General features: G+C 45.4%; 1 protein-coding gene across 1 annotated transcript; it reads left to right on the top strand.

Moving 5' to 3' along the window:
- Nucleotides 1-18,465: 18,465 nt before the first annotated feature.
- LOC144806595 (uncharacterized) lies at nucleotides 18,466-109,899 on the top strand. Its single transcript, XM_078672929.1, has 4 exons — nucleotides 18,466-18,532; nucleotides 23,319-23,433; nucleotides 46,805-46,921; nucleotides 102,799-109,899. Exon 4 carries the CDS (start codon nucleotides 104,496-104,498, stop codon nucleotides 105,123-105,125), a length of 630 nt encoding a protein of 209 aa, XP_078529055.1. The 5' UTR covers nucleotides 18,466-18,532; nucleotides 23,319-23,433; nucleotides 46,805-46,921; nucleotides 102,799-104,495; the 3' UTR covers nucleotides 105,126-109,899.
- The last annotated feature ends 29,631 nt before the right edge of the window (nucleotides 109,900-139,530 follow it).

Consider the following 139,530-nt stretch of genomic DNA (forward strand, 5'->3'; position numbering starts at 1 on the left):
GATCCCCCTCAGGAGGAGGAGGATGATGATGACTTAGATGAGGACTCAGATGTTGAGGACTTAGGAGTTCAGGATCAGGGTAGCCAGGTTCCAGTTGCAAGGCTTAGCCAGGCCAACTTGGACCTACTGGGGAATGGAGAGGGCCAGCACCTCCCCAGAACCCAACATGTTATTCTCCCAGGCAACAGAAGAGTGAGATCTCCCTCAGGGGACTCTCATGTTTCTAGTGCCTCCAGAGAATCACAGAGAGGCATGAATGCTTCTCAAAAGCTAGAACATAGGGCCAGAATGAGGGCTGTCAAACTCCAGATAGAGAGGGAGGAGGTAGCCTTGGCTCAAGCTAGACTTGCCTTGGCAAGAGAGCAGAAATTAAGTGGCTTAGATGTCACTGGTGGCAGCAATTTTCCAAGAGAAAAAGACAGGGCCTATGACAATAGAAACCTGACCAAAATTGTGCCCCCCTTTAAAGAAGGGGATGACATCCACAAATGGATGACTGCTCTTGAGAGAGCCTGCATGGTACAGCAGGTTCCTGAGAATCAGTGGGCTGCAATTTTGTGGTACTCCTTTTCTGAGAAAGGGAGAGACAGGCTCCTCACAGTTAGACCTGAGGATGCCAAAAACTACTCTGTTTTGAAGAGTGCTCTTATTGAAGGGTATGGCCTAACCACTGAGCAATACAGGTTGTTGTTCAGAGACACCCAAAAAGCACAGACTCAAGACTGGACTGATTTTGTGGAGTGTGCCACTAAGGCTTTGGAGGGTTGGTTGCAGGGAAGTAAAGTTTCAGACTATACAGGATTGTACAATCTTATGATGAGAGAACAGATCCTTAATAACTGTACAAACCAGCTGTTGCATCAATACCTTATTGACTCTGATCTGACCTCTCCCCAAGAATTGGGAAAGAAGGCAGACAAATGGGTCAGAACAAGGATTAAGCAGAAACCCCAGAACCAAGGTGGTGACCAGAAGAAAACAGACCAGAAGGGTGGTAACCAGAATCAGAAAGATAAAGAAAAAGACCAGAAGTCTTCAGGCCCCCAAACTAATAGTAAGGAGGGTGGTTCCCAAAATGGTAACAAGAAGAAGAAGAACAAAGGTCCAAAGACACCTTGGTGTAATACCTGCAAATCAGTTTCACACTGGGGCAGTGAGTGCACCAAGGCAAATCCAGTTCCCACCACTACAGCTCCTAAAGCAACTGCAACCCCAAGTACAGTAAGCAGTGGTGGAACACAGTCCAAGGGTGTAGCTGGGTTGACCCTGGGTATTGAAGTAGGATCTGGCCTAGTCAGAATCCCTACACAGGCAGTTCTCCTGTATGATGTGGACATTGAGTTGCCCACTGCAGTAAGCCCCACTAACCTGGGCAAATACAGGCAGACTCCCTTAATTAATGAGAAACTGGCTCAAGCATACAGGGACACATGTGCCAGTGTCACCATGGTGACACCTGACTTTGTGGACCCTGGACAGATTGTACTAGGAGAGAGCTACCTAGTAACCAACGCCAGCAACTCCACTACCTCCCATAGTGTGGCAGTTGTGAACTTCTCCTGGGGAGGGGTTGATGGCCTAAAGAAAGTTGTGGTGAGTGCAGACCTACCAGTAGACTGTCTGTTAGGCAATGACCTTGAAAGCTCAGCATGGTCAGAAGTGGAGTACAGGACTCATGCAGAAATGCTAGGGATTTCAGAGCATGTCCTTGCCATGACAAGGGCTCAGGCTAAGAAGTGCCTTCCTGAACCAGTGGTGGATCTTGAAACAATAGACCAGCCACAACCCAAGAGAAGGAGCAAGAGAGGAAAGGCTCAGCCTTCCACCTTGCCCCAGGTTGAGGATCAAGTTTCAGAGGAAACTGATTCTGCAGTCCAAGAGGAGACTGTCTCTGAGGAGCTTGAACCTGACCAGGTTGAGTTTCTGGGGACAGGGGGACCCTCAAGGGCAGACCTGAGGCAGGCTCAATTAGATTGCCCTTCCCTTGAACCCCTCAGACAGCAGGCTGCTGCTGAGGCGGCTGGGGATGCCAAAGGTACCCATACTGTGTATTGGGATGATGGACTCCTTTACTCAGAGGCTAGAGACCCCAAGCCTGGCATGACCAGGAGGTTGGTCATACCTCTGCAGTTTAGGGGGTTCCTTCTTACCTTGGCCCATGATATTCCCCTTGCAGGACACTTAGGCCAGAACAAGACGTGGGACAGGCTTGTTCCACACTTTCACTGGCCTCACATGTCAGAGGATGTCAAGGAGTTTTGTCGCTCCTGTGTCACTTGCCAAGCCAGTGGTAAGTCAGGTGGCACAACAAAGGCCCCCCTAATACCACTACCTGTGGTGGGGGTCCCCTTTGAGAGAGTTGGAATTGATATTGTGGGTCCAATGGACCCCCAAACAGCATCTGGGAACAGATTCATACTGGTGGTAGTGGATCATGCCACCAGGTATCCAGAGGCTATTCCCCTAAGGACCACCACAGCACCTGTGGTGGCAAAAGCCCTCATTGCAGTTTTCTCAAGAGTGGGCTTTCCTAAGGAGGTACTATCAGATAGAGGGACGAATTTTATGTCCAGTTATCTGAAAGCAATGTGGAAGGAATGTGGAGTAAACTATAAGTTTACCACCCCATATCATCCACAATGCAATGGGCTTGTGGAGAGATTTAACAAGACCCTTAAAGGCATGATAAAAGGATTACCAGAGAAGCTCAGGCGGAAATGGGACATTCTTTTACCCTGCCTGCTCTTTGCTTACAGAGAGGTCCCACAGAAGGGGGTTGGCTACAGCCCTTTTGAACTTTTGTTTGGCCACCCTGTGAGAGGTCCATTGTGTTTGGTGAAGGAAGGATGGGAGTTACCTCTCAAAAAGCCCAAACTAGACATAGTGGACTATGTACTTGGTCTCCGCTCCAGGATGGCTGAGTACATGGAAAGAGCATCCAAAAACCTGGAGGCCAGCCAAGAATTACAGAAAGCTTGGCATGACCAAAAGGCTGTGCTGGTAGAGTTCCAACCAGGACAGAAGGTATGGGTACTGGAGCCAGTGGCTCCAGCAGCACTCCAAGACAAATGGAGTGGACCCTATCCTATTATTGAGAAGAAGGGGGAAGTCACCTACTTGGTAGACTTTGGAACACCCAGGAGCCCTCACAGGGTAATCCATGTGAATCGCTTGAAAGCATTTGTGGACAGGGAGGACATGAGCTTGCTCATGGCCACAGATGGGGAACAGGAGGAAGAGAGTGACCCTCTCCCAGACCTGCTTTCTCAGAACCCTGATGATGGTTCAGTTGATGGAGTAGCCTTGGCAGGCAGCCTCACTGACCAGCAACAGATGGACTGCAGACAAGTTTTGCAGGCTCACAGGCAAATGTTTTCACTCACACCCAGCCAGACTGACTGGTGTACCCATGTTGTGGACACTGGTGACAGTCTGCCTGTCAAGAATAAGATCTACAGGCAACCTGATCATGTCAGGGATTGCATCAAGGCTGAGGTGCAAAAGATGTTGGAGCTTGGAGTGATTGAGTCATCAGAGAGCCCATGGGCCAGCCCAGTAGTCCTGGTGCCAAAACCTCATACCCAAGATGGAAAGAGAGAAATGAGGTTTTGCGTGGATTACAGGGGTCTCAATGCTGTCACTAGGACAGATGCTCACCCCATTCCAAGAGCAGATGAGCTCATTGACAGATTGGCTTCTGCCAAGTTTCTGAGCACATTTGATCTGACAGCTGGCTACTGGCAAATCAGACTAGCTGAGGAGTCAAAAGCCAAGACAGCATTCTCTACCCCTAGTGGACATTATCAGTTTGTGGTAATGCCCTTTGGTTTGAAGAATGCACCTGCCACTTTCCAAAGGTTGGTGAACCAAGTCCTTACTGGGTTGGATGACTTTTGTGCAGCTTATCTAGATGATATTGCTGTCTTTAGCTCCACCTGGGAGGATCACCTGATCCACCTGAAGAAAGTTTTGGAGGCCCTGCAAAAGGCAGGCCTAACTATCAAGGCCACCAAGTGCCAGATAGGGCAGAGTAAGGTTGTATACCTGGGCCACCTAGTAGGTGGAGGCCAGGTTCAGCCACTGGAAAGCAAAATCCAGGCCATACAGGACTGGGCTCCTCCAGTTACCCAGACACAAGTCAGAGCCTTCTTGGGCCTGACTGGGTATTACAGAAAGTTTGTGAAAAACTATGGGTCTATAGTGACACCATTAAATGACTTGACATCCAAGAAGATGCCAAAAAAGGTTCAGTGGACAGTTAGCTGTCAGAAGGCATTTGAAGACCTGAAGAAGGCCATGTGCTCTGCACCTATCCTAAAGAGTCCTGACTACTCCAAACAGTTCATTGTTCAGACAGATGCTTCTGAGTTGGGGGTGGGAGCTGTGCTCTCACAACTTAATCAAGATGGTCAAGACCAGCCTATTGCTTTCATTAGCAGGAGGCTGACTCCCAGAGAGAAACGTTGGTCAGCCATTGAGAGGGAGGCCTTTGCTGTGGTTTGGGCATTAAAGAAGTTGAGGTCCTACTTGTTTGGAACTCACTTCCTGGTGCAGACAGACCATAAGCCCCTCTTATGGCTTAATCAGATGAAGGGTGAAAATCCCAAACTGCTCAGGTGGTCCATTTCCCTACAGGGGATGGACTTTACAGTGGAGCACCGCCCAGGGACTGACCATGGTAATGCAGATGGCCTCTACAGGTACTTCCACTTAGAACATGAAGACTTATCTGGTCAAGGTTAGTTTAATGTCCCTGCGTTTGGGGGGGGGTTGTGTAGGAGAGTAGGGTCTGCTATCCTATGGTCACCCCAAATTTTTGCTTTTTGCTTCACTGGTTTTCGACTACTGAGGCTGTGGGCCTGCTGATCAGACCCCCAGCCTGCTGTTCTCTCACTAAATTAATGACACATGTGCTATAGGCACATACCCATTGGAAATGGACTCCTTGTCAGCCCCTGTAGAATGCACTATAGGTGCACAGGGCATAGGGGCCACCAAGGCCTACCAGGGGCTGCAGCATATCTTTTGCCACCCCTGGCTGGTTCTTAAATTGACACAACTGGCTGATCACTCAGCTGGGGTAAGGTGGTGTAAACACCCCTTGCTTAGGTATAGTATATCTATATCTAAACCTATATCTGGACACATGTAAACCTGTGAGCCACTCCTATAGTAGGCCTCATCAATCCTGGAGGCCGAGTGCGTGGTTTTATGTGAGATGGAGCTCTAGCATGAGCTGAGCCTGTCTGCAGCTGTCGGGAACAAATCCCTAAGCTGTTTCAGGATAATGCCATACCATATACTATTAAGTGCCTTATAATCCTCGCGGTTATTTAGCAACTTTGGTTTGGCTTTATCAAAACATGTCGTGTAAGGTGTCATACGATTTGGAATACCATCCCCTCGCCAGTTCTGGCGACGGGGATGGCATTCCACCCCTCTAGAGGGGTAAGACATGTTCCTTTACTAAATGCGGTTAATTTCTCCAAAGACCTTAAGATCCACAAAATGGATGCCTCTGCCACAGACAAATGTCTGGACCCCTGCAGTTGACCGAAACTCGACCAAATGGGTCCTGGACAAAGGGTTTCCTGTCACAGGAGGGTGTCACCGCCCTCCAGACAGGAGATAGTGTATTGTAGCAGGGAGGTTTGAAAGAAACCAGACACTGCCTGGGGCGCACAAGGCTGCCCCTTGCATAATCCGGCCAAACCGGTTCTGGGGCACTCCAGCCCTCGTGCCAGGGCGGCCTGGATCAAAGGAAGGGGGTGTATCCACCCACTTCCTGGGTCCCACCCATAGGAGGGGACCTAGCAGGTAATCACGCCCCCCAGATTGGAATAAGAGTGGGAGCAGTGCCAATGCACATCAGATTTCCTGGAAGAAACATTTGAAACGAAACTCTGGACCCTTGGACCTCCACCTCAACGTGGAAGCCCGAAGAATCTCCCTTGTGGTCAAGGAGTGACCACCCTGCAGCAGCAGGCACCATCCAGCCCTCGACGTCTACTTGGTTGCAGTTCCCGCCGGAACTCGAGCGACTGAGATCGACGAGATCAAGCTTGCCTGCCTTCCAACAGCCCGATCCACAGTCCCTGCAGAGCTGAGACCCGTGGAGGCGACCGGAAGCGTGGGGCACGCCATCTTGAATTGACCACGAGACGCTGACCGTGCAGCCCACGAGTGATCCTCGAAGCTGTGCACCAGGGTTTGAGAAGCCCCCACCCTGAGCTGCTCCTGAGCCGAAGTTCAGCCCTCCACACTCGACGAGTGCTGCTTGGGGCCCTTTGGCTCTATTTGGCTCAACGCGTTGGCCCGGTCACTTGCCAACTGGCTAGTGGTCCCTGTGCCGACGAAACTACAAAGAAGACTCGTGAATCTGGTTGCTCCAGATCCACACCAGCTCCCCTGAAGAGGAGCCCCGACTCTGACCTTCCTGGTCCGAGTGAGAAGCAATCTTCCGATCCCGCGTGGATTGCTCTTACCAAGGCTTGTTGGCTCCAAACTTGAAGCCGACTGCACCGACGGTGAGAGCCTGCGTGGGACAGATCGTGACCTGCTCCTGGACGTCGCAGATGCCCCAGAGCCCACGTGACAGCGGAGAGAAGCTCCTCGACGACCACCTGATTGCGCCCGACATTGCCTGGTTCCGTCCTGGTTCCACCCTGGTCACTGCTGAGTGACCCAGACTCTGTCCCCTCTGCTTTCAGGTACTCTACAACTTGAGTCCACCCTTGGACTCCACCGGACACTTCATCTTTAACCCGCCTGCAGCCCTTTCAGCTTCAAGCACCAAGAGCCTGCGTGTCAAAACCCGACGCCACTTCGACCCTGTGCACCCACTTCCTGTGGGTGAGGTAACTTTGCTCCGCCGGTGTTCCCACACTGGTGCACACCTCTAGGGTCTGTGTGTTAAGTTTTGTTCCTCTAGGTTCAGCGGAAGTGTCCTTAAACTTTAACTCTATGACTTTTACGCACCATTGGTTAACATTGGTGCATGCGTGCGCTTTCCGCACATCTCCCGAATCCCGAGGGCCATTCCCGACTTCAGCATTGCTTGTCCTGACTGCTCCCAGCGATTCCCTAGGCCCTAGGCCTAACCACTGTTCGAGTGGCCTCTCTTATACCACTTGTTTAGTATATGGTTTGAGTGGCCACCCGCCCTCATCCATAATTGTGCAACTTGTATGTTTAAACAGTGCTTTTGATTTAACGCTTGTGCCCCTTTATTCATAAAGAATACTGGGGATTGTTTTTAGTAATAAACACATATATTTTTATAATATATACTTGTGTGGTGTCCTTTCATTTGGTATTACAGGATTGTATGTGGTAAAACAGCTCGCTTAACACGACCTCTTAAGTTAAGCCTTTAGGCTGCTTAGTCCATGCTACCCCTAGGATAGCTTGTCTAATAAGGTTGACTTACAACCAGACACCATAAGGGATTGTTTGGTCAGGTAGTAGGTGGTTCCAGAATTGGAAACATCCCCTACCAGGCCAACTTCTCACAATAAGAAAGTAAGGCAGTGAGGGAATGAACGAATGAGTGAAAAAGAATAAATTAACTCACCGAAAGGGTGCGAAAATTTTGTTTATAATGCAGGTTACCAAAGAATAAAATAGTTATATTGAAGAATAGATAAGGAGCAAAAGCCATAGGCTCTCTGGGTAAGGAAATATATATATATATATAAATGAGAGAGAGAGAGAGAGAGAAAGTGAGAGAGTAAGAAAGTGGAGAAGGAATTGAAGGAAATTAGTAATGGTGTGCTTTTCTGTTACATCGATTTCCACTCATGCTTGAAGAGAGAGAGGGAGTAAGAAAGGCATAAAACGGAGTACGGCAGAAAGGAAGATGTAGAGTGGAAGAGCCAGATGGCCAGGTAGTCTCTTCTCTGTTCCATTCCCCTTTTTCCCGGCTGTGTTCACACGGCTACTAGTACACTCTTCAGTTGGTGGCTGTGGGAAAACCAGTGGTGGACTTTGGAAAATCTCATAGTTCTGCTCCGAATTTGGAAAATCTCATAGTTCTGCTCCTGGGAGTGTTGGCACTGTGAGTAACCACGACCCTTATCAGAGTGAAGTGCCCACGTCAATACTCACCTGAGCAGAATGGCTAAAGGGTTCAATTATAAAAAATTAGGAAATATTCTTAAGGAGATTCAACAAGAGTTGATGGGAGTCAGGGAGAAAAATATGGTAATCAAATTTTAAACGAAGGCCCACATTTCTTAACTCAGTGCTCATTGTACCACATATGTCGACCTACTGTCTTCCCAGATGCACAATCTTGTAGAACTTCCATCTTGTCGTATCTCAATGGAGACGCAGCTTCATGGTCAATGCCCCTGGTCACCCAAGACTCCCCAATTTTATAGAACTTCGAGGAATTCAAGAAAGTGTTTTTGTGAATTTTTGATAGTCGGGTAATGAATTACTGGAGTTGAGGCAAGGGAATCGAGAGCGTGTCACTTACCTGGCCCAATTTAACAAACTTGTTGTAGAAACTGAATGGCCGGAGGCCAAAAGGGCAGCCTTGTTCTATTGGGGTTTGAAAGAGAATTTAAAGGATGCGGTGTCACCGATCCCAAATCGCCCTACAGAAGTTTCAGCTTTGATTGATTTCGTTTTTGAGATAGACTATCGACAAACGGAAAGAAGGGGTGAAAGACAATGCAAATTTCGGCCCAGTGTACCACGCTTTGACCGGGTCAACACATAGGTTGTTAAATCTGGTGATAAAGAACATGCAGTCAAACCTATGCAAATTGGAACTATTAGAGGCCGCCTTTCCAAAGAAGAGAAAGCAAAGCGTTGACAGAATAATCTATGGCTTTATTGTGGTATCAGTGAACATTTTGTAAAGAAATGTCCCAAGAAGCCAAAAACCTTCAAGAAGGAAAACTCTCTGCACCACTAGTAGAAGGAGTTGGGCTGGTGGTTGCTAACAAGGATACAACTCCAATTTCTCATCAGGTGGCCAATATTCTACAATCTTCCGATCCACACCTTATTCTGACGAGGACCCTAAGATTTCAAGACCGAGTTCTTTCAGGAGTGGCCGTGATGCTGGACTCCGGCGCTACGGGGAACTTTTGTGACCTCAAATATGCCTCGAAAATTGGTCTGAGGCATTACCTAAAGAGAGAAGTGAGGCAGTTAGGGCTGTTGAGGGTACAAATTTATCTTCCGGCCCAATAACCAGTCACACAGAAGTTGTGGAACTTGTCTCTGTTGAAGGTCAGAAGGAAGAGATTCAATTTAACTTGATCGATGCTCCTCAGTTTGGAATCATCCTGGGTTTGCCTTGGTTAACTGAACACAACCAAGTTATTGGTTGGAGAATTGCTTCGGAAAAAAGCAGAACGAGCAAGATGGAAATCTAGCAGCTTTATTATGCAAGCAAAAGATGATGGTGTTTGAGGTGCAAACTGAGTCTTCCGGTAGAATAGCAATAGTTTGCTGAAGTTTTCAGTGGTTTGGAATCAAAGAAGTTGCCCCCACATCACTGGTATGACTGCAAAATTTGATTTGGAACCTGGATCTAACCTTCCTTGTAGCCGAATGTATGCGCTTACTGAAGCTGAAAACCGTCATCCTAAGAAATACTTAGAAAACGGGTTCATACGACCATTACAGTCCCCCGTTTCTTCACCGTTATTTTTCATTCCAAAATGTGACGGAGATCTGAGACTGTGTATAGATTATCGTGCCTTGAACAAGATTACAATAAAGAATCGTTAGCCTCTTCCCCTGATTTCAGTTATTCTAGATCAGGGGTACTCAAAGTACGGCCCGGCAAGCCTTCAGTGGCGGCCCGCGGAGCTTGAGACACATCGCACCTGTGTGTTTGTTTTTTTTAACTTCAGCAAACATCTCGGGGAGCAGCAGTGCGTAATCAGAGAGCCTGCTCTGTGGGGGCCCCGGGCGATTCCAGCCACAGTCAAGAGTGGAGCTGCAGGGGCACTAAGAGGTGAACAAAGCCTCATTAACAGACAAATGGTCGTTTAAAGACCTGTGAAGTACTGGGGTGCCCGGGAGGCTGTGTCAGCCAGGCTGACACACAGGGGAGAGGGGGTGGGAGGGGGGAGGACAGCAAGAACTGAGAGCCGGTGAGGTGGGAGGGCAGAGCAGGGAGTGAGAGCCCGGGTGAGGGAGGTGGAGGGCAGAGCAGGGAGTGAGAGTCCGGGTGAGGGAGGTGGAGGGCAGAGCAGGGAGTGAGAGCCCGGGTGAGGGAGGTGGAGGGCAGAGCAGGGAGTGAGAGCCCTGTGAGGTGGGAGGGCAGAGCAGGGAGTGAGAGCCCGGGTGAGGGAGGTGGAGGGCAGAGCAAGGAGTGAGAGTCCGGGTGAGGGAGGTGGAGGGCAGAGCAGGGAGTGAGAGCCCGGGTGAGGGAGGTGGAGGGCAGAGCAGGGAGTGAGAGACCGGGTGAGGGAGGTGGAGGGCAGCAGGGAGTGAGAGCCCGGTGAGGGAGGTGGAGGACAGAGCAGGGAGTGAGAGCCGGGTGAGGTGAGACAGATAGAGACAGATAAAGACATATAGAGACAGAGGCAGAGACAGATAGAGACTGGGACAGACGGAGCTAGATAGGGTCAGAGACAGGGACAGACAGAGACAGATAGAGGCAGAGACAGATAGAGGCAGAGACATAGAGAGACAGAGGGAGAGAGGGAGACAGACATAGGAAGGGATGAGATAGACAGAGGGAGGGAGACAGAGGGAGAGAGGGAGACAGACAGAGGGAGACAGACACAGACAGACAGACGGAGACAGACAGAGAGAGGGAGGGAAACAGAGGGAGGGAGACAGAGTGAGGGATGGAGACAGACAGAGGGCAGACAGAGGGAGGGAGACAGATGGAGATAGACAGTGGGACACAGATAGAGGGAGACAGATGGAGGGAGACGGAGAGAGGGAAGGAAATAGAGGGAGGGAGAGAGAGAAAAAAGAGAGGTAAGACAGAGATAGACGGAGGGAGAGAGACAGAGGGAGACAGAGAGAGGGGGAAGGAGGGAGCGAGAGAGATAGAAGGAGGGAGACAGAGAGAGGGAGGGAGAGATAGGGAGAGAGAAAGAGAGATGTGTGTGTATACTGGTCTGTTGGCTCAGTGGATGAACGCGTCAGCTGCAGGGGCCTGTGTTCAACTTCATGGTCACAGTTTTTTTCGTTCTAGCCCCTTCCCCCTCCCCCACTGACTCCGCCTCCACCGGTGTGGCCCTTGGCCACAAACCACACTGTAAATTTGGCCCCCGAGAGAAAGTTTGTGAGTACCCATGTTCTAGATGAACTAAAAGATGAAAAAATCTTCAGAAAGTTAGATTTACATGGGGAGTGCCATTTAATTTGAGTGAGAAGTGGAGAGGAATGAAAAACAGCATTCAGAACAAAGTATGGATTATATGAGTACCAAGTGATGCCCTACAGTTTGAGCAACGCTCCTGCAGCCTTCCAGTACTTCATTAATGATGTCCTGAAGGAGTTCATTGATCAATGCAAGATTGTTTACATCAACATTTCGATTTATTCCTCATCAGAAGAAGATCACCAACGGGTCAAAAGAGTTTTGCATTGCCTGAAGGAAAGCAAGCTTTACATAAAACTTGAAAAATGCGCTTTTGGGGTGAAACCTGTGGATTTCTTGGGATTTGTAATTGCTCCAGAAGGTCTTACCATGGATATTAAAAACATTGAGGCAGTCTTAAATTGGCCTCCTCCAACCTCTGTGAAAGATACAGAGCTTCATCGGGTTTGCAAATTTCTATCGGAGATTCATTCAAGATTTTTCCCTGAAGGTACCACCAATTACTAAATTGCTACGGAAAGGAGTACCTTTTTAATCGTCTGCTGAGGCAGAAGATGCTTTCCAGTTCTTGAAGAAGAGTTTTACCACTGCACCAATTCTGCTGCATGCGCATCCTATTCAACTGTTTTACCTGGAGACTGATGCTTCTAAACAGGCCATCGGAGAGGTACTTTCAGAGAGACACAAAGAGACCGAACAGTTGCATCCGGTGGCATATTACTCTAGAAAATTGAAACCAGTGGAAATAACGTATACTATTTCAGATAAAAAACTCCTCGCTATCAAAGATGCGTTCCAAGAATGGCGACATTACCTAGTCAGAGCAAAACATGTGGTGACGGTAATCACCGATCACCGGAATCTTCAGTTTCTGAAGTCTGCCAGAACGCTCACACCATGCCAACTTAGGTGGTCCCTGTATTTCGCCAATTATGACTTTGTAATAACTTATCGGCCAGGAAGAAATAATGGAAAGGTAGATGCCAAGTCTCGCATTGACACGGATGGAAGAAAGAGTCCCATTAGTGATCAAAAGATAATTCCTGAAACTAAGATCGTTGGAGCCACTAGTGAGAAAACTCTTGTAGACAAGGTCAAAGAAGCCTTACCTTCTGAAGGAATACGCGGCTTGGCAGAGAAGGAGTCAACTCAAGAAATTGTCGATGGATTACCGTTTCATTCCAAGGCCTTGTACTTACCAATCAAAGAACTTCAACAACAAGCGTTGATCGACTGTCATGACAGTCCATTGGCTGGTCACCCTGGAATCCACTGAACGGAGGAGTTGTTAAGGAGACAGTTTTGGTGGCCAGGGTTGTCCAAAGATGTTCGAGTTTATGTGGAAGGCTGTGAGATTTGTCCAATAGGGAAGACAAATAAGCTGGCTTCTCGGGGTCTATTGAGACCTTTGCCTACCCCTCCATTTTCCTGGCACACTGTGACTATGGATTTGATTGTTAAATTGCCTTCTAGTCAGGGATTCAGTTCAGTATTACTCATGGAAGACTCGTTCTCAAAAATGGCGCATTTTGTTGCCCTGAAAGGGAAGTCATCTGCAAAACAAATAGCCACACAATTCAATTAACGTGTTGTAAGATACATGGTATTATTCCAAAGGTTTTGATCACAGATCGTGGATCTCAATTTCTATCCCATTGTTGGAAGGTTTGTACAAGGGGTTTGGGAATTGAGACACGTTACCCAACGAGTTTTCATCCACAAACAGATGGTCAAACTGAAAGGGCCAATCAAGAGTTAGAAAAGTATCTCAGACTGTTTCTTTTGGATCAAGAGGGAGAGTGGCTTGATCTTCTTTGGACTGCAGAGTTTGCACATAATAATGCTAAGAATGCCTCTACTGGTTTTCCCCCTTTCTACTTGAATTATGGAAGGCATCCGAATTCTGAGGTTTCCTCTCAAGAAGTGTTGGTGCCTGCAGCACAAAACTTTGCATCTTAGCAAGGTACACAAGTCTGCCACCAAGAACTTTATGAAAGCTAAGGAACGCTACAAGCAAAGTGCAGATGAAAAAGAAGACCTGAACCAGATTTGAGTACAGGGGACAGGGCATGGTTAAGCACAAGAAACCTAAAGCTTAAAGGAAATAGAAAGTTTCAACCCCGATTTATAGGTCCATTTCCTGTGGAGCAAGTAGTGAATCCAGTGACTTTCAAACTAAAACTACCACCACAGCTAAAAATACACCCAGTGTTTCATGTTTCTCCTCTTAAAAAGGTTTCACCCCATTTGAAAGAATTGAGGAATAGAGAACCTATTTTAGTGAAAGGACTAGAAGTATTTTAAGTTAAAAGAATCTTAGTTTCAAAGTCCATTCGAGGGAAAATCTTCTATCTTGTAGACTGGAAGGGTTTTGGCCCAGAGGATAGGTCGTGGGTGGAACAATCAGATGTTCATGCTCCCCGATTAACCAACATTTTTCACTTGCAAAATCCTCACAAACCTCAGCCCGGAGGCTTAACCTTGCGAAGGGGTACTGTCAAGGTGTAGGAAAAAGAAATCAAAGCTCTTCTTTGTCCCGCAGTCTCTGCCATTAAATGGGCATTGCAAAGATTACCCACTCGCAAATGGTCGCAAGTGATTATACTGCGGAACTGGGTATTCTCCCCTGTACTACCAACAGGGAGGACCGCGGTAGAAGTTGTCGGTCTAGTCCTGCGCTCCTGGACACGGGTGCGAGGTCTAGACAAGCTGTGAAGAGCGCCGGTTGATTTTAGAACCACGCACTTCACCAACGGATTTTCAGAGATTAGTCACGTTCTTTCTGTAGTCTAGTTAGAAATACTAATTTAAAGTAAACAGGAAAAAAATATATAAAGAGAAGAATTAATACTTACTCATTGAATACTTCAGTTCCTGATTTCTTCGTCGCTTGGTTGACGGCGGAAGCTCCTGAAGGTTCCTAAGGGAGAAGTAAGAAGAATTCAGAAGATAAGAAAGTAAGGCAGAGAGTGAACGAACAAATGAGTGAAAAAGAATAAATGAACTCACACGAGTTAAAGGGTGCTAAAAATTTGTTTATAATGCAGTTTACCAAAGAATAGAATACTTATATTGTAGAATAGAAGAGGAGCCAAAGCCATAGGCACTTTGGGTAAGGAAATAGAGAGTAAGAAAGTGGAGAAGGAAATTAGTAATGGTGTGCTTTTCTGTTACAGCAATTTCCACTCATGCTTAAAGATAGAGAGGGAATAAGAAAGGCATAAACGGAGTACGGCAGAAAGGAAGAAGTAGAGTAGAAGAGCCAGAAGGTCAGATAGTCTCTTCTCTGTCCCATTCCCCTTTCCCCCGGCTGGGTTCGCTTACTACTCCACCTACATCCATTGCCTTGCTTTTACTACTGCCAGAGGCCCAAACATTAAAGATAATCCCTTTGGATAATGGGAACACTGGACAGTTTTTAAACTTCACTTTCACATCACTATCACTGCACACTCAGTAAATATACCTGCTCTGCTGTAATACAGGCCTTGTAGCACAGCAGGGACACACTTGGTGTCACCGGGTAGGCCCGATGATGAAGCATGCCACCAACTAGGTTGGTGGATGGGGGCTTCATAAAAAGAAAGAACCCTTTTCTTTTTATCACTAACAACATAGTTTTGAGTCTCATATCACGTCTTGACAGACTAGTTCTCATTGATTTAACATGCCTTTGTCATGAGCCATCTGGGGCTCAATGGTAACTCTGGATACTTTTCAAAAACTCGGATTACTAGCCCTTACAATAAAATACATTGCATGGAAAGGAGCATCTCTGGGCGGTGAGAGAAGCGGCGGAGGCGGTCCACACTCCTCATACACAGAGGACACGATAGGCCTCAACTCCTATCCCTACCGAGCAAGTTTAATCCCAGCAGGGGACAGGTCTCCACTTCTCTGCATCTCCCTGGATAGCCCTCAACCACTCTGTATCCCCCTGGACAGGCTTCCCCTCCTCTGCACCCCTCCCGGATCAGCCTCACCTCCTATGCACACCCAGCCCAGGACAGACACCACCTCCTCTGCAACCCCTGTGCACGCCTGACCTCCTCTGCACCCCAGGACAGGCCTTGCTTCCTCTGCACCCCTAAAGATGGGCCTCAACTCCTCTGCACCCTGGGGCAGGCCGCACATCCTCTGCACCCCCTGCACAGGCCTCACCTCCTCTGCAATCCCAGACCAGGAACCTCCTCCTCTTCATCCCTGGACAGGCCTCACCTACTCTTACCCCCCTAGACAGGATATACCTCACCTCCTCTGAACCCTGGACATTCCTCACCAGCACTGCACCCCCTGTGCAAGTATGACATCCTATGCACCACTGGACAGGCCTCGTCTCCTCTGCTCCCCCTGGAAAGCATTCTCCTCTGCACCCCTCAGGACAGGTCGCCCCTCCTCTGTACCCCTGGACAGGCCTCGCCTCCTCTTCATCCCTCTGGACAGGCCTCAACCACTCTGCATCCCCTGGAGAGGCTTCACCTCCTCTGCACCACTCCCAGATATGCTGCACCCCCAGCCCAGGACAGGCACCACCTCCTCTGCACCACTGGACAGGCCTCACCTGCTCTTAACCCCCTGGACAGAACATGCCTCACCTCCTCTGTACCCCCGGACAGGCATCACCTGCTGTTAACCCCCTGGTCTGGACATGCCTCACCTCCTCTGAACCCTGGACAGGCCTCACCTGCTCTGTACCCCCATGGACAAGACATGCCTCACCTCCTCTGCACCCCCTGGATAGGTCTCGCCTCCTCTGCTCCCCCTGAACAGGCATCTCCTCTGCACCCCTCATTACCCGCCTAACCTCCTCTTCTCCCCCTGGACAGGTCTCACCTGCTCTCCTCCCCATGGACAGGACTTACCTCCTCTGCACCCCTAGACAGGCCTCGCCTCCTTCGCAACCACTCCACCCCTGAAAAGGACATGCTTCACCTCCTTTGCACCCTTTGGACAAGCCTCAAATCCTCTGTACACCCCCTGGACAAGCCTCACCTCCTCTGCAACCCCTGGACAAGCCTCACCTCCTCTGCACCCCATGGACAGGCCTCACCTCCTCTGCACCCCTGAGAAAATCAACTCCCCAGCACACGTATTTAAGTAATATGTGGTTTCCCTCTAAGTTAAAACAAAGTACAGTAAATGAGTCACAGATTATACACAATTCTTTCTTTCTTTTGTCTTGTTCGTGTTTTTTTCTGGTGTTCTCGGCCACAACCAACATTTGTTTCGTCGCTACAGGGTGTGATTCCGCGACTTTCTCAAGGCTGTGTAAAAAATAAAGGTACAGAACCATGGTCTAAATAGAAGTCACATCCTTCTCAGGCATTGGTATTATTTTTTGTAAAATTAAATACGGCCACAGCGCATATAAACTAAGGGGGTTGTCTATGTTAGGTATACAAACAATAGTAACCTAACCTTGTTGAGAAGATACATGTAAAATAAGCATTCTAAGATACAGTATACGACGGAGAGAGCGAATCTAGATAAAACTCCAATGGCAAAATGACCTCCTCATAGCCCTGCTGCACAAAATCCTTGGAAATTTCAAGTGTGAAAACTCGTGTCTGTGATTTGGTCCGAGTGATGGCTCTCATGTCGTGTGCTCTAGTCTGGGGGTCATAAGTCCCAAACCTTAGAGCCCCAAGTGTATCAAGCATGAAGGTGAGAAATAAACACCTCTACCGTCCCAGTATAACTTTCTGTAAATAAAGAAGGGGTATTTTTAAAGGTCTGAAAATCCATCTCTGTGAAGTCCCAGAGGGATGGATATTTCAAAGAAACCTCCTTTCAATGTGGTGTTAATCCCGACCCACACAGGGTTCCGTTAAGTATCAACGATGAGTCCAAAGGATGGGTCCTCTGATTCATGTGTTCTTGTTTTCTTCCAAGAATCATGCAATATCTGTAAATCAAATGCTCTGGTCATGTTCTAGTGTGCTAAGCGTCAGAATAAACCACATGTCTGATAGTGCTCTTAATCCCCAAGTTAGCTATCAAAGCACTGCTTCAAACGCTCTGTTATCCGGGGATCCACTCTCAGCCGAGACCCGGCTCTATTGGGAACTCCTTACCTCGGTTGCTTCAGTACGAGGCACAGAAACAGCCCCATAAAGTGAGAGGTGAACCAGGGTTCAATGTAAAGCCGAGTTTACCCGAGCCCGGCCACACACGGTTGAAGTCTCTCAAGGCCTCACTCTTGATGCAAACGCTGACAGTGAGCTGCGCCTGCTGTGTATAAGGAAGGGTCCTCGGGTCTATGGTCAGCCTGGATCTCCCCTCGAGACCCACAGGGAGCCGTTCATTCTGGTATAAACATTCATCCAAACATTCATCCAAACATTCATCCTCAAGTCTCCCTCGTGCTCCCTCCGGGTCCTTGGAGTGTGATGACCCGGAAGCTATCAAAGGACATGAAGCCTAGGATCTCAGTCTCACCTTTCAACCGTCGCAGAGTCCAGCAGAGGATCCAAACATCAGCACAGGAGCCGCTTTATCCAAACCCGCAGCCCGAGCGCGGTGCGCGGGATCCAGATCTGTGCGGCATCAGCAGAGGAACCGGCCGTCGTTTTGGGTGACTTCCGGTATCCCGACAGAGCAATAAACGAAGGACTACGGTCGTGGAAGGGGCGACATCTTGGAATGGGGAATCTGTCAAATGCTCGTGTTCTGTGCACGTCACAGTTGCGCATGTGCAGGGCGAAGACACTACTTCCTATCGCCGATTTAGGACCTTGCACGGGGTACAGACTGAACTGCCCTGAACAGATGACGCTCCGTCTCACTGCGGCTGCGCAGAGGAAAGACATTGCCCCCTCCCCATAAACGAGCCGAACCGAGGAGCTTTGCACTTAAATACACCTCCGCGGGTGCTGTTGTTGTCTCTCATTCATTGTGTCCCCGCGCGGACCTGTGCTGGTGCTGAGCTGTCGCCCTTTACTGTGCTGTGAACGAAAGAAAGAAATCTTTCTTAGATTCTATCTGTCCTCCGCGCATGCGCAGTTGTTCATCCATCAGGCCCTCTTTAATCCGCGTTCCCCGGCGGGAGGCAGTATCTGTCCTCAGCGCATGCGCAGTTAATCCAATGTCTCCTTACTCTGCACTGTGGGAAGCCGTGTCTATCCCCAGCGCATGCGCAGTTGTCCATGAACAGACCCCTTTTAACCCCGCGCTCATGGTGCAGTCCTGGCCTCTGGCTCAGCAGGGAGCACAGCACCCAAACCACCCCAGGTGAGGCCAGACCCACAGCAGGGAGCACAGCACCCAAACCACCCCAGGTGAGGCCAGACCCACAGCAGGGAGCACAAGACCCACATTGAACCCCAGGTGAGGCCATGAGATACAAAGATTGTCTGCTGCTGGGAGGGACTCCAGCCTGCTCTCCGGGAGTCATCTGTTGTTGTTGTTATTGTCTGCATCGATCGATGATTATTTTGTCTCAACAATGCTCATTGGCCCTCACTGCTGGAGTTGGATCACTCTTTTCAAGGCCTCAGCAAACGGGGACATTTTTTCACCTGAAAAGTCTGTGATGCGAAGATCGACTTGAATCCCATGTGTGGCTTTCACCAGAGTGAAGGGGGGCCGCCCCGCCAATCGAAAGTGAAAGAACGCACTCCCAGCCAGCACCGACTGCGCCTCAGGTAAACAAGCATTGGCAACGCACTCCCAGGCAGCACCGACTGCGCCTCATTGTACCTGGGCCTGCACAGCATCATCTGATGAGGCTAAAACTCCCCCAAATATGACCCAACCTCACTAGGGCCTCAGTGACCAGGCAGCGGTCAACCAATGCCCATCAGGTAAACAAGCATTGGCAACACACTCCCAGGCGGCACCGACTGCGCCTCATTGCACCTGGGCCTGCACAGCATCACTGATGAGGCTAAAACTCCCCCAAATATGACCCAACCTCACTAGGGCCTCAGTGACCAGGCAGCGGTCAACCAATGCCCATCAGGTAAACAAGCATTGGCAACACACTCCCAGGCGGCACCGACTGCGCCTCATTGCACCTGGGCCTGCACAGCATCATCTGATGAGGCTAAAACACCCCCAAATATGTCTCAACCTCACTAGGGCCTCAGTAACCAGGCAGCACCGACTGCGCCTCATTGCACCTGGGCCTGCACAGCATCATCTGATGAGGCTAAAACTCCCCCTAATATGACTCAACCTCACTAGGGCCTCAGTGACCAGGCAGCACCGACTGCGCCTCATTGCACCTGGGCCTGGGCCTGCACAGCATCATCTGATGAGGCTAAAACTCCCCCAAATATGACTCAACCTCACTAGGGCCTCAGTGACCAGGCAGCGGTCAGCCAATGCCCATCAGGTAAACAATCATTGGCATCGCCAGTAGGTCTCGCCTCTGGGACCTTATAAGTGTTTAGTTATCCAGCACAATAATATCCTTGGTGCAACAACATCAACTGTTGCATGGCTAAACACTTATAAGGTCCCAAAGGCGAGACCTATTGGCTATGCCAATGCTTGTTTTCATTGGTTCCTGTTTGTGCCTTTTAGAGATGCATGCTTCTGTTTCGTCCTCGTGTCTAACTACTCCCACCTTTTGTTGATCTAGATCACGGCTACTCACATTTTCCCGGGGCCGCAAAGTTTGGTCTATGATGTGACCGAGGGCCGCACTGATGCCAGTGGGGTTGTTAAGTCTGGGTAGGAGAAACACGAGTAGGACCCTAAGGTCATCAGAGGATCTTCTTATGCAACAGGGCAGAATAAAAAGAGCAAGATGGGGAGGAAGGTCCTTCAAGCACTTGGTTCCTAAAATGTAGAACACACTACCCAGGGACAGGCGCATGATAACCAACAAATTAGCATTCAGGAAAAGACTCAAAACATTGCTCTTTCCCTAAAAACTCCCGATCTGAGGCAACTTGACTCAGTCTACTGTAGTTATGTTTCTCTTAGCGCTGGGAAGCCTAAGGGCAGCTATGCACTTTACAAATACGTAAACATCTTATCTGAGACTCTTGTTCAGATAAATTGGATAGCCATCTAGGTTCGCGGACTACTGTACAAATGGGTTTAGACAGCAAGGATTTAATTGCTCCACTGAGTTCGGTAAAGGCGCTGATAGCCACTGGGTGTGGAACAGGGCCTCTAAGCAGATTTTAATAAGATTCATGTTTCCCCTAACCATAGAACTGAATCGGTCTGCGTTATTAATGCATCGCCATACCAGTCTGCGGTTATCTGTGGATGGTGATATATCTCCAGCACCATATTCTGTCATTAATACACGAGGTACTAGACAACCTGTTCTGATTCGAGCCCCTGGGCCTGTTTAACCTATTAGCACCATCCCTGGTGGGGTTGGTATTTGAAATGGTTATTGGTATAGGGGGGTGAGGGAGCGGACCCGTTTCTATCTATAGGCAATTGAGGCAGCCCCTGGATTGATCGTATATATCGGGTGAAGGGTGATTGCGGGAGCAGTAACTCTGGCGGTTTGCGACCCAATTTTGGCATCTAAAATACTCATACCAACACCTACACTAATGATGGCCCTTCTCCCATCAACCCCTTTGATTTCGGCCACCTTTTCCCCCATTCTCCCCTTAAAACGCTTGGCTACTAAAATAGCCACCCGCCTTCTTATCCAGGGTAGATGAAAAGAACTGCTGGGGAAAGAGTTGTGACCTCATTCTATGCCAATCTTTGGAGAGGAGCTGTGTCTCCTGGAGGAGGTCCACATCTGCCTCCATTTTATCCAGGTAGGAAAGGATGGACCTCCTTTTATTGGGATTGTTGAGACCTCTCACATTGAGAGTGAGAATTTTCAGTGTGGGCTGGGAAATAGCGTGCCATAGTGAGTGCACCAGCTTTAGCCTGTATTTGGGTCCCTGTGATCCCTTTTCCCCCTGAGCCCCCAACGTCTGCCCGGCCTCCATTGCCCTTTGATCCTCTCTTCAACGTCTTTAACCTGCATACCAGTTCTCCACCCTCCCCTCCCTAACTCCAACTTAGAAACCCATTAACCTCAAATTGTCCAGGGCCCGCCTTTTGTGCGTGCGCGTCCTTGGAAGTCGGAATAGTTGGGAACGTGTGTGGCTTGTTCCCCGTGTCGCTGCACTCCCCGTGTCTCTACGCTCCCAGCAGATTTCTTCGCCGCCCACCCAGCCTTGCAAATGTCACTTATCTGTCCCTCAGTCGTTCACGGTGTCATCATAGTGGAATGTCTCTTTCGACAATGTCTCCAGCACTGCCAGAATTTCTCGTGCCATGGTCTTGGGGTCCGGTCTCGTTGCTCACTCTGTGCTACGCCTCCCGTAGACCTTATGCCATCTTTCTCGAGGAGTTTTGGTCTGTGGGCCCTCTGTCTCCTCCTGGATTGGATTCTCAATGCCCAGCACCGGGTAAGTGTCCTGCATGGATCTGAGCTGGAGGAGTATGCCCTGCCATATGAAAATAAGCCAGAAAGGGTGACCCAAAGAATACGGTAATCCTTGATTTCGAAGACGCAGAGGCAATACGGTCCCCAGCGGCATCGACGTCCCGCCTTATCAAAAGGCGGTACATTGATGCCATTTGGGAACGTGTGGCCTCCATCGGTTATCTCCTTCATCTCCCCCGCTATTTCCCTTTACAGCGTCTGCAAGTCGCCTTGTAATGCACCGAATAGAGACTCTAAAAAGGGGTGGGTAACTGGAGCTTCAGAGGTGTCCACATCTTGGCTGATTTGTGTCATTGGGGAGAGCCTCCCTTCTCCGCTCCCGGTCATCGGGAGCTTGGTCAGCATCTTTTTTATATTCTGATCCTTCTTGCTTCTCGCCGAGGACATGGCTGCTATATCTCTTACCACATCACCAGACCCGCATACATTGTCGTGGGGGTCCCAGCCCCAGTGGGTGGCTGTCACCGGGTTGTCCTCCCGCTGAGCTCCACTACGCTGTTGCTTGATGGTGAGGGCCCTAGGTGTCACTCCCTTTCAGTCTTGTACGGGCCATGCTGTCTTCGACCGTCTGCTATTGCCCTGCTGGGCATCTGATGCTTGTTCTCAATACTCTAAGCACTTTGCGCCCGAACCTGCTGTGAATCCCCCTGTAGGCCAGCAGCCCTATCTGAGCCTGGAGCACTAGATGTCTTCTAGTACCACTGCGGCTAATTCCTGCATTATGTGCTTGCAGGCCGTGGCCTCCGGTTTCCTCTGACTTGGCAGTCAGCTCCAGAGAGACTAATCCATGCCCGGGCCCCTCATCCATTGGCACCTTGTGATTCTTACAGCGTTACAGTTCATATCTCATTCCCTTATTGGATTTTGTCATTTTAGTGTCATTTTGTTCAATACACTTTACTTTATTTTTCTATTTCTTTTTTTGTTTTTTATTGTTTTGCATTTTGACTTTTAGTTTTTTGGTTTCTGCATACATATTTTACATATTACCTTAAGTTAAGCCTGCCTGTTCGGTGCTTAGGTACCAGGTGGTTGATCCTAGGTTAATTGAATGGCTTTGAAAGTTCACTCTGACAACGGTTGTGATTGTTCCACATCTACCGCAAATAATAATTCAGTTTCTTGCAGAAACTATCTAACATTATCTGCAAAACAGGCAGTTGATAACCTACCAGGGTTGAAGCACCATGTGGACAGATTGAAATATGGGATGAGTATTGTGTGGCAATAGAATCGCTAAAAAACTTCAGTTTGCAGATGAACCAAGAATTACGCTTGAATGTCATAACTTTTTAAAACAAGGTAGTCAGGAAAGTGTGGCGAATATATTGCAGCATTTTGACAGCCCCAAGCAAATTTGAGAACAGAGTGGATGTATGTTGCAGAAACGAGTCTTCACCCAATGCGAGTGGTGATATCCGCTTTGCAGATCTGCCTGAAGTTATGATGCTGCTGACAGTGTCTGCTAAAAGCGATGGCGTGACTGGTGGAACTATAAAGCCAAATAAGTGAAATCTATCTTCCGACACCGCAGTCTTCGTGACTGAGACCAGTAATGCTGAAGACACTGAGACTCACAGCAGTAATTTCTCCTTTCAGAGCGTTATTGCTGCAGATGGAGTGAAGCCAAGAAGTAACCACATTACTAAGGTACCAACAAAGTTTAATATTATTAATTTGTATTAACTGTTTCTCTTTTGCAGCATTTGGAAATGCATTTTCTTATTTTGTTGCTTTTTGGTACGTTTTTTATTGTAGGCTGTTATATTCTGTTTAAAGGGAAAGATGTTGTAGTGTGTGACCTTAATGCTGCAGTTTGCATTTCATTACCATCATTTGCTTATCCTGGAGAATCTCCAGGGTGGAGGAGTTTTGCTGTTCCAGAGTTCTTCCTTCAGCTTCTGGGCAGTTGTCACTCTGTGGCTATCTGTGGTCCTGTTCCTCTGCTCTTCTTGTAGTAGCTCCTATCAGAGCTTCATCCCCCCGCCAACGATAATAAGATGCCAGCACACAACACAGCCTATGATGTGCTACGTCTATCTGCTCGGCGCAGTTAAAGCGCGGATAAAGTTCTCCGCACCTATCAGGCTGTGAATGTAACCTAAAGGCTTAAGATGCAATGAAGAGCTTACCTCCTTCCTGAGTGGCTCCAGACTGCTGTGTGCAGACCCGATAGCTGGCAGCACCCTGGAGTATGTATGTATAAATCAGATTATGTTGAAGTAACTTGCAATATAGTGGCAGGCAGCACCCTGCCATAGAGTAGGATTTCTCATAGTATTTTATTTCCTGGCACATTAATGGAGATTGTCTTTTAACTGGCAGAAGAACAACAATGACCATACATTTTTCTGGGTTTGTCTTTAAAATGACGTACACATTAGGAATGGCATTTCGTTCTGCTGGAATAATAACACACGTTATCTTGCACTCTGCTATGATGTTGCATAGATTGTTGGCTGCAATGCTTCATTCAAACGTGATTTCTACAGGGCACATACATGATTTGCTGCTGTAGAGAAATAATGATCCTGTGTACTGTGGCAGACTCCGAAATATTGAAAAACTTCATGACTTCCCTTTCAGCACTTCATAGTAAAACCTTTCAATTTTTGACTCGATCATTTGGCAGAAACATAACTTAGTACCATTAATAGAGTTGTGATGGGCAACATTCATGTGGAGTTAGGACTGGCTCGACCAGAGTGCTTGCTGACTTGGAGGAGCATGGAGTTGACCACCTTGCCTGGTCTGGTGTGGAACCAAGCCAGCGATGCTTTGCCGCAGGCTCATTTGCCCTGATAGCTGGTCAACAGTTTGAGGAGAAGGAGGTGAAGAGCTGGCTAAGTGTGCCATGAAGCTGGCATTTCAGTACATCCCTGAGAAGTGAGCTTTGAGTCGATGTAGTGTTCCTCTTATACCACGTGCAATTCACCCTCTCCAAAGCCTCAAGAATTCCTGGGTGTGAAGGGCGGCTGATTCTGATTGGGTGCTTGATAGTTTTCCAGAAACTCATGTTCTTGATAGTTCATGTTTGTCAGTAGTTAATGAAACACGTCCAGGTGTTTAATCTCTTCAGTGACACAAGCTGCAATAAAAGTTTCTTTGTCTTTGCAAAAAAAATGAATCGCCAACGAGCCTCTGTAGGTCAAAGAATGGAAGGGTAGGGAAACTGTCAGTCATCTCACTGCTAAGCAGAGCCATGTCATGCTTCATCCTCCGTCAGGCCTCTGATTTTGACCAACATCGCTTAGAACACTGGGACTTTAGAGACCATCCTTTTAATGAGAAAAACAAAACTACAAGTCCCATAAGCAATAGTGGTGGAAGGTGTCACACATGACCTGGGACAACATCCGATTCAGCACATCCAGTTCCATTTTTTAAGTATTTGACACAATATTGAATTTATAACCTTTGTTTTTTATGGACATGACTCACCAGAATTCTAAAAACGTCCAGGACAGAAATGGAATGGAGTCCGTTCCATTTGCAGATGGCTGGCCCTACGCAGCAAGGCCTGACTGTTGCCCACGAGGTTTTCTATTGAAAATGGAGAGTTTGTCGATCTATTTCAAACGCGGAGATCAGATAAACGGGTACTGAAACATTACCGTTGAGGGTAGAGTGGACTGCGCACTGAGGGGCACCCGAAGAGCGGTTTCACAACGCAGCAATACACATCCAACCCTACATATCACATGGTCAAGCTTCATTTAGACCCTGTAGAAGAAGATTTTTTTATTGGAGACTTTTGCCCAACCACAAAAATCTACTCATGTCGTACCCATGCTACAAGGCCTCCTTAGACATGCTCCTGAGGTGTTCAAATACCCAGTTAGAGCTAGGGGTCTTAACCCCAGAGTAGATCAAAAATACAAGGCAGCTCCCAGTTACCCAATGTACATTAAGGGCCAACTTCCCTTAGATTCACTAGTAGTTGCCAATGCACGCAAAAGAGCAAACTCCCAAGGGTCAGGTGACACACCACCTCCTGACAAAGAATCCAAGTTATTAGACGCGTCAGGTTAACGTATGGCTTCTCAAGCTGCTAATTCTTGGAAAATAGCAAACACACAAGCCCTTCTAGCAAGATACGATAGTGCTCACTATGAAGAGCTGGAAAAGCTCATTCAACATCTGCCCCAAGAATATAAGGACAAAGCCAATGACCTTATACAAGAAGGCAAACACATTAACCACTACCTCAATCAAATGTGCGCTTGACGCAGCTGTCACCGCGTTACGTGCAATAAATACTAGTGTTCTGCTTCATAGACACTCCTGGCTCAGGGTATCTGGATTTAAGCAAGAGTGCAAAATACGATCCTAAATCAACCTTTTGATCAACAGCACCTCTTTGGACCTGCAGTTGACGCATCTCTAAAAAAAAATAAAAAAGATACAAACAGCAAAGTCTATGGGCGCCTTACAGTCACCATCTGCCAGAGGCTCCCTTCGTCGCTCCTTTTATAGAGCCAGTTCCAAAACTAATACATAAGAACACCCACATCATCCTATAAAAGTCCCAACCAGGGCTCCTTTTCTAGGGGATACAATAGAGGAGGTTACAGAGGTAACAACAATAAGGGTAGAGGCAGAGGTAATAACACCCGCATCTCCCCTAACAATAAAGAGTGACTTCCCTGCGCTTCCCCCCGATCAGCCCACTCCGGTCGGGGGACGCATCTCACAGTTCCTACCTGTCTGGAATTCCATCACAACAGACAGGTGGGTAAGACAAATTATCCAGTATGCTTATTGCCTGGAACTCACTTCTACTCCCCCCCAACATTCCTCCAAGACCGTGTCCAATGTCATTAGAACACCTAACGCTCCTCAAACAGGAAGTCTTAGCAATGTTGCAAAAAGATGCAATAGAGCCAGTTTTTCTAATTCATCAGGGGACAGGAGTCTACTCCCTTTTTTCCTAATCCCAAAAAAGGACGGCTCTCTAAGACCAATACTGGACCTCAGACCGCTCAACGTTTACATTCAATCAGACCACTTCCACATGGTCACAAGTGCTTCCACTACTACAGCAAGGCAACTTTCTCTCCACTATAGATCTAAAAGATGCCTACTTCCACATTCCAATACATCTCGCTCAAAGGAAGTATCTCAGATTTGTGGTAGATGGTCAACACTACCAGTTCAAGGTGCTCCCATTCGGAGTCACCACAGCACCCAGGGTTTTCACCAAATGCCTTGCGGTAGTTACAGCCCATCTCAGAAGACAACAAATTCATGTCTTCCCCTATCTAGACGATTGGCTCACTCCGGACAATACAGTTGCTTCACAGTCTGGGATCCACAGTAAATCTAGACAAATCCCACCTCCAACCGTCTACAATGCAACAATATCTAGGGGCAACAGTGAATACTTCTACAGCCCTAGCATATCCCAATCCCATCAGGATAAATGCTATATAAAACCTAGTTCAAAGACTAGACAACATCACTCACTATCAGCAAGAGTGTTCATGCAGCAAATAGGTATGATGGCATCTTGCATTTTTCTCGTCCCTCATGCAAGATTGCAAATGCGCCCATTACAAGAATGTCTAGCACGCCAGTGGAACCAAGCTCAAGGTCAACTAACAAATTTGATGTTGGTGGACGACCGCACCCATCACTCTCTGCAGTGGTGGATTACAAAAAATCTTTCCAAAGGACGGTCGTTCCTCGAGCTAGTTCCACAGGTAGGGCTAACAACAGGTGCATCGCTCACCGGCTGGGGAGCACATCTCCAAAACCATACCATTCAAGGTTTATGGAACTCTCAACAAAAGCAATTCCACATTAACTTCCTGGAATTGTTGCCAATCTCTCTAGCGCTGGAGTCGTTTCAACCACAACTCCTAGGCAAAGCTGTCCTAAGTCGTACAGACAACATGACAGCAATGTATTACATACAAAAACAGGTGGGGGACACACTCTCCCCAGTTACCCCGTCTAGCACAGAGCAACTGGAGGTGGGCCATTCCACGGAAAATATACCTCCTAGCAGAACATCTATCAGGAGTACACAATCAAATAGCGGATCTTGTCAGTCGCCAAACACAACAGATCCACAAATGGTAACTTCATCCTCAAATTCTTCTTCCTTTCTTTCACATGGTGGGACAGCCAGACATAGAGCTGTTCGCCACACGCCAAAAAGCAACATGCCCAAGCTTCGCATCCAGACTAATGGGTCATCCATTTGAACCTTTACACAAATGTGAACTACAGTACCTTACTTGGAAAGTAGCTTTTTTAGTCGCCATCACTTCTCTCAGAAGAGTGAGCGAACTCCAGGCATTAACCATACAAGAACATTTTTTCAAATCTTATCATAACAAAGTAGTTCTTAGAACAAACTCAAATTTTTTACCCAAAGTAGTATCTGCCTTTCATCCAAACCAGTCTGTTGAACTACCAGTATTCTTCCCCCAACCAGACTCAGTGGCAGAGAGAACTCTACACACCCTTGATGTTAAAAGAGCATTACTTTACTACATCGAAAGAACACAACCCTTTAGGAAAACCAAACAGCTTTTCGTAGCTTTCTCCCCACCTCATAAAGGCAAACCTATAGCCAAGACAGGAATTGCAAGGTGGATTGTAAAATGCATATAAATATGCTACCTTAAAGCCAAATACACGTTAACCATTCCCCCTAGAGCTCATTCTACACGCATCTATGGCATTCTTACGGAACATTCCCCTAGATGACATATGCAAAGCAGCAACTTGGGCCACGCCACACACCTTCACAAAACAATATTTTGTAGATGTGCATGCAAAACAACAAGCTAGTGTGGGCCAGGCTGTATTAAACACTTTTTCAAACTACTGCAACAGGTACAGGTAGCCACCGGTAAGCAGGATACTGCTATATAGTCTATGCATAGTGTGCAATCTGCAGCTCATATGCCTCGAACGGAAAATGCTACTTACCTGTATACATCTGTTCTTGGCATGTAGAGTTGCAGAGTTGTACACGCCCACCCTCCTCCCCGGATACTTTTATCTGATCCAGTATTATCTGAATTGGATACATCACGCATTTACACCTTTCTATTTCTCACTTCTCCATCTAACCCTACTGGCAAAACAATGTTACGATGGAGCCGAAGCCCATGCACACTGTTGACCGAAGGAGGAGTCACCAACCTCATGACTACAAGATAAGAACACACCTAACATCGAATGGATGTTCTCTGAAGGCATGAAAGCCATCGCTGCCTGGATGCGTGCCAACTATTTACAACTTAATGCGGGCAAATCTGAAATTATGTCGTTTGGAGGAGCTGCCTCTTATTGGTCGCGTACCTGGTGGCCGGAAGAGCTGGGTACTGCCCCTACCCCTAAAGAAGTGTTTAAGTACCTAGGTGTCAGGATGGATCACAAACTTACCTTTGATACTCACGCTAACACTACTGCAGGATCTTGCTTTTACATTCTTGGCCTCCGGTGAAGGATTTTTCCCCTTATACCCTCTTCTACTAAGAAAACTTTGATGCAGGCCTTGGTGCTTAGTAGATTTGACTACTGCAATGCCCTCCTATTCTCAGCTAATCAATCTGCCATAAAAAGACTTCAGGTGGTGCCGAATACCGCTGCCCGACTTACTGTCAACGCCCCAGCTAGAACACCCTCTGCACCTCTCCTGAACCAACTCCATTGGCTCTCTATAGGAAAAAGGGTAAAATTCAAAATAGGCTGTATTATTCACAAAGCCCTCAATGGTCAAGGCCCTTCGTATCTTGCAATTAAACCCTCTGCTTACACCCCGGCATGAACTCTTAGGTCATGCTCTGAGCATCTGAGTCAAAAAGGCACGTAGTGGTGGGAAAGCATTCTCTCATCTTGCTCCGGCATTTTGGGATAATTTACCCTCACACCTGCGCTCTGGACTTACTCTGGCTCAGTTCAGAAAGATGTTAAAAACCCACCTCTTTTAATCTTTCCTTCGTTTCTGGTATTCCCCACTGTCTTAAGCACCGAGATACGCTCATGGGTGATTCAGCGCAATACAAGTCAATAAACTTCAAACTTCATATAGGATATACATGAAAAGACAGGGTCTGTGGAGCAAATACCTATAATGACAACAGAAATTTAACTATAACACAATATTCAAAAATAACAAGAAACACACCAGGGTTGTCAGCTGTGCCCACAGATCCTGGCGATCAAACCGGAACCCGCAAGATGGTAACAGCAAGGGTGAAAACTAAATATACAGCCACAATAGACAAAGAGTTAGCAAGGAGGAGTGCTTAACAGGAAATAATTAAAAACAAAGGACACACTTGGCAGAAAGTAAAAAACAAAAAACACTAGGATACAGGTAGCTAAGACTAAAGGAACATGAAGACAAGAAGGTAGGCACTGGAATAAGAGGTAAATAAAATAAAAAGGCAGGGACTCGGAATAGATAAATAAAAGGAGAGAGACTATAAGGGTGCACTAAATTGTACTGGTTCAGGAATCAAGAAAAGAAGGTAGCCCTGAAGGCAGTGTTAGTTCAAGGAACAAGGAATTAACTCTATCTCAGAAATCAAGGATTCAAGGTACAGGAAAATAGGGGGAAAGAAATTGCACACTTGGCAGAAAGCAGGTAACAAACATACAGGGGAAACCAGTAGCAAGACAGTAGGCACAGGAAGACAGCAAACTTGGAACGGGAACAAAGGTAATGGGAGGGTAAGCAAGGACTGGCAAAAGGGAAATACAGTAGGGAGGCTGCAAGGGTGCACTAAACAGTACTGGTTCAGGAATCAAGCAAACAAGGAGTAGCTAAGGCTCAGGAGTGAAGATAGCCGTGAAAGCAGTGCTAGTTCAGTAACAAGGAATCGCTATAGCTCAGAAAGCAAGGAATAGGTATAGCTCAGGAACTCTGGAAACAATGATAACAAGGGTCGGCCTCGCAGGAACACAGCTACAGTGACCAACACTGGAGTGAAAGGAGCTGGGGCTTCATAGAGCTCATAGTATTCACATGCAACAGACACCCACGACGACTCCACTATAATCGGATTTGTGAGCCAGCAAGCCCAACAGGCCGTCCTTAAGGAAGCAACACTACTCGCTGAGTGGGGCATTGAAGTCGTTGCGCCAAGGGTTTTGAAATATCCACATGTCCTGATGCCGCAACACGACACACATGAACCGACATCCATTCTCAAAGGCACAGGGCCCACCCGCCCAGATATGGGGGCGAAATCAGGGCGGGCAAAAACCCCATTAAAAATCAAAATCCAGCAAAATGACTGGCAACAGAGAGTGCAGCGGCCTCAGCAGGCTTCAGATCACTCGGAGGGCATAGGGAGACAGTGTCCCTAACCTAATAAACAGCCATGTAAACAATGCCCGTTCAAATCCACTCAGGGGTCTAGTTCGCAAGTTAACCATTATTTCATGGAATATCGCCGGGCTGAGCAACATCTTTAGGGACACAACTACACTTGATTACCTCGCACAGGGGGACATACTGTGCATTCAGGAAACCTGGGCAAGGGCAACGACCGCCATTGGTGGCTTTTACGAACATTTCAAATCAGCGACCAAAAGGACAATCTTTGGTCGCTCGTCAGGGGGCCTTTCCATCTATGTGAGTCATGCGTGCAAAATTAAGACAACTGAACTAAATCTGGGGTCTCCTGACCTTCAAGCCATCTTAATCGAGGGGTTGCTATCGGGTCAAAAAGCCCGCCCCCTTATACTAATTAATTGCTATCTTAAACCAATTAAGTATCAGCCCTCCCAGGCCATGGAATCACTTATTACAATTTTGGAAGACCTTTTAATAAATCATGAGGACCAAGATGTAATAATCGCGGGCGATTTCAATCACAGAGGCCTGGGACTAATTACGGAGGCACCTCCAAGTAAGAAGTCAGCCCCACTGAATGAATTTCTCGCAAATTTTAAGCTGCACTCCGCCCACAGCATACGAAAAAAGACCCACCCCGAATGGACCGCCAAGCCGACCTTTAAAAATGTCTCTACCATAGACTACATCTTCATCAACGAAGGGCTGGCCCATAATCTTTGCAACTTTAAAGTGGACGACAGAGATGAAAGCGATGAATGTATGACATAATATCGACAGACAGAATATCTACATACAAAAATATCGACACAAAAATATCGAAATCAAAAATATCGGAGTCATATCTTCATAAAGGTAAGTACAAAAATATCGAAAAATTAATATCGTAGTACAAAAATATCGAAATTAAAAATATCGTTTTTTTAAATGTATTAATAATGTAAAAATAATTTTAAAATACATATAATTTTACAAATATTAAATAAAAACATTAAAACATAATTAAAAAATTAAAACTAATACATATACATTTAAATTAAAAACGTAATAATTTAATGTAATTTTATATTTTTTAATTTCATTTAATTGATTTAAACTAAATGTAAATTTATTTTATTTTTACCCTGTACGCCTGTACCCCAAAAACCCAAAACTGACCCTGAACCCTAAAAATACCCCTTTACCCAAGAACTGAAAACTGACCCTGAACCCTAAAAATACCCCTTTACCCAAAAACTGAAAACTGACCCTGAACCCAAAAAATACCCCTTTACCCAAGAACTGAAAACTTACCCAAAATTAATTAACATTATTTAATTACCAATTAATTATTAATTAACAATAACAATAAAGTAAATATATTAGCACATTAGCTATAATTAATTTATTTTACTAATTAATATTATTTTTTCCCAATTAATTAATTAACAATAACAAAAAATTATATATTAAAAAATTACTCTAATATAATTAACTAATTAATATTAATTCATTACCAATTAATTATTAATTAAAAATATGTACAAAATTATATTAATTAATTAACTAATTAATATTAATTAATTACCAATTAATTATTAATATTTACAAACATATATTAATTAATTAATTATTATTAAATTACTTCCCACCCTATTCCCCTATAAACCCACAACCCGCTCTGATACTAAAACGCAAAATGTAAACAAATTTACAAATTTTCAAACATACATTACAAAACATGTTTAACAAACATATAAACAACATAATAAAATACATAACACTAAACAAAATTTCGATATTAGTAAAATTCGATATTAGTAACATACATACCTTAACAAAACGATATTCTGTCTGTCGATATTTTGGACATCGATATTCTATACTATCGAAATTAAAACATCGATATTATTGTATATCGATATTTTAATTTCGATATTTTGTCTGCATACCGAAAGCGATCATAGGCCCCTTCGCGCCACATTCAACCTGGCGCGGGTACAAGCAGAATCACAAGTAGTCATTGGAACTACCACGGGGGAAGAACATCATAAAGTCCATAAAAGAATAAAATGGACAACCAATCTCAGCCAGAGACTGCTAGATTATGTAGACAGAAGGGAGGAAGAACCTAACCCAGTCCACACTGAAAACATCATCCACCTCTGGGAAACTCTGACCTCCGACTTACTGGAATGTCTGGGCAACAACCACCATTTAAGAAGTCGCAATTACCACACTGGGCCTTGCCGTTTAAAATCGCAGAGTAAGCGCGCTCTTAACAAGGCAATTAGGGCACAAAGGAAAGGCACTCGCTTGTCAGGGATGCACTCCATTGCGCTTTGCGAACTGATTATAAAAAGAAAGTCTGGGACCACAAAAAACTGCAGACCGAACAGAATTGGTTGACCGTGTTCTCCTTAATAAAAGGATATGACAACAGCAAGCTCTGGCGCTTTATTAACAGTCTGACCCCCAGAGGAGAGCAAAAGGAAAACAATGTTGCAGGGAAAGTGTGGGAACAATATGCCAAGGGGCTGTACACCTGCGAGTCAAACCGGTCCACCCCAGGAAGCCTTGCATGGTCCAAGGTGGCGGCGGAAATCAGCGAACCCGAAAGTTCCACGACAGAAGGCCTAAATTTGACCTGGCCGGGAAAGTTTACAGAGGTGGAGGTATCAAAGTGCATCAAGGCCATTAGAACTGATGGCGCACCAGGCCCAAATGGGATTCCGGCCCAGGTCCTGAAAACCGCCTCAGCCTTTTTTGCATCTAGACTTACCCCTTTATTCAACCACTCCTTTGCCACTGCAATTTTGCCAACCTCTTGGAAAGGTTCAATTCTATTCCCTATCCATAAAAAGGGGGATCATACGAGCCCAGCCAATCACAGGCTTGTAGCTCTCCTCGACATAGAAGCAAAGATATACGCCCGCCTTCTTCTCAGCGATCTGGAGGACTGGGTTGTCAAGAACGGTATTCTCCCGCCCACACAGACCGGCTTTAGGGCTTACAGCTCCACCCTCGACAACATCATAGCCCTTTCCTACCTCGCGAAGAAGGCCAATTCGAGGAATAAGCCGCCCCTGTTTTGCTGTTTCATAGACTACTCCACAGCCTTTGATCGAGTGAACAGAGGCCGGCTCTGGGCAAAACTTGAGTCCTGGGGGTTACCACAGGCTCTGCTGAAAGCCATAAAAGCACTCTACGAGGGTACCTGGGTCAAGGTGAAGCTAAGCCCTACAACAACAACTGCAAGAATCAACACCAATTCCGGCCTTAAGCAGGGGTGCGTCCTGGCCCCCATGCTTTTCAACTTGTATACTGCGGACATGGGGACAGCCCTGAAAGATGCTAACTTAGCACCCCCAAAACTGGGGAAGCTTGTCCTGGGAACGCTCCAGTATGCAGATGACAAGGTGATCATGGACCACACTAGGGTGGGGCTCCAAAGAGCCTTAAGCAGCCTTGCCTCATATAATAAGGCAAATGACTTGCGGATCAACGTGAGCAAGACTAAGATCGTCATCTTTGGCAAATACCCCCATAAAAAAGAAGCTTCATGGACCCTGGGGGAGCACCGTATTGTTACTGCCCCATCCTACAACTATCTGGGCATCTGGGTCTCTGAGAGTGCCACTGCAGTCAAGCACCTGAAGGAGCTTAAACCAAAAACAGACAATACCATTCTGTCGTTAAGACGCCTAAGTCATCGCTTGGACAGTCCCTCAGCCGAACCAATGCTGACAGTGCTCAGGGCAAAACTGATCCCCGCCATCTCGTATGGGCACATAGCCAATCCAGGCGCATTTGACAAAGTGGTCAACGCGGCCCAGGCGAAAGCCTACAAGATGGTGCTACAGGCCCCCAGATATGCAAGGAACAACAGATTAAGGCTAGAAATAGGCCTTAAGCGACCAGAGCTGGCACTACTGGGGGACCTGTTAAAATTCTATATTAGAGTATTGAAAGCGCCAGAACACACCCTAAAGCACTTCCTAAAATCAATCTTTGGTGAGGTGGGCTCTCCCTGGCACTCAAAGGTAGAACTAGCCATTGAAGCATTGAAAATCAAGAGAAGGAGTTTGCCCCTGCACGAAATCCCATTCTCATCCTGGGCCCAAGCTGTTATGTGCCAAGTCCTGACCATCTCTTTTGGGCTTGACCTTGCATCTCTTCGGCAAGATCCATTAACTGAGGCCCTGGACAAATCATACACTCCTGGTAAACCCCAACCATACCTGCAAGACCCAGTATCCACTCACGTAGGAAAGAAAATTCTGCATTTTCGCCTTTTGGCCCACAGGATCGCGTATTTCAACCCCAAATCGGCACAAACGGATGGCGCCATAGCCTGTCGTCTATGCAATTATCGCAGAGAATCTTGGCTACACTTGCTGTGCTGCTGCACAAAGCTGGTCAATGACCGTCATCGTCTGTTGCTTCCAATTTTACGGAATATGGGCTACAGAACTTGCAGAGAGGCCTCGGACTGGTGCCTCTCTGTCTCCACGACCTGTTTGATAGCCAGAGTTGGCAAATTTATACACCAGGTGAAAATAGCCCTTGACTCCCACTCAACGAGTGTGCCTGCAAAGTAACTGGATTTCTTCGGCCCCAGTCATCCAACCTGGGCTGGTTCAAAGGTCTAACAAGGAATCCATCTATCGTTAACCGCCCTTGGGGTACGAATAGATTTTACCGAACTCTCATGTGCCTCCCTTCATCTGTTGTGAAACAACGGAGCAACCTACACTCTACTCCTCTTAAAAGAACTTTGCTTTGGACAACTAAATTGTACTAACTGTTAGCATTTTAACTTAAAGTGATATTTACTTTAAGGAGTGGATGGGACATTTGGGGGGGGAGACGGGACGTTCATCAAGCTTTTATCTATTTTTTACTGTAAAGATTTTAAGTAATCGTGCAGTTAATTAATAAAAATTGTAAAATTGTACTGCGGACATGCAGCAGGAGTGAGCAGGCTAACAGTTGCCAGCTACAGGTGTGCTGTATTCCTCCACCCATGCTTGGCCTGCAGGGGCGGAGAGGGAGTAGAGAGCAGGGCATTATAGGTAATGGAGTTTCAAGCATGATCAGAGAAACTGGCTTCTCAAAACCCGGCATGGATTGGGAATGGATGGGAATTTCCAAATAGCATCAAAATGGCTGTAGGTCAAGATATGCATAGATGGGAAGGTCCAGAAGCTTATTAGAACCCTGGAGAGTCTCACAATTCAGCACAATGGTGGTGGGCACAAGAGAGCAGGGAGCGATTCATGACATTTAGCATTTGGACCATGAGGACTGGAGTCAGTTGGCCAGCGACTACGCCAGGAGGATAAGGGACCAGGACAACAAGGGTATGCAGGACTGAGAAGACAGAGGGAGCCATAACCCGCGAAGACAAGAACCAGGAGTCTCGGCTACAAGAACAAAGACGAGGAGGACAAAGAATACTAGGACATGGCCCAGAAGCACTTTGACCTCAAGAACGAGCTGCAGAGACAGCAGGACCAGTGGGCACTTGAGGACTAGGATCAGGAGAAAAAGCAAGAACACATGGATCAAGACCTGGATATCCAGATGTTAAAGGTTGGGACCAGGCCTTGAGGACCAGATCTAGGAAAACCAAGGATCTGGATTAGTGAGACTAGAATGAGTTCCAGCTGGACGACTAGTGTTGTGATATCCCTCTAGGGATGAGTGTTGCACTCTATAAATACAGTAAATAAAAAAGAACCATGACGGCCAAGTGTACAAGTACCAGCGCCATGGAGGACAAGGAGAGCCTGTGGGACCAGACCGAGAAGGACCAGTTCCTGAAAGACCAGGACTGAGTGACTTATACTGCCTGGTGCCCACCAGAATTATACTCTTTCCAAGTCAGTGCCTGCCTCCCCTCCCCCCCAACTCCACCTCCAAAAGATAGAAATTAGTGCTGCTGCTTTCACATTTATCCGGGATCCAGCAGCATGTCTCTTGTACCGGAGCCTTTCTTGAACCCAGATGACGCATCTCTCCTCCTTCCTAAGCACGATAACACAAGAGGAAAGAAGCCTCTGCGGAAAGGCCGCAAGAAGAGGGTGGGCCCCTCATCTGAGCCCATGCACGGGGCGACCCCACTCATCACTGCTGAATTAATGCCACAAATCACACACACAAGCTGCGGCTGAATCGGGGATTTAATAAAGCTCAAGACCCTGCGTGCGCCACTATGGGAGGGTGTGTCTTTCCTCAGAATCTGATGCGCCTGCATAGTGAGGCAAGTAGAATCTACTACGCATGTGCAATGGGGGGTGAATCTCCTGCGCATGCGTAGTGAGGATGAGTGAAATCTGCCCATACGCAGTTAACGATCGAGTTCCCCCTTAACCTGAGAACAGGGTTCAGTGCTGAGTATTGAAACATTTCCTAGTTAGCATGAAGGAAAGTTTCAATTCTATTAAGGATGAGGAGGCGAGGATTATGCATATCTTTATTAATAGCAAGTTCAAAGGTAAAAGTCAAAACAACCCAGCAACAATACTACAACTCCCATGAACCAATAGTCCAATCCAGTAACAGTCCGATAAGCTATATAACACATAAACCATCGCAGTCCTTCCTCTTCTTTGCTGAAGGAAGTTAAGCACGCTGTTCCTCATTCCATCTTTGATTCTGAACATGAAGTATGCAGCCTCTCCTCGACGAGGGTGTTCAAATTGGAAGCCAAAAGATTCCTAATGAGCAAATTCTTACCGTAAGGGGAGGAGGCACACCTAATTCGTCTGACTTTGTTCTTATCACCATGGTACCTCCAGCTACAATGGATCATCTCCTATGTTTTTTTATTTCTTTTTTCACATGCGTACACCTGTTTACTGTGTTATCCTCCATTTTTGGGTGCTGTTTCCAAATTGATGTTTATACTACCCCCTTGTTCTTTCTTTCTGCCTATTGTAAAGCGCTCTGATATCCTTCGGGATCTTGTTTGCGCTATATTAAACTTTATGAATAAATAAAATAAATAAATAAAAATGTGGTCAAATACCTGCTTCCAGGCGATATATTTTGGCAGAAAAATCCATTTGAGATATCAAGTTTGGTTTTGTATTTTTTCCGCACAATGTTGTTTATTAGTGCGACACTATGTGTATTTTGTACTACAAATGTGCGACTTTCTGTGTTCAAGTTTCTGTAGTTTAACACTAGACTATATGAATGATCGTATTTCATCACAGGAAACAAGGGATTATTCATTGATGAGGTGCAACTTTTTATTACACCCCGGTACTCAAGTTCTTGCAGGATTTCCCTAACTTGTTTTTTAGCTTCATGCTTAATGGGGTATTATCTTTGAGGTTATGGAATTGTCCTCAGTGGTACTTCATGGTAAAGGCAACTGTCATACCACCCTCATGGTTGGGGTATAACGCAGGAGCTAGTGCTAGTGCCCACTCCTTGGCATACAAGTGTATAACCGATTCTTGAACAAGCTCGGAAAAGGCAGGTAAAATCACAGTTTCTCCGTTTAGGCCATCCATTACAAAATCAGGTCGACAAACCTTTTTAGCCAAAAGAATATTCTTAACCTTTATTGAAGTCCTTCCAAAAGAGAAAATTAATGTTTCTAGGTACCTCCCCCTCCAATAGAAGTTGTATTTCGTATAAAATATGGGGGACGCTTAACCTAATATCGGGTGCCTCGACCGTGAAGTACTCACTCAGCGCTACTCCCACCAGACAATCCAGCAGGTTCTGGCGAACTATTGTGACTTCTGTTGCGCTTTTTAGCATGGTCACTGCCCATTCCCTGCTCAGAAGCAGTGTCCTGAATATGCTGGGCATCCCTGACCGTAAGTCCAGCTACTTTCATCTTTTTGAATTGAGGTTTGGAAGGTTTAACTTGTTTAACCTGTTTAATGATGTAGTCAGATGAGCATTGGGATCCTTCGGTTTCACGTTCTCCTCCGATCTGGGCTTTGACCATCCACCTCTCTCCAAATGCTTTTCGGATAACTCCTGAAAGGAACGAGATGAACATATATCAGTATCCTGATACCTCTTAGGTGGTCTAATGTTATCGCAGTTAAGCAGATTGTAGTTTTTAGGTCTCGCCTGTCGATGCGCATGCGCATCGAGCAAGCGAGACTATAGGGGCTCATCGACTCTTTATCTAACTTGCAATGAATCGTGGCGATTCCTTGCAGTGCCCGTGACTTTTAAGCTCAATGCGCATGTGCATTGAGCTTAAAAGCGCGTGCACAGCCGCCCGCATTCCTCCGACACCTTTGAAGTGAAGCTTAGCTTCACTTCAAAGGCCCGGCTTCTTCACACCCACATGCCGCTCTGCCCCGCTCCGCCCCCTCCCCTGAGTCATCCTGCCTGCCCAGACTTCTCCTCCCCCCTACTTACATCCCGCTTTCACTTGTTTTTTGTTCCGACTCGACGTTCCCCCCGCCCCCTCCCGCCACGCAATGCCGAGAGCTTGTTTTTTAATGCCATCTTTTCTCCCCACGCTCTTTGGAGAGAATGCATTTGTGTTTTCTAATTGCTTCCCCTGACTGACGCCTTCCCGGATCATTGCAACCACAGTCACTTGCAGGTTTGCAAAACAGGCTGGGTAAACAAACAGATGACGTGGGCAGTTCAGTGCGATTGTCCAGCGAGTTGATATCGTCCGCAAGTTATTGTCCGCCCTCTGGTGCTTTGGACCACATCCTGACCCTATAGCCCTGCAAAATGATGGTACCACACAAGCCTATTGACCGCATACTGTCTGTGGTGTCTGCCCGCCCGCTCTCCACTCTATCAGGCAGCCAGCCGCACTCCTCCCACACCCCCGCTCCGCCCCCTCACTCTCTCTGCCCGCCCGCTCTCCACTCCATCAGGCAGCCAGCTTCAGGAGAGCAATCTGGAGAGCAATCTGCGGGGTGTCGCCATTTTAGCAGCACGGGCTTTCCCGATCACTGGACACTTACAAATTGGGCAGCAGCATTGAAGGCTTTGCTGCCTTACAAAACCGGCTCAGCGTGGCTGTCGCAACGCAAGTTTCCGTGTCTCCTGGAAGGCATCAAGTGCAATACTCTATTCCTCGTGGAACAGATCCAGCAGGACAGACGAGTACAAGAATAGTAGTTTGTATCAAAAGCATGACCTTCATTACCGCATGATAGCTGGGTGTTAATCAGCATGGCTAAGTCTAATTCCTTACGCACGGTGACATTTCTAATGTAGCTTCAGCGCCATCGGAAGTATAAAGCACTATATCCGTATCATACCATTATCGGCACTACAGGTCTTGTGTTGCGGATTGAGTTTCCTTTTAGAGGAAAGTTTGGTTCTGATTTGCATGTGTGCCAACTGGGGCCTCTGGTCAAGAATTGTAACTTCTGTCATTGCACAGAGCCCTAGAACTTAGGGTGGCTGATTATCTCACAAGAACATAAGAAACTTTACACGAAAAAAACACGCCCTTTTGGCAGGGCCACTGGAGCTTACTTGACTAACTATTTACAGCTGTTGGCTGGAGACTGTCATGTCTGGGTTCATTATGATATTCCGAGCGTTAAAACATACACTGCCAAACGCGCCTTCACATCCTCACCCCCTCATCCTCACACACCCTCACTCACCCTCACCCTCACTCACCCTCAACCCCTCACCCTCACTCACCCTCACCCTCACTCACCCTCACCCACACTCACCCTCACTCACCCTCACTCACCCTCAACCCCTCACCCTCACTCACCCTCACTCACCCTCAACCCCTCACCCTCACTCACACTCACCCTCACTCACCCTCAACGCCTCACCCTCACTCACCCTCAACCCCTCACCCTCACTCACCCTCACTCACCCTCACCCTCACTTACCCTCAACCCTTCACCCTCAAACCCTCACTCACCCTCACCCTCACTCACCCTCACTCACCCTCAACCCCTCAGCATCACACTCACTCACCCTCACCCTCACTCACCCTCAACCCCTCACCTACCCTCACCCTCAACCACTCACCCTCACCCTCACTCACCCTCAACACCTCACTCGCCCTCACCCTCACTCACCCTCAACACCTCAACCTCAACCCCTCACCCTCACTCACCCTCACCCACCCTCACTCACCCTCACTCTCACTCACCCTCAACCCCTCACCCTCACTCACCCTCACTCACCCTCAACCCCTCACCCTCACCCACCCTCAACCCCTCACCCTAACTCACACTCACCCTCACTCACCCTCACTCACCCTCACCCTCACTCACCCTCACTCACCCTCACTCTCACTCACCCTCACTCACCCTCACTCTCACTCACCCTCAACCCCTCACTCACCCTCACTCACTCACCCTCACTCACCCTCACCCACCCTCACCCTCACTCACCCTCACTCTCACTCACCCTCACCCTCACTCACCCTCAACCCCTCACCCTCACACAGTGCAATAGGTCTCGGAGCATTTGAGTTAGAGCTTTTACATTTGTTTATGGCTTTTTTTCTTTGTAATTCTTTAGCATTGCCTACAGGAAACAAAAATGCTAAAGATTTACAAAAAAAAACCATAAACAATTCTAAAAGCACTAACTCTAATGCTGCGAGACCTATTGCATTTCCAATGCTTGTTTTCAGTAGCTTCCTGTGTAGGAGACCCACCCTGTAGTTTATTTTATATTTGTTTTTCTTATTCTCCTTCTACTTCTTTGTTGAAAAGTCAGGTGCTTGTTTAGAGTTATCATTTGCAGAATAACTCTTCAGTTGTGGTTTACCAGGTCTGGCACTCAAATTATCTCTATCCAGCGTAGCTTATGTTTCTTCGATAATTATAGGAAATTTGCGCTCCTGCTCTGCAAGAGCCAAATCCTTAAACGCTGGCATATAGCCAACGTTTGCCTCTTCCCTCTTTATGTTAATTAACATTATGGAGGACACCGTTGCAAAATTGCCCATCAGTTTTATTCCCAAGTCCAGGGCAGGTACTACCCCGTACATTCTGGATCGGTTTAAGCACTTCTATCAAACCAGCCAATGAAGGGATACCATGTGTTCTGATATATACTGCAGCAAAAACTATACCTCAAATTGGACAGTCTTCTAGTGAGGGAGCCATCCCCATTGGCAAGCTAATTGTTAATATTCTATTTTTTCTAGTGAGTCCGCATGGGAATAACTGTCTCAAGCTGTTTTTTGTACTCGCTGCCATAGACAACATCCACACCCTCCTCAACCAAGGGCACACTCCAGCTCTGATCCTACTCGATCTCTGTGCGGCATTCAACACCGTCTCCCACTGCACCTTCACCGGCAGACTTTGCGACGCCGGCATACAGGGAACAGCCCTTGACTGGATCCGCTCCTTCCTCACCGGCTGAACCCAAAGAATCAGACTGCCACCCTTCCTCTCCGAACCCACAGAAATCAATTGCGGAGTACCACAAGGATCATCGCTCAGCCCCACGCTCTTCAACATCTACATGCCCCTCCTCGCCACCATCATCAAACAGTACGGACTCAGTATAGTATCCAACGCCCACGACATCCAGGTCATCCTCCCTCTCACCAAGGACATTACACAATCAGACAACAGTACATCTACTTCACCAGTTGGGTTTTACAATAATTGCACAAAAATCTCATCTGTGTCCGGCACAAGTGCAATCTTATCTCGGAGCTTCCATCAACACTCTCAAAGCTCTAGCCACTCCCAATGTAGCCAGGATTCACAATATCCAGGCCACACTATTACAATTTCAACTCAACCAATCATTACCAGCCAAAGTCTTCATGCAACTGCTGGGAATGATGGCATCCTGCGTTGCAATCGTACCTCATGCAAGGCTTCACATGCGTCCTCAATGTCTAGCGAGTAGGTGGAATCAATCACAGGGGACCAGATGTACAACGTTATTTTGCATGCGCAAACGGGTTTGTGAACCCGTTTGCACATGCAAAATCACTGTAGGCCATGTACAATTCCAAAATAGCGAGTCCCAGTTTATTTGCGACTCGCTATTTAGGAATTGAGAGTCACAGTTAGGAAGGGGCATTCCCTTCCTAATTGCGTCCGCAATGCTATGTGTGAATGTTTTGCGACCACAATTGAGGTCGCAAAACATTCGCAAATTACCACCCTCTTGAAGAGGGTGGTAATGCAGTCGCTATTTTGAATGGGTCCCCTTCCACTTTGTGACTGTGTCTAAAAATATTTTTTAAGAACAGGCAGTGGTCCCAGGGACCACTGCCTGCCCTTAAAGAATGAAACGAAAACGTTTCACTTTCTAAAAATTAAATGCATCCCGTTTTCCTTTAGGAAAAACGGGCTGCATTTAAAAAAAAAAGCTGCTTAATTAAACAGCAGTTCCGGACGTGGTGGTCTGTTGAGCCCAGCAGGCCACCATCCGTGGTAGGGCTGGCATTCCCAATAGGCTCACAAATTGCGAGAGGCTCATTAATATTAATGAGCCTCGCAATTTACAAGCCCATTGGGAATCGCAAATCAGTGTAATAACAACTACTGTACATTTCATTTAGCGCCTCACAATAAGTCGCAAATTGCGAGGCGCAAAATGAAAGGGTCGTACATCTGGCCCAGGGTCTATTAACCGATCTTGTGTTGGTAGACCGCCGCAACCATCGCTCGGTGCAGTGGTGGAACCCTCAAAACTTAGCAAAAGGACAGCCTTTCATAGACCTGATTCCACAGATACATCGTTAACCGGTTGGGGTGCCCATCTTCAACATTACAGAGTCCAGGGTCTGCGGTCGGACAAACACAAACGTCTCCACATCAACTACCTGGAACTTCTAGCAGTGTTCCTGGCACTCAGCTTTTCTCACCCAACTTGTAGGCAAGACTGCCTTAATTTGCACTGACAACATGACTGCAATGTACTACTTACCGAAACAGGGAGGGACTCACTCTCTCCGGCTGTCGTGCCTTGCACAAAGCATTTGGGATTGGGCGATTAACCAGAATATCTATCTCCTAGCAGAACACCTCCCAGGAGAAGACCATCAGATTGCAGACCTGCTCAGCAGACACATGCAGCAAGTCCACGAGTGGAAACTTCATCCCCAAGTTCTTCTTCCCTACGTTCAAAACTGAGGTTTTCCACAGATAGATCTGTTTGCCACAGTGCACAACGCAAAATGCCCAAACTCTGCATCCAGATTCCCACACCCAGCATCCAAAGGCAATGCCTATGGACGATTTGGTCAGGGATATTTACTTACGCTTTTCCGCCTCTCCTGCTAATTCCTTTACTAGTTCGGAAGCTCAGACAAATGTCCCTCACTGATCTTATTTGCCTCCACATGTTCTCGTCAACCTCGGTACTCTCAACCTTAAAACTATCAGTGGTTCCACATCAAAAGCTACATCTCACACCTTGTCTCCTCACTCAGAGCCATTGAGAAATCAGACATCCAATTCCCAGAGAACTCAACCTAGCGATTTGGCTCCTGAAGTCATAGAGTTTGGTTATTTACAACTTCCACCAGACTGTATGAATAATTTCAAGGAAGCTAGAAAGCCTACTACTAGAGCATGTTATGCAGCAAATGGAAACTTTTTGTTGCCTTTTGTAACAACAATAATATCAATCATCTTGATGCTTTTGTGCAGAACATAATTTGTTATCGGTTGCATTTACAGCAATGTGGATTAACTTGCACATCCATTTGTTTACACCTCGGAGTCGTAGCTGCATACTTGCAAAATAGACAACACCTATCTCTCTTAAGAGAACCAGTGATTAAAGCCTTCATGGAAGGATTAAAAAGAGTTATACCACCAAGTATTCCCCCTGCTCCAGAGTGGAACTTAAACATAGTCCTTACACGGCTAATGGGCCCGCCTTTTGAACCAAAGCACAAATGTCCGTTACAATTCCTGTCATGGAAAGTTGCTTTCCCCATAACGATAACCTCACTAAGGAGAGTTGAGGAACTTCAGGCATTAACTATACAAGTATTTACAACAAGGGGTGATGAGGGACAGAGTCTCTGAATTAAGCAGAATACTCTCACCCAGTCAAGAGATCAGGGCTAGATCCAACACCGTTTTTTAGCTCATTGCACCATCCCAGTTTCAGAACCTGGCTGTATGCAAATTAGTCCGTCCCTGGCCCAGTGCATCATGGGAACAGGGCAGACCAGACTACAAAAGCCAATTCTTACACTGGGAAGGAAACAAGCTTCCGGGGACCGGTTTCTGGCATTACAACCGTCTTCGGCCCGGCTTGCTTGAATCCTGATGATGCAATGAGCAAGGGACTCATGTCTGAGTATACCCTTCCACGCTTAGGGTGGACAAAAATATTTACCACAAGGGGTGGTGAGGGACAGAGTCTCTGAATTAAGCAGAATACTCTCACCCAGTCAAGAGATCAGGGCTAGATCCAACACCGTTTTTTAGCTCATTGCACCATCCCAGTTTCAGAACCTGGCTGTATGCAAATTAGTCCGTCCCTGGCCCAGTGCATCATGGGAACAGGGCAGACCAGACTACAAAAGCCAATTCTTACACTGGGAAGGAAACAAGCTTCCGGGGACCGGTTTCTGGCATTACAGCCGTCTTCGGCCCGGCTTGCTTGAATCCTGATGGTGCAATGAGCAAGGGACTCGTGTCTGAGTATACCCTTCCACGCTTAGGGTGGACAAAAATATTTACAACAAGGGGTGGTGAGGGACAGAGTCTCTGAATTAAGCAGAATACTCTCACCCAGTCAAGAGATCAGGGCTAGATCCAACACCGTTTTTTAGCTCATTGCACCATCCCAGTTTCAGAACCTGGCTGTATGCAAAGTAGTCCGTCCCTGGCCCAGTGCATCATGGGAACAGGGCAGACCAGACTACAAAAGCCAATTCTTACACTGGGAAGGAAACAAGCTTCCGGGGACCGGTTTCTGGCATTACAGCCGTCTTCGGCCCGGCTTGCTTGAATCCTGATGGTGCAATGAGCAAGGGACTCATGTCTGAGTATACCCTTCCACGCTTAGGGTGGACAAAAATATTTACAACAAGGGGTGGTGAGGGACAGAGTCTCTGAATTAAGCAGAATACTGAAATGCCAGAAACCGGTCCCCGGAAGCTTGTTTCCTTCCCAGTGTAAGAATTGGCTTTTGTAGTCTGGTCTGCCCTGTTCCCATGATGCACTGGGCCAGGGACAGACTAATTTGCATACAGCCGGGTTCTGAAACTGGGATGGTGCAATGAGCTAAAAAACGGTGTTGGATCTAGCCCTGATCTCTTGACTGGGTGAGAGTATTCTGCTTAATTCAGAGACTCTGTCCATCACCACCCCTTGTTGTAAATTATTAACTATACAAGAGCCTTTCTTTCAACTTCACAAAGATTGAGTGGTACTACATACTAATCCTAAATTTCTCCTTGAAGGAGTTTCTGCTTAGTGGTAATTCTTGTGCGGTATCAAATTAAAATAATATAACATTAGCATTTTCATTATTAATTGAACCATCCAAATTCTTGTATAGAATTTATGTGCTTCAATGATAATAGAAGCAGATAAAAGTAATTAGCAAAATAAGCACATTGAACAAAATCAATAGTTCCACCATCTTTCTAAAACAATGTACATATGCAAGCATAGAACAACTGTATGTAGCGTTTTCCTACTATGCTTTCCTGTGTGTGTGTGTCTGTGTGTGTCTGTTGGTCTCTGTGTTTCTGTCTCCCATTCCCTGTAGGGAAAGTATGTAGCTCCACGTTCTAGAAGAGTCGGTCAAGAAGGAGCACACTGCATTGAATAATTTCTTGGTATGCACTTTTTTATTAATATTACAGGAAATCACAATGATTGATTGTCTATTTTATGTTCTTCTTTCCCACAGGGTCCTTCTCTTCAGTCCCTTAGGTGAGCCTCGGCCGCCGTCGTCTCTCGGACAGAAGGTAAAGACTCAGGTAAGTGTTTTTGCTTTATGGTTTAGTCAAGGGAGGATGTGAGGGATAAATAATTGCTGCATATATGTGAAGGGAGGGGGTTGGAGCAACCAAAAGAAGAAGAGTAGCCGATGATTTCTGCTCTTGTCTTTCTTTTCTGTCTCACATATTTCCTTTTTCCTGGGTCCCTTTCACCCCTCAGCCTCCCACTCCCGTCCCTCTCTTACTTAGCCCCTTTCCAAAAGCCGCGTAGACGCCCACGCACCTGTAAGAGCCACGTCCCTTCGGGGCCATGGCGTGGTGACTCCGTGTCCTTCAGTGAGGTCTGGTCTTCTGGTTCGGCTTTCCCTCCTCCGCCAGGTTCAGGTGTTCCACTCGCCGACAAGCTGTGACCTCCCCTGGGCTCCGGTTCTCTCTCTCAGAAGGCTGTTAGGTCTTCTCCGTCTTTCAGGTCTTCCCCCGCTGGTTTTTCTGCCTCGCGTTCCCGTGCTGTGTGTAGCTGGACCATCTATTGACCAACCTGACGCGCTCTCCGCCCCCACCATCTTGAAGCGTGTATCCTCTGATGTCAGTCCTCAGCTCCGGCTTAAGGGGCCACCTGCCAATTCCCCTCTCTCCACTTCTTGATAACAGCAAAGAGGACAACTGGTAAAAGGGGACTGTGAATATCGGAGGGGAAAAATATATGGAGGGATGGCATGGCACTCCTTATCCTCTATCCCATCGTCTACCACAGGGGCTACCTGACACACCTCACCCCCAGATGTTTCCCTTTTGTGGAAATGAGGGATGCGCAAAAGAAAGTCACTATTGCTGTTATCAGACCCTTTTCTATGACGGACCTCAAATGAGTAGTCAATGCCATCTCGTCGAATGGTGAAGAGGTGTGGTGCAGCGGCCAGGGCAGCTGACTTCGGAGCACAGGGTTCACGGATCGATCCCGGGCTCTGGCGGCAGCTCCGCTCAGCACTATGAGACTCTTGGCAATAGTTGACTTAATTGCCACGACGGCCCCCATCGCCTTGAGACTCGTAAGGGTGAGTAGTTTGCGCTTTACACATACAGTTTTATTTTTATTTTTATTTACAGTAGGGTTGCAAAGCCAACAAGCACATGCTATAGGTCTCGCATTAGGAAAGTTTGACCTATTTGTATTTTAAATGACAAATGTTTTATTTATGTGTTGGTTTTGAAAAAAGCAAAATTAATAGCTTTGTCATTTACAATGCTAATAGTTATAACTTTCGCAAATGTGACACCTATAGCATTTGTAATGCAATATATGTTGTATTTACGTGACTTAGATGTATTGATATTACAAATAACACTGCCTTTTAATTTTTTTGAATAATTAATACTTAAATAAAAGTTATTGTAATTTATAATGGCAGTAGCTTAAACGTTTGTAAAAACCTTTTGTGAAGATTATGTTCAGTGTATTTTATTGTGACGAAAATTCAAGAACAGAAGTGAAATATTAACATATTTTTGTGACATTTGTAATAAAGCTTGAAACATTGATAGAACATATTTGAACCAGTTGCTGTTGAATGGTTGCACAGATTGAACCTGTGGTGGTGCTGAGAGATGTTATGGTGGCGACGAGTGATGCTGTGGCGTTCAGTGATGCTGTGGTAGCGCATAATGATGTTGTGGTGCCCCTGAGTGATGCTGTTGTGGTGCTGGGTGATGCTGTGGTGATGCGATAGATAGATAAAGTGAGTGCGATAGATAGAGTGAGGGCGATAGATAGAGGCAGGGCGATAGAGGGAGGGTAATAGAGGGACGGCAATAGATAGATGGATAGAGTGGGCAATAGATAGAGTGAGGGCGCTAGATAGACAGAGTGAGGACGATAGATAGATAGACAGATAGAGTGAGGGCGATCGATAGATAGATAGATAGATAGAGTGATGGCAATAGATAGTGAGTGTGAAAGATAGACAGATAGAGTGATAGAGAAATAGATAGATAGAGAAATAGATAAATAGATAGAGGGAGGGTGATAGAGGGCTTCAGTTAGAGTAAGGGCGATAGATTGATAGAGTGAGGGCGATAGAGTGAGGGCAATGGATAGACTGAGGGCGATAGATAGAGTGAGGGCGATAGATAGATAGATAGATAGATAGATAGATAGATAGAGAGATAGATAGAGGGCGTTAGATAGAGTAAGGGCGATAGATTGATAGCGTGAGGGCAATAGATAGAGTGAGGGCGATAGATAGAGTGAGGACTATAGATAGATAGAGTGAGGGAGATAGATAGATAGAGTAATTATGTGGCGTGTAATTATGTGGCACTGAGTGGTATTTGGAGTGTATGTTGCGCTGAGCGCAGTGTAAATATGTAGCATATAATTATGTGGTACTGAGTGGTATCATGAGGAGGGTATGTTGTATTTAGTAAAGTGTAATTGTGTGGCGTGTAATCATGTGGCACTGAGTGGTATTGTTTAGGGTGTATGTTGCATTGTTATTATTTAGCATATAATTATGTGGCACTGAGTGGTATTGTGTGGAGTGTATGTTGCATTCATTAGAGTGTAGTTATGTGGCATGTAATTATGTGGCACTGAGTGGTATCTGGAGTATATGTTGCATTGAGTGCAGTGTAAATATGTGGCGTGTAATTATGTGGCACTGAGTGGTATTTGGAGTGTATATTGCGTTGAGCGTAGTATAAAAATGTAGCATATACATATGTGGCACTGAGTGGTATTTGGAGGGTATGTTGCATTGAGTGCAGTGTAATTATGTGGCATGGAAGTATATGGCACTAAGTGGTATTTGGAGTATATGTTGTGTTGAGCGCAGTGTAATTATGTAGCATATAATTATGTGGCACTGAGTGGTATTTGGAGTGTATGTTGTATTTAGTAGAGTGTAATTGTGTGGTGTGTAATTATGTGGCACTAGGTGGTATTGTTTGGAGTGTATGTTGCATTGTAATTATGTAGCATATAATTATGTGGCACTGAGTGGTATTGTGTGGTGTGTGTGTTGCATTTATTAAAGTGTAATTATGTGGCATGTAATTATGTGGCACTGAGTGGTACTTGGAGTATATGTTGCATTGAGTGCAGTGTAATTATGTGGCGTGTAATTATGTGGCACTGAGTGGTATTTGGAGTGTATGTTGCATTGAGTGCAGTGTAATTATGTGGCGTGTAATTATGTGGCACTGAGTGGTATTTGGAGTGTATGTTGCATTGAGTAGAGTGTAATTCTGTTGCGTGTAAGTATGTGGTACTGAGTGATATTATGATGAGTGTATGTTGTATTCAGTAGAGTGTAATTGTGTGGCGTGTAATTATGTGGCACTGAGTTGTATTGTTTGTAGTGTATGTTGTATTGAGTGCAGTCTGATTATGTAGCTTATAATTATGTGGCATAGAGTGGTATTGTGTGGAGTGTGTGTTGCATTCAGTAGAGTGTGATAATGTGGTGTGTAATTATGTGGCACTGAGTGGTATTTGGAGTGTATGTTGCACTGAGTGCAGTGTAATTATGTTGCATATAACTATGTGGCACTGAGTGGTATTTGGAGTGTATGTTGCATTGAGTGCAGTGTAATTATGTGGTGTGTAATTATGTGGCACTGAATGGTATTTGGAGTGTATGTTGCATTGAGTGCAGTGTAATTATGTGACAGTGAGTGGTATTTGGAGTGTATGTTGCATTGAGTGCAGTGTAATTATGTGGCATGTAAATATGTGGCACTGAGTGGTATTTGGAGTGTATGTTGCATTGAGTGCAGTGTAATTATGTGGCACGGAGTGGTATATGGAGTGTATGTTGCGTTGAGCGCAGTGTAATTATGTAGCATACAATTATGTGGCACTGAGTGGTATTGTCTGGAGTGTATGTTGTATTCAGTAGAGTGTAATTAGAGTGTAATTATGTGGCACTGAGTGGTATTGTGTGGAGTGTGTGTTGCATTCAGTAGAGTGTAATTATGTGGCACTGAGTGATATTTGAAGTGTATGTTGCATTGAGTGCAGCCACTATGTGGCGCTGAGTGATATTTGGAGTGTATGTTGCATTGAGTGCAGTGTAATTATGTGGCGTTGTAGGAGAGTAGGGTCTGCTTTCCTAGGGTCACCCCAGATTTTTGCTTTTGCTTCACTGGTTTTCGACATAATGTGGCTGTGGGCCTGCTAATCAGACCCACAGCCTTCTGTTCTCTCTCTAAATTCACATCCATGTACTTTAGGTACATACCCAATTGGACATTGGTTCACCTTATCAGCCCCTGTACAGTAGGTACCCAGGGCATAGGTGTATCCAAGGCCTACCAGGGGCTGCAGCATATCTTTTGCCACCCCTGGCTGGCTACCCAAACTGACACAACTGGCTGATCACTCAGCTGGGGCAAGGTCGTGTAATCACCCCTTGCTTAGATATAGTATACCTATATCTAAACCTATATCTACACATATATATACCTATAAGTCACTCCTATGGCAGGCCTTAACAATCCTGGAGGCAGAGTGCTTGGTTTTATGTGAGATGGTGCTCTAGCATGAGCTGAGCCTGTCTGCAGCTGTCGGGACCAGCTCCCTTAGCTGTTCCGGGATATTGCCGTACCATATACTCTTAAGTGCATTATAATCCTCGCGGTTACTTGCTAACTTTGGTTTGGCTTTATCAAAACCTGTCGTGTAAGGTGTCATACGCTTTGGAGTACTACCCCCTCGCCAGTCCTGGCGACGGGGGTATGAGTCCACCCTTCTAGAGGGAGAAGACATGTTACTTTGCTTAAACGCGGTTAAATCTAACCAAAGCCCCAGCATCACAAAATGGATGCTGCTGCCACTGACACGAGTATGGCCCCCTGCTGCTGACCGAAACTCCGGTAGGGGAGGCCTGGACAATAGATATCCTGTCACAGGGAGGTGTTACATCACCCCAGACAGGAGATAGTGGATTGTAGCAGGGAGGGTTGAATGAAACTAGACACTGCCTGGGGAGCACAAGGCTTCCCATGCATAGTCCAGTTCAAACCGGTGCTGGGACACTCCAGTCCCAGCTCTGGCGCGAAACTGGACAAAGGGAAAGGGGTGTAACCACCCCCTTCCTGGGTTCCACCCATAGGAGGGACCTAGCAGGTAATCCAGCCCCTTGATTGAGAATAAAGGTAGGAGCTGTGCCCAGGAGCATTAGATTATCCTGAACAAACTTTGATACAGAACTCTTGACCCTTCGACATCCCACTCGACGTGGAAGACTGAAGAATCTCCCTTGTGGTCAAGGAGTGACCACCCTGTGCAAACAGGCACCATCCAGCGTCCAACGGTTTGCTTTGTTGCAGTTCCCGCCGGAACTCGAGCGACAGAGATCGACAAGACCCAGCTTCCCTGACTTCTAACAGCTCGATCCACAGTCCCAGCGAATCTGAGACCCGTGGAGGCGACGTGAAGCGTGGAGCCGGCCATCTTGGAAAGACTGCGAAGTGCTGACCGTGCAGCTCCTGAGGCACCCTCAAAGCTGTACATTGGGGTTTGAGAAGCCCCTGCCCGAGCAGCTTGTGCACCGAAGATCTCCCCTCCACACTCCTCGAGTGCTGCGTGGGGCCCTTTTGCATTTTTCTGCTCGACGCTTTGGTCCGGTCGCTTGCCCGTTGGCTAGTGGCCCCAGAACCGACGAACCTTGAAATTTACACTGCTAGTCTGGTTGCTCCAGACTTGCCCTCGCTCCCCTAAAAAAGAGCCACCGCTTTGGCCTTCCTGGTCCGAGTAAGAAGCGATCTTCGAATCCTGCGTGGGTTGCATTTGCCAAGGTCTGTTTGCTCCGATCCGGAAGCCGACACCGCCGACAGCGAGAGCCTTCGTGGGACAGCTCGTGCTCCACTCCTGGTCATCGTCGATGCCCCAGAGTCCACGTGGCAGCGGAGTCAAGCTTCACGACAACCACCTGATTGCGCCCGACATCGCCTGGTTCCTTCCTGGTTCCATCCTAGTGACCCAGACTCTGTCCCCTCTGCTTTCAGGTACTCTACATCTTCGATCCACCCTTGGATCCAACCGGACACTTCTCTCCTGGCCGCCTGCAGCATCTTCATCTCCAGGCTCCATAGATCTACACAACGAAATCCGACACACTTTGGCACCTATGCACCCGCTTCCTGTGGGTGAGGTAACGAACTAACACCGGTGCTCCTGTAGTGGTTTACACCTCTAGTATCCTAGTTTAAAGTGTGGTAATTCTATTCCAGTCGGAAGACTTCCAAAACAGTAACTCTTTAACTTTTACGCGCCATTGACTTTGCATTGGTGCATGCGTGTGCTTTAGGCACTGCACCCGTGTCCCGCGGGCCTCTCCCGACTTCATCACTGCTAGTCCCGATTAGTATCAGCGATTCACAACGCCCTAGGCCTTACCATTGTTCGAGAGGTGGTACTTATACCACTATTTTAGTATATGGTTTGAGTGGCCACCGGGCCTATCCAAGATTGTGCAACTTTTGAATGTTTAACTGTGCTTTTGTTTAAACGTTTGTGCCTCTGCACTCATAAAGAGTACAGAGGATTATTCTAGTAATAAATACATATATTTTTATAATATATAACTTGTGTGGTGTCCTTTCATTTGATATTACAAGATTGCATATGGTATAACAGCTGGCTTCACATGCCCTCTTGAGTTTAGCCTAAAACTGCTTAGTCCATGCTACCCCTAGGATAGCTTGTCTATAAGGTTGACTTTACAACCACCACCATAAGGGATTGTTTGGACTGATACAAGGTGCCCACAGAATTGTGGACATCATACATCAGGCCAACTTCTCACAGGCGTGTAATTGTGTGGCACTGACTGGTATTTGAAGTGTATGTTGCATTGAGGGTGCATAGTGTGTGAGGGTGCAGAGTGTGTGAGGGTGCAGAGTGTGAGGGTGCAGTGTGTGTGTCCTAAAGTAGTGTGAGGGCGCAATGTGCGTGGCCTAAAGTAGTGTGAGGGTGCAGTGTGTGTGGCCTGAAGTAGTATGAGGGTGCAGTGCGCTTGGCCTAATGTAGTGTGAGGGCGCAGTGCGCATGGCCTAAAGTAGTGTGAGGGCGCAGTGTGTGTGGCCTAAAGTAGGGCGAGTGTGCAGTGTGTGTGAGGGTGCAGTGTGTGTGAGGGTGCAGAGTGTGTGAGGGTGCAGAGTGTGTGAGGGTGCAGAGTGTGTGAGGGAGCAGAGTGTGTGAGGGTGCAGAGTGTGTGACGGTGCAGTATGTGTGACCTAAAGTAGTGTGAGGGTGCAGTGTGTGTGGCCTAAAGTACTTTGAGGGCGCAGTGTGTGTGACCTAAAGTAGTGTGAGGGCGCAGTGTGCGTGGCCTAAAATAGTGTGAGGGTGCAGTGTGCGTGGATTAAAGTAGTGTGAGGGCGCAGTGTGCGTAGCCTAATGTAGTGTGAGGGCGCAGTGTGTGTGGCCTAAAGTAGTGTGAGGGTGCAGTGTGCGTGGATTAATGTAGTGTGAGGGCGCAGTGTGCATGGCCTAATGTAGTGTGAGGGCGCAGTGTGTGTGGCCTAAAGTAGTGTGAGGGTGCAGCGTGTGAGGGCACAGTGTGTGTTGCCTAAAGTAGTGTGAGGGCTCAATGTGTCTGGCCTAAAGTAGTGTGAGTGCGCAGTGTGTGATTGCGCAGTGTGTGATTGCGCAGTGTGTGTGGCCTAAAGTAGTTTGAGGGCGCAGTGTGTGTGGCCTAAAGTAGTGTGAGGGCGCAGTGTGTGTGGCCTAAAGTAGTGTGAGGGCGCAGTTTGCGTGGCCTAAAGTAGTGTGATTGCGCAGTGTGTGTGGCCTAAAGTAGTTTGAGGGCGCAGTGTGTGTGGCCTAAAGTAGTGTGAGGGCACAGTGTGTGTGGCCTAAAGTAGTGTGAGGGCGCAGTTTGCGTGGCCTAAAGTAGTGTGAGGGCGCAGTGTGCGTGGCCTAAAGTTGTTTGAGGTCGCAGTGTGCGTGGCCTAAAGTGAGGGCGCAGTGTGCGTGGCCTAAAGTAGTGTGAGGGGGCAGAGTGTGTGAGGGTGGAGTGTGTGTGAGGGTGCAGAGTGTGTGAGGGCACAGTGTGTGTGGCCTAAAGTAGTGTGAGGGCTCAGTGTGTCTGGCTAAAAGTAGTGTGAGTGCGCAGTGTGTGAGTGCTTAGTGTTTGAGTGCTTAGTGTTTGAGTGCGCAGTGTGTGATGGCGCAGTGTGTGAATGCGCAATGTGTGTGGCCTCAAGTAGTGTGAGAGCACAGTGTGTGAGTGCGCAGTGTGCGAGTACGCAGTATGAGAGTGTGCAGTGTGTGAGTGCGCAGTGTGTCTAAGTGTCAGTATAATGTACATGATGCTCATGTAAATCACTCCAGTGCCTTCAGTTACACAAGTGAGGGCGCAGGACATGGCTAAAGCAGGGGCCTGAGTAAAACGGAGCATGGAAAAGGAGGTGGTGGGTTTAAAAAAAAAAACATGGTGGCAAGCAGGTCAGGGGCTAATGGGTTAACACAACAAATGCATGCCTAAGGTACAGCTGCGAGGCGTTGCCTCGGGTCAAAAGCAGCTGGGGTGTTGTGTGTAAACAACAAGCTCTGGCATTGCGCGGAGGGGAGCGGATTCCTTTGAAGTGTAAACCAGCATGAGTGCAGAGAGAGGCTCACAGGCTGCCAAATGGTCTGCAATGTGCACGCGCTCGCACACATGCATTGTAGGCAATCCGCCTAGAAAAGCCTTTGGGTGCATTTTTTATATCCCCTACACAATATCTTGCCAACAAGCATTGCTAAAGCAATGCCTTACACGAGACCTAAAAAACACCTGAGGATGCTGGGGTTATTCCCTTTGTTACGACTCATCCACAAGAGGGGGACGTGATCAGTATACAGGACAAAAGGAGATCCCTCCAGATAATAGTGTAATATTTCTTCTCCCTTGGAAATAATTTATGGCTGATTAAGAGGACAGGGCGCTCAAGGCCTTCTTCTGTTTGTTGGGAAAGAACGCCCCCAGACCTACTTCCGAGTCATCTGTTTGTAGGATAATGGGTTCCCTGAAGTTGGGTAAAATAAGGATAGGGCTGGACGTTAAGGCTCGCTTGAGCTCGCGGAATGCCTTTCTGGCTGCTTGTGGGGGATTTACCAGGTATTTGTTCCTTTTCTCTTTCTTCAGTAGGTCAGTTAGTGGTGCTGCTATTTCAGAATAATTGGATATAAACTGGCGGTGGAAGCCTAGTAAGCCATAAAAGGGATCTAATGCCTTTTTTAGTGGTAGGGAAGGGGGTGTCTAAGTTCTCACTTTCTCTTGTTGGGGAGCGATAGCCCATCCCCCAATAGATAGCCCAAATATTTGACTTTGGTGAATCCTATCCTGGACTTTTTGGAGTTCACGTGGAGCCCTTAAGTCCTAAGTGTTTGGAATACCTTCCAACAATGGACGAGCTGTTGTTCCCAGTTAGGGCTAAATATTATGATATCGTCTATGTAGGCTAAGGAGTACTCTTGCTGTTGGTAAAGAACTTTGTTCAAAAGTCTTTGGAACGTTGCTGGTGCTCCATGTAACCGAAAAGGCAGTACAGTAAACTTGTATAAGCCATTAGGGGTGCTAAAGGTGTTTTTTTCTTGGTCTTCCTGTTTAAGTGGTACCTGCCAATAGCCGTTTGTAAGATCGACTGCGGTTATATATTGGGCTTTGCCTAATTTCTCGATTAGCTCATCAACTCTTGGTAATGGGTATGAGTCAAATTTCGAGATGGCATTGACTGCTTGGAAGTCTATACAAAAACGGATGGAAACATCCGGTTTCTGAACTATGACCATGGGGCAGGACCAGTTACTGCTGGAAGGTTTTATGACTCCTAGTTGTAACATGCTCTCTATTTCGGCAGCAACTGCGTGCCGCCTACCGGCTTGTTTTCTGTAGGGGCGTTGTTTTATTACTTTGTTTGGTGGGGTAACAATTACATACTCGACTATTGTTGTTTTTCCCGGGAGGTCAGAAAAAATGGAGGAGAAGGACTCTGGAGGGCCTGAAGAGACACTTTTTGTTCTTCTGTTAGATGTTCGTTTATGGGCAATTGAATCACTGTTGAATGAATGGGTTTTGAGTCGGACAACACGTAATGGGTGTCTTTGGGGAGGGGTCCCAATCATTTCTTTAGCAGATTTATGTGGTATATCTGGGTTTTAGTTAAGGAAAGGCAAAACCGGTAAGTAGTGAGGCCTATCCTTTCAACAACTTCAAATGGTCCCTTCCATTCTGCCCGTTTATGGGGTATAGAGGAAGGTAGGAGTAGGAGCACACAGTCATGGACCTGTAACTGTTGACACTGCTTTCCTTTAAGTAAGGGATCTGCTGGCTTCTTTGAGCTTTTTCTAGATTGTCGTGAGCAAAATCTCACAGTTTCTGTATGCGTTTTCTTAGGCTTTGGGTGTATTCTAGAAGGTTTTGTGGGTCTTCTTGTTTCTCTTGTTCCCACACTTCTCTTGTAATTTCTAGCAAGGTTTGTGGCTGTCTCCCGTAAAGATATTCAAAGGGAGAACAACCCAAGCTTCTCCAAACCTGGCTTCTAATACCAAAGAGGGCAAGGGGCAACAACATGTCCCATTCTTTCCCTTCTGTGGTTAGCATTTTCTTCATGGTTTGCTCTAAGGTGGCATTATATCGCTCGCACAGACCACCTCTCTGAGGGTGATAGGCCGATGTTCCTATTTAGGTAATATTCAAGGATTTACAGACTTGTTTCATTAAACGTGAAACAAAGGGGATTCCCTGGTCAGTCAAAATCTCTTGGGGAAATCCTACCCTCGAAAACCTTTCTAGTATTTTTTCACTGATAATTTTGGTGCTTGGTGTTCATAGGGGAAATGCTTCTAGGTATCGAGTTGCGTAATCGACAATAACCAGTATATAGATATATCCTTTTTTGATATTGGCAGAGGACCACTAAATCCATACTTATCCTCTAAAAAGGGTTATTGACGATTGGTAGAGGTTGTAAGAGGTTCTTGGTAGAGGGGGTTTATAGGGGTTCTTCTTCTGACATATTTCACACTCCCTGCAGTATTTATCTACATTGGCGAATATCCCTGGCCAATACAAATATCTCAACACAGACTGGGTTGTTTTTGAAGGCCCACTGTGACCTGCTAGAAGGTATGAATGTGCAAAAAATGATATTTGATCGCGAAATCTCTGGGGAACCACTAACTGTGGGGTAACGTCTTGTTTTCCTATCCGGTATAGTAAATTGTTTTTGATGATGAATAAGGGGAATGAGGACGGTATCACTGGATTCTTTCCTTGTTGCCAGGCATTCTGAAGGGTGGGGTCTTGAAATTGAGCATACTGAAACGACCGGTCCAAAAGCCAGGGGGCTTGTGTGAGCAGCGTACCGGGGGTATAGAAGTCTTCCTCAGTGTGCATTTGAGCAACAAGATGAATACTGGATTGTCTGTGCCCAAAATGAGTTGTTCAGGTAGGTTGTCCAATACTCCCACCCTAACCAGTAGAGTACTGACATTGGATAACTTGATGGGGATTTCGGCTACTGAATATGTTCTGATGTCTCCATGAACGCAGTAGATGGGTGTCTTTTTCTCCGGGCAGATCTGAAAGTCTTTCACCAGTGTGCTCTGTATGACGGACTGTCTACAACCCGAATCCAATAAGGATGTCGTGTTTTTTCCATTGAGTGTAAGACTTGCGTGGAAGCCAGAACCCATTTCTTCTGTACATAGGATGGTTTTGGGTATACAACTGACATCCATCGATTATCCGTCGACTTCTTTTGGGGACAGGTCCTGACTATATGGCCTCACTCCCCACACTCGTGTTTTCTCCGCCTCATGTTCCCGTGCTGCGTGTAGCTGGACCAACTACTGCCCAACCCTACGTCCTCTCCGCCCCCACCTTCTTGAAGCATGTATCCTCTGACATCCATCCTCACCTCTGGCTTAAATGGGTCGCCTTCTGATTCCCCTCTCCTCTCTCTCCACTTCTTGCTGACAGCAAAGCGGCCAACTGGTAAAAGGGGACTGTGATTATAGGAGGGGAGAAATATATGAAGGTATGGCATGGCACTCCTTATCCTCTATCCCATTGTCTGCTACAGGTGCTACCTGACACCCGTCTTGCTCACAGGTTGGACATCCCTCCTCGCAGAGTGATTGGCAAGCAGCTGGGTTAAGGTTTTGGCATGGAGTGACCTTGCAATGATAGCAAGTGCTCCTCTGCCCCAACCCAGAAATGCTTGTTTATTTATTGCAAAAAGCATTCTTGTTCCCAGGCCAAGACCTTAGTCAGGCTGCCCTTGTTCATGATCTATTGATGCTGCTTCGCCCCAGGGACGAATAACAAACCGTCACATCTGCACAATGTATGTTCAGATCTTATGAGTTGGTCAAGGTGTAGTGATAGTGGTCTTAGCGATATCCCGTTTGGCCACCATGATGGCAGTACCCAGGAGGAGCTTGTCTGCCCAGGGTCCGTCTAGGCCGTCCATAACCCCCAGGAGTAGATTCAGGGGCTTGTGTGGCACCTCCCAGCCCAGGATGCCCGTAAGCTCAGATTCCAATGCTTCCCAGTATGGGGTAAGAGGCGGACTCGTCCACACCAAATGGTAAAAGTCAGCCTGTTCCAACCCACAACGTGTACATGCTGGGGTGGCTATTAGGCCTGCCCAATGGAGACGACCGGGAGCGCGATATGCTCCACGAATGTAGTACAGCTGGACCAGGTGAAGCTTGGCTGAGGTAGTAATGGTTTTAGGAGCCATCAAGGCATCCCGCCAGTCCTCGTCTACCAGCGAACCCAACTAGGCCTCCCACTGGTGTCTGAGCAAGTCAAGTGTTGGACTTGTTAGGGAGCAATATATCCTTGATACCCCCTTTTCCCTAGATTCCCCATCATAATCTGTGCTTCCATTGGGCTGAATTCGAGAAGTGATGTGCCTACTTATCTTTATTTTGACCTGTGGTTTGTTACATTTTCTTGTTTACCTAATCTGAAAAATCCACATCTACGAGCCATTTAATTTAAAAGTGAGTCAAGCCCTATAATGCATCCGTTCTACTTCCGTCACAACCATCCCTTCCTGGTGTAATACTGAACCGTCTTGGGGCAGGCAGAAATAGATGGTCCCACGTAAGCAGAGGGGGGTCATGATGATAGACTAGAGCGTTAAAACGCGTTGGGCTTCATAGAAAGACTGCCAAGATGTTTCATTTCGAGGTCAAGGTTGGACATCGAATTCAGAACCCATAAAGCGCCTCTCACTTGTTGCCACAGCCTTACACCGCAACAGTAGTTGTCCATGTTGTAAGAATGTAGTGTAGTTCCTATTTTCCCAATAGGCTCTGCGCATTGGAATAACATAAACAGCAGTGTAGACATAGGACTGAGGTCATCTAGGTCTCTACTGACTATATTAGACTTAATTAGTTTTGCCAGCTAGCTCAGAGGTCACTGGAAACTTTCTCGAATGAACAGGAAGGAGTGAACTTCCCTGATTTGACAAGAAGGGATTCAGTTTCTGACAACCGCATAAACATGACAACTTTGCTCCCTCAGAATAAAGAGTATATCTCTAGAGTCGTGTGAAAACAATTGACAGCTATGTCACTCAGTCAATCGTGCATACTTAGTTTCACCAGAGTGCAGAGAAGAGAGAGACGGGCGTTTTCAATAAAAAGGTGTTATTTTATTGAGCAGTCTTCTTTCTCATGCAAGAGAAATGAATTGCCACAATTGCAATACTTATTATAAAGTAAAGTGCGTACAGTAAATGGAGTATTATAAGATAATACTGTAAAAGCATTGATATGGTTTCTTAGCCATATGATACTTTAAAATGGATAAAATATATACATACATAAAAACATTGACTAACAGACTCAACTGGTGCTTCTAAGATACGCCTACCCCAGTGTACCTGACCTAAGCCTAATACGTGGGAAGGAGTAAGTAAGTAAGTAGCAGTTTTAAGTTAAAGTTAGGTTTTTTTGCCAAGGATTGGAATCAAGAATTCTCTCTAAGGTTTTAATCAGCTCCGTACCTTGGTTATAGAATGAAGGAGGTCTTGTAACTCGCTTCTCAGGACTCAATCTCCCAGCAACCCGCGAGGGTAACTTGGGAACACCGGAGCTGGATTTCTCGGCGTGAGAAAAGGCAGCTTCTCCATTGCGTCAAAAAGGGAGGGGCGGCTTCCTTCGGCTCTGGCAACAGCTGGGCTCTCTGACAAGTAGAACGTCGCTCTGCTCCCCACCACTGTGTGTTTGCTTAAGGCAACGTTGGTATATTTATACCTGAAAGGTGCCGGGTTTGATGTAAGGTTGGACATAAGACGTCACTAAGAGCTAACAGTTCTTTCTGGACTCCAGGAGTTCTTGTGCAAATCAAAACAAAAGCAGGGTTTTTACCCGGGCTGCTGGATGCTTGGTTTGTTTAAAGAACGCATTGTGCTTTCTAGGAGTCTATGGGAGTAGCCTTGCCGTGCTTTGGACTGCATGGGCTATTACTAAATATGGATATGATTCTTATGCCTTTATAAGGATATTATTTATTATAACCACATAAGGGCATGAATCGGGAATATCGAATTAGGGTCCTAGATAAAAATACAACAAGAAATGTTGGATACTATTTCATCTCAGGTAGACTGAAAACTCTTATGAGTAGCAACCTTCAAAAAAGAGCAACAGCTTTGAAGGAGCTCCTGGTACATGTTGTCTTGAATTGTAAAACTCACTAGGTGGTACGTTAACTTTGTCAACATACAACCTGACAGTCAATGTATACATAAGCATATCATACCAATATTTTCTACGTAAGTAGGTTAATCAAGAAGCAGTCAATAATTACACATGCACTAATCTGCTTTCCCATTCTCCAGGTGATCAATAAGTGTCATATTTCCCTAATTGGGAATGTACCTTATAATTATTATGTGGAGACACCTCCCTGTTCGTCCCCAGTGTCGTAGTGTTCTGCTTCATCTGTTTCAGAGCCAAAGTCTGTGTCTGTTGTCACTCGGGAAGCAGGAGCTAGGAGTTGAGCACGGCAAGTGTTTAGTGTATCCTCAAATTTGTCATCCTTTCTGCTAAGGCGCATAAGTGTCTCCTCAACTAGGGCCCAGTTGAGCGCATCTCTATGCCAAAGCGCAATCGTTGTGGCATGCCATGACAGCCATGTGATTGCAATTCTACGTCATGCCAGTACCATAGGTGACTGACCAAATTTATAGGTTATCTTGCACCCTTCTGGCACCTAAAGAGGCTTAATAAACAGCATTTGGGTGTCAGCTCAATACTTAGTTGTGTAGCATGCAACATTTCTTCGACAGCTAGTTGCCAGAAGGAGTGTATTGCATCGCAGGGCCATGGTTAATGGTGTTGCAGCGCAAGCATATATCTGGGCAAGACACGACCATTCAATAAAGGTCTTGTGGCGTTAAGTAGGTTATTCGCAGAAAATTATAATGTATCAGTCGAAAATGGTCATTACTAGAAATCATACGTATTAGTTCACAGGCCCGCTGCCAGTCTTGATCTTCCATTGGAATGTCAAAGTCTAAATTCCAGGCCTCTCGGGCCCGTGAGTAGTGTCTACTGTATGTGATCGCATTGTTCTGTAAAGATGCATAATTTGGTGTCTACACGCACCATAGGTTAGCAGTATCTCAAGGGTTTGAGTATGCGGTGGAGCTGTCGCATTTCATGGCCAGGTGTGCTTAGTTGTGTCTGCCAAGCACCACATGTTGTTAAAATTGCGCTGGCTTAGACCAAACTCTTTGCGGGCATGTTTAAATGCGATAAGTCTCATCTGGGTACAATTCACCCTATTGCTCGCATCCCCACTCCCTCCATGCCTGGAAGGACATACTGAGTGCTATCTGCCTGATTGGTTTTAATATCCAGATTGGGAGCTCCCTATGGAATGGTGCGCACTTAAGTACTCTCACTACAAACCATTGCCATACTCTGGCCGTCTGTCGCACAATATATGGAGCATCTCTTGGTGTTCCCGATTCCATCCATTAACAGCTCTGGAAGACAACCAGCGTCCACCATTCCCGCCAAGAGCCGCATTTCCCAACTAGGGTCTGTGTTGAGCCATCGAGCTGCGTGTTGCAATTGGATGGCATAATATTAGGGGTCCAAATATGGGACCTCCAATCCCCCGCTGCATAAGTCCTGGTCAGTGTGGCCAAAGCCACTCTGCTATGTGTAATTGCCTTGTTGAAAGATTTAACAAGACCATGAAGAGCATGATCAGTGGATTTCCTGAAAAACTCAAAAGAAGATGGGATGTCTTACTTCCATGCCTGCTTTTTGCCTATTGGGAAGGACCATAGAAGGGAGTGGGGTCCTCCTTATTTTAGCTTCTGTTTGGGTTTCCTGCTGGGACCACTGTGCCTTGTGAAGGAGGGATTGGAGAAACCTCTTGTTGAACCTTAGCAGATATAGTGGACTATGTGCTTGGCGTTTGCTCCAGTATGTATGAGTACATGGAAAAAGCAAGCAAAAACATTGAAGACAGCCTAGCTGCAGAAGCTCTGGTAATGCCAAAAGCCTGCTTATGGACCAGGATTCCCACCCCTCTAGAGCCAGATGTGAACTCAGCGTGAGCTACCATTTTAAAGCCCCATCTATCTAGTGCCTTGCATGTTGTTCCTGTCAAATGTGTTTCCTGGAGTAGAACAATCGAGGGCCCCTTGCGCTTCAGGTCCTACCAGCCCTCGTTTAATTTTATGACCCAACCCATTCACGTTCCACGAAATTATGGACAAGGGGGGCCCGGCTGAAGTGGTAACTGAGTGTTCGTCTCCCGCCCCTCATGTGGTGTATATCCTATGGTCAGTGACTACTGTTGATACCTGCTGTACATGACCTGCCCTGTGTGCGCATAGATTGTATAGTTGACACGTAAACTTGTTCCTTGAAATAACGTAACATATTAAACGTAAACATTGTAACAGTTGCTTCAAGAATCCTTGGCCCCTAATCCCAAACCCTGCCCTCCCCCCCATCGGATCTGTGACTGTCCCCATCTCCAATTGCTCATTATGGCCCCGATAAACAATTGTAGTCCCTGTAGAAAGTGGTCATTGTTCACCAGAGACCAAAACAAACCGAAACTTATCGCTATCAAAATCCCAACCCCCCACCCTGCCTCCCTGCCCGGCGGATACAGAACCATCCACCACCCCCAACTGAGCAGAGTGCTTACTTCCCAGAACAAAATGTAGTGTTCGTGAGGGTGAGACTACCGTGACTGTTATATCCTCCTTCCCACCCATTAATGTCCATGCAGCGCTACCAACATCACGGTAGGTCCTACCTGTAGGAGTCTTCATAACTTGCCTGTGTATCACGTCCTTAATCGACCCATTGTAAGGAAGGTCAATGTAACAGTACCCACCACCCTGCGCTCACCGCCCAATCTCGGGCCGTGTCCATATCATAGTCTCCTACTGCTGTGTTGTGAAGCGTGGCAGCCTGTGAGGTCCTTAATCCTTAAAAAGTCAAGTCATAGCGTCACTTCAGTGATGCAGTTTGTTGTGGGCTTCTGTCTTTTCCATTATCGGTTATTATGTCTTGCGACTCGGTTCCTGGGTTTCCCTGTCTGCCGCCAGCCCTCCAACCAGTCTTGCGCATCTTTGGGCGATTCAAAAAAACACGTTTTTCCCTCCGCTTCAACACGCAGCTTCGCTGGGAAGAGCATTGAGTATTTGAGTTCTCTAGAACAGAGTTCCCTTTTCACTTCTGTGAAATTTCGTCGTTGTTTTGCCACCGCTGCCGTGTAGTCTGGATAGAAGGTGACCTCTGCGTTGTCAACTTTGACGTGTGGAGCCATTCGAGCTGTCTGCAGGATGGCATCGCGGTCGTGAAAGTTGAAGATCCTCGCTAAGATTGGATGCGGTGGTGCCCCTGGTTTTGGTTTCCCCCCTGACACCCGGTTGGCACGTTCTACTGAGAAATAATTTGACAGGCCCTTCGGTTGCAGCTTAGTTTGGATCAAATCTTCTACGAATAGGTCCTGTTGTTTCCGGTACACCCACCAGGCGTACGTTGTTGCGCCGTGAGCGGCCTTCCTGTTCGTCAAGTTTCGCCTTTAATAGCAGATTGTCATCTTCCAGTTTCTGTACTTTGTGTTTCAAGGCTGCCGTGTCGTCAGTTAGCCCCGATGTAGCTTTTTCCACCTCAATCAAAAGGTCTGACAACTTGGAAAAGTCCGCCCTTATCAGGGAGATATCGGTGGAGATAGTGCCCATTGAAGTTTGCATTGTGTGAAATGCCGCCATAACGTCTTTCAAGGTCACCTGTTCGGTGTCACCAGGCGGGTTGGTCGTCTGGGATGATGTGCGTGGTGCTTCGTACGGTTGACCATTCTGGGGTTCTTTTACATAGGCATATTTTTCCAAGTGCGGAGGCTGTTGCACCTGCCCGTCATGGTACTTGATCGCAGTGGACACGCACCCAAAAATTTGTGAGGACAGGAGAAGAGCCCCGTTTGCCAACTGTTCCTCGATGTGTTGTACAGTGTGTTCCTTGGTGACTCCAGGAACGCGTGTGGGCCTGTGTTGCGCTGGGCTGGTCCGCTGTGTAGAACCAGCGGCCTGTGGTACCTCCAGCTCCTGTCTTTCAGCTGTGGAACTACTCCCTATAGCCCCGTTAAGCTCGTGAGACAGCGCCGGATGTCTTCGCACAGTGCTATCTAGGCCCCTTAAAATGCCTGCTGGTGTCACTGATTTGCAGCTAGTGCTGCGTGTGGGGCAGGTGAGCGGGCTGGTGTGCTCAGTGGTGGTAACAGAGAGGCCGGTGGTTCCAGGAAGCCGCCATTTTGTGCCGCCGTACTGCGGCGTCCCCAGTCCACAGTCCCTGCCCGGTAACGTCGGGTTTTCAGTCAGAGCCCCCTCGCTGCCTCCTCCAGCAGTCGCCAGTACCTTGTAGTTCAAGGATGTCCTGTGGGCGCAGCCGCTTCCGTTTTGGTTTTTACCGCCTTTATTCTGTGTCCAGGAGCAGTTCTTGTCGGGTCATCTGTATGCCGGGCCGCCGTGAAACTTTAGTCCCCGGCTTCCGTAATGCTGTTAGACCCCGGTTGCACTGTCTCGTAGCCGCTTGAGTTTTAGGAGTCTGGAGTAGCCGATTGCTTTGTGGTAAATAAATAAATATTACCGGATCTATTTTTGACTGTAATCCATAAACAGGAAGCTCAATAAATAAGAGTCAAGATTCGAGGTAGCTGAAGTTGACAGGCTTTAATCAAGCATAAAGGACAGGAACAGGACAGCCTGTACAGGAATAGGATGGCAGGGCCCGACAGCTGTTGGGGGCAGGATCTGGGAATTGGCTAGCAAACTTTAATATCGGTGCACAATATATATAGCTAAACAAAATACATTTACATTCAATACAGTAGGCGTAGCAGTAGGCGGGGTTCGTAGCAGTCGCGAAAGATAAGGGTGAAATGAGGTAACAAGAAGGCGTGTACAGGGCGTATACATAGACATGTGATGTAAACGTAACAGAATATGTCATAAACGGGGCGGAAACATGGAGGGGGCTACCTGAGCAGCTGGGACCTCTAACCTAGTGGTGCGCGCAAACTGACAATGACGTGTTACCAGGGAGAACTGGGGGGCTATGACTTCTGCGCTAGAAGAGGAGACTAAAGTCTGGAGTGTCAGAGCGACATGTACCCAGGCATATCTAGTATCTGGTGTTTAGAGTACATGTTGATAGAATCCAAAAGTTATCAGAGTAAAGGCTAACAGACATTAAGACTGGTGCATACATAATTCTACATGTAGTGCGTGTGCGGGGGATATTCTATGAATATTAATACAGTATTTCTCTTACATGGAGACATAAAGGCTAGACCATGACGGAAACTATTGATGCGATTCAGTAGTTTAGGAATGCAGAGAAGGAGGGCTGGACTGATAACTAGAAACATAACATACTCTTGGCAGACTGGGAGGCAGAGCCAGGCCGAGCCGGGCACTGCGAGGCATGAAAGTAAGCTAAGGGTCAGGGATACAGGTGGGGGCTGTATCGCTCCTTGGAGAGGGTTCAGGAAACAGGAGCTGAATCTGAGTCCGGGCCCTTTTGAGGCCTAGAAACGGGGATAATTCAATGAATTAACGTGCACACTGTAAAACGTGGCAACGTAGCTTTACATAGGCCTGATATTCGTTGTATTCACGAAAACTGGAAACTGGCATACTAGAGATGGACACAACTATAATTGCGTCTTTAATCGATCATAGGGGATACATGCATATCGATCATGCACATATGACATAACATAGGGAACACGTAGGCACATATAACATGGCAAAATTTACTTTTCCACATTCCCTCCTTGTGCCCTACGTTTCCATCAGGAAACATCTATATTCATGATACCATCTATCATTTCATATAGCATCATTTGCTCGTCTCGAATTGTCTTGGAACGGGACTTAGGACTAGGAATACAAGAGGTAGCACAAATGCCGCAAATCGCAGGGCCACATTGTATACAGAGGCAGCAACTGAATATGATCATTACTGCAATACCTAGAAATGACAATACTTTCCATCCCCAAGCAGATATGATACTCCAGAGCCAACCGGACCATGTCCAGGTGCCTGGATTCTGGTGTAACTGATGGGCAATTTTGTGAAGTCGGTTATAGCTGAATAAACAGACGGCGCGTTATTAGGAATGAAAATGCAGCAACTAGATCCGATGACTCTACATGCTCCTCCTCTATCGGCCAGTATGACGTCAAGAACGAGACGATTTTGGAGCACGACAAATCTCATAGCAGATTGCTCTTCGGTTAAGTTACCTAGAGCAGAAGTAGTCTCATTCACTACTGCTTCAAGGGTTCTGGTTAACCTACGGATTGACTTACTATTCTGGACAGGTCCTATAAAGAAGAAGAAACCTCTATTGAAATCTGTATACTGTTCTAGAGCAGTTTCAGTTTGATCGACAATTGGGGACTCAATCTCCCTTCTATGTCTGACGTGTACTAGATGTGTGTTTCTGTGATAATCAGATGGGGCTAGAAAAACTGGTGGCAGTAGGAAGGCAATATAACATGTTCCATCCCAATCGAGGGGCAGACGAACATATGCGGTCTGACCACAAACAAAATAAGAATGACGTGAAGCTTTGAAAATAGATTTCCCACTGTCACTATACTCGACAGTAGTAGTACAATCACTATGTCCTACATGTGAGGAACCATTCTTTCGGACACATAATTCGCCTTTGACTGGTAGTACTGAAATAGCAGGTAAGTCTGGAGTAGTATCAGACTGAATATTCAGTACCATAAAATTCGAAGAATAATTACCTAAATTGTAAACTTAATTTTCTAGATCTAACCCTGTTCTATGGGGGAGACCTTGCTTGTCTGGAAAGCATGTTCTATTCAGAAGGGACATATCATTTGAAGATGACGTTAACATGGACCATGCTCCACACGAACCATTATGTGAAAACGGATAAGGAAAGAGTGGCAGAACTCCCTTCGGTGTCTGGAAAGGGGGGAGTCGACCACACACCCAACAATTAGTAGCATTGCTGGTCTGGTGTGAATAATGTAACATTCTTATAAATGTATTATTTCTCATAGCAAGACGATAGGATAACTCGTGAGGAGGCAGATCACTAAATGTGTGCTCTACTGTAGCATTAGAAAACTTATTTACATGAGAAATTGGAAAACATAAATGTAATGCATAACTTGTGCAGGTAACCATCAAACTTAGAAACAATATAAAACTTAGAAAAACGATACATCGGATAGAGTTTTGACTAACTCTCTCACTATGGGGGTCTATCTCATACATGTCAGATACCTGTCTAACCGTTTCACCCGAGAGGGACTTAGACAATTAAACTGGCTGACTTATTTTACTAGACCGGAGCTTTAACTTATACTCCTGTTGCGGAGTTTTCTCTAACAGAGGGACTTTCAGTTCAGGATTCAGATCAGAGTCTGGTTTCAGGCAGTCTTTAGAAATGGAACAGTCCTCTGAAAATGTTTTTTCTCGAACTCCATGGAACTTCTTTATATGGGACAGATGGACCCACCCCTTGCGGCCTTCCAACTTCACGGCCGTACGGGTGGTCAGGAGGACAAGTCGCGGCTCCTTCCAACGAGGCTCCAGCGGACTTGAACGATCAAAGTTCCTTACAAGGACGAGGTCGCCTGGAATGACCTCATGCAGTTTCACTTCAGTATTGTCTGGGAATGCAGCGGCAACCTGTGAACGACAAGAGTGTAGGGCAGACATCAAGGAAGCTAGGTAATCTGTCAACATATTACTGGAAACATCTGTAATACTGCGGGGTCTAGGTGTACCCCACATGTTTGGGGGGCGGCCGAATACGACCTCGTAAGGGGACAGACCTGATCTGGAATGTGCGACCATTTGCATAAAGAATAAAGCAACTGGCAGGGCAACTAGCCAGTCTACACCTTTCTCTTTGCATGTCTTGGCAATACGGATTTTCAGGGTTTGATTATGTCTCTCTACGAGACCGGCTGCTTCAGGATGGCGCACACAATGGAACTTCCACTGGTACCCTAACAAGAGGGAAACATGTTTCATTAACTCGGATGAGAATGGCTGGCCGTTATCAGAATACACGACCCTAGGGAGTCCATAACGGGGAAAGAATTCACGAACCAACTGCTTGGCAGTGGTCGCTGCTGTGTAATCTGAAACTGGATATGCTTCTGTCCACCTGGACAAAGCGCATACAACTACGAGAACATACTTGAACCCTCGACATCGCTCCATCTGAATATAATCCATCTGGAGGACTTCAAAAGGGTGGTCAGGAGGTTGGAATCCACCTTGTTCCACCGGGACACTTTTACCTGGATTGAATTGACAACATATCATACAGGTACGGACTTTCTGCTTGGCTGCAGCGCGTAAGTGCTTGTTGAACCAAAGGTTCTGTATACTGTCTAACATGGCTTTTTCTCCTAGATGTGCTGGACTATGTGCGGTATTGATAATGACTTGAACCATAGAGTCGGGGAGAAACCATGTGGCTTTTCCCTTCGTCAACCATCCCTGATCTGTCTGGACCCCTCCTTATTCGGACCATTTCTTCATTTCTTCAGGAGTAGCATGTAACTGTATGTCTATGACATCTTGTGTAGGGTCCTTAACTGTCATACAAGTAGTCTGTTCTGGAGTGGATGTCTGTGTCTTGTTAACTGGAATGTCTGGTGTCTGAGCTGTAAGCTTGGCTGTTCGGTCTGCTAGATCGTTACCTTGGGAAATGATGTCAGTAACTTTCGTATGTGCCTTGCACTTCATGATAGCGATAGCTGTCGGCAAATGTATTGCATCTAACAGAGCTTGAATGAGGAGACCATGCTGAATCTTGGTTCCATGAGAAGTCATGAAACCTCTCTCCTGCCAGAGCACTCCGAAGTCGTGTACAACTCCGAATGCGTAACGTGAATCTGTATATATGTTTACTTTCAGGTTCTTGGCACGTATGCAGGCTTGGGTCAGAGCAACTAGCTCTGCTGCTTGAGCAGACAAGGTGTCAATACGGTGTGTTTCTATAACTTCGGTGTCAGTAGTCACTGCATACGCGGCTACTAGTTCTCCTGTACTAGTTCTCATACATGAACCATCCACATAAAGTGTCAGGTCGGGATCAGGTAATGCAATGTCTGTCAGGTCTTGTCTTGGCTTAGTCATAGTGTTAATGACTTCCACACAGTCATGTGTGGCAGGATTTGAAGTAACTGACGGTAACAGAGTAGCAGGATTTAGAATGTTGCAGCGTCTGATTTCTATGTGTGGCTGGAACAATGTCAGTTCATAACCTGTTAAACGTGCAATGGTCAAATGCTGAGTCTGTGTTCGGTTTAAAAGAACTTCCACGGAGTGTGGAACTTGTACTGTCAGGGAGTGTCCTAATACTATGGAATCACTTTGTCTGATTGCTAGAGCTGTGGCTGCAACTGACTTGAGGCACGCAGGCAAAGCCTGGGCTACTTGATCTAATGTGCTCGAAAAATAAGCACAGGGCTTGTACTGTCCTGCTTGATCTTGTGTGAGAACAGATAATGCAGTACCATCACGTTCTGTGACAAAAAGTGTAAAAGGCTTACTGTAGTTCGGTGTAGCTAGAACAGGTGCTTGGCATAAGGCTTTCTTTAATTCATTAAAACTAAGTGTATGTTCAGATGTCCAAGGGAGGACAGTCGATACGGCTGCCTCCTGTGTTGTTAACTGTATCAGTGGCTTGGCTAGAAATGCATACTGAGGAATCCATTGTCTGCAATAAGAAGTAAGGCCGATAAAAGCTCGTACCTCCTTCTGTGTCTTGGGCTGTGGAAGACTCGCTATTAACTGGATACGGTCTGGTGTCAACTGCCTACCCCACTTGGACAGTAAGTGGCCTAAGTAGATCACTTGCTGGACACAGAACTGGAGCTTCGAAGGGGACACCTTGTGCCCCATCTCGGCTAGGAAATACAGAACTGTAAGTGACGCTCGCTCGCAATCACGTTCAGAACGGGCTGTGATCAGTAGATCATCTACATACTGGAGCAGGGCAGTGTCAGTTGGCATGTGAATATTGTCTAGTTGTCTTTTAAGTGCTTGACTGTAAATGCTAGGACTTTCTGTGAAACCTTGAGGAGCTCGTGTGAATTTATAGCTCCTTCCATTTAAACAAAAAACGAAAAGGTACTGACTGTCTGGATGAATCGGAACACTGAAAAATGCATTCTTGAGGTCTATAACAGTGAAAAATGTAGCTTCAGAATCAATAGCTGTCAATAGAGATGAAATATCTGGGACTACTGGATACTGGGGTATGATACATTTATTAAGTTCTCGAAGGTCAATCACTAATCGATATACTGGAGGTGCATTTGGATCAGTACGTTTCATGACTGGAATGATAGGAGAATTACATACATTGGAGTCAGTTTCTACAACCACTCCTTGAGCAATGAGCTCGTCAATAATTTTGGATAAGGCTGCTACAGCCTCAGGTGGCAATCTGTACTGTCTGATTCGTGGCAAGACTATACCTTGCTTGAGGGTCACACGATGGGGTGTGATTTGCATAAAACCTACATCAGTTGGACCTTGCGCCCATAAATGCTGTGGAACATTGGACAATCTTGGATCAAAATCACGTAATACATAGTGACCTTTAAAGTCACGCAAAAACAATCGTATTCCTTCTGGGGAGCAGCAAATAACTGCACCTAATTCTTTCAATGTTTTAATGCCTAACAAATTTTCTGTAAACAAAACAATTCCCAACAGGTATTATTGAGAGACAATTTCAATTGTGCATGCCTAAAGGCATTACTGAGAACAGAAACAAGGAGTCAAAAGGGATTTTGAAGAACGGTGGTATTATTCACCAAGGACAAAGGGCATTCAACGTACATTTACAGTTTTCAACAGCACTGTAAAGATTAGATCTTGTGACAACCCAGTGGCACTTAGTGCAAGGTGCTATATACAGTTTAGGTGAAGTGAAAGTGCAAGTGCTTAAGAACAGCATTGGTGGCGCATAGAATATAGTATATACATCAATTACAGCTTCAATTATAAAACAAGTTACAATCACTTGAGAAAAAATTATTTTCTTATAAGAGCTTAAAGTGTCATATGCGTCATTTGATTCAAGCTGTGTGGTCGACGGCGTTTCGATCCCCTTGGGTCGGGATCGTCATCAGGACGGGGTTGTTCTCAATAAATACAGTGCTGCAGACAAAGGAAGGGTAATGATGAGCGTGGCTGGTGGAACGGGCGAGGAATAGTTGGCGGGGGTTAAGGGGGGTGCGGGGGTGAGGGCGCACTCAAGAGGACTGAATCGCAAAGGTATATAGTGTTTAGGGCGGGGTGAAGGTAGTGGTGGCCGCAGTGGGTAGAGTGATGTTTAGGGGTGCCTAATGTGAGGGGTAGGTCTCTTATTGAAGTGGGGTCGTGTTCCACAAAGCAATTAGAAAAAACTTACACAAAGCCAAGCAGGGATGCGTGGCTTGCGGCTTTCGGAATGACTACGAGCTGGTCGCTGGAGGGAAAGGCAATTATTAGTTTAAGGACGCATAAATAACTGGTGATTACAAGACTGGCGCTGGGGGTATCAGTACCTGGTAGCGACTTGTCCTGGGACTGCTCACGTAGTTGGGCAGCTTCTGAATGGGAAGACAGAGAGTGCGTGGTCACTAAACGAAAAAAACGAAAAAGCCCCCATGATCGAGCAGGCATGCACTTAAGGAGCGCGATTTGGGCGCGCAGCCTGTGACCGAAGGAGAGACTCTTACCTAAGGAGAAGAGGGGCACAGAGGGCAAAAGCTCATCTGGCGTGGCTGTTCGGCACTTAATGCAGAGGCAGACCGCGTCTTCTCTGTGTCTTGAGAATTATACAGGCTGCCGCGAGGTGGAGGCGGGGTAGGGGGCGTGTGCCGGGGGCGGGATCTCCAAGTGAATGCAGAGGTGTCGCGAGGCCATTGGTGAGAATGTGAGCGGGGGGCGGGGTGTCGAAAGGGAGGTGAAGGGTTCCTACGGCAACCAGAGTAATCAGGAAGTAACAGAACTCGAGTCGGCGCGCTGGAGAATGCGCGTCTTGGCAGGTCCCGGGGGTGGGAGACAAATACATGTGTAGGAGAAACGTAATTTGTGCCAAGTAAGCATAACAGATTAAAGTCTTTACACATTGGACGCAATCATATATTACTGGGAGGTAGCAGACACCAGCTGATGCAAACACGAAAAAATCAGAGTTGCCTTGAGCAATGTCGGCAATATAAAATACAAACATTTGCAAAGACAGTCCTGGGTGGCAGCAGAACATAGTAGAGCAATTGGTTAACATAGACTCGGTCAGGGTATAAAACCGGGCGGTTAACTACACAGAACATTAGGGAATGGGCGCCAGTTAGAAAAAAAAAAGTTAGAAAAAAGGGGGCACAGGGTCAAAGGCTGATCAGATGGTTCTGGTTCAGTGCTTGTATTATCTTAGACCATGCGTGTTGGCAGAGGGGCGTGGATGAAGGGATGGTCAAAGAGATGGATTAAATGGAGATAGTACTAGTCCATTCGTCAAGGGTGTTGAGCCCATGATTGACCGAGTCAACTCTGGCAATCCATTTGCATTCGGCTCTGTTGAGCAGGGCCGTCATGTTCCCTCCTCTGAGGGGTAAGGTGGGTTTCTCAATGACCTGCCATCTGAGGTCCGAGTCCGTGTGCGAGTGCTCAATGAAGTGGGAGACCAGAGGTGCTGTAAGTACCTTGCAGTTAATTCTGCTTTTGTGTTGTATGATCCGCTGTTTTATCATTTGTGTTGTCTGGCCGATGTAAATCAGGTCACACGGGCATCGGATTGCGTAAATTACGTTTTGGGTTTTGCAGTTGGATTGATGGGTAAGGTGGTGTGTCTGGCCCTTGAATATGAATTCTTTGGTGTTGAATGTCAACTCGCACACGCTACAGGATTGGCATTTGAAATGTCCTATGACCGGGGGCAAGCCCCAAGATGCTGTGATGGTGTTTTTCTCAGTGCTAGGAGCCGGCCAAGTAATGGCATGAACGAGGTGGTTGGCAATGTTGTTACCTCTCTGGTATGAAAACAAAGGCGGTTCATTGAATTGTTCTTCTGAACGTAGCACAGTCCAGTGCTTTTTAATTATCTTGGCTACTCTGTTGCTGTCGGGGCTGAATACTGAGACAAAGGGAATCCTCTTCAAGGTTTTTTTGTTTAGATTTGGCCTCAGTAAGTCCTCCCGGTGGTTATACCAGGCCCGTTTTTTGGCCTGTTTGACCAGACGTCGTGGGTACCCCCTGTTGATCAATTTAGATGCTAGGATGTCCGCTTCCCTAAAGTAGTCCTTTCGCCATTTGCAATTTCTCCGGATGCGGAGAAATTGGCCAAAGGGGAGACCATCGTGTAGACCTCTGGGGTGGTTGCTTGAATAGTGCAGCAACGTGTTGCGTTCAGTCGGTTTGCGGTAGAGCACAGTTCCAATTTTACCTTCTTCCGCATGTATTGTGACATCAAGGAAGTGTAGGTCATTAGGTTTGGTTTCGTACGTGAATCTGAGATGTTCCTGGGAAGAGTTTAGCCAGTCAATGCATGGTTGTAGAGAGTTAGCAGAGCCATTCCAAAATAGTAAAATATCATCGATATATCGACGCCATAGGTGGATTTGGGGTCGATATGGATTGATCTGGTTGAGGAACAATGATTTCTCAAGGGCATGTACATAAAGGATAGCAAAATTTGGAGCAAAGCAAGCGCCCATCGCTACTCCCTTGATTTGCAGATAGTAGGTGTTTTTGTACATGAAGTAATTGTTTTGTAATGCCACTCTTAAAAGGTCCATAATGAAATCTGTAGGGATCTTGGATGGTTGTGGTCTGGTGCTCAATAGATTTTTGATAACCTGGAGTCCTTCACAATGGGGAATGTTCGTGTAGAGGGACTCGATGTCCAGACTCGCCATGATTTGGTTGTCCATATCGAAAGGTTGATCTTCAATTGTGTTAATTAGATCCATAGTGTCCCGAATGTAGGTGTCTGTGATGGGTACAAACTCTTTGATCATCGAATCCACATATTTGCCAAGAGGTTCCAGAATGGAGCCGCACCCTGATACGATCGGGCGTCCCGGTGGGTTTCTGGCATCCTTATGTATTTTGGGAAGTACGTAAAGGACAGGAGTCCTGGGGTGTGGATTATTTAAGAACTCAAATTCTTTTTTGGTAATAATGTTGTCTCTTGCTGCAGTTGTTATAGAGAGAATCTTCTGTCTTATGTCTGCTAGTGGATCTTTGGTTAGAGCACGGTAATGGTCGTGGTTCGTAAGTTGTCGTTCCACCTCTCGGTCATATTCAGTGTTGTCGAGGACAACAATCCCGCCACCCTTGTCTGCGGGCTTGATGACTATTCCCGGGTTATTTTGGAGGGTGGTGAGTGCTTCTTTCTCTTCCCAGGGCAGGTTGTAGGGGACGTAGCGTGGAGTAGTCTTTAGTTCCATAACTTCTTTGAGGACGAGTTTTTCAAACGTCAAAATTTCGGGTGGCATTTGGTGCGAAGGAGGATTGAAGGTAGAGGGAGGTCGGAAAGGGAAGACTTCCGCCCAGCTGGTATCTGGTTTGTCTGAAAAAAAGTATTTCAGTCTGATCCTCCTGAAGAATTTCAGGAGGTTGGACTGGAGATCCAGGAAATTGGTTCTAACCGTTGGCACGAATGAGAGACCACGCGACAGAAGTTTGGTTTCTAATGGGGTCAGATTGTGGCCCGACAGGTTGAAAATTGGGATGGACGTTACCGCAGTTGTAGTTTCCTTGTCCATTATTGTGGTTGTCCCCACTGGTAATACCGGTTGCGGGTTTGTCTGTTGCCTGGGACTGGAGGTTGGTAGTGTTTGGCCCTCGTTTGACGATTCTGTGGTTGGGGATGTTGGCCGGGGCCTCGGCCTCTTCCTAAAAAACCGGGTGGGAGTAGTGGCTGTGGACCCGAGGTGCTGGCGTCTGTGTCTTCACCTGAGCTGTTTGAGGAGACAGAGAAGGTAACACGCTGGTTGTTTCTGTAACGGCCCCAATTTTGTGATCTTGGCTGGTTCTGATGTGTGTTATAGAATTCCTCATTTAGATAAGGATACGTATTCTCATTCTTATAGTTCTTGATATCTTTCTCGATTTTATTGATCTTCTTGTTGACTTCAAAGGTGTTGAAAGTGGCAATAGAGTTGTGTATTTTTTCCAGGAGGTTTTTTGCGTCAATGATAGTCGAGTCTTCTAGGATGCGTTTTTCCAAATCTTCAATTTCTTGAAGTTCTTGGCGGCTATGTTCTATCGCTGTGTCTATTCCCAAGACCATCCAGTGGCGAGAACAAGTCGTCGCTAGGTGGCTGAAGCTGACTCGGAATTTGGGGTCCTGTGTGAATATAGCCGGGGTGTTCCGGATTTGTAAGCCTAGAGGGATGACGCCAGATCGTAGGTAATCTGTAAGCATACGGGCATGTAGATCCGTTCTGATCTGTTTTTTCTTGAGTTTCTCCAGTTGCTCCAAAAGGACTCGGGACGTGTTGGGGGTGGTGAAGGTTGACGTAGACTGTTGCGGGCCTGACAATAATGAGGGCCCAGTAAGTCTGGATTGAATATATTCCTCTGAGTAAGTGAGGGACTCCTTGGACATCTTGTGCAGGCCGGGTGGTCCTGGGCAGATGTGTACCTAAATTAATGAGGAAAATAGGATCGAGTACACGGAGGTACTCCTCTCGCAGCGGGCACGCTGCTCCTAGTAGTTATAGGAAAAACAGGAGGGAACCCATAAACCAAGTTGGGATGGGTATACTATGTAAACAAAACAATTCCCAACAGGTATTATTGAGAGACAATTTCAATTGTGCATGCCTAAAGGCATTACTGAGAACAGAAACAAGGAGTCAAAAGGGATTTTGAAGAACGGTGGTATTATTCACCAAGGACAAAGGGCATTCAACGTACATTTACAGTTTTCAACAGCACTGTAAAGATTAGATCTTGTGACAACCCAGTGGCACTTAGTGCAAGGTGCTATATACAGTTTAGGTGAAGTGAAAGTGCAAGTGCTTAAGAACAGCATTGGTGGCGCATAGAATATAGTATATACATCAATTACAGCTTCAATTATAAAACAAGTTACAATCACTTGAGAAAAAATTATTTTCTTATAAGAGCTTAAAGTGTCATATGCGTCATTTGATTCAAGCTGTGTGGTCGACGGCGTTTCGATCCCCTTGGGTCGGGATCGTCATCAGGACGGGGTTGTTCTCAATAAATACAGTGCTGCAGACAAAGGAAGGGTAATGATGAGCGTGGCTGGTGGAACGGGCGAGGAATAGTTGGCGGGGGTTAAGGGGGGTGCGGGGGTGAGGGCGCACTCAAGAGGACTGAATCGCAAAGGTATATAGTGTTTAGGGCGGGGTGAAGGTAGTGGTGGCGGCAGTGGGTAGAGCAATTAGAAAAAAAAAACAGCGCCAGTCTTGTAATCACCAGTTATTTATGCGTCCTTAAACTAATAATTGCCTTTCCCTCCAGCGACCAGCTCGTAGTCATTCCGAAAGCCGCAAGCCACGCATCCCTGCTTGGCTTTGTGTAAGTTTTTTCTAATTGCTTTGTGGAACACGACCCCACTTCAATAAGAGACCTACCCCTCACATTAGGCACCCCTAAACATCACTCTACCCACTGCGGCCACCACTACCTTCACCCCGCCCTAAACACTATATACCTTTGCGATTCAGTCCTCTTGAGTGCGCCCTCACCCCCGCACCCCCCTTAACCCCCGCCAACTATTCCTCGCCCGTTCCACCAGCCACGCTCATCATTACCCTTCCTTTGTCTGCAGCACTGTATTTATTGAGAACAACCCCGTCCTGATGACGATCCCTACCCAAGGGGATCGAAACGCCGTCGACCACACAGCTTGAATCAAATGACGCATATGACACTTTAAGCTCTTATAAGAAAATAATTTTTTCTCAAGTGATTGTAACTTGTTTTATAATTGAAGCTGTAATTGGTGTATATACTATATTCTATGCGCCACCAATGCTGTTCTTAAGCACTTGCACTTTCACTTCACCTAAACTGTATATAGCACCTTGCACTAAGTGCCACTGGGTTGTCACAAGATCTAATCTTTACAGTGCTGTTGAAAACTGTAAATGTACGTTGAATGCCCTTTGTCCTTGGTGAATAATACCACCGTTCTTCAAAATCCCTTTTGACTCCTTGTTTCTGTTCTCAGTAATGCCTTTAGGCATGCACAATTGAAATTGTCTCTCAATAATACCTGTTGGGAATTGTTTTGTTTACATAGTATACCCATCCCAACTTGGTTTATGGGTTCCCTCCTGTTTTTCCTATAACTAACAAATTTTCTGGACACGATTTCGTAAGTAACAAATCAGTAGTTCGGGACAATGGACCAACTTCTAGAGTAACTGGCTTTGAAATCTCGTTAACAATAGGCTTTCCTGAAAATCCAAGGGAAACATTTCTAGAGCCTGAGAGCGGAGCCCCTGGAACCTCGTCATGACTGATAGTAGTCCTACTTGCCCCTGTATCAATCAAAAACTTTCTGTCTTTCCCCAATACTTAATCTTTAACAAAAGAGGGATGGAGAGGGAATAGTGGATTCTGTCTCCCCTAGCAACTATCATAAACAAAAAGGAATCCACTAGGTGGACGGCGGCTGTTACCACAATGGTGGGGAGCAACCAGTGTTGTTAAAATACCCCTCACACACCAACAGGCCCCTTGGTGTCATGCTTCATCATCGGGGTCTTCGCAAACCTCTACGGAATGCGGCGTGCTACGACTTCACGACTACGCAGGAGCACTTTATGAGTGAACTATGTGTTGGTGTGTGTGAGGGTACCAAAATGTGAGTGGTGAGGTGAAAGTGAAGGATTAAAAAATACCTGGCACGTGAGTGCTGAAAAATTTTTTAATGAGTCTCCGGCTGGTATTATTAAAAAGAGTGCTAGAGTGGTTGTGGTTTACTAATTAGGGTAACCCAACCAAGTTAGTGCGTCGACATGTTTCGGAGTTATGGAACTCCTTCTTCAGGACGGGAATATGCACTACTTATCCCCACCTTACTCACATGTGTGTAGATTTTAAAAGTGTGCTCTACAAAAATAGATATGGTGAATAATGTACCTATCTATGTTGGATGTACGGTCCGTTGCGCCCAGTTGGCGGTTCAGGATACCTGTAACAGAAAAGTCATGTAAAACACGATGGCACAGATTGTTGTGTCCATACTGTGCAAACACACAGACGGGTAATAAGGAACAAAAGTGAAGGTCCAGGAACCCTAAGAATTATTATTAAACAGGATAATACATGTTCTCGTATTTATACTGTGTAAATACACAGAAGGGTAACAAGGAACAAAAGTGAAGGTCCAGGAACCCTAAAAAAAGGAAAAAAACGAACAACATATAGACTGAGACACATACACATTCAAAGTATCAGATAGGTCTTAGAGGGTATGGTTTCTGACCCAATTGTGTAGCTTACTTATTAAGAGAGGTCCAATGGCCTCATGAGCCACAGCGTGTTGGGGGGTCCGTTCTACCCGATATGGCAACCTGTGAGGTATTTAAGGGAATGGATCAAAAGGTTTGTAATCCCTCGATAATAAAAGATCACACACCATTAGGCTTGTTCATACATCCATGCACACTCACGGTTATTCACAGGGCTGTCTGGCTTGCTCCCCCTCCACGCGGCTCCGACGAGTGAGGCTGTGAACTAAGGAGCGAGTTTAAATAGTCTCAGAAGACTTCAATTGGCCCCTAATTGGAAGCGGAAAAAGCCCATAACTGGTCCGGACCCCTAGTCTGCATTCCGCATCTGCGCGCACCGGGTAGGGTGTTCCCGTGTGGATGCGCATGTGCGGAGGAGTAGTGTTAAAGTGGTGCGCATGCGCCCCTGCTCTATTCGTCAGTGACAACCCTAAGTCGCTCCGCGCATGTGCGATACCGGTGACAGACCCATCTTTGCACATAGGAGAGGAAGAAACTTGAAGGATATCCTGGTCCATACAAGACCTCAAACCAATGTAACACAGCAGACAAGGCTAAAAGGACTACATGGGCATCACCCATGTGGGAATTGTAATAGTTGCCACCTGACGAAGAAAAGCCTGACTCTTGAATTTAGTAATGGCGAGAAATGGGAACAACGCGCTGTCACGAATTGCAACAGCCGCAATGTGGTGTATCTTATCACATGCCCTTGCGGAAAAGAGTATGTAGGAATGACCACACGTGCAGTCAAAACCAGAATTAATGAACACAAGAGCAATGTGAGATGCAAAAAACAGACAACGAAAATGGCATCTCACTTCCTGGAGGCACAGCACTGTGTGAATGATATACATTGGACTGTTATTGAGCAATTGAAATCTGAAAGAGGCTTGTTTGAGAAGGAACAAAGATGGGTGTTCCGTCTGGGCTCAGATGTGACTGGGTTGAACGACTCCATTCCATGGAGCCAATTGCGCTAAATAACCCCCATTTTTTGCCAAGCACGCCGAGATCTGTAAAACACCTACTCCATTCCATGGAGCCAATTGCGTTAAATAACCACCACTTTTGCCAGAGATCTGTTAACCATCTCCCTCCACACTCTTTTTCTAGTTTTCCCTGTCCTCAATACTCACTCCACAGGAGGACATCCTCGTTAACATCCAGGTCAAAAAAATAAAAAAAAAAAAAAAAAAAACCCTTCTGTTCCTTTTGGCTCATAGGGGTCCAGTGATAGATGTAGTCCATTATTCTTTGTTTTGAAAATTTACCTCCTAATCGGCTTGTTACCAGGCTTTAAATACTTGTAACATTTCCCCCCTTAATGCCCATGGTTAAATATTATCATTATCCCTTTTTGTGTAGGCGGCTTATACATGGCGCCTTTTACTGTCACCAAAGCGATCTCAGCTCGTCTCCTTGTAACACACGAGGTTTCTATGTTGAATCGATTCGAATACAGGCAATTATACCCTCTCCGCGCATGCGCGAGGCGGCAGACACTGAGTCCGGTCTGTCACCGGTATCGCACATGCGCGGAGCGACTTAGGGTTGTCACTGACGAATAGAGCAGGGGCGCATGCGCACCACTTTAACACTACTCCTCCGCACATGCGCATCCACACGGGAACACCCTACCCGGTGCGCGCAGATGCGGAATGCAGACTAGGGGTCCGGACCAGTTATGGGCTTTTTCCGCTTCCAATTAGGGGCCAATTGAAGTCTTCTGAGACTATTTAAACTCGCTCCTTAGTTCACAGCCTCACTCGTCGGAGCCGCGTGGAGGGGGAGCAAGCCAGACAGCCCTGTGAATAACCGTGAGTGTGCATGGATGTATGAACAAGCCTAATGGTGTGTGATCTTTTATTATCGAGGGATTACAAACCTTTTGATCCATTCCCTTAAATACCTCACAGGTTGCCATATCGGGTAGAACGGACCCCCCAACACGCTGTGGCTCATGAGGCCATTGGACCTCTCTTAATAAGTAAGCTACACAATTGGGTCAGAAACCATACCCTCTAAGACCTATCTGATACTTTGAATGTGTATGTGTCTCAGTCTATATGTTGTTCGTTTTTTTCCTTTTTTTAGGGTTCCTGGACCTTCACTTTTGTTCCTTGTTACCCTTCTGTGTATTTACACAGTATAAATACGAGAACATGTATTATCCTGTTTAATAATAATTCTTAGGGTTCCTGGACCTTCACTTTTGTTCCTTATTACCCGTCTGTGTGTTTGCACAGTATGGACACAACAATCTGTGCCATCGTGTTTTACATGACTTTTCTGTTACAGGTATCCTGAACCGCCAACTGGGCGCAACGGACCGTACATCCAACATAGATAGGTACATTATTCACCATATCTATTTTTGTAGAGCACACTTTTAAAATCTACACACATGTGAGTAAGGTGGGGATAAGTAGTGCATATTCCCGTCCTGAAGAAGGAGTTCCATAACTCCGAAACATGTCGACGCACTAACTTGGTTGGGTTACCCTAATTAGTAAACCACAACCACTCTAGCACTCTTTTTAATAATACCAGCCGGAGACTCATTAAAAAAATTTTCAGCACTCACGTGCCAGGTATTTTTTAATCCTTCACTTTCACCTCACCACTCACATTTTGGTACCCTCACACACACCAACACATAGTTCACTCATAAAGTGCTCCTGCGTAGTCGTGAAGTCGTAGCACGCCGCATTCCGTAGAGGTTTGCGAAGACCCCGATGATGAAGCATGACACCAAGGGGCCTGTTGGTGTGTGAGGGGTATTTTAACAACACTGGTTGCTCCCCACCATTGTGGTAACAGCCGCCGTCCACCTAGTTGATTCCTTTTTGTTTATGATAGTTTCCCCAATACTTGACTGTGTACATAGGGGCCCTCTTGATCTACAGGTATCTCGATGAGAGGCAAGCCTACCTCCCTCTCTAGGCTGTTTCATGAATACTGTTGATACTCTGGATACTCTGTCTGGGCATACTGGTACATCTGCTGTGTAACATGCTGTGTTGCAGCGATAGGCTGCGGTGCTGGAACTGTCTGTTGTGCATTCTGTGGTGGCTGAGAAGTCTGTGAAACTTGTTCTTGTCTAGACGGACGTGGTCTTTCTTTAGTTTTACCAGTAGCTATGTTGTGTTTCAGAACTGCACACTCGTTTATAAAATGACCTGGCTGTTTACAATAATTGCATGTCCCTTTAACGGGAGCTGCAGGATGACTGACTTGATTCGGACCCCTCTTCTGACTGTCTTGTGGAACAGATTGTGCAACTAGTACTTTCATTTTCGTGTCTTTCATACGTCTCCTTTCGTGTTCTTGCTCTTCCCTGATTCTATTCTGGTGATACTGGAGCATTTGGAGCATTTGTGACGGGGTACTAGCTTGCCAGGTACTTTCGACTTTCAGAACTCGATTTTTAACTTGTGGACTTGAATTCTCGACTAGTTTAGTAACAAAAAGATGAGGGTATGACTCGCTACCTGTCTTCAAACCACTGTTAATAATAAAACATTTTTCAAATCTAGAATAGAAATCACTAGTATCTTCATCCTGTTTCTGTTTGCATGCTGAGATTGCATCCCAATCTTCCTTTTTCGTGGATAATAACCTTGGCAAAACTTGTATCAATAACTCGGGCAATTCTTTACATTTGTCCCCAAGACCGGTACCTGGTACTCGTATTTTATCTTCAGCTTCTAGAGCTGTCCAATCAATCTTTTTCTCTCCCACCTCCCATTCCTTTTCCTTGAGTTTTTCATATACCCCTGCGGGCAACAGGACCTTTAACATTTTAATGATATCTGGATACGTGTATTCTCCCATACGGAGCATATCTTTTAATTCTCGATGGAACCCTGCTGGATCTTTGTCGTGACAGGGAATTAATTTCTTCATCTCTAAGAGTTCCATCTTTGTGACAGGGGTGTAAACAAATACTCGTTGCATTTCACCACCCGTTGTCCTAACTGGGTGTACTTCTCGTAACGGATGCTGTCTATCTATGTAAAATGGTTTACTTTCTGGAGGTGAGACGTGAACAAAATGCGGGTTCAGAAACGTTCTATATTTGTGGCGCTGTTCTAGAATGACACTAATTAAATCGGTACCTAAACCATTCCATTTATACTGGAGTAACTCGTTCAGAACATCATGTAACGGACCTGGATCAGAATGTTGTCCCTCATACAATGTGATGAGGTGTTGGATCATGTACATACCCACCAGTCGCTGCTCGGCTGGGGGCAGTTTCAGAAACATTTGTGCCACTATTTCGTCTGGAAAAGTGGTAGAATCAGTAATCCATCGGACTGCTGATCGGGCTAGTTCTTGTTCATGCATAGTACTAAGTTCACTATAACCGATACGTGATTTCAGAATGTGATCGGTAGCTTGAAATACTTGTTCTAGAGAATCTTGTTCTGGTGCTGGAAGATGAAAGACTTTCTTGTGTTCTAGGCGTGAATGTCGGTCTGGAAATCTAGATTTACCTACATACGCTATTCTGGCGGTATTCTCGTCTTCTACTTCTTCAGTATCAGTGTTATCTTCTTTCTCGCTTACTTGTGCTGCTTTGCGTTTCTCGTGTAACCTTATTATTTCCTTACGAATTTTCCTGTACATACTTTCTATACAACTGAGTGTCTTGTGTCTTCCCTCGGCTATATGATCACTCCACTTTGTCAGAACTCTCATTTCGATCGGATCTTTAGTCGGATAATCTTGTTCCCTTATTATACAATTGATTAGAAACTTTAATAGCATGAGCTGAGTCTCGGCTTTCCTTAGAGACATGATTTCGCCAATACTTTCTGGATCTTCTCCTGTACGGATGAAACGATATATTCTGTCTAGATCTTCTTTCATATTCGGTAGGGTGTCCAAATACTCGGTCACCCGTCTTACGCGCAATGAATATATAACCATATTATCATCGCCTGGGACTGGATCATAACGGCATTCGGTAAGAGATCGCTTGATATCTGCAACGGACTGATGTTTGGGCGTACGCTGTAACGCACGTTCATGTAACTCGACTAACGTTACACGTTTGTGTGGCGGCGGGGTACCAGGAGGACCTCCCCCCGCGGCCCCTAAACTGGAATCGTCGACTGATACTCTTCGTGCTGTAGTGTAGCTCCTATTTTCCCAATAGGCTCTGCGCATTGGAATAGTACCTACAGCAGTAAAGGCCTAGGCCAGACGTTAACTAGGTCTACTACTGTCGAAACTAGACTTAATTTTTGGGTTTGCCAGCTAAGCTCAGAGTTCGCTAGAAACTTTCTCGAATGTTCAAGAGAGAATTACCTCCCCTGATTAGACAAGAAGGGATTTAGTTTCTGACAACCATAGAACATGACAACTTTGCTCTCCCCTAATCAAGAGTCAATCTCAAGAGTCGTGTGAGCACAAGGCAATTATTTTACTCAGTCAGTACGTGCATTCTTAGTCTCATCAGAATGTAGAGAAAAGGAAGAGACGGGCGTGTTCAATAAAAGGTGTTATTTATTGATCAGTCTCTTTTCTCATACATGAGAAATGGATCGATATTATTGCAATACTTATTGTTAAGTAAAGTGCATACATTAGAAGCAATAGTATAAAATAATACTGTAAAAACATTGATATGGTTTCTGAGCCATATGATGTTTAAAATGATTAAAATATATTTACATACACATATACATTTGACTAAACGTACTCAACTGGTGTTTCTAAATACGCCTACCCCGTGTACCTGACCTAAGTCTAATGCGTGGGCGGGAATAGAAAGTTACAGTTTAAGTTAAGTTTGTTTTTGCCAAGTGAATAACTAAAGAATTCTCTGTGAGGGGTTATTCAGTTCTGTACCTGGAATTTAGGATGAATGAGGAATGGTATCTCTTTCTCTGCTCTCGATATTCCAGGCTGCCTGCGAGGGCTACCCGGAAGCGCCGGTGCTGGGTCTCTCGGCTTGAGATAGCAGCGCGTCTCTCAGCGCGTCAGGAAGGCGGGGCTGTTGCCAGCGGGGTCTGCTTCTGCTCTCGGCTTCGGCAAGTATGGCTGCTCCGTCTTGTCACCACGCGTGTGTTTGCATAGGGCAAGGTCGGCAATATTTATACCTTAAAGGTGCCGGGATTGACGTAAGGATGGACATAGGTACGTCAATAAAGATGTCATACGACTTGCTCGTTAGCACATTCTTTTGCAAAAGTTCTCTGTGAAATCAAAACAATGGCCGCACGGATTATCCAGGTTGTCATAGGTTTGATTTGTTATGAGAACGTCGTATGCCTTATCAGGGGCTGGAGGAATGTCGCTTGTCTAATTAGATCTCAAGCGTTATGACCTAATCAGATAACACGTTCCTGTGCCGTAGTGTGACTGCGTCAGATAACGGTATCTGCATCATGGGGGTTTTCTTGCCTCATGGGCTGACTGTTAGTTAACTAGCTAGGTAGTTTAACCAGAATAGGGTCAGGAATAGGGGGATCGATTCAGAACCTATAGAAATACACGACACCCACTCCACGCTAACTATGGTCATATCTACTAATCTATGCATAGTATAACATAGTACAACATACTATAGAGTATAGTGTATACCTTACCACCCCAAAATACATAAATGCATTTTGAAATTTTCAAATATACTGAAAAATTGCAGTCATATATTGTATGCACTTAAGCTATGAATTAAATGCAAAAGTAAGCACGCATTTTATGCATTATTGCTTGTTGGTATATGAGAAATACACATGAAATGGCTCTTAATATGGCTATACAGAAAGAAAAGTTGAAACCATTTCATCACATAATATATTTTGTGAACATACCAGCGGGCAGCTAAAGTCTATAAAGTATCTAAAAATAGAAATTTTAGTTCTCTAGGAATAGTTTCTTACTTTAAGCAGAAGATCAGTGTCCCGGGGAAAAAATATATAGAAAAATATTTTAAGGGCTTGCTGAAAAAGGTTGCTGTCCGTGAACTGGATTGTAATTGTTCATGTGACTTTATTTTTAAAGTTGAAGGCCGAATTCAGGGAACGCCGTGTGCGAGTTTACTCAAAAGTCTCTATTTCTGTTCCGGAGAGAACATCATATCATTCAGGCTTTCGAAAAAACTGTCAACAGCTTCATGGGAAAGTTCCTCTAAGTCGGAAATAGGGGTAACCATGCATTCGTGCGCATGATTGTCTCCATTGACATTCTGATTTGCATTGCTGACAGAAGGTCGTACCTGTTCGATGCTGCTTTCATCTTGAACTTCACTACTCTTCAATCGCAGTGGTGAAGATTCCAGGAATGCCGTCATCAGAATTGGCAGCCTTTGAGGGCAGCACAGTGCGTGAACCTTGGTAGGAACCAACAGTGTATCTGCATCCACCGGCGCATCCGATTGTAGCGTCAGACAGGTGTCTAACACGCATTCTTCTCCGCATAGCAGACACCTTAGTACAGGTAAAACACACCTTTGCCACATTGGTCGAAATGATAGAAACCAAGTCATGTTTAGGTCTCTAAGCCGGGAGAGTCCCAGGATTTTTGATATCCGGTCCCGGTATCCAATGGCTAGGATCGTATCTTCCATTGTCGCGAGAGTTTGATCTGTGACATGGGTTGCCATAACGGAAAATAAGGACTAGGAATAGGATTCCTGCAATTAGTCCTAGGATCAGGGGAAGTCCGCCAAAAATTGAATGGACGAAATCTGGAAAAATACCCAGTATGGCTTTGAATGGTGTTAATGCCATCGAAAATACTGTCTTAAATACCTTTGAGACCCCAGTGGTATCAGAAATATTTAAGATTTCGCTCAGGATTTCTGCGAAATGTACGGGGGAATTAGTTGATAATAATGTATGTATCTCTGCAGTCGTCCTTGCGACTTGTAGATCATACGTTTCTTTAGATGACGTGAGCCTTGTAGGCGTCTGAAGAAGCACTGTTTTCATTCTGCTTAAAGTATCTATTCGAATAGAAGTAATTTTCAAACCGGGCCATGCCCTTGCCTCCCTGTCTGGAAAGGAGCTGGGGAACAAAGAACGTCCACAGCACTTGACCTTCGCCGTCGTAGTGACGAGATAAGGAGTCCCGGGCATAAGACTACAACATCTGCGGTCTACAATAAGAATGTAACTCCCATTATAGAGTCTTTGAAAGAATGGTTCTATTTCAGTTGCAGGTGCGCCTTGCTGGTGACATGAAAGGTTGTATGAATTCCCTTCACAGGCTCCGTGCAAACTAATACCGTTACACAGAAGCGTGCCGCTTAGTGACATAGCACAATTGTTGCCACTAAGAAACACTTTCTGTCCTTTGTTACTGACACATGCATGTGAATAGGGCAGGTTCCAAGTTGTTTTAAGGTACCCCTTTCCCAATTTCTCGTACATGCCAGCCTGTATATATTTTTGGCAGTATTGAAACCTGAAGGTTGAGATTGGAATATTTATGATTCCGTGGATTATCCATTCACTGACAGGTCGTTCTGACATTGTCATTGGTAATCTTTCTAGTTTTTCAATGCTCAAGATTGTATAATCAGCACCCTTCTGCGCCATACCGATTTGTCTATCAGTAAGGTTAAAGATTTGGAATAGTGACGTTGTGTTGATTAAACGCCAAGGCACGTAGCCTGAACGCAGATTTTGTAACGTCCAGCCAAGCTGTACAATAGAACGCAATTGTGACTGTCCATGTTGTAATAACAGTAAGTCTTGCGATAATATATCGATTGCTGAAGACACAATGCTGTCCAATGAAAAAATTCTGGAGGACAGAGTCATTAACCCATTGTCCACTACAGAAAGTGATTTTTCCAAATTAATACGATCAATTTCACGTATTCTCTCTGCTGTCTCAATTTGAGTAACCTTCCAGGCCTCATTGTATGCTGCATATACAGAGGCTGCTATGAAACGCTTATGACGCTGTTTGCGTGGTCCCAGTATGAAATCACGCAAGTCAGCACCATCAGTAAGTAAAGTTAGGTGTTGCTTAATTTCAGGCAGTGTGGAAGTTTGTAGCCATTGAAGGCATAATTTGCCCACACTGTAGGTTGTTATTATCCCTGGGTGATGTCTTTGGGGATATCTAGGGTCTGGCCTGGTCATTTTGAAACCCTGTGTTTTATTCAGGAATCTATCTTGACAGTTATTTGTATCTGTGGGCCAGATCAACCATTGTTTCCAATCAGGATGTGTTCTGTTTTGGTTAAGTATATGGTTTATGTCTATTTCTTCATCTGTTTCAGAGCTATTGCTAAACATTGTTGGCTTTGGAATAGACAGGTTATTTAAATCTTTGATTTTGGCTAAGCCAAGACAGGTGGTTTGTTGAACAGTGTCATTTAAAAATATCATTTGTTCTGGGATCATGCAGGCTCTAAACAAAGCTTCTAAACCCTGTACTTGCCATTCTTTTGTACCCCAAACACTTTTCAAATCAACATTTTTGTCCCAATAATCAAATCCAAAAGTATTCATTTTTTCAAAGAACGAATCAGAATAAATCAATTTTGTGTTGGTTATCATGGTTTTCATCCCTGTCTTGTTTGACAATTTGTAATAAAATGTTTCAGCATTAGTTATGTTAAAACCTGAAAAATATGAATATTTGTCATAAACGGTTCTAGAGCTCCCTTTTGGAGGTGTAGCACAATGTTCCCATTGATTATAATTTAAAACATTTCTAGGTTGTGCAGATTTATGCAAGAAATGGTTACCATAATGGTTATAGCAATACATACTATCATAATTTGTAGAACCCTGCAAATAATCATGTTTTGTAAATTTAGCAGACATTACTAAGTCAGACATCATATTATTTATACTTTCAAAGTCCCAATCATCAGCAAATGAGTTTGGTTTTGCAAAATCACTCAAGGAGATCTTGATTTGGTGTGGATATTTCAGGATCTCGACCGGACCATAAATTTCATAGTCAGTGTTGTCCCAGGCTACCCCACCAGGTATTGGAATTGCTGTGAAGTTGGCTGAAGAAAGTTCTGAAGAAAGTTCTCGTTTCTTGACGTGTGAAGATGTGTGTGGTTTGAGGACCAAGTTGATGTTCTGACTTGCTGTGTCCATTTTAGCATATTTTCCCTCAATGAAGCGTCCCAAGGTAAATACCATGATGAGCCAAAGTATGAGGATAAATGCACCAAAACCCACCCAAAATTCAATCCATGGAGAAATCAGATATGTTTCTTTTAGTTATTTCAAAAGTTCCTTTGCTTTGTCTTTAAAGGATTTTGATGATGGCTGTGTCTTTTGTTCACTGAAGCCTTCAGAGGAATCATCGAAGTTGATGAAGTAACAAGATGCAGTTCTGTCAATTGTTCCAATTGGTTCAGGATTTTTGTTTTTTGCATTGTCACTTGGTACTTCAGTATAGATAGGTGTGTCTCTGCTAAATGTTTTTATTTGGGTTTTCAGAGGTCTTAGTTCTATTGCATTGTTGCATAGTCCTTGTTGTTCTTCTGTAGGCGTTTCGAATGTGATGAGCCTCTTTGATAGGACCTCTGTACTGGTAGCAAACCTTGGTGTTCTGCTACTTATTGGGAGTCCACTTGGCCTACTGTTTGTTATCGGCCACATGTTGTGGTTTTACCAGGTCGATGGATACAACTCGGTTCTCCTTTTTTCCAGCAAGTGGCGGTAGTACAACTGATCTTGTCCCGTTGACAGACAAGACAGGAACTGCTTTTCTGTAAGAAGGCCCAAATTCCTTCTTTACCGCGATCTTCTCCCTGACTAGATCCCCGACTTTTGGAATCCAGACAGGTCTTGCTGGGACAGGTGGTGAATCTTCAGTGGTCGTTGGCTGTTGTTTCAACTGTATGTTGCTCAGGTCTTTTCTTGTTTTGTTTAAGTCCTGCAAAATAGCCAAACGGTCTTTGACATCAAAGGTTTTTTCTATTACCACTGAAGTCTGACTATCAAGGTCAGAGATCAACATCCTAGTTCCGAATAATAATTTGTACGGACTGAATCCCTTCAGAGAATTTCTTGGCAAGTTATTTAGACTACGTTGGACACTTATTAGATGTTTGACCCACCCAGCTCCCGAACCTAATGTCCTTTCCATTATAGATTGCTTTCTGCCTTGGTTTTTTCTTTACACCATCCCATACCCTCAGGAAGGAAGTGAGAAGATTCCCGCTGGGCTGTGCTCATTTGGCCATTCTTTCTCCCCCCAGGCTGGTTTGTCTGAGTGAAAAAAAAAAATGGTCGAACGTAGCATGCTCTTAGCGTATATGCCATTTAGACTCGCAAATCTTGTATAACAGTCCGGACGTCAGCCGAGTGCTGTGGATCTACATTATAAGTGGAACTAGCCTGTGTATGTTAATCGCAAGCCATTCTTTTTGATGGTAATATTATCTGCCTTGATACGACGAGGTATTAAACTGCTTCTCTCCCCACTGCGATCTCTGTTGCAGTTTGGGCAGTTTTTTACAAACATGGTGTAGTGCAGGCTCATGCCTGGCCACCAGTACCGTGATTGTAATTCTTCCAGAGAATCTTTTAATTTAAGGTGTCTGTGACCCTCGCCCATGTGTGCGTCTGCGATTAACAAGTTTCTCCTGTCCATGTTTGGAATCACTCTATCCCCCACTCCAGGGATTCGAGCAAAAGGGACGGAGTTTGCATCGATTATGTATGTATAATTGAGTGGATAATTGATCGGTAACGCTGAGCAGTCGCCTTTTGATGACGTTTTCACCGCCAGCAATGTTTCGCCGTCAATGTATTTTAATGTACGCTTTTTTCGATCTACGGGAGCCGGTTTACTGGCTGCCGCTGCGGCTGTTTCAGCCAATGAATTCCCTACAACGTGAACGCCATCACGCTGGTGACTCAGTGTATGTATCACGTGAGTCTTTGGTAGTTCTTTTTTCAAAAGAGCTACTTGTTCCCAGAGAAGTCTCTGCTTTATTGGTGCATCTGTGTCATCTTTGTAACCGTTCTGAATCCATGTCTGCAAATCCTTATTATATGCTTTGACGCAGTAATATGAATCTGACACTATAAGTGTCGGGAATTCGCGATCCGCATTATCTAGCGCCATTTTCAAAGCTAATATTTCAGTTTGTTGTTCTGAATTGGTTTCTACTGAGTGTGTCTTTGTTAATAGAGGTCTTAGTTTACCTCCGCGCCACACTTCTTTTGTAATCTCACATGTGGGATTGTATGCATGTTCTCCCCAAACTGAGGGTTGAGCATGTCCGTCTGTATAGATTACACAGGCGTAATGTCGTAGAGGCAGAATGTCGATTGGCATAGGATACGTCTTTTCATATTTTAGATTTTCCACTTCTTCTAGTTCTGGATCAAAGAAGTAATATACTTTGTCCGTTGTGATTGAATTTACCCATTGTAACCATTCTGGATCCAATGTTGTTGTTGGTAAATTACACGGTGTTGTTAATGCCTCAAAGGCTGATTCAGCTGTTCTGACTGTGATATGTCTACCGTCAGCTATGTCTTTTTCTCTAGCTATTGCGGTTTGAACTGCTTGAACAATTTTTCCTTTGTTGTTGAATCTCTGTTCAGCTTTTGTGTACAAATGTGATTTGAATGCAATTGGTACCTTTTCTCCCTCATTAGAGGTTAGGTATGTGAATCCGCATCTCCCTGGGATGACTCGGATCACAAGGTTGCGTGTATTATCACGGGTTTCTAATTTTGTTTTAATTAGCATGTCTGTTTGTAAGGATCTCAAAATTTCTGTGTGTGCTTGAGTCCAACTGGATCTTTTAAAGTCTGGTTTAATTAGATCGTAAAGGGGTTTAACCCTCTCTGCGTAATTTGCAATGTATGTTCTTCCGAAATTTAGGAAGCCTAAAATTGATTGTAGGTTTTTTAGTGTTTTAGGAGCTTGGATAACGGCACATTTCTCTAGGAAATTGTCTGCCAGGCTTTTACCTTCACTTGATAGCTCATATCCTAAGAATAGGACTGTCAGATGGGCAATTCTGGACTTTTTGAAGTTGAATTTGTAACCCTCTGCAGCGAAACCAAGTATTATGGTGTTCACTCTTTTCAAGTGAGTCTCCAAGTCATCATCTGTTAAGTAAATGTCATCGACATAAGATAATGCTTCATCATCATATAGTTGTAGTAATTCTGTTACTCTCGCTGAGAATACCCCCGGGCTGTTCTTGTACCCCTGGGCTAACCGACAGAATTGTTTTTGAGTGCCATTTACTGAGAAAGCTGTTAAATATCTGCTCTCTGGTGCTATGTTTTGACAAAAGAATCCATTGGAGATGTCCAAGGTTGTTTTGTATTTTTTGCGCACTATGTTATTCATTAGTGCAGCACTGTGTGAGTTTTGCACTGCAAAGGTTTTGCAACATGTGTTAAGGTGTCGGTAATCCAAAACTAGACGATATGAGTTGTCTGGTTTGGCGACCGGAAACAAAGGATTGTTCATTTGTGAAGTGCAAGTTTCAATCACCCCCTGGTATTCTAGCTGATCTAGTATTTCATTTACTTGTTTTTTAGCTTCTTGCTTAATTGGGTACTGCCTTTGTGCAGTTGGTTGTGATTTTAACTGGACTTTGTGAGGAGGAGAATCCTCATCCCATCCCACATGATTTTTATATAAAGCAGGTGCTAAGGCCACTGCCCACTTTCTAGCAAGTGTATATTTTTTATGAATCGGTATTTGATTCGAGAAGGCAGGCATAATTACTTCTTCGCCATGAGGGCACTCCCTGACAAACTCTGGTGGCCAGTCTTTTTCAGCTAGAAGGATGTCATAGCCTTTGGAGAGGTTATCCCAAAATAGTCCCCTAATTTTCCTAGTCTTATCTCCCTCTATACGTAATGTTATCTCGTATATTTTGTGGGGCTTGCTAACTCTGGTATCTGCAGTTTCCACTTGAAGGTATTCATTCGTGTCCACTGTCTCCAGATGATTCATAAGGACTTTGCGAGCTATGCTCACCTCTGCTGCGCTGTCTAGCATTGTCTGAGCCCACTCTCCGTTTTTCAGTTGTGTCCTCAGTATTCTCGGCATTGTTAACTACCTTGATACTGGCTACCTTCTTTTTTGGAAATTGTGATTTCTTTTTCAGTTGAGCAGGTTCCTTGTCTTTGGACTTGGCGTGCTCTTCTGATCGTCCTCTTCTTTCCGATTTCTGCGAGGAATTCTGAAAAGATTGAGAGGGACGTGTATCAATGTCTTGATATCTATCAGGTTTTTTAATATTATCCCTATTTCTAAGGTTATATCTATTCCCAGAGGGGTCACTCTGGGGTGACCTTTGTCTCGGGTTTGGAGATTTCTCTCTTCGCCTAGGAGACCTTCCTCTGGACTGGAATTTCTTTTCTTTAGGATTGGATTGTTTATTTCCATCCCAGTTCTTTTTTGGTGAATTATTATTATTATTAAAAAACATTTTTTCTGGACTTGTAGTCAGTTGCGGTTTTACTGGTATTCCACCTAGACTATCTCTGCCTAGTTCTTCATAGGATTTTTCTATGATTCTGGCAATTTCAGCTGGTTGGTCTGCTATATCTGTCTCTTTTAACCTCTGGCGGATCGCCACGTTTGCTGCTTCACCTTTTATGTTGGCTAATAATATAGCCGAGACCTGCTTGAAGTCTTTCAGTAATTTCATACCAAGAGTTAAAGCAGGTTCTGGACCGTATTCATCTTGAATTTGTTTTAGCACATCTGGTATTACCGAAATGGATGGAACACCGTGCGTTTTTGTATAGATGGAAGCAAAGACTGTACCCCAAGTGTCACAGTCCTCAATGTGTGGTGCGATTCCCATTGGGAGACATATAGTCAGGATCCTGTGTTTTTCCAGCGGGGTGGTGTCAGGAAACACCGCCTCTATTTGGGTAATTTTCTGTGCCAACCAGAATGGTATCTGTTCCCGTTTAGCTGGAACTTTACCTAGGCAGGATTGGATGTTCTGTGGTGTAATTTTATTTGTGTTCCCCTGGTGAGGGGTCAGCTGTGGAAGTTTAATCGCTGGCTGAATTGTTGAAGTCCGCATTACATACTGAACTAATTGTCTGTGAATTTTTAGTAGTTGTTTTAGCTGTATTAACAGCTCTGCTGCAGGCATTCTTTCGATGTCTGGATGTGGTGTGTATCCGGCTAAGACCGGCCACGTTGCTCCTGGTCTTCCTAAAGGACCGAGCCTTGTAATGTGATTGTTATGTATTAGGGCGCCATCAAATAAGAGCAAATGCTCTTGGAATTTGAGTGGTACTTCCACCTCCTCGAAAGGAGTGTACGTTTCAGGAGGTTCCTCTACTTTGTAATAGTGGAAGTACTTTGTTACAGCATTTGCTGCTGGAAAATGTATCCATGTATAGTATACCTCTGTCTGCCGATATTCGTGTGCCTCAATTACGAATATGACTGTGCCACCTCTAGGTGTCAGTCCATTTTCTATAAGTTTTAAGGTTATAGATCTCCTTTTAATGACCGGAATGAGTATTATATCCGCGTCTGCTGCTTGCATGGTAGCATCAGCATCTGCTATTTCAGTAGCTAATCTAATTGCCTCTCTTTCTCCATCACTGTCTCCCATTTTACTGACAGGATGGTATTATGTTTGTTTGCAGATCAGGTTTCTTATGGAAACAGAGATTAGATGCACAATATTCTGGAACTGTTTTATCCTTCAACGTTGACTAGACCAAGAACCATACATAGGAGTTCCCTCCTGCGAGGTTTTGGAGGATATAATAACCTTTCACCCACTCCAGACGTCTTTGGAGTATTTGGGAAAAGGGGTCTGAGTGAGAAAGCACGACTGAGTTACTCTAAATGTCTTACGTTAGTTTTATCGCCCTTTCCAAACGCGTTGGGCGCCATGTAGTGTAGCTCCTATTTTCCCAATAGGCTCTGCGCATTGGAATAGTACCTACAGCAGTAAAGGCCTAGGCCAGACGTTAACTAGGTCTACTACTGTCGAAACTAGACTTAATTTTTGGGTTTGCCAGCTAAGCTCAGAGTTCGCTAGAAACTTTCTCGAATGTTCAAGAGAGAATTACCTCCCCTGATTAGACAAGAAGGGATTTAGTTTCTGACAACCATAGAACATGACAACTTTGCTCTCCCCTAATCAAGAGTCAATCTCAAGAGTCGTGTGAGCACAAGGCAATTATTTTACTCAGTCAGTACGTGCATTCTTAGTCTCATCAGAATGTAGAGAAAAGGAAGAGACAGGCGTGTTCAATAAAAGGTGTTATTTATTGATCAGTCTCTTTTCTCATACATGAGAAATGGATCGATATTATTGCAATACTTATTGTTAAGTAAAGTGCATACATTAGAAGCAATAGTATAAAATAATACTGTAAAAACATTGATATGGTTTCTGAGCCATATGATGTTTAAAATGATTAAAATATATTTACATACACATATACATTTGACTAAACGTACTCAACTGGTGTTTCTAAATACGCCTACCCCGTGTACCTGACCTAAGTCTAATGCGTGGGCGGGAATAGAAAGTTACAGTTTAAGTTAAGTTTGTTTTTGCCAAGTGAATAACTAAAGAATTCTCTGTGAGGGGTTATTCAGTTCTGTACCTGGAATTTAGGATGAATGAGGAATGGTATCTCTTTCTCTGCTCTCGATATTCCAGGCTGCCTGCGAGGGCTACCCGGAAGCGCCGGTGCTGGGTCTCTCGGCTTGAGATAGCAGCGCGTCTCTCAGCGCGTCAGGAAGGCGGGGCTGTTGCCAGCGGGGTCTGCTTCTGCTCTCGGCTTCGGCAAGTATGGCTGCTCCGTCTTGTCACCACGCGTGTGTTTGCATAGGGCAAGGTCGGCAATATTTATACCTTAAAGGTGCCGGGATTGACGTAAGGATGGACATAGGTACGTCAATAAAGATGTCATACGACTTGCTCGTTAGCACATTCTTTTGCAAAAGTTCTCTGTGAAATCAAAACAATGGCCGCACGGATTATCCAGGTTGTCATAGGTTTGATTTGTTATGAGAACGTCGTATGCCTTATCAGGGGCTGGAGGAATGTCGCTTGTCTAATTAGATCTCAAGCGTTATGACCTAATCAGATAACACGTTCCTGTGCCGTAGTGTGACTGCGTCAGATAACGGTATCTGCATCATGGGGGTTTTCTTGCCTCATGGGCTGACTGTTAGTTAACTAGCTAGGTAGTTTAACCAGAATAGGGTCAGGAATAGGGGGATCGATTCAGAACCTATAGAAATACACGACAGTGCTGGCAGAGTGACCGATGTAGCGGGTACTTGTACTATGGGCTGGACCGGGGGTACCGTAACAGGTGCTGTAACAGGTGCCCCGGTGGCTGGAGGAACAGGAATTACATTATTTACAGGAGCTGGCGGAGCAGGATTCGCATATTCTGGGACTGTGTCGTCCAAATAGGACGAGAGAAAAATATCAGCTGCGGTCGGTTTGTGACGTAGCTTATTTGGAACTAATGGCGGCGGAAAATTACATGGTGCTTCCGGGGTTGCTTTTGGCAAGCCCTCGGCAAGAAGAGGATACATACCCTTAATGAGGGCATTTCTCTGTCTGTCTGACTGTTCGGCTTTAACTCGTTCACCTACTTCAATTAATTCCCTTTCTTGGGCTCTCTCTGAGGATTCTCTACTTAATTCTGACTTTCTGATTTCTTTTTCAGTTCTTTTATGAGATTCTTTGCGCCATAACTCGATGGCATCTCTCTGGGACTGTCTGGCTTTCTTTTTCCATAATGCTTCTTCTACTCGCATGATGCACTCGGCATCCCACGTACCTGATACGGGCCATCTATATTTTTCCTCTAATTCCTTGGTGTACTCCACCCATAAGTCTAGATATAATATGGCACTTATGCCATGCTTTTGATACATAAAATGACCTGGACTGTCCCTAGGCGGGACAGGAACTGCTTCCTCGAGCAGACCTTTTCTAGTTTTTAACTGACGTAATTTCGTGAACAGAGGCATAACTTAGGCTGGAGTCTGGACACAATACAATACACGATAAACACAATAATTACTGTATGAAAACAAATCACTCATACCACGACATTAAAAACACATAAAACAACAGTTTGGACAGAATATTACCTGAAATACTGAAAACAGAACACATGAATTTCTCGAGAACAGAACTTACTAGAACAGAAACTTTACTAGAATGACTGGATGCACTGCTAAAACAGTACGAAACTTACCGGTCCCATAAAGAGACACGTCAGGACCCGCGCCCACCTAGGTGAACACTTCGTGTTGGATTTGCGTACCCAAACCCACGGACCAGAGACAAATTAATTGACCCTGTCTAGATACTACCCCAGCAACGGTACTCACCGGGCAGCAAGAACGGAAGGCCTCGGACTGGACTGGACTGCTACGACGAAGGACGGACGAACTTCGGACTTCAGTTACAGGTGGGCCTCCGGATACCTCGGACCTTGGACTCTCGGCTTGGGCTCTGGTCGGGACTCGCCGCGTACCTCCACCGCCTCGTCTGGACGCTGGACCGCAACCTCCGTCTCCTCCGTGGGCCTGAGGGATACTTGAAACAGAAATATCTGCACGTGCACGGTATGGTTCCGTCACGGCTGCAGAGGATCAGGGGGCCTGCGTGGCTTCTCCGGCGCGTGGGGAAAGGGCAAGTCCCTATTCGGGCGCCATTATGTGGTAAATAAATAAATATTACCGGATCTATTTTTGACTATAATCCATAAACAGGAAGCTCAATAAATAAGAGTCAAGATTCGAGGTAGCTGAAGTTGTCAGGCTTTAATCAAGCATAAAGGACAGGAACAGGACAGCCTGTACAGGAATAGGATGGCAGGGCCCGACAGCTGTCGGGGGCAGGGTCTGGGAATTGGCTAGCAAACTTTAATATCGGTGCACAATATATATAGCTAAACAAAATACATTTACATTCAATACAGTAGGCGTAGCAGTAGGCGGGGTTCGTAGCAGTCGCGAAAGATAAGGGTGACATGAGGTAACAAGAAGGCGTGTACAGGGCGTATACATAGACATGTGATGTAAACGTAACAGAATATGTCATAAACGGGGCGGAAACATGGAGGGGGCTACCTGAGCAGCTGGGACCTCTAACCTAGTGGTGCGCGCAAACTGACAATGACGTGTTACCAGGGAGAACTGGGGGGCTATGACTTCTGCGCTAGAAGAGGAGACTAAAGTCTGGAGTGTCAGAGCGACATGTACCCAGGCATATCTAGTATCTGGTGTTTAGAGTACATGTTGATAGAATCCAAAAGTTATCAGAGTAAAGGCTAACAGACATTAAGACTGGTGCATACATAATTCTACATGTAGTGCGTGTGCGGGGGATATTCTATGAATATTAATACAGTATTTCTCTTAACATGGAGACATAAAGGCTAGACCATGACGGAAACTATTGATGCGATTCAGTAGTTTAGGAATGCAGAGAAGGAGGGCTGGACTGATAACTAGAAACATAACATACTCTTGGCAGACTGGGAGGCAGAGCCAGGCCGAGCCGGGCACTGCGAGGCATGAAAGTAAGCTAAGGGTCAGGGATACAGGTGGGGGCTGTATCGCTCCTTGGAGAGGGTTCAGGAAACAGGAGCTGAATCTGAGTCCGGGCCCTTTTGAGGCCTAGAAACGGGGATAATTCAATGAATTAACGTGCACACTGTAAAACGTGGCAACGTAGCTTTACATAGGCCTGATATTCGTTGTATTCACGAAAACTGGAAACTGGCATACTAGAGATGGACACAACTATAATTGCGTCTTTAATCGATCATAGGGGATACATGCATATCGATCATGCACATATGACATAACATAGGGAACACGTAGGCACATATAACATGGCAAAATTTACTTTTCCACAGCTTCACCGGGAACCGGAAGATCTCCCGTTTTTATACAGCCGTAGCAGCGTCTGCTGAAGTCAGGATTATTGTGCGGATTGTCGGGGAAGGTGCCCTGCAGTCACGGAGCTCTGCTAGAACGCAGCCATCTTTCTCGGCCGGTAGCCACGCCGAGAGGTGTTTTTTTATTCGTTTTTTTCTTTGTTCCTTGTTAGATTCATAATTACTTATCCCATGTTAGGATGAGTTTGTCCACGCTTTTTGGCTATTCCGCATACAACACCTCGGTGGAGCAGCCTGGAGAAATTACCGTTACAGGAGGCCGTTGAGTTTTCTTTAGACCTATCTGCTGGCTTAGCAAAGTTGCATGATCGTCTTTTTTTTTCTTTTTTATCTCTCTAAGCTCTGGGGCACTTAGAAGCTGTATCTTTCATTTGGCTTATCAAATAAGAGGAGGAGCTGGTTTATATTTATCAATGCACTTTGTCCACCTGTTATAATTCTGTTGAGGCTTTCTGATCCCCTTCGTGGGACCAAGTGATGATGTAATTTTTGCCTGTGGAAAAAAAAAATGAATAAACACATTTTTGACATAAATCAGGTGGCAGGCCAAGGCTCCTCTGTGCTCCTCTGTGCTCTGCAGTAGCCGCCGCACGAGCAGCACTGCGGTGCTGGCAGCGGCCGTTCCTGCCTCCATCGCAGATCCGTAGAACTTAAAGCGCCCATATAACAGGACGCGGGTGAAGCGGGAACCGGTCACAAAACAAACCCTGGCAGTCGTGCCAGGCTCCGCTCCGCTTGCTCATCAACTCCTCCTCGGCTCGGCCCCTCGGCTCTAATCGATACGCTCTGCACTCAACACCGAATCACAGGCAGACAACAACTGTGAACACCAACAGAGGGAAGAATTGTGTGTTTCCCCCAGTTAGTGAAAAAAACCAGCATAAGTCTTGGCTGCTTCTGCTGCACCCAGAGTCTTATGCGTCTTTTCAGTCTAAGTTTTCTGTCTGGAAAAAGATTGTGTCCTGGTTTTCTGCACCCATTAAATCCAGGTGCAGAAAAAGGTGGATTAAAATGAACACATGAAAGTACGCCTTAATTTCATTGCCCTTGAATCACACTCTGGACCATAGTTGAGGGATAGGTCTAGGCCCGGGGTCTCCAACCGGTCGATCGCAAGCTACCGGTAGCTCGCGGAGACCCCGGGAGTAGCTTGTGTAGCCCTTCATGGGCTATTTACTTTTCCGGCTGCATTTGCCCGCCCTCACCCAAACCAGCCGCTCGGATTGGAGCTTAGCTGATGGTGGGGGTGGGTGAAGAGGATGACGCTCCTCTCCTGGTGCTGCAGACTCTTCTTGTGAGAGTATGACCCCTGTGACGTCATCGAGGGCAGAACGGCACAAAAAACAATGTAAACAGAGGGCAGAAGGGCACGAAAAACAAGTGGAAAACGAGTGAAACAGAGGGCAGAAGGGCACGAAAAACGAGGGAAACAGAGGGCAAAAGGGCACGAAAAATAAGGGGAAAACAAGTGAAACAGGGCAGAAGGGCACGAAAAACGAGGGAAACAGAGGGCAGAAGGGAACGAAAAACGAGGGGAAACAGGGCAGAAGGGCACGAAAAATGAAGGAAACAGAGGGCAGAAGGGCACAAAAAACGAGGGAAACAGAGGAGAGAAGGGAACGAAAAACGAGGGGAAACAGAGGGCAGAAGGGCATGAAAAACAAGGGAAACAGAGGGCAGAAGGGCATGAAAAACAAGTGGAAAACGAATGAAACAGAGGGCAGAAGGGAACGAAAAACGAGGGAAACAGAGGGCAGAAGGGCACGAAAAACAAGTGGAAAACGAGTGTAACAGGGCAGAAGGACACGAAAAACGAGGGAAACAGAGGGCAGAAGGGCACGAAAAACAAGTGGAAAACGAATGAAACAGAGGGCAGAAGGGCCCGAAAAACAAGTGGAAAACGAATGAAACAGAGGGCAGAAGGGCCCGAAAAACAAGGGAAACAGAGGGCAGAAGGGCACGAAAAACAAATGGAAAACGAGGGCAGAAGGGCACGACAAACGAGGGAAACAGAGGGTAGAAGGGCACAAAAAACAAGGGGAGAACTGGTGAAACAGAAGGCAGAAGGCCACAAAAAAAGAGGGAAACAGAGGGCAGAAGGGCACAAAAAACAAGGGAAAACGAGTGAAACAGAGGGCAGAAGGCCACAAAAAACGAGTGAAACAGAGGGCAGAAGGGCACAAAAACAAGGGAACAGAGGGCAGAAGGGCACAATAAACGAGTGAAACAGGGCAGAAGGGCACAAAAAACAAGGGGGAAACGAGTGAAACAGAGCAGAAGCCACAAAAAACAAGGGAAAACAAGTGAAACAGAGGGCAGAAAGGCACAGAAAAATGAGTGAAACGGAGGGCAGAAATGCACAGTATGGGCTCTGATGAAATTAGGCTTAAAGTCAATGAAACTGGGCGTGGGGGGGTCTCTCGGGAAAATGCGCGAGTTGCTCCAGGTTCAGTAGCTCACGACGATTTTCACTTGCCAGAAGTAGCTCTGACTACACAAAAGGTTGGAGACCCCTGATCCAGGCATAGTCCTCGCAGCACACAATAGATTTGCTTGAGGCAGAGTCCAAAACTCAAAAGTCAGGAAACCAGATACAAGTAGGTGGTAACTCAGGGCAGGGGAAAACGCCTGTTGTCCGTGGAGGAGTCATTTCCTTCCCAGAAATCTGCATTACAAATTCATTAATAGTATATCGTTTTTTAATATCTGTTTGGTGCCAGTCCATATGACTTTCAAATCTGCCTTTGGGATTCGATGTTGCAACTCCATAGGGTACATTTATTCTTTGTGAGCTTAATAAAATGTTGAAAATTCTACAAATCCTCACTCCTACATCCAAGTACTCTCATGCTACCATTCTGCACTCTGCTCTGTCTGAAAAACAGCTCTACACTTTCAAAATTCTGCATTGATTTGGCTTGTAAATTATATTTTTGGAAATGTACATGTATTAACTATTTAATTTTAATACTATAGGTGATTGAAATTATGGACGAAAAAAGCACGATTTACCACCAGGCAACTGAATGTTAGTGCCATAAGAAGGATTATTTTGAAAAACTGAAGAACATCCAGCATTCTACGTTTAAACAATTTCCAAAAATCTAAGTGTGGCGAGTAAAGTACTATACCTGTAAGTGAAGTCTCTAATTTTGCATTTCATTAACCCAGAGCAAAGCCATATCTGTGCACACAGCATCAGAAATATTGTAGGAAGACCGCTTCAGCATCCTCATCTGAAATATTATCAGAAAGACAAATTGCCTCAGCATGACAGAATAACGTTCATCTAAAGCACCATGTAATTCCAGAGAGGAAGCACACACTACATAAAAGAAAGTTACAACTAAAGGTTTCTTCTGGATACCATCAAAGAAAAGACGCTGAGAGAAGACTCCGAAGCTAACACAATAACAACCAAAAGATTGGAAAATCACCTTTGTTCAACAACCGTTTTCAACCAGTTACGCAAGTTTGAGACTATCTGCCTCGGGATATAACACCTTGACCCACTCTGCTCACTCTTGCGAAAACCTTAAAAATTCACCACTTTATTGTGTTAATGACCATCTCAGATTGTTTCCTTTTTATTGTGTACTGTTCTATAATTCTATGTAAATCCCCTCAACATTATCTGTTGTGCAGGAGTGATATGTAAAACTGTTAAATATAAGAATGGATTAAAGGAGCACCGTTGCGCTATATCTAATGTAAATAAATCCTCATCCTCAGAACTACAAACCTTAACCTTACCCCAAACATAGAAAGGGTAGAAGGAACTGATGTTATGCGACTAATGATCCACAATAGTACTCTGCACGTTCTAACGCCCTCAGTTACTGCCATTACACCAGTGCAAAAAGGTACTTATCAGTTTAATCATTAAATATCAGACTAACACCTTATTACTGCATTGCTAAGAACCTATACAAATAGATTTGAGAAAATCTTCAGTCACAAATTAAGTTGCTGCCGGAGAGGCTATTACCTAAAGACTATTATCTGTTAGAAAAATGTCAACAGGTGTTACAGGACTGCTTCCCGACACACAATTTCTTTTAGAGATAAGTGCTGAACATTATCTAAACAAGCCCGACTCTAAAATCGAGGCAAAATAACCGAAGTTAGGGAAAAAAGTTACCTGTGCCCAAAAAGATACAGCCATAAATCTTATCTCACAGAATTTGACAGAATGCACACAGGGGAAAACCACTCTCAGTGCAAAGTATGCCAAAAAAGTTTCAGGCGTAAATCTTATCTCACATGAGCATATGAGAATCCACACTGGGGGAAAACACTCTCCGTGCAAAGTATGCCAAAAAAGTTTCAGCCGTAAATCTTATCTCACTGAACATATGAGAATCCACACTGGGGAAAAACCTTTTCAGTGCTCTGAATGTCAGAAAAGGTTTAGTATCAAACCGAGTCTATAGCGACATGAATTAACCCATTCTGTGGAAAAACGTTATCAGTGCTCTGAATGCCAGAAATGTTTCAATGAAAAAAGACATCTCACGCTGCATATAACAACGCACACTGGGGAAAAACCTTATCAGTGCTCCGAATGCCCAAAAGATTTCAAACTTAAATCACTTCTAACTGCACATGTGAGATTCCACACTGGGAAAAAACCTTATCAGTGCTCTGAATGCCAGAGATGTTTCAGTGACAAAATGAGACTCACTAAACATACAAGGACCCACTCTTGGGTAAAACGTTATCGGTGCACTGAATGCGACAAATGTTTCAGTGAAAAAAGCAGTCTCACTCATCATATAAGAACCCACACTGGGGAAAAACCTTATCGGTGCTCTGAATGCCACAAATGTTTCAGTCAAAAAGGCAATCTCACTGAGCATATAAGAATCCACACTGGGGAAAAACCTTATCAGTGCTCTGAGTGCCAGAGATGTTTCAGTCAAAAAAGAAATCTCACTGAGCATACAAGAATCCACACTGGGGAAAAACCTTATCAGTGCATTGAATGCCACATATGTTTCAGTGCAAAAAGCAGTCTCACTCAGCATGTAAGAATCCACACTGGGGAAAAACCTTATCAGTGCTCTGAATGCCAGATATGTTTCAGTCAAAAAAGCAGTCTCACTGAGCATATAAGAATCCACACTGGGGAAAAACCTTATCAGTGCTCCGAATGCCAGATATGTTTCAGTGTAAAAACCCATCTCACTCAGCATATAAGAACCCACACTGGGGAAAAACCTTATCAGTGCGCCGAATGCCAAAAATGTTTCAGACAAAAATCTCATCTCACTGAACATGTGAGAATCCACACTGGTGAATAAAATGATCAGTGCTCTAAATGGCAGAAAAGATTCAGAGGTAGAGATGATTACAAGCGCCATAGGAAAACACACCATCAAAACAATCAGTTCTCAGAATGCCAGAAAAGCATACATTTTAAACTCAATCTCACTCTACATGAGCAGACGCACACAGGGGGAAAACATTACCAATGCTGTGAATGCCAGAAATTCCTATTTGATTGGCACAGCCTCACTAACCATAAGCGACTCCATACTGATGAAAAACCTTAAGAGTGCTCTGAATGCCAGAAAAGCTGCAGAGAAAACGCTATTTCACCATGAGAAGCTCCACACTAGAGAAAATCCTTATGCCATGAAAGGTTGAATCTGAAAGACAGTGTTATGCTTCATTAGCGATCTCACTCTGGGGAAAAACCTTATGAGTGCTCGAAATGCAAGCAATGTTTTGGGTACAAATTACTTCTCACTTGACAGGAGCAAACTCACACGGGGGAAAAAAGCCTTATGTGTGTTCTGAATGTCAGATAAGGTTTAGTCTTGAATACAATGTCATTGCACATGAGAGAATTCACACTGGACTAAAGCCTTATACAGGAGGGGAAAGCCAGAAATGTTATACTCAGAAAGGAGATATCACTAAGCATGAGAAATACATCCACACCAGGTGAAAAGTAAGGCGTATCGTGAGTTGCAGAAAAGCTTCTAACAACCTGACTTTACATGAGAGAGCACATATTGTAGTTGCAATAGAATTTATCAAGAAACTCTTGCAGGATAACTTAGGCTGCCCGCATGCAACATCCAAAGAAATTTCAGGCCTGGAAATATTTTTAATTGCAACAGAATCCACAATTTGAGTATCTGAAAGTTACAAAACTCTCAAGGTCTCTACTATACACAGAGAAGTGTTAGTGCTTGCAAAAATCAACTAATTGCCCAAAAATCACAATAATAATGTCTTAAATTTTACTCCACCCAAAAGGTTTCTACTCACCCTTGTTTCTTAACATATGACTGATATCTATTTATTAATGATAAGATTAGGCCTATGCGGAGTTCCTCAGTGAGGAACTCCGCAAAGTGACAAAAAAACTCTTGGGTCTACGCGGAGTTCCGCAAGCAGCGGAGTGCATAAGGGTCATGCCGTTTATGGTGATTTCATCCCATGTCGGAGGATCATTTGGCCCTTCTCTTCCAGGAAGTTATGGATCTCTTTGCCAAGGGAGCTATCAAACGCGTCCCTGTGCCAGAATTAGGTCGGGGTTGCTACTCCCACTACTTCTTGGTACCGAAGAAGGACAAAGGCCTGCATCCTATCTTAGTCCTCAGGGACATCAACCGCTTCCTCCGAAAGGAGAAGTTCAAGATGTTAACCTTGGCTCAGGTCTTGTCTGCCTTCGACCCTGGAGATTTGATGGTAGCGTTGGACTTGCAGGCCACTTGCTTTCACATCCCCGTCTTGCCTGCCCACCGGCATTACCTGCGGTTTACGGTAGGCCACACGCATTTACAGTTTACCACGCTACCCTTTGGCCTTACCAGCCCCCCCGGGTGTTCACGAAAGTGATGGCGGTGGTCGCAGCTCATCTGCGCAGATCAGGGGTTCCAGTCTTCCCCTATCTTAACGACTGGCTGTTGAAGGCGAGCTCGCCAAGGCTGTCGTCTCCCACCTCCAGACTACGACGGACTTCCTGCATTTCCTGGGGTTCACAGTTAACGTGCTGAAGTCGCACCTGATTCCCTCCTATAAGCTCCTTTTCATCGGAGCGGTTCTGGACACAGCACAGTTTTGGGTCTATCCTCCCTAGCAGCAAGTCCAGGATATTCGGGCTATGATCACATTTGATTGGATTGTCCACTCCTGATCCTGCTCTGGAAGGAAGTCCTTAGTCATATTAAGGAGGTATTGGGCTTCCCCCTGCCTGAGTCTACAGCCAGGGGGAAGCCCAGTACCTCAAACCTGATAACCTAAATGCACTCACTCACAGCGATTGGACTATAGCACTTCACATGCTTGGGGCGGCTAAACAACTTCTAGCACTATACTGGAAAAAAGCGGAGACTCCCCCAATTGCCGCTTGGTTTGTGCGCTAGTGGTATGTAATAACTATGGAACTTTTTACAGCGCGACTGCAATCACGAGACACCCGCTTCACAGCTGTTTGGCGACCCTTAGTTTAATACCTCTATAAAATAGAACATGCACGTTATTTACCCTCAAAAGTTAAAAAGCACTGCGACTCTTTGAGGATGCTATACTTCCGCCAGATCCTAACAGGCTTCTCACATAATTAGAACAGTAGTGCCCGCCAACCCCTTCAACAAGCATTAAGACCTTCATTCGCCACACCTGACACCGTCACACACCTATTCCCGTCCGTCCACCCAACCGCCTACTTTGCTGTATACCTCTCCTTTCTATCTCTTTTTTTGACCCTTTTCTGTCCATCTACCGCTATCCACTTTATATGGGGTTCTAGCCTGTGTTCTCAATGTTATTGGTTTTAAACAGGTCCTGAGACTTCCCACAACACGCTAATATTGTTATATGTACTAGATCACGCGGCCGGCCTAACATGGGTTGTAGGCGACATGCTGTGTTCCAATTAGTTTATTATTGCCTTTTTCTATGCTGGGAAACTCTTGAAACCAACGCGGCCGGCCCTCAATGGGTTGTGGGCTTAACGCTGTGCACATCTGGACCTATGTTCTACTCCTGATTTAGAAAATATAACAGATTAAAAAAAAGATATTTCAATATGTTTGACAAAAAGAATAGGTACATTTCATGACAATATTGAAATGGGAAATAACAGGAACAAATATTTACACCACATTTCAAAAATATTAGAGACTACATTTCAGCAATATAGAAAATACTGAGGTTCTTGCATTAATAATCCATTTGGTAAAAGTGATTGCTTGTGGAGTCAGCTCACTCCTGTGTCTGTTATTGCGTTTAAATAAAGGCATTTTTAATGCACCCCATTTTACTTTCAGATTCAGAAACTCCCCCTCGGGTTACTACCTCCTGTTACTGTTTTGCAGTCCACATATGGTTTCAAAGCTTAATACATACCTTAAGGATGTATTACATATTCAAAAGGGACACTATTAACATTCCCCTTTCAAATTCTGAATTGTTAAATGGGCTTAGTACATTTCAAAAAGGGGTTTAGCATTTGCAAACTCTGTGAATTACCCAACCAGTGGATTTTTGAACAATAAAACCCTTGGTACATGAGACAATTTTTCTCAATTCCCTCCAAATTAAGTTTGCTAATAATGTTAGTTGAATGATAACCTGTGCACGTACCTATTTAGTGTAAGTGTTGCTTCAGATCAAATAAAAACCATTACACATAACTCTTACACAATACTTAAAGACTTTCTGACATCCAGCTTTAATGTTTTGTTAAATATATTCGCAAATGTTGTCACTTAAACAGGAAAGCACCTAAGCGGTCTATGGACATACATAGGATGTAATCATAATCTTTAGATAAATTTTCTGAGTTTTAGGTCCAATATGTGTCTTCTGGGTTTACTCTAAACCAATATAACAAACATATTCACTCCTTTTAAATTTGATCTGTTTGAACTGGTTTCTATTCCAGACAATAATCTAGATTTAGACCAAGGATCAATTCCACCCATGGCTTTTAAAATCTATATATCATTGATCTTTTAGTGTTATCGCAAATAAAACTGTAATAGAACTGATCTGAGAGATGGACCTTCAAGTATTATGCTCAGTCAATTTATTGAACAAACTATGGAGTTAAAATCTGAATAGATTCGATTCACAAGCATTGCCTGACCACTGTATTTTACATCAATAGATTAATTATCAGCACATTTTCTCTAAGTACAATTCAGTCATCTTCTATTTTTCGCGGAACTCTTGCTGGTCTGTTAGAACTCTTTCAAAAATATGACATTTAAATGTCCAAACAATCAGGAATTCTAGTTTCAAGCCTGGTCAAACCTTAATGAATGCTATACCTAAAGATGCCCTTCTGTTCCTACATTTTATTTTGCACCATGATTCAGAAATGGCATGTTTTTGCTTTCGGAGGTAAAATTCTAAACATATTTATTGTTGTTGACATCAGAAACATTATCACTAATTGGGAAGATAACCACAAGTGGTCCTGTGATGCTTGCTGGAATAGGAAGTGTTTATTAAAAAGGTGGATTGAATTCAAGTTTAGGTGACAATTTTACCAAAGTGTATGGTTTTTGTATATATTTAAAGTTGTTGATCTCCAAGAATTGAATTGAAATTCAAGTTTATCATTTTAATCCTAATGTTGGAAAAGATGTGATTTTGAACCCCATGAGGCGGTTCCTTTCCAGAAAGTATTCAGGTTGTAATCATGAATCAAATAATGCTGAGGAGGTTAAAACATTCAACTTAAATTCAAATTACACATGAAATGTTCATTGTTCAATATATTTCTCTTAGTATTTTAGTTTGCAGACTTTATTGCTTAAGGAAAATAATTAGTTTTTTTTCTATATGTAGGAAGCATTACATTAATGAAATCACTGTATCCCACCTTCTTTCTTTCCTTTTCTGTTCTTTATGAACGTTTCTATTGTTGAACTTTAAAGATTGCCCGAAATTAAGAATTGTGCTCTACATAACTTTGCTGTGTTACAGTATGTTGATTTTTATGTACAAATTTTGTCTCTTATGTGTATGGCAACTGATGTTTTGTTTTGTTTTAATAATCAGCTTATGTTTATTAGGTTTCATTATTCAATAAAATGTTTCAAACACAACAAATGGTAGTTGATATGTATTTACAACTGCAGCATTTTTATTGTATGGGCACTTTCAAAGGGGCCAAAAATATGGTCTGTGGGATGATGGAGGACCACATTGGCATCCGCAGGGAGAGGTTTGGGCAGGTGATTAGGGGTATATGTAAGGTTGGAAGTAGGGGGAACAAAGCATGTACATTGTGTGGTAAATAAATAATTAATTACCGGTACTATTTTTGAATACAGTGAATAAAACAGATACCTCGAATCCTGTCTCTTATTTATTGAGCTATCTTGAGTCTACAGGCTTTAATCAGGCATAAGGGAAGGGACAGGAACTGGATAGCCTGCATAGAATGGATGGCAGCTGCCAGGGACAGGATCTGGGTAAAGGTAAGGGGTTGGGTAACTTTCAGTAACAGCACACAATATATATACTAAAACAATTACATTACATTCAATACAGTAGGCGTAGCAGTAGGCGTAACTCGTAGCAGTCGCGAAAGATGAGGGCAAAATGATGTAACAAGAAGGCGTGTACAGGGCGTATACATAGACATGTGATGTAAACGTAACAGAAGTGTCATAAACGGGGCGGAAACATGGACGGGGCTACCTGAGTAGCTGGGACCTTTAACCTAGTGGTGCGCGCAAACGGGCAATGACGTGTTACCATGAGGAACTGGGGGCTATGACTTCTGCGCTAGAAGAAGAGACTAAAAGTCTGCGGTGTCAGGGCGACATGTACCTATATCATATCTGGTATCTGGTGTTTGGAGTACATGTTGATAGAATCCAAAAGTTATCAGGGCAAAGGCTACTTGACACTAAGACTGGTGCGTGCATAATTCTACATGTATTGCGTGTGCGAGGAATATTCTATGAATATTAATACAGTATTTCTCTTACATGGAGACAGAAAGGCTAGACCATGACTGAAACTATTGATGCGATTCAGTAGCTTAGGAATGCAGAGAAGGAGGGCTGGACTGATAACTAGAAGCATAACATACTCTTGGCAGACTGGCAGGCAGAGCCAGGCCGGGCCGGGCACTGTGAGGCAGGAAGTAAGTGAAGGGTCAGGGATGCAGATGGGGGCTATATCGCTCCTCGGAGAGGGTTCAGAAGACTGGAGCTGAATCTGGTGTCCGGGCCCTCTTGAGGCCTAGAAACGGGGACAATTCAATGAATTAACGTGCACACTGTAAAATGTGGCAACATAGGCCTAATACTCGTTGCTTTCACGAGAACTGGAAACTGGCATACTAGAGATGGACACAACTGTAATTGCGTCTTTAATTGATCATAGGGGGATACATGCATATCGATCATGCACATATAGCATAAGATGGGGAACCCGTAGGCACATATAACATGGCAAAATTTACTTTTCCACATTCCCTCCTTGTGCCCTACGTTTCCATCAGGAAACATCAATATTCATGATACCATCTATCTGTTCATATAGCATCATTTGCTCGTCTCGAATTGTCTTGGAACGGGATTTAGGACTAGGAATACAAGAGGTAGCACACATGCCGCAAATCGCAGGGCCACATTGTAAACAGAGGCAGCAACTGAATATGATCATTACTGCAATACCTAGGAATGACAATACTTTCCATCCCCAGGCAGATATAATACTCCAGAGCCAACCGGACCACGTCCAGGTGCCTGGATTCTGGTGTAACTGATGGGCAATTTTATGAAGTCTGGTTATAGCTGAATAAACAGACGGCGCGTTATTAGGAATGAAAATGCAGCAACTAGATCCGATGACTCTACAAGCTCCTCCTCTATCGGCCAGTATGACGTCAAGAACGAGACGATTTTGGAGCACGACAAATCTCATAGCAGATTGCTCTTCAGTTAAGTTACCTAGAGCGGAAGTAGTCTCATTCACTACTGCTTCAAGAGTTCTGGTTAACCTACGTATTAACTTACTATTCTGGACAGGTCCTATAAAGAAAAAGAAACCTTTATTGAAGTCTTGATATTGTTCTAGAGCAGTTTCAGTTTGATCGACAATTGGGGACTCCCTTCTATGTCTGACGTGTACTAGATGCGTGTTTCTGTGATAATCAGATGGGGCTAGAAAAACTGGTGGCAGTAGGAAGGCAATGTAACATGTTCCATCCCAATCGAGGGGCAGACGAACATATGCGGTCTGACCACAAACAAAATAAGAATGACGTGAGGCTTTGAAAATAGATTTCCCACTGTCACTATACTTGACCACAGTAGTACGGAACCATTCTTTCTGACACATAATTCGCCTTTGACTGGTAGTACTGAAATAGCAGGCAAATCTGGAGTAGTATCGGACTGAACATTCAGGACCATGAAATTCGAAGAATAATTACCTAAATCATATACTTCATTTTCTAGATCTAACCCTGTTCTATGGGAAAGACCTTGCTTGTCTGGGAAACATGTTCTATTCAGAAGGGACATATCAGTGGAGGATGACGTTAACGTGGACCATGCTCCACACGAACCATTATGTGAAAACGGATAAGGAAAGAGTGGCAGAACTCCCTTCGGTGTCTGGAAAGGGGGGAGTCGACCACACACCCAACAATTAGTGGCATTGCTGGTCTGATGTGAATAGTGCAACATTCTGATAAATGTGTTATTACGCATAGCAAGACGATAGGATAACTCGTGAGGAGGCAGATCACTAAATGTGTGCTCTACTGTAGTATTAGAAAACATATGTACATGTGAAATCGGAAAACATAAATGTAAAGCATAACTTGTGCATGTAACCATAAGACTCAAAAATAACAAGAAGAATAGAACGATAATACATCTTTTAGAGTTTTGACTAACTCTCTCACTGTGTGGGTCTGTCTCATACATGTCAGGAACCTGTCTAACCGTTTCACCCGAGAGGGACTTAGACAATTAAACTGGCTGACTTATTTTACTAGACCTTAACTTGGCTTTATACTCCTGCTGCGGAGTTTTCTCTAACAGGGGAAATTTGACTTCAGAGTCTGTCTTTAGGCAGTCTTTAGAAATAGGGCAGTCCTTAATAAATGTCTTTTGTCGTAATCCATGGAACTTTTTGATGTGACTGGTGTGGACCCATCCCTTCCGGCCTTCTAGCTTGACTGCGGTCCTTGTTGTCATCAACACCAGCTGGGGCTCCTTCCAACGGGGCTCCAACGGACTTGAACGATCAAAATTTCGCACCAGGACATATTCTCCCGGAACGACTTCATGCGGTTTCACCTCAGTGTTGTCTGGAAATGCAGCGGCAACCTGTGAATGACAAGAGTGTAGGGCAGACATCAAGGAAGCTAGGTAATCTGTCAGCATATTACTGGAAACATCTGTAATGCTACGGGGTCTAGGTGTACCCCACATGTTTGGAGGGCGGCCGAATACGACCTCATACGGGGACAGACCTGATCTGGAATGTGCAACCATTCTCATATAGAACAGAGCAACTGGCAGAGCTACTAGCCAGTCTACACCTTTTTCCGTACACACTTTAGCAATGCGGATTTTCAAAGTCTGGTTATGTCTCTCTACGAGACCGGCTGCTTCAGGATGGCGTACACAATGGAACTTCCACTGGTTCCCTAACAGAAGGGAAACTTGTTTCATGAGCTCGGATGAGAATGGCTGGCCGTTGTCTGAATACACGACCCTAGGCAATCCATAGCGGGGAAAGAACTCACGAACCAACTGCCTGGCAGTGGTCGCGGCTGTGTAATCTGGAACTGGATATGCTTCTGTCCACCTGGACAAAGCGCATACTACTACGAGGACATATTTGAAACCTCGACATCGCTCCATCTGAATATAATCCATCTGGAGGACTTCAAAAGGGTGGTCAGGAGGTTGGAATCCCCCTTGTTCCACCGGGACACTTTTACCTGGATTGAACTGACAACATATCATACAGGTACGGACTTTCTGCTTAGCTGCAGCTCGTAAATGCTTGTTGAACCAAAGGTTCTGAATACTGTCTAACATAGCTTTTTCTCCTAGATGTGCTGGACTATGTGCGGTATTAATAATGACTTGAACCATAGAGTCGGGGAGAAACCATGTGGCTTTTCCCTTCGTCAACCATCCTTGATCTGTCTGGACCCCTCCTTGTTCGGACCATTTCTTGATTTCTTCGGGAGTAGCATGTAACTGTATGTCTATGACATCTTGTGAAGGGTCCTTAACTGTCATACAAGTAGTCTGATCTGGAGTGAGTGTCTGTGTTGTGTTAACTGGAATGTCTGGAGTCTGAGCTGTGAGCTTGGCTGTTCGATCTGCTAGGTCGTTACCTTGGGAAATGATATCAGTGACTTTCGTATGTGCCTTGCACTTCATGATAGCGATAGCTGTCGGTAAATGTATTGCATCTAACAGAGCTTGAATGAGAAGACCATGCTGGACCTTGGTTCCATGAGAAGTCATAAAACCTCGTTCTTGCCAGAGCACTCCAAAGTCGTGTACGACTCCGAATGCATAACGTGAATCTGTGTATATGTTTACTCTCTGGTTCTTGGCACGTATGCAGGCTTGGGTCAGAGCGACTAGCTCTGCTGCTTGAGCAGACAGGGTGTCAATACGATGTGTTTCTATAACTTCGGTTTCAGTAGTCACTGCATACGCGGCTACTAGTTCTCCTGTACTTGTTTTCATACATGAACCATCCACATAAAGTGTCAGGTCGGGATCAGGTAATGCAATGTCTGTCAAGTCTTGTCTTGGCTTTGTCACGGTGTTAACAATTTCCACACAGTCATGTGTGGCAGGATTTGAAGTAACTGACGGTAACAGTGTAGCAGGATTTAAAATATTGCAGCGTCTGATTTCTATATGTGGCTGAAATAGTGTCAGTTCATAACCTGTTAAACGTGCAATTGTCAAGTGCTGAGTCTGGGTTCTGTTTAAAAGAACTTCCACGGAGTGTGGAACCTGCACTGTCAGGGAGTGTCCTAACACTATGGAATCACTTTGTCTGATAGCTAGCGCTGTGGCTGCCACTGACTTGAGGCACGCAGGCAGAGCCTGGGCCACTGGATCTAATGTGCTCGAAAAATAAGCACAGGGCTTGTATTGTCCAGCTTGATCTTGTGTGAGAACAGATAATGCAGTACCATCACGTTCTGTAACAAAAAGTGTAAAAGGCTTACTGTAGTTCGGTGTTGCTAGAACAGGTGCTTGGCATAAGGCTTTCTTTAATTCATTAAAAACAAGTGTATGTTCTTGGGTCCAAGGGAGGACAGTCGATACGGCTGCCTCCTGTGTCGTTAACTGTATCAGTGGCTTGGCTAGAAATGCATACTGAGGAATCCATTGTCTGCAATAAGAAGTGAGGCCAATAAAAGCTCGTACCTCCTTCTGTGTCTTGGGCTGTGGAAGACGTGCTATTAACTGGATACGGTCAGGTGTCAACTGCCTACCCCTCTTGGACAGTAAGTGTCCCAAGTAGACCACTTGCTGGACACAGAATTGTAATTTGGAAGGGGACACCTTGTGCCCCATCTCTGCCAGAAAATACAGAACTGTAAGTGACGCTCGCTCGCAGTCACGTTCAGAACGGGCTGTGATCAGTAGATCATCGACATACTGGAGCAGGGCAGTGTCAGTTGGCATGTGAATATTGTCTAGTTGTCTCTTAAGTGCTTGACTGTAAATACTAGGGCTTTCTGTGAAACCTTGAGGAGCTCGTGTGAATTTATAGCTTCTTCCATTTAAACAGAATCCGAAAAGGAACTGGCTGTCTGGATGAATGGGAACACTGAAAAATGCGTTCTTGAGATCGATAACTGTGAAGAACGTAGCTTCAGAATCAATGGCTGTCAATAGGGATGAAATATCTGGGACTACTGGGTACTGGGGTATAATACATTTATTAAGTTCTCGAAGGTCAATCACTAATCCATATACTGGAGGTGCATTTGGATCAGTACGTTTCAAGACTGGAATGATAGGAGAATTACATACATTGGAGTCAGTTTCTACAACCACTCCTTGAGCAATAAGCTCGTCAATAATTTTGGATAAGGCTGCTACAGCCTCAGGTGGCAATTTGTACTGTCTGATTCGTGGCAAAACTACACCTTGCTTTAGAGTCACACGATGGGGTGTGATATGCATACAACCTACATCAGTTGGACCTTGCGCCCATAAATGCTGTGGTACATTCAATAATCTTGGATCAAAATCACGTAATACATAATGACCCTTGAAGTCTCTCAAAAACAGGCGAACCCCCTCTGGGGAACAACAAATTACTGCTCCTAATTCTTTCAATGTCTTAATGCCTAACAAATTTTCTGGACAAGATTTCGTGAGTAACAAATCAGTAGTTCGGGACAATGGACCGACTTCTAGAGTAACTGGTTTCGATATTTCATTAACAATCGGTTTTCCTGAAAATCCAAGGGAAACATTTCTAGAGCCTGAGAGCGGAGCCCCTGGAACCTCGTCATGACTGATAGTAGTCCTACTTGCCCCTGTATCAATCAGAAACTTTCTGTCTTTCCCTAATACTTGACTGTGTACATAGGGACCCTCTTGATCTACAGGTATCTCGATGAGAGGCAAGCCTACCTCCCTCTCTAGGCTGTTTCATGAATACGGCTGATAATCTGGATACTCTGTCTGGGCATACTGGTACATCTGCTGTGTAACATGCTGTGTTGCAGCGATAGGCTGCGGTGCTGTAACTGACTGTTGTGCATTCTGTGGTGGCTGAGAAGTCTGTGAAACTTGTTCTTGTCTTGGCGGACGTGGTCTTTCTTTAGTTTTACCAGTAGCTATGTTGTGTTTCAGAACTGCACACTCGTTTATAAAATGACCTGGCTGTTTACAGTAATTGCATGTCCCTTTAACGGGAGCTGCAGGATGACTGGCTTGATTCGGACCCCTCTTCTGACTGTCTTGTGGAACAGATTGTGCAACTAATACTTTCATTTTCGTGTCTTTCATACGTCTCCTTTCGTGTTCCTGCTCTTCCCTGATTCTGTTCTGGTGATACTGGAGCATTTGTAACATTTGTGACGGAGTATTAGCTTGCCAGGTACTTTCAACTTTCAATACTCGATTTTTAACTTGTGGACTTGAATTTTCGACTAGTTTAGTAACAAAAAGATGAGGGTATGATTCACTACTTGTTTTCAGACCACTGTTAATAATAAAACATTTTTCAAATCTAGAATAAAAATCACTAGTGTCTTCGTCTTGTTTCTGTTTACAAGCTGAAATGGCATCCCAATCTTCCTTTTTCGTGGCTAATAATCTTGGCAAAACTTGTATCAATAACTCGGGCAATTTTTTAGCTCCCCCCCCAAGACCGGTACCTGGTACTCGTGTATTATCTTCAGCTTCTAGAGCTGTCCAATCTATCTTTTTCTCTCCCACCTCCCATTCTTTTTCCTTGAGTTTTTCATATATGCCCGCGGGCAACAGGACCTTTAGCATTTTAATGATATCAGGATACGTGTATTCTCCCATACGGAGCATGTCTTTTAATTCACGATGGAACCCTGCTGGATCTTTATCGTGACAGGGAATTAACTTCTTCATCTCTAAGAGTTCCATCTTTGTGATGGGGGTGTAAACAAATACTCGTTCTAGATCACCACCCGTTGTCCTAACTGGGTGTACTTCTCGTAACGGATTCTGTCTGTCTATGTAGAATGATTTACTTTCTGGGGGTGAGACGTGAACAAAATGCGGATTCAGAAACGTTCGATATTTGTGGCGCTGTTCTAGAACAATACTAATTAAATCGGTACCTAGACCTCTCCATCTGTACTGGAGTAACTCGTTCAATACATCATGTAGCGGACCTGGATCAGAATGCTGTCCCTCATACAGGGTAATGAGGTGCTGAATCATATACATACCCACCAGTCGTTGCTCGGCTGGGGGCAGTTTCAGAAACATTTGTGCCACTTTTTCGTCTGGAAAAGTGGTAGAATCAGTAGTCCACCGGACTGCTGATCGGGCTAGTTCTTGTTCATGCATTGTACTAAGCTCACTATAGCCTATCCGTGATTTCAGAATGTGATCGGTAGCTTGGAATACTTGTTCAAGAGAACCCTGTTCTGGTACGGGAGGAGGGAAAACTTTCTTGTGATCTAGGCGTGAATGTCGGTCGGGAAGTCTAGTTCTACCTACATACGCTATTCTGGAGGGATTCTCGTCGTCTACCTCTTCAGTAGGAGAGTCGTCTTCTTTCTCGGTTACTTGTGCTGCTTCTCGTTTCTCGTGTAACTTTATTATTTCCCTACGAATTTTCTTGTACATACTCTCTATACAATTTTGTGTCTTGTGTCTTCCCTCGGCTATATGGTCACTCCACCTGGTCAGGACTTTCATTTCTTCTGGATCTTTTCCTGGATTATCTTGTTCTCTAATTAAACAGTTAATTAAAAACTTTAAAAGCATGAGCTGAGTCTCGACTTTTCTCTGAACCATGGCTTCGTGAACACTTTCTGGATTCACTCCTGTACGGATAAAATGATATATTCTGTCTAGATGTTCCTTCATATCGGGCAGGGTGTCCAAATAGTCGGTCACCCGTCTTAAACGTAATGAATATATGACCATAGTACCATCGCCTGGAACTGGATCATAACGACATTCGGTAAGTGCTCGCTTGATATCTGTGAATGTATGAACTTTTGGCGTACGCTGTAACGCTAGTTCATGTAGCGTCATACGTCTGTGTTGAGGCGGGGTACCAGGAGGACTTCCCCCCGCGGCTCCTAAACTGGAATCGTCGGTGGGTACTGTACGTGCTGGTAGAGTGACTGATGTAGCGGGTACATGTACTGTCGGCTGGGCCGGGGGTGCTGTAACAGATGCTGTAACGGGTGCGGTAAGGTGGACTGTACCCACGGCCCCGGTGGCTGGAGGAACAGGAACTACATTATTTACAGGAGCAGGCGGAACAGGATTTGCATATTCTGGGACTGTGTCGTCCAAATAGGACGAGAGAAAAATATCAGCTGCGGTCGGTTTGTGACGTAGCTTAATCGGGACTAATGGCGGCGGAAAATTACATGGTGCTTCCGGGGTTGCTTTTGGCAAGCCCTCGGCAAGAAGAGGATACATACCCGTGATAAGGGCATTTCTCTGTCTGTCTGACTGTTCTGCTTTAACTCGTTCACCTACTTCGATTAATTCCCTTTCTTGGGCTCTTTCTGAGGATTCCCTACTTAATTCTGTTTTTCTGATTTCTTTTTCGGTTCTTTTATGAGATTCTGTGCGCCATAACTCGATGGCATCTTTCTGGGACTGTCTGGCTTTCTTTTTCCATAATGCTTCTTCTACTCGCATGATGCACTCGGCATCCCATGTACCTGATACGGGCCATCTATATTGCGGTTCTAATTCCTTGGTATAGTCCGCCCATAAGTCTAGATATATTATGGCATCTAAGCCATGCTTGTGATACATAAAATGACCTGGGCTGTCCCTAGGCGGGACAGGAACTGCTTCCTCGAGTAACCCTTTTCGGGTTTTTAACTGACGTAACTTAGAGAATAGAGGCATGCTTAGACTTGAATCCGAACACAATACAATACACGATAAACACAGTAATGACTGGAAAAACAAATCACTCATACCACGACATTGAAAACACATTAAATAACATTTAAAATAACAGTTCGGACAGAAATATTACCTGGTATACTGAAAACGGAGACATGAATTTCTCGAGAACGGAACTTACTAGAATTACTAGATGCACTGCTAAAACAGTACGAACATACCGGTCCCATAAAGAGACACGTCAGGACCCGCATCCACCTAGGTGGACACTTCGTGCTGGATCTGTGTACCCAAACCCACTGGACCAGAGACAAATTAATTGACCCTGTCTAGATACTACCCCAGCAACGGTACTCACCGGGCAGCAAGAACGGAAGGCCTCGGACTGGACTGGACTGCTACGACGTCGGACTACGAACTTCGGACTTCAGTTACAGGTGGGCCTCCAGATACCTCGGACCTTGTACTCTCGGCTTGGGCTCTGGTCGGGACTCGCCGCGTTCCTCACCGCCTCGTCTGGATGCTGGACCGCAACCTCCGTCTCCTCCGTGGGCCTGAGGGATACTTGAAGCAGAAATATCTGCACGTGCACGGTATGGTTCCGTCACGGCTGTAGAGGATCAGGGGGCCTGCGTGGCTTCACCGGCGCGTGGGGAAAGGGCAAGTCCCTTTTCGGGCGCCATTATGTGGTAAATAAATAATTAATTACCGGTACTATTTTTGAATACAGTGAATAAAACAGATAGCTCAATAAATAAGAGACAGGATTCGAGGTATCTTGAGTCTACAGGCTTTAATCAGGCATAAGGGAAGGGACAGGAACTGGATAGCCTGCATAGAATGGATGGCAGCTGCCAGGGACAGGATCTGGGTAAAGGTAAGGGGTTGGGTAACTTTCAGTAACAGCACACAATATATATACTAAAACAATTACATTACATTCAATACAGTAGGCGTAGCAGTAGGCGTAACTCGTAGCAGTCGCGAAAGATAAGGGCAAAATGATGTAACAAGAAGGCGTGTACAGGGCGTATACATAGACATGTGATGTAAACGTAACAGAAGTGTCATAAACGGGGCGGAAACATGGAGGGGGCTACCTGAGTAGCTGGGACCTTTAACCTAGTTGTGCGCGCAAACGGGCAATGACGTGTTACCAGGAGGAACTGGGGGCTATGACTTCTGCGCTAGAAGAAGAGACTAAAAGTCTGCGGTGTCAGGGCGACATGTACCTATATCATATCTGGTATCTGGTGTTTGGAGTACATGTTGATAGAATCCAAAAGTTATCAGGGCAAAGGCTACTTGACACTAAGACTGGTGCGTGCATAATTCTACATGTATTGCGTGTGCGAGGAATATTCTTTGAATATTAATACAGTATTTCTCTTACATGGAGACAGAAAGGCTAGACCATGACTGAAACTATTGATGCGATTCAGTAGCTTAGGAATGCAGAGAAGGAGGGCTGGACTGATAACTAGAAGCATAACATACTCTTGGCAGACTGGCAGGCAGAGCCAGGCCGGGCCGGGCACTGTGAGGCAGGAAGTAAGTGAAGGGTCAGGGATGCAGGGGGGGGCTGTATCGCTCCTCGGAGAGGGTTCAGAAGACTGGAGCTGAATCTGGTGTCCGGGCCCTCTTGAGGCCTAGAAACGGGGACAATTCAATGAATTAACGTGCACACTGTAAAATGTGGCAACATAGGCCTAATACTCGTTGCTTTCACGAGAACTGGAAACTGGCATACTAGAGATGGACACAACTGTAATTGCGTCTTTAATTGATCATAGGGGGATACATGCATATCGATCATGCACATATAGCATAAGATGGGGAACACGTAGGCACATATAACATGGCAAAATTTACTTTTCCACAATTGTGTGGACTGTGACTCCTGGAGTTATTGTGAGAGATACCATGCTACCTTGTAAATGAATTCCCTAGTGATTATTATCAACAAACTTTATTTGATTTTATAAAAGAAAACCATAAAAGTCATACATAAAATGATAAAACATCTTCCAAGTTACAGATTGACAAATTTAACATGTCCAAATTAATCAGAACACAAGATAAAAATTCATGAATTACAGTACAGAAGTTAATCGCAGCTTGACCTAAGTCTAACAGCGACCCGTGAAAAGTTAAGCGTATGCAAAACAGTGTCATTAGAGAGGAGTTGTAAAAAGATAAGAGCAAGTCTCACCCTCCTAAAACCCACTTTTTTGAGAATGGGAATAATAAATACCTTTCTAGGGACAGCAGAAAAACTACAAAACATTAAAAAGTGCATCATGTCCTGAGGAGACTCGTCGTTGCAGCCACAGGGCATGAGGCACGAGGCCTCTGTGGGAGCCGCAAGGGTGTGCCAAGAGGTAATGGAAGAGGTTGAGCCAAAACTGGGTCAATAGAAAATCATCATGGATGCTTTTAAGCCCTAGAAGATACGGTTCGGTGGTTAGTACAGTTTTTACCACAATGTACTTACGCACACTAGCCTTACACAGCTCATAGTTCCCTCTCTATCACAGCAGCTCATTCTTAAAAAACACTCTTTGACCAGAGAAAGGTCCCTCTCACATATGCACTCAGGGTTGGCAAGTAGTTCCCACCTACCCTGGAGAGGCCAACTCTTATATACTGGAGCCATCGGATGCTTGAGACATGGTCAAGTGAAAGGCATTCCCGTAGGACATCTTTGTTAAGTGTATTTTCTTAATTAGCCCAAATATTAAGCCACAAATCCAGGGGACGGAAAGCCAGGACATCTGAGAGGAAAGGCATCCCCAACTCTTTGTGCATGACATAAAACGAGGTGCTTTGTGGGACAGAAAGGGCCCGTTGCAGGAAAGAGTTTTCAGGACTTTGCACTGCCCCTACCCCAATGTGACCCCATATCTCACTCCCATAACTAACCTTTGAGATATATTTGGCTTCATATATTTTCAAAAGAGCCACTATTGGCTTCCCTCCCACTCTGCTGGCAGAGTTAAAAACAGCTGCAAAAGCTTTCACTATTTCCCCTTTCTTCCAAATAAACAAAGGGCACCAACTCAAGGAATCGTCAAACACAACTCCCAAATAGGAGAAAACATTGGTCTTCGGTATTAACGAAAGTCCGAATTTAAAAGTGAACTGCTTAGCTTCACGAGGTCACACCTGCATAATGAACGACTTGGAATGATTAAACGAAAGGTTCAAGTCCTTCATAAAAAGTGCAAAAAGATTCAGAAGAAGTTGTAGGCCCCTAGCTGTCCTCGCCGAAGGACTGCGTCGTCTTCGTATATTAGGACTGGCAGGCTATGCTTGCCTACCTGGGGACAATCCGCATTTGTGGCCAAAAGGGCCTTCTCTAAGGAATTAATATATAGGTTAAAAAGAAAGGGTGCTAAAATGCACACCTGACACACCCCTTTCTTGATGTCAAGCTGACTGGACACTTTCAGATCCTTTGAATAGCGGACAACCGCAGTTTAATCACGGTGAATTAAATGATGTTACTGTCAATGCCAATGGAGGACATCAACTGACACAGCTTGGACCTATTGACCCAGTTGAATGCTGAGGACAGGTCCATGAAGGCTAGGTATATGGGGCTGGAACAAGCCACAGTGTATTTGTTCAGAACCATGTACAGGTTTAAACACTGTTCCACAGTGGAACGACCTGGGCGAAAGCTGTTTTGGATATCGGATAAAAAGTTGTTTTCCTCAACCCATGATACAAGTGTGTTAAGTACCATGCAGCCCACCACCTTCACCACAGAGTCCAGCAGAGAAATGGGCCTATAACAATAGGTGCTGTCCCATTATCTCCTTTTAAATGCTGGGACTATAATCGATAAAGCCCAAGAATTTGTGTGGCCAATCTGGACTGCAGTATTGATGACAGCTGTGAGGACAGGCAGCCAGGTTTTTAAGTGGGCAATTTAGAGATCTGGTGGGATCCCATCTGGCGTGGGGGCCTTGTTTTAAGATAGACCCAGAATACCGGCACTCACCTCTTGCGTGGTGAAAATAAGTTCTGACTTGCCTTCCACCCTTTCCTGCCCCTCAATTGGAGGGCTATCCGACTGGAAGATACCCTCGAAATTATGTACCCAATCGTCCTCTGTGATTTGGGCATCTAGTAAATTAGCATTATTTCCAGATAGAAATGGGCTGTTAATAATGCCCCAGAACTTTGAGCTATTATGCAGTGTACTAGCCTCCACTAAATTGATCCAGGCCTCCTCCTTCAGGACAGACTCGCGAGTTGCTAGAGCAGCCTTATTTGCTCTTCGTAGTCCTTTGACCGTCACCCGGTCTCGGGGCTTAACACCTAAGGCCTGTCTCAGGTTCCTGGAAGCCTGGGAGCTCGCAGAGTCAAACCATCGTGGACCTGGTTGCTAACAGGCCCGTAGAAAGTTCCTTATGACAGTAGACATGAATCCAAATGCACCCATGATGTCCGGAGCACTTGCCTCATCGTCGAGACAGGTGGCAAACTCGCTGCGACACCGAGTTAAAAGTGACTCGTGGAGTAGCTCTGGGATAATACACCCCCACTTTACGCTCCTTCCCGCTTCCACCTCTTTAAGGGGGACACCAGCCCCCCGCCCACCTTGGTGAGTCCGAGTGTTCGGGTCCAGCCAGTTGAGACACAAATGGGGTTGTGGTCACTGCATTCACTCGCCTGCACAGAAAAATCGGTAACCAGAGAGTAAAAGGGGGTATATACAAAGGTGAAATCAATAACGGCCTCACACCCTCTCCCAATAAAGGTGGGAGTAATATCTGTTGTCCCCGAAGGCAGCTTCTTTATTACAGATGTTAGATCAAATTCAAGCAAGATGGAGTTAAGCTCAACACCCTTGGGAGTATGTTCCATGTGTAAGCCTGCTTGTCGTGCACAGCCCATAGCTTCCACTCCTCCTTGCATGATGTCCCCACACATGAGTGTTAAAATCCCCTGTTAAAAAAATATAGTGATAACTCTGACCTTTCAAGATGAGCAGAGTTATATTTCTCTCATCCAGGTGTTTAACTCCAGTGTTGAAAAAGTTACCAGAGCAGCTTGCTCCTTTCACTGGGCAACAACATCACATGTAAATTGAGAGAGACATACAGTGAGGTATTGTAAGAAACTGGCTCTGTATACTGCACCAAAGTGAGGTGTAGTGTGTATAGAGTCCAAGGGTCTCCAGAGGTAGGAAGAGGTTAAAGTTAGATAGAACCTTACTCTCTAAAGTGGTAGCTTGGTCGAGCAGTAAGGCAGTATAAGAGGACAGTGTTAAGCATTTGATGTACACACTCAGTCAGAAAATGAATTCATACACTCAAGAACTGAACTCTAGGCCAATTGTTTTTGTATAACAAAATATACTGTTATTTTATTTCTAGAACCAAGCAAGCCTGGTACAGGTAAGCATAAAAATACTTTGCTGTAATCATTTACTTGTATGAACACAGATCAAGTATGCAGTACAAATTGTACTTTGTTTGATTTACAGGGGAGAAGTAGTATGCAACACTTAGCAAATACAGTACATTGATATGAATAGGCTTTTTAACTAAATTGCAGGTAAGTTACTTTTTGATTTACTTTTCTAACTCAGTGCTGGATACCTAGATTCAGCACTGGTACATTTCCTAGAAACAGCTAGGTAATTACGTTTTGGTTATTCGCATGATTTTTAAAGAATATTTTCAGTTTTCAAAACTCCACACTTGGAAACTTTTTGGAGCAGTACATTTGTTAGACCCGGCCTCGTGGCGTGGTCCTCCCTGACCCGTAGCGACCCAACCCTAACCCGAACACCACACCAGGCCCTGAATATCATGGCCTACCTGGCCCACTCCCTCCGTGACCCCACAGACAACACTGGACTTCCCCGTCCTCACCCCCCATCTTCCCGGTACCGGACGCACCCCAACCCCATCGGCCCCAAAGGCCTCCGGTGACCATTCCACTGCTCCTAAGATGGCCGCCCCGGGCCCCAGGGCGACCTCGGCCCTAGACGCGCCATGCCAGGCTGGGGGGTAGAAGGCTCCCCGTGAGCAAGAGTGGGAGGAGCATTTTCGATCACACCTCCGACCTCCCCTCGAGAGATGGGTTTCGATCACTCCTCCGGCTTCCCTGGGGGCTGGCTCCACGCCTGCTGCCTGTCTGGGATCCCTCCAAATCCAACTTGAAAGGATCAAAGGGCCGCGTGGCAGGAAACCCCGACAAGCGACCCCCAGGTGCCAAGACCCCTGCCTGCGAGGACTCCGGACATCAAAGAGGAGCAGACCTATAACAAGGGGTGCTCTGGGACTACCAGGCAGATTGAATCCTGAAGTACAGACCCCAGCAGAGTTATATTGCCCTCATCCAAGCGTGTTACTCCCGCATTGTTAAAGTTTACCAGAAGTAGCTTGCTCTTTCCACTGGACAACAACATCACATGTAAATTGGGAGAGACGTTTATTGAGGTAGCAGAGATGCCAAGGACAGCTAGAGAAACAAAGGTGATAAGCCCCCCCTTGGCTCTCCCTGACCTGGATGGGGTAGCTGGAATGAAGAGGGTTTTATAGCCATCCAGATGATAATTATTGTCTACAGCCCAAGTTTCCTGTAGGCATATCACATCAAAACTCTTAACAAGGGCCAACCATTTGGTGTTCTCAATCTCGCTCTCCAGCCCCGTGATATTCCAAGAAAGAATTTTACACCCTCCATTCACACTCGATACCTGTTCTGGGGGCGATACATTACCCTCGGATGCGGGTTCCATAGGGCCCAAGAGACCCACACATCGTCAATCGCAATCTTCCAATGAGCTCAGAGGAGTAAACCTATTTGCTGTGCTTACCCCTATCATCCCCTCTGCACAACCCCTATGACCCACCTCTTGGAGCTGCTCGCGCTGGGACAGTAGTTGGTATTAATTGGGTCTGTAGAAGTGTCGAGATTGCTGAGTTCGAACACCTGTAGTTAGACTGGGCAACCGTGGTTAAGGTTCGGTTTACCATGACTGGATTGTTAAAATTGATGATAATGCAGTCCCCCAGCCAGGATTTCTTGGTACTACCAACCCACTGTGTCCGGTGCACCATGAGAATTTGGTTTTCCACCCTAAGCCCAGGGGCAACGTTGGAATTGAGCCAGTGCACCACCTTATTGTTCAGCTGGTAAAAGTCTTCCTTGGTCCCGGAGTTGAGGCATGGTACTCACACAAGCGGAGTGGACTCGGGTAGGAGATGAACAGAGCCCAAACTAGGAGAATAGTTATTCTAGTCCCCGGGGGGCATGGCTTCCAGCCCTTCCCACCTATCATCAGAACTGTACAATCCGCCCACTTTGAAACCCTGAGATTGCAGAGCCTGAAAAGATACTGAATTCTGGGTGACCCTCGCCCCCCTCCGGTTGGCTGGATGGTGCTGAGGGTCAGTCCTGGGCATAATAGATGGCGTTGTATCTCCTACCATGTGACTAGACTGCTTCGTGATAGACACTGCTCTGTCCCCTGCTTCTGTGCAATTACTACTGGGACTGGAAATGGTGGTTGAGATCGTAGGCCTTGTAGGAGGGATACTTGTCGAGAGAAGGACACGGTCCTTTGCAAGTGGCTATCAGTGCAGACAGGTTGCTTTCCAGTGCAGAAAGTCAGAGTAGGATGGGGTCCAATTTAGTTCCAAGTGCTGACAGCAAGGCTGTTTTGAGCATGTCTAACGAAAAACCATCCAGGTTAGGCACTTCTGGGTGGACTGCTGAAGATGACTGTGATCCAATGTTCTTTTTGCATTTACAAGGGCCTCCAGCAGAGGGGCGCCTCCTCTTAGCGCCTCCTGGGCCCCACCCTTTGCCAGGGGTCATGTCAGGGGCTGACCTAAAAATTGGCGACTGGGCACCGACCCGTGTGACAGCAACTGGTGTGATGAGGCATATCTTGAGGTATGTCTACCAAACCTACTTGAGGGGACTGAGGTTGAGTATGGGAACCAGCATATGGAGCAACAGAAGAAACCCCTAGGGAAGGGTGGAAAGGTGAGCGAGATAATTGTCTAATAGCCAATTCAATCACCTTTTCCAGAACCCCAGCAGCATGCTGCAAAAAAGCATCCTATCTATGACTTTTATGGTTTTTTTCCATTTATAAAACCTAATAAAGTTTGTTGAAGCCCCTTGTGTTTAGAAGAAACATAGATTAGACGGTACTGGACCTTAAAGTAAGCCTTTTCTGCCTGCTATTGCTGCATTTGGTGAGCCAAGTCCACACAGGAAGTAACTTGATTGGTATGAAATAAAATCTTAGGCATCGCTATCTCCTTATTATAACTTTAGAGCCCGGTGTAGGTAATCTCAATTTACTGATTCTTAAATACCGAATTTTACCGATTCGGTATTTAAGAATCGGTAAATATGATGTAGGTAAAAAATATGTAGAATTTACCGATTCGGTAATATTCCCTATTACCGAATCAGTAATACCGATTTGGTAATGAGGAATACCTTCCCATTCATTCCTATGGCCCTGGAATGAATAGGAAGCCATTCACTATTACCGATTAGGTAAATACCGAATCGGTAATAGCGGGAGCTTATTCAAGGGTGGGAGTGTCACATTGACACCCTGTTACACCCCTGAATCGTGCATGTGTGCACATGTGGCGCACATACATGCCCTAAGGGCATGTATGTCTGCCAAATGGCACTTTGAAAAAAGCAAATAATTGCTTTTTTAAAGGTATTCGGTATTTACCACCAACTTGTAGTTGGTGGTAAATAGGGAATCCTTAAAGCAAAAATGCACTCACTTAAGTGCTACCTACATAGGTTTTAAGGATTCAGTAATCAACTGATTCCTTAAAATAAGGAATCAGAATTTTACCGATACCTTAGAATAACGAATCGGTAAATTATCGAATCCTTATTTACAGCCTCCTACATTGGAAAGTGCTAAATACCGGTCTGTAACGGAAAATTCACCGATTTTTGGCCGTTACCGACCGGTATTTAGCTACCTACATCTGGCCCTTAGTCTCTTATCGGTAAACACTTTGAGTGCTCTGTTAAAGTAGCGAGTGCTTTAAAAAACATCCTTGTGAATCCCCCCCCCCCCCCCCAACAAGGTGTTCACTGATTTGGGCAGCCACAAACCTCACTCATTTATTTGTGGCTTCACCTCTTTGCCAAAATATTGTGGTTGAGAACTCTCTATTCAAGGTCTGGGCAGCTTGCACTCAGTGACATTTCCATGATAAGAACAGTCCCGGTCTCACCATCACAGACAGTGGCATCCACTAAAAAACAAGATGGCATCTATAAAACCAGGAGATTTGTTGTTTTTCTTAATTCTCAGCCTGCCCTTGTGAAAAATTGTGTTCTCAAGATCAATCTCTTCGTTTTGAACAGTTACAGGAATAGCTTAAATCAAACAAAACATTTGAAGTAAGTTTGTGATAGAAAAGCAGGACTGTAACCTTGGGTAGTCTTAGATGCATACTTCGTATATAATCCCACTTGTACCATACAGCAAACGGCAGCTAAACCGCCACTCAACTGATCGGCCATCTTACACGATGCCTTTGAATACTGCATGTACACGCTGCGGCTGCCAGCTGCATCCCGTTTATGTTCTCTGCCGTGTTTCGTTAACCAGAAGCGCGGAGAGAAGCCACAATGATTTATTCATTCTTCAGAAATAGAACGTGGAGCATTTACATTTCAAATGAATATATGAATCTTTTACTTATACTTTAAGTTCTTTGACTCTAAGTTGCCTGACTGATTGTAACAAAATGTAAGTTTGAGCTAGGACAAGTGGATACTGCCCTTATAGAATCCCTTTGGGATCGTAAAGAAGTGCCACACTCAGCGCAACTTCCTGCAAATTAGTTTTTCTACTGCCCTGCACTGAAAAACTAGGAAAGATTACATCAAAGATGGCATTATGAACTTTGGCACTGTATCTTATATAGCAATATATTATTAATAATGTTCCTAATTATGTTACTTTGCCCCGTGGACAAAACATTGATCCACAGTTTTCATCTCATCCCGGTTGGTAAGTGAGTCTTAACATGCTTTCTAGTGTTGCGAGTGTTGAGATGAATCCATCTAAGGTGGTTGGGTTCTTTCCTGGTAGGAGGGTTGGCGGGCCGGGTGCTGGTAAAGCTGCAGTTCCGGCAGGAGAAGGGTCCTTGGGTGCGTTGCGGGGCAGCAAGGCAGCAGGGGCATGATTGTCTGGCGTTGAGTGCGTGGAGGGAGCTGAAGAAGTAGCGGAGACGGGTGTCGTGGCGTTCGCGGGGGCCAGGTGTTCTGGCTCTGGGCACGGTCCAGGCACGGACGCCATAAGAAGGGGCGGTGGAAGGGAGGAGCAGGTGGGTGGTGGGTGGTGGGGGCAGACGAATGGGTGAGCGGGAGGGTGGGGGCGCAGTGGCGGGAAAACAGGGGAGAAACGGCAATGGTACAGAAGGCAGAAAGGGCACAGAAATGGCACAAGAGGAAAAGGAGGAATGGGAAGGAAAACAACTAACAATCCACCAAAATGCAATACAAAATACACTACGGCGAAGAGTAGCAAGTGGGGGGGGGCGGGGCCGGAGGGGACGCAGCGACGGAGAAACCATGGTAGGAACGGCGAGAAGGCAGAAGGGCACTGGGCACAGAAGTAGCGCAAGAGGCAACAGGGGGAATGAAACAAACAAAATAAACAATACAACAAGCAATACAATTAAACAAAGCAACCTACCACTGGTCACAAGGGATGGGGCGCAGGTGGTGGACTGCAGGTGGAGGAGGACCCGAACTCGCGTCCAAGGCAGCTGCAGTGAGCTGGGAGACACGGGCAGACAGGTGGTGCTGCTGCGGCGTGGGGAGCCACCTGCCTGTGAAAGGGTCAAGGGTTGTTCTCCTCACCGTGCAGCAGCCGCCATAAGAAGCAAAGATGGGAGGGAGGAGCATCTGGGAGGTGGGGGCGCATGAATGGGCGAGCGGGGTTTGGGGCCGCAGGGGGGCGCAGCGGCGGGAAAATGGGGAACGGCGAGGGTACAGAAGGCAAAAAGGGCACAGAAATGGCACAAGAGGAAAAGGAGGAATGGAAAGGAAAACAACTAACAATCCAACAAAATGCAATACAAAATACACTAAGGTGAAGTGTAGCGAGCGGGGGGCAGGGCCGCAGGGGACGCAGTGGCGGGGAAACCACAGGGGGAACGGCGAAAAGGTAGAAGGGCACAGGGCACAGAAGTAGCGCAAGAGGTAACCGGGGGAATGAAGCAAACAAAATAAACAATACAACAAGCAATACAATTACACAAAGCAACCTACCACTGGCCACCAGGGATGAGGCACAGGTGGTAGCCTGCAGGTGGAGGAGGGCCATGAACTCGTATCCGAGGCAACAGCAGCGAGCTGGGAGACACGGGCAGACAGGTGGTGCTGTTGCAGTGTGGGGAGCGACCTCCCTGTGACAGGAAACCTATTGTACTACCTTTCCCTGCTCGGCCATGGCCCAGCAGCAGGAGGGCAGAATTGTGTCTGACATCGGCAGCAGACCTAGGTTGCTGTTAGGCTCTGTAATGTCGGTCCCGGGAGCAGGGAGGGTTCCCCGGAAGAGCTCTCCTAAGACCAATTTCACGGACCAACTGATAGATCTAATTGCTATACATGTGCTCTCCTCAAATAAATTTCTTTTGTTGGGGGATTTTTATTTTCATGAGGAAAATCACACGAACCCTGAGGTTAATAAACTCCTCTCTACTCTTGACATGATTGAACTCACCCAAAGAGTTACAGGCCCAACTCGTCCAGCTGGCCACTCGCTAGACCTAATCTTTTCTAATATTGATCATCTAACCTGTAACCTCCCAAACTCTCTCACTTGGACCGATCATTCAATGATTAAGTTCTGTATCCAACAGCCATGCCCTAAGAGCTCAGACTTAAGTGCAGGGAAAAAACAAGTGGCGCAAGACCTTGGCGAAATCTTTCTGTAGAAGCCTTTAATGAGGATTTTCAACTGGAATCACCAAAGAAGGATAAGGATGCTCCTACGACGTTGGAAGAATTTAATACCGCCTTTGTGACAGTTTTGGATTCTCCCCAATGTCCACCATCAGCCCCCTGGTGCACTTCGGAGCTAAAGATTGAAAAATCCAAATGCAAGAGATTGGAGAGACTTTGGCGAGTTAGTAAAGACCCACAAAACTAACTACGGTTTAAACAATTCTTGTCTAGCTGTAATCTGAATTTAAAATCAGCCAGACGTCTATTTATTATTAACCAAATTGAACGTGCCAGTAACGCCCCAAAGGCCCTTTATAATATAGTAAAAGACTTCGTATCTCTTCATGTCTGTAGACAATCGCCTATGGAAACCCAAGATTTTTGTAATTCGTTAGCAATCTTTTTTCAAGAAAAGATCATTAATATTTAAGCTAACTTTTCATCGATCACCTCTCAAGACCTTGAAGCCTCTACTAGAACAGAGGGCTTAGAAAAAATGGCAGCTAGCACCTTAGATTGTTTCGAGTTAACCACGCTTGAGGAAGTTTCCAATGCTCTCTCCTTCTCAAAATCTGGCTCACCCCAAGATCTTTGTCCTCCAAAGACAATGGCCCTATTGGCCACTCGTTGCGTGCCAGCAATTCTAAATATCAATAATTATTATATACATTCAGGTACCATTCCAATAACATGGAAGGAAGCATTCGTACGTCCAATATTGAAGAAACCAACTGCGGATCCCCGAGAACTAAGCAACTACCGCCCTATTTCTTAGGTACCCTTATTGGGCAAGCTGCTGGAAAGTATAATTAACAAGCAACTAAGTCTATGCCTGGAGTCCAAGGAAATTCTAGATCAATCACAATCCAGGTTTCAAACGGGCTTCAGTACAGGGACTGCCATGCTCGCTGTAACTGACTCGCTCAGACAGAAAATAGACATTGGAGGATCGGTAGTACTGATCCTTCTAGATCTCGCGGCGGCTTTAAATACCATCTCACATTTAGTGCTCGCGGAGAGGCTAGCTTACTGTGACACAGGACTGCCTCCAGTTGAATCCTGGAAAAACCGAGGTCATGCTAACGGGGAAAGCCTCAGCTAGCTGGTCTGATGAATGGTGGCCCTCACAATTGGGACTAGCTCCTGTTCCTAAACAATGTGTTAAAAATCTAGGCCTAAAAGTAGATCAGTCATTAACTATGAAAGACCACATTGCTGCCACTACTAGCTCCTGCTACTGTATGCGATTTCACAAGACGCCGAGCGAGGAGAGTTGCAGGTTGCCCAAACTTCAGGGACCTGAGGATCTAGGCGGAAGGATTGGTTCCGCATTTTCGTAATTTCTCTAATATATGGATTGAATCGGAGCAATGTCAATGTACGAGATGAGTAATTGAACCTTGGGAGACAACCTGGAGAAATATTTTAAGCGGACTGTTTGATTTAATCGGTGGATTTACATGGTAAAAAATTGGATATTGAAAAAAGTTTTTAAAGTAGGAAAGGGACTCTTACCCTGGGAAAGACAACCTACTTCTTGCGACTGCGGATCCCCAAGAACTCAGCAACTATCGCCCTATTACTTTACTACCCTTATTGGGCAAGCTGCTGGAAAGTATAATTAACAAGCAACTAAGTCTATGCCTGGAGTCCAACGAAATTATGGATCAATCACAATCTGGGTTTCAACCAGGCTTCAGTACCGAGACTGCCATGCTCGCTGCAACTGACTCGCTCAGACAGAAAATAGACATTGGAGGATCGGCAGTACTGATCCTTCTAGATCTCTCGTGGCTTTTGATACCATCTCACATTTAGTGCTCGCGGAGAGGCTAGCTTCCTGTGGCATTCAAGGGACAGCCTTGAAGTGGTTGCAGAACTTTGTCAGACAGAACGCAAACTATCGTGCTAGGGCCATATCTGTTAGAAAAATTTGTAGAACAGCTAGGTTTTGAGATAATTTCATATGCTGATGATACTCAGCTTATATTTACTATTGGCCCAAAGATAGAAGCAGAGAAATTGCGGTTCTCCAGCAGAATGCTTGTAATCTCTATCTGGATGACACAGAACTGCCTCCAGTTGAATCCTGGAAAAACCGAGGACATGCTAACGGGGAAAGCCTCAGTTAGCTGGTCTGATGAATGGTGGCCCTCACAATTGGGACCAGCTCCTGTTCCTAAACAATATGTTAAAAATCTAGACCTAAAATTAGATCAGTTATTAACCATGAAAGACCACATTACTACCACTACTAGCTCCTGCTACAAGAGTATGCGATTTCAAAAGACGCCGAGCGAGGAGAGTTACAGGTTGCCCGTACTGCAGGGACCTGAGGATCTAGGCGGAAGGATTGGTTCCGCATTTTTGTCATTTCTCTAATATATGGATAGAATCGGAGCAATGTCAATGTACAAGATGAGTAATTGAACCTTGGGAGTCAACCTGGAGAAATATTTTAAGCGGACTGCTTGATTTAATCGGCGGATTTACATGGTGAAAAATTGGATATTGAAAAAAGTTTTTAAAGTAGGAAAGGGACTCTTACCCTGGGAAAGACAACCTACTTCTTGCACCTGCGAGGCACAGTAATCTGGCGCTTACAGGATACATAGGCCCTGAGGTAGTCGTGGGTACACACCCAATGACGACGAAATGCGTTGGCATAAGGGAGTGGAAGACTTTGATCAAGTGAAAAGAAATAAAGACAAAAGACAAGCACAATAATTTGGAGATCAATCTGTATATTCTTTTGTTTTGTCATTTTATATGTTATTTGGCTTGTGCTTCGGAAAACTGTTAAAATTGCATTCAATCTTCTGATTGATTTAATGGGAGGGATTGGGTGTATACTCTCCTTTTCTGAAGGCACAGCGATACGTAGCAAATGTCAGGATACTGTGGGTTCATAAAATAAAAAATTGTGTGTAAATTTTCCATGAGCGCCCGAATCTCTTTAGACACCGAATTTTCAGTTTCTACCATTCCAATAACATGGAAGGAAGCATTCGTACGTCCAATATTGAAGAAACCGACTGCGGATCCCCAAGAACTCAGCAACTACCACCCTATTTCTTTACTACCCTTATTGGGCAAGATGCTGGAAAGTATAATTAACAAGCAACTAAGTCTATGCCTGGAGTCCAACGAAATTCTGGATCAATCACAATCCGGGTTTCAACCGGGCTTCAGTACCGAGACTGTAACTGACTCGCTCAGACAGAAAATAGACATTGGAGGATACTGACCCTTCTTGATCTCTCCGCGGCTTTTGATACCATCTCACATTTAGTGCTCGCGGAGAGACTAGCTTCCTGTGACATTCAAGGGACAGCCTTGAAGTGGTTGCAAAACTTTGTCAGACAGAACGCAAACTATCGTGCTAGGGCCATATCTGTTGGAAAAAATTGTAGAACAGCTAGGTTTTGAGATCATTTCATATGCTGATGATACTCAGCTTATATTTACTATTGGCCCAAAGATAGAAGCAGAGAAATTGCGGTTCTCCAGCGGAATGCTTGTAATCTCTAGCTGGATGACACAAAACTGCCTCAGGTTGAATCCTGGCAAAACCGAGGTCATGCTAACGGGGAAAGCCTTAGCTAGCTGGTCTGATGAATGGTGGCCCTCACAATTGGGACCAGCTCCTGTTCCTAAAACATGTGTAAAAATCTAGGCCTAAAATTAGATCAGTCATTAACCATGAAAGACCACATTGCTGCCACTACTTGCCCACTAATCACCGCAGAACCTTAGTTCAAGCCATGGTCATCAGCCAATTAGACTATGGTAATACTCTGTTGGCGGAAGTGGGAGAGACCCTGCTTACTAAATTACAAGTGATTCAGAACACGGCGGCCAGAATGTTACTGAACGGCCCTGCTGGCTCCCCTTCTGCTCCCTTGCTGAGAGAGCTGCTTTGGTTACCTGTAAGGAAGAGATCCTTTTTCAAAATCTGTTGTCTCACTTACAATGCGCTGAATGGCAGAGGCCCTTAATATCTACAAAAGAAACTCACCTTGCATACACCGAACAGAAATCTTAGATCCTGTACTCTAGGCCTTCTACAGGTTCCTCGTATACGTTTGAGTCAGACTGGTGGAAAAGCTTTTTCGCATCTAGCCCCAAGATAATTGAATAAACTACTGCTGTCCCTAAACAAAAAGTTCATATACTGCACCTTTAGGAAACAACTAAAAGCATTCCTGTTCTAACTCTGTTCTGACTTTCAGTCCTCGGGCCAAATTTCTAGGCGAGCGCTGAGATGCCCCCGGGTGAGTCATGCGCTATAGAAATTAACTTAACATAACAACATACATAACAAGCCTGAATGTAGCTAAACCAGAACCCCTAAATGTGCGCTGCCAGCTTTGCTCAGTTTGACTTCTAATTATTATAGCAGCGCTCCAGCAGTTGACAGCTCAGGAAGCCATAAAAATGTGTGACTTTGCATTTCAATATGGTGATGCGGACCACCACATTGAAATGCGTTAGTCTAACCCCTGATGCGTGGTACTTGGCAGGCCTGCTCCCCTCAACGCAGGCACCCTTGCAGTATGGTGCAAGGCTGCCTGCATTGGCGCTAGGCAGCTAAATTCAGCACCAGCACAGGGAGAAACGCAGGGCTGCACCGTATTCTTGTAAATACGGTGTAGTCCTGCATTTCAGAAGTGGAGAGCGTGGCGTTAAGCCAAGGAGGCCAACGCCGTGCTCCACCACTTTCTTGTAAATATGCCCCTTAATGTCAACAGCCTGGCCTATTTTATCAAGAGACAGAAAATCCTTTCATTTCAGAAGATGCACCGCCTTGATGTAGCATTGCTCCAGGACACACACCTGTCACCTAGTGAACATGATACATTCAGAAGGGATTGGATGAGTACGGTACTACATGCCAGCAGGATCCTGACTACCCTTCCACACCCATCTATTCATTTGGACCTAGGGGGAGTGGGTTGGACATCTGTTTTCACAAATCCCTGGGGGGTTGCATACTGCAGACATGGCGGACCCCCCTGGGCGGATATATTTTTGCCAAGGTTCAGATTCTCAATGAGTCTTTGTGTTTGGGCTCTTTCTATGCCCCGGCGGTTGACCAAACTCCTGCTCTCCTTTGGGGCAGCCAGGGTATTCATGAGGGGGGTGCTGGATTATGGGACCTTGACAAGTCTAGAAACCAAAAGACCAGGCAGCCCCGAGACCGGTTCATCCTCTCTGACATTATTGACGATCATGCCTTGATGGATCCATGGTGATTGACGCACCTGATGGACGTGGACTGTACTTTCACCTCCTGCATCCATTGTAAACATTTACGCCTTGATCCTCCCAAACAGTACCTCTGATCATGATCTTCTGCTACTCAACCATAAACTTTGATTGTTGCAAACCCCTCAGGCCCGTTGGCGTATGTATACAGCACGGTATAAAACCCCTGGAAACAAGCACAGAGGGTTCAAATATCTGAGTCAGTACTTGGAGGAGAACGCTGGGTCCATCTCCTCTGCACAGGTGGTGTGAGAGGGCAGGAAGACCTATGAACGATTTGGCTGCCTATAAGTGCCACTGTGAGGCATAACAGCATTGGTTGACTGATCTCACGTTTCACCTGGCTCAGACGTATAACGCATTGCTTATCCCTGCTCTTCTCAAGGAGCTGCTTGGAGCCAAGTATGATCTGAACTCCCATTACACAGTGGAGGGCCAGAGGGATACGATCTGTTGACGATATAGTAAGGGACGGTGAGTTGGCCCCCTTTGCTACACTCATGCGTGATTATGGGCTGCCACAATCGCATCACTGACGGTACCGACAGCCTATGCATAGCCTGCGACACATACTGGGTGCTCCCCCTTATGATATTAAGACTGACCCAATGTTGAGTTATACTCTGATGTGGAAAGGATTCAAGGACACTAGGGGCCCGATTCTGATGCGGTGTGGAAAGCTTCCCGACCAAATGGGTTTGGGAATGGTTTCCAACCAAATCGGATCGGGAGAGTCCAACCAACCGAGTATGATGCGTCGGGATGCTTCCAGATATGATTTGGTTGGACTCCCATTGACGTCAATGGGAGCCTACGTTCCTAACCTCATCTTAATCGGGCCCGAAGTGGGAATGCTTTCCTAATCGCATCGTAATAGAGCCCTCAATTGGTAAGACACGTTCCCGATCTGATTTGGACATAGCAAATGCCGTTAGGAGGCCTTCCTAACCACATCAGAATCAGGCCCTAAGGAGGGATTGTATGTTACAGCTGTGGACAACCTTTTTTAAAGCACTGCTGCCTACAATCTATGCTGTTTGCTGGAGTAGAGGTTGGGCCTCTCACTCTCTGAACAGGACTCCCATGACCTTTGGAAAGATCATGGCAGTATACCTCAGGAGGTCAGGTTGAAATCAGTTATTTCAAGTTCCTACACCACTGGCACTGGACGCCGGAGTGGATCTATAAAGCACATATGGCAGACGATTCCAAGTGCTGGAGGTGCTGATGGTGTAGCGCACTCGCATGTGACATTTTGCATTTCCTGTGGACTGTACAGTACTTTGTGCTACTGGGCTCCGTTTGGGATACCTTGACCAACCAAGGGGTGGCACCACAATTCATGGCCCCTCAGACCTTGCTTCACAAAATGTCAATATTCCAATATTTAACTCCCCATGGTAAGAGTAAGCTGGCTACGGCCTTCGTAGTGGGAGTTAGTTTTTTGGGGGGCGACCATGGGGCCTGGCACCCTGACTTTTCTCTCCTGTTTCCATGTCCCTTCCCCTCCTGTTCCCCCTCGTCCTCCTTCCTTTATCTTCTGTGGGATCTTCTAGGACACATCACCTCTATCTGGAGATGTTATTTTATTTATCGTTTTTCCTGTTATCAATGTCGTCACACCAGTTCTAGTTTACACAGTATCTTGGACTCTGCTGAATTGATAAACTTCAATCCCTGTTAAATGGTCATTGTGTATGAAAAGTCAATAAAAAAATTAGATATTTAAAAAAGACACAGGGAGTGGTGTCACTTAACATTTGAATTTGACAATTCCAAAGGAAGAGACATTACTGAATTTATAGACATGATCAGAAGAAATGTAAAGTGATAAAATTAACAACCAAGTCTCACTAAAATTGACATTCAATTTAACATTCCACTGAACTGTGTGCAATACTCATGATGAAATATAAGTTTTGCCACTAAAATGTGGGACAGAGGGTCTGCTCTGTGCCGAATAGTCACGTGTGAAGTTCTAGTTAATCCCCATGTTTTGGAAGAATGAACCAGGTTTGAGTGACACTTCAGACCGACCTCCAAATGTGTGAGTGTCACTCATGATGGGTGAGGTTTGAGAGCTCTGATGTATGCACGTCCGAACTAATGTTGCTGTCGAGACATTCAAGACTGCTTGCATGACAATGCTACAAAGAGTTGACGCACTCACTAATCAATGGTGTATTGATGACGAGCGTACGATGATATAGGGGCCTATGTGAAGGAGTAGAATATTTTCCAGTAGTCAAATGTCCCTCCCCAGTTCTTCAGACCTGTAACACCCACTCATTTTTATAATACAATGCAAACTGTGTGAGAAATTTCTGGTTCATACTTGATATCTCTATCTTAGGAATGAGTTGTTTCAAAGATAAATTGCTTTATTTTTTGTCAGTGAATCTTTGTTGAGAGAGGATGGTGGTTACTGTAAACAAAACAACAAAGCCTGGAAGAGGCCGGTGTCTTAATATTTTAGGTTGTGCTCTTAAACCAGAAACTCAAAACCTAATTAGAACCTACAATTAAATCTTGTTCGAGGATATAAAACCGTATTAAATATAAGGAAAAAGTCACAGACATAGGAAAATTAGAAATAAGCTCCTTCAATTGTCGCTTTGACACATGACCTATGCCTCATTGTCACTGATCTGGTGTCTTAAACTCCATGGTATTTATCTCTGTTTACTTTGCTATCCAGCACGTTGTGGATTTGAAAAACTGCAAATAAATTATTTAAAAGAATAAATAAGCTGTCCAGTTTAATTGCAAAACTGACCTAAATACTCATATATTCATTAAAATACCGATATATTCATTGAAATACAGATATATTCATTGAAATTCAGATACATTCATTGAAGTACAGACTGCCACTTCCAGTTGTCAC

Source organism: Lissotriton helveticus (assembly GCF_964261635.1).
Source record: "Lissotriton helveticus chromosome 1_1 unlocalized genomic scaffold, aLisHel1.1 SUPER_1_unloc_9, whole genome shotgun sequence".
In the NCBI taxonomy this organism is placed as follows: domain Eukaryota; kingdom Metazoa; phylum Chordata; class Amphibia; order Caudata; family Salamandridae; genus Lissotriton; species Lissotriton helveticus.

Bases quoted from the DNA above. Each gene is read 5' to 3' on its own strand.
- LOC144806595 (XM_078672929.1), top strand. From the start codon at position 104,496: ATGAGACTCACTAAACATACAAGGACCCACTCTTGGGTAAAACGTTAT.